General features: G+C 40.0%; 2 protein-coding genes across 10 annotated transcripts in view; one reads left to right on the forward strand and one right to left on the reverse strand.

The window, feature by feature from the left end:
- The window catches only part of PRSS35 (serine protease 35), a 45,034-nt gene extending 34,718 nt beyond the window's left edge, over positions 1 to 10,316 (forward strand). For all 4 annotated transcript variants that reach the window (XM_042816585.1, XM_042816577.1, XM_042816604.1 and 1 more), the window contains one exon: positions 4,439 to 10,316. In XM_042816585.1, the coding sequence (XP_042672519.1) occupies positions 4,454 to 5,695 (1,242 nt within the window). In that variant the 5' untranslated portion in view covers positions 4,439 to 4,453 and the 3' untranslated portion in view covers positions 5,696 to 10,316. The remainder of the gene's footprint in view (positions 1 to 4,438) is intronic.
- An 8,545-nt stretch (positions 10,317 to 18,861) lies between these two features.
- Positions 18,862 to 89,913, reverse strand: SNAP91 (synaptosome associated protein 91). Of its 6 annotated transcripts, none has more exons than XM_042815304.1 (31): positions 89,867 to 89,913; positions 89,313 to 89,472; positions 70,686 to 70,828; positions 69,480 to 69,555; positions 67,798 to 67,900; positions 65,889 to 65,982; positions 64,587 to 64,698; positions 63,088 to 63,194; positions 61,740 to 61,781; positions 57,615 to 57,685; positions 57,207 to 57,212; positions 56,233 to 56,260; positions 52,919 to 53,028; positions 51,584 to 51,684; positions 47,811 to 47,825; positions 47,495 to 47,665; positions 42,755 to 42,862; positions 41,701 to 41,778; positions 41,525 to 41,596; positions 40,967 to 41,050; positions 39,963 to 40,046; positions 32,992 to 33,129; positions 31,574 to 31,723; positions 30,016 to 30,046; positions 29,334 to 29,376; positions 28,711 to 28,822; positions 27,876 to 27,899; positions 24,777 to 24,860; positions 24,602 to 24,706; positions 21,648 to 21,748; positions 18,862 to 20,291 (listed from the first exon to the last, which is right to left on the reverse strand). In XM_042815304.1, exons 2-30 carry the CDS (start codon positions 89,440 to 89,442, stop codon positions 21,675 to 21,677), a joined length of 2,496 nt encoding a protein of 831 aa, XP_042671238.1. In that variant the 5' UTR covers positions 89,443 to 89,472; positions 89,867 to 89,913; the 3' UTR covers positions 18,862 to 20,291; positions 21,648 to 21,674. The 6 variants fall into 6 exon arrangements, with proteins under 6 accessions (XP_042671238.1, XP_042671230.1, XP_042671247.1 ...); XM_042815296.1 differs by lacking the exon at positions 29,334 to 29,376 and adding an exon at positions 41,975 to 42,211; XM_042815313.1 differs by lacking the exon at positions 42,755 to 42,862.
- Between the last annotated feature and the right edge of the window lie 15,238 nt (positions 89,914 to 105,151).

A 105,151-nucleotide genomic window follows, 5' to 3' on the forward strand; every position in this document is an offset into this window, starting at 1 on the left:
TTTTTTTTTTTTTTTTTTTTTTTTTTTTTTTTTTTTTTTCCTTCCCTCTTTTTCCCGATTTTTTTCCCTTTCCCTCCTTTTTTTTTTGAGCTTGATTTCATAAGTCCACATGAGCTTTCCAATATCCTTGCTGACTTTGTTCTTTTTATTGACACTGAGGTAGCTTAAATCTTGTAAAAAAAGACAAACAGGAGTCACTGTGTAGTTATTGAGTGAGTTGTTTGTTTTTCCATAAGTCAGAGCAGAGGGATGAAATCAGTGCGGTGCTCTACAGAGCAAGAACCTCCACAGGAGTGGAGAGGGCAGCGGTGGGCAGGGTTAGGGTGATGCTTCCTTCCAGGGATTTCTAAAATCTGCTTTCTCTTTTGCTGTGTCAAAGGAGAACTGTCAATTCCAAGACCATTTTGAGAGTAAGGCCAAAAGCACTTAAGGAGCTGGTTAGTGCTGCAGCTTCTTTTTGTGGTCTGAAGTCTGCATGTAAATTTAGGCATGTGCTGACTTTCCTACCATATGGCTCAGGCTGCTCAGGCTGCTCTAAACAGACCATAATATAGCACTGGGAGACAGCTGGGCACAACTTTTCTGGTGCTTGAACTACACTAAAAGGCAAATTCTGTATCTGGTAGCCTAAAGAGAAGCATTTTGGAATACAATCTGCTGAAATAAGATAAGTCGTGCTGACAAAATAGTTAAAGGATATCCTAAAAAGGTAGGGCATGAGTATGCTTTGTGATTGCAGAAAGGTTTGATGCTGGAGAAGAACTGAAAATGCTTTTACACTTACATATGGGTGCTGGAATGCCACTGAACAGAGTCCTTGTAGTTATCTGCTAGGCTTGAAAATCAGATGGAGAATTTTGACATATTCATAGAGTCAGAGCACTCTTTTACTTCCTACTTTCTGTTTTCTTCTGTCTTCTCTGAAACAGTTCATCCTGCCATAAAGGCAGAACTCATTGAAGGCTTCTAATTACTGTAAGCCATCCTAAAATGTGTATGGGGAAGGAGCAAAGAAAAGGAGAGGGCAAAGTTTGGAAGAAGAGCAGAGAACAGTGCAGTGCAAGCCATTATTAAGATTTTGATGATCTTTTTTCCCTTCCATTATGTAGCCTTCTTTGAGCCCTTCCTCCTCATTTTGAAGAACTCTGGGGAGTTCTCTTTCCCCTTCTCTCACTCTACAGTAGTGTCTTTGCAACCATCAGTGTGTTTCCATCCCCACTGTCTGGCAAGAGAAATCCCTGTATTCTCTCATGCCAGCAGCCTGTACTGGGCCATAACAACTGCTCAGTTCGCCTGTGCTTGATGCTGGCCTTGCTTAAGTAGTAGAGTTCAGTTTAGTAAACAGAGCCCGAGTGCTTGGCTGTAAATGAGAATGATGAGAATTTTCATCAAGCTCCTTGGCTTGGACTTCATCCAGTTCTACTGAAGTGTAGTTGTCCAGTCGGTTCATCACAAACAAGTGGTTCATTATAATTGATGGAAATCTTGGCTTCCAAGACTCTTTGTAAGTAGTGAGCACTTGAGTATAGTGTTTCAAACAGGAGGCTCCGATGCATCTATTCAGAGTTGCATGTTTTTTTTTGTTTTTTGTTTTTTCTTCTTTTTAAAGAATGGCTAAAGAGAGGCACAGCACTCCGCCCATTTGCTTGCAGAATGCCTCCATGCAAAGCAAAGTTCCTTACAGGTCCAGCTGGGAAGGCCTCCACCATCTCAGTGAGAGGCAACTTAAGCCAGGCACCTTTCCATATGAACTGGCAGTTAGTGAATTAACTTTACATAGTGCTCACAAACCTCAGCTACCCAGATCCCGGAGAAGAGCTGAGGAAGGGAAGAGTATTTTAGGAGAAGAGCCAGAAAAAGTCTCTTCTGAAGCCTGATGGAAGAAATTAATTTCTTAATACCTTGTTTCTCTTCAAAAGCTCTATTAGGACACAGTAAACTAAAAGCAGCTTTCCCACGTTAGTAAAATGTGATTTGTCATCAAATGATGCTAGTCTGTGGTTGGCTTAAGATGAGGAAAAGGGGATGCTTTGTCATACAACATGTAGTTAAGCAGTAGAATGCCCTGATACAGAGCTCTGTGGGTACAAATTCTGTGGGGTTCAAGGAAAGACTGGGCAACTTTATGGAAGAGAAATCCATAAAGTAAAGTAGAGTTTTACTCACACTGTAGAAACTGCCTCTGGTTTAGAGTTCTTGAGATGCAAATGGCTATAAGCTAAGAGAGTGTGAGAGAGTAGGGACACATTTGGCTTTCAAGTAATGCTGTATATAAATATTAATGTTTAAATATGTGCATTTCTGCTGTACCAATGACCTACAGTGAGATGGCCAAGTGGTGTCTCCCTGCACAATCTTGCTACTGGAATGACTCTTCTGAGCTTTCAAAATTTTCAAATATTTTTCAGTATGACTGCATACACCCCAGAGCTTAGGCCTGTGAATCACTCTAATCTCCAGATGTCTTGGAATAGTCCATACATCTCCAAAACTTTAGTTAGTTGCTTTAAAGCCAGGGTAAGCATGTATATGGTATTGTAAAATGTGTTTTAAGTATATCCAGGTAAATAAACCCCAGCTCAAAGTCAGCATTCCATGCAGGCTGAGGTGAAAAGCATTAAAAATTATGCTAACACTGCACTCTGAATTTGGCGTCAGAATCAACAAGCAGTGTTTGAGCCATAGTGTTAAGTCAGATAGAAAGTGATAGCTATTGCCTCTTACAGCCAAATGCTGTGTCAATATGGTGTAGATGCCTAAATGTTAGGAGTTGTTGATCCGTTGCATTGCTCTTAAAGTGAGACTAACACTTTTTTTTCCCCCGCGTTACACACACGCTCCTTTCTTTTTCATGCTGTATATTTAGCTACCCTGTAACCAGGTTATTTCACTGTATGGTTTTACTTGTGTTATTCTAAACAAAGCTCAGGAAAATGAAAGCGCTTGTCTTTGCCCTGATTTACACTGCCATTATAATGTAAACCAGAAAGCTTAACCACATACATACCCTTGAATTGCTTGGCTTTTAAAGCTTAATCATAGGTTCTTTCTTCATACACCACTGAGGTTTCCCTGTAGTTGAAATGAAGGATACGAGAATGGAGTGCACTTCCCAATGGTACTGGTCAGTAGTTGGTTAATGCCACTGACATCACTGCTGCCAAGGGAGAAAAATGGTCTTTTCAGTAATGTTCTGAGCTCAGAATCAAGAGTTCTGGGTTCATTTTCTGGCTCTGCCACAGGCTTCTAACAATTTTACATTCTTTCTGTATGTTTCCCAACTACTGATGATAATAATACACTTTCTTGTCTTTTGGAATTGTAGTATTAGCTCTTTGTGTGGTGTATCACCCCAGCTAGGTGGGGTTTTCCACATGTGACCATAAGACGCAGACTGCACAGTTTCTGCAGCCTTTCTGGGATCCTGCAGGAAAAAGGCATGTCATGAGTCAGCTGACTTGTCCCACCTACTTGGCTGGGCATTCCTTTGTGCATATATCCAGGAGTCTCTTTAGGCCAACCGTCGTCTTCTTCTCTCACCTTTCTGCCCTTCCAACCACGGATTTTGAAATTCTATGACTGAGATGCCTGTGCAAAGGAAATGAAGGAGATTTTGGTGGCCCCAGAATGCAGGACACACAACTCAGGAGATGCAGGACACCCCTGCTTCTCAGAGCAGCAGCAATGGAAAGTGTCTAAAATGGCACTGTCTGCCTTTTGTAGATGCCAAAATTGTTCCTTTTGTCAATTCCAGAAAACAGGAACTTTGGGAAAGAGGTCATTCTAAGTATGTTCACTGGGAAAAACAATTAGAAAAATGTTATTTTCCATAGCATGCAATTTCACAGATCTTAGCTGGATGAGTAGGGCAGAACCATTTTTGGCATTTACATCAAAGACTGTAATTGGTCTGGTTTCCTAAGGGATTTAATCTCATGGGTACGGTCTGTCTATTTATCTCTGTCTGCATGCCAACTTCTAGATGACTTTTAAATATGTCGATAATATTCAACCATGTTCTGCTTATCACCAGTAGCTTATAATCAGTATAACCAGTAGAGAAGCAGAATCTTAAAAGATAATTCCATTCCTACAGTATAGATAAAACCAGGCTGCTGGTAGAGTGGAATGACTGAGACTACTACTGCTGCTGAGGAAAAAGCAAGTAAAACTCAGCTCTGTCCACCATTAGCTAGCTCTGTCCAGTAGGTAGCTCAACGTAGATGCTGGCTGACTGGTAGCACCCATCTCACTAGAGACTGTTGGGAATGTCAGAGGCAGTGCAGGGAATATTTGAAGGCACTTCTATTTTGAGCAGACTGTTAAATTCTGTTCCACTGATGTCAGTCCTAATATTGCATGGCTTTGCTTTTTTAGATGCTAAGATATTTGTGCGTATTTCAACAGTGTATTTTCAAACTTCTCTGTTTTGTTTCAGAAAAAAACAGACAAGATGGATCACGTGTTACTGCTGTTCATATTTTTCATGCCTGCATTGGGTCTTGCTAATGGAATAGGAACTGAACAAGATTTTACCTGGCATTTAAAGAAGGTTCCCCAGATTGTGAGCGAAAGAACTTTCTCCCTTGACAGCCCTAAATTTGAAGCAAAACCCAATTTGGAGCTGAACAGCGTATGTGGAATTGAATGTCAAAGGAAATTGCCACTACCCAGCTTGTCTGACTTGAAGGACTTCTTATCCTATGAGACTATCTTTGAAAATGGCACGCGGACCCTGACTGAAGTGAATGTCCTTGGGCTGACACTTGATCCAGCTGGAAACACAACTGCACATAAGTCTTTGAGAAAGAAGAGGCAGATATATGGAACAGACAGTAGGTTCAGCATCTATGACAAGCGGTTTATGACCAACTTTCCTTTCAACACAGCTGTGAAGATCTCCACTGGCTGCAGTGGCATTCTCATTTCCCCAAAGCATGTGCTCACAGCTGCCCACTGTCTGCATGATGGCAAGGACTATGTTAAGGGCAGCAAAAGGCTGAGGGTGGGTCTGATGAGGACGAAGTCCAGAGGTGATGGCAGAAAACGCAAAGGTGCTAAAAGAAGCAGGCGAGAAGCCCTTGAGGCCCAAGAGGATTCTGAAGTTGCCACAGGACAAAGGCGACGGTCCAGAGGTGGTGGGAGAAAACAGAGGAGATCTGGGAGGAAGCAGGGGAGCTCAGATGGCATGCCTTCCTTCCAGTGGACCAGAGTGAAGAGTACCCACATCCCAAAAGGCTGGTTTAAGGGTTTCTCAGAAGGTATTGCCCTAGATTACGATTATGCTGTTCTTGAGCTCAAGCGACCCCACAAAAGGAAATACATGGAGCTGGGAATCAGCCCTACCATCAAAATGATGCCTGGCAGTATGATCCACTTCTCAGGCTTTGACAATGACCGATCTGGGCAGCTAGTCTACAGATTTTGTAGCATTTCTGATGAGTCCAATGATCTTTTTTATCAGTACTGTGATGCTGAGCCCGGTTCCACTGGGTCTGGTGTTTATCTTCGTCTGAAGGAGCCAAACAAGAGGAAGTGGAAACGCAAGATCATTGCTGTATTTTCGGGCCACCAATGGGTGGATGTCAACGGGGAACAGCAGGATTACAATGTAGCGGTAAGAATTACTCCTCTCAAATATGCCCAGATTTGTTTCTGGATACACGGAAATGATGAGAATTGCACACAAGGCTGAAGAGAGTTGACACTGACTTGCCAAGCACCCATGATATCATAGAGTGAAAATCTGCTGCCGAGAGAAAAGAGGCTACCGAGAGAAATCATTCCGCATCAGGATGCCTTCAAGCTCAAAGCTCACAAATGTGTTATGGTGACTTGAGTGACTCTGAATGGTTGGGGGATGGGTAGCATTGTCAAACAAAATGTTTTCAGTTGTAATCAAATCCAGGTCTGCACTTGAAATCCCAAGCTATATTTATAAATTGTGATAAATTCTAATCATTCACATCAGAAAAAAATGGCAACACTTGTTTGTCATTTTTTTCCCCCATGGAAAGGATTAGAACTTCTCAAACTGGTATTATTTAACACCATACATTTTTCCAGTGGATTTGCTTTTCTCAGGGTTCTGTTTCAATTCTTCAAATGCAAGTTGCACATACATCCCTTTACTGTATGCGCAGAATGTATGTGTACAGCATGAGACCAAGACTTTTTTTGGCATTTTCTAAAGACCACAGCTACATGTTGAGAAACAGCAATCTAGTTCAAGCTTGTTATTTTGGAAAGCTTTGGTTGCTGGAGGAACACTCCCATGGAAATCCCACATTTCTCTAGTTGATGACCAGACCTAAAAGACAAGTTTTGCTTCACTGCTCAGCAAAAACAACAAAGAGAAAATAATGAGCAGAAGTTTCCATGTTTGGAAGAAGAAGAAACATTAGAACGTAACGTAATGCCTTTGAATATTCTTTGAGAAGCTAGACAAGTCTTAAACGTATGGATTTATTTTCTAGTTAGTGAAAAGCTGTAGCTTTAGTTTCTTTTCAAACATTTTGCTTTCCCATAAGGCAAAGCGGTGGCTGTTTGACAATCATTTAGAGCTTCACCTCAAAGCCACAGGTGATGGCTTTATTGGGTGCTAACCATTTTTGCAGACGTTTAAAATTACTTTATAAGAATTCAGCTTCATAGGTAGAATGCTCTGGGTATTAGGCTGGGAGTTGGAAAGCAGTATTTCCTTGCCTTTAGTTTTACAAAGTGGGTAGTTTGAGTCATGTCATATTGAGACTCCACCTCAACTTGAGTTTTAGGGTTAAATTAAAAAAAAAAACCTCCCAACTAAATTATACAACCTTCTGAACGGTGGACAAACTACCCTGTGCATTATGAGAGATATCATGCTATGTAGCAGCAGTAGTTATCAAACCATGTGGTTCAATATGTTTGCTGAACCATGCAGTTAATGAAAACACAAAGTGAGCTTGACTTCTACATGCTTTTATACATGAATCGCCTTTATAAAAATTGGTTGCTGTTGATTGCCATGCAAGCCTTAATCTTGTTGTTTTGTTGTTTTTGTTTTTTTTTTATATCAAGATTTTGGAGTGCACAGGGTTGTTATGATACTATGTTAATCTAATAACATAAAAGGATACTGTGTACTTCAGATCACATTCATTGTATTTAATTACATCCACAATTATTCAACACTGCAATATTTCATTTTTTAATAAGTTTATATTGACCAAAATCCTTTTTCTTCCTATGCAGAAGGAAAAAATATAACAAGATTTTCAAATATTATTCATCTGTTGGTATATTTGAATATGCTTTTAACATTTTTCAGTGAAATACGATCCTTTTTAATAACTGACTTTTTCTGTAGACGATTGAAAACATAAAACCTGACACTTTGAATGCGCAGGCGATTTTGTCATATTATTGACAAAGCATAAAAATTTAACGCTTGTTTCCATACCTTAACTATTACAACATTCCACTAATTGGAAATATCTCACTTTAATGCAAAATATTTCTTTCAACTTCTGCCATTTCAGGCAACATTAAACTTGTTTTTTTTTTAAGACTTGTGTGACTGTTTGCAAAAACAAACAAACAAAAACCCCCAATAATTGTTAAAGATAGAAATCTATGTCTAATTAATTTTAAAGTTAATTATTGTTGTCGTTGTTAACATCTCAATTAAGATATATGGCTTCACTGACTAATTTTAAATCCCCTCAATCCAGTATTTAATGTTCTTGCTCTATGCAGCTGGTCTATAATATTGTTTAGGTGGTTCTGTAATCTTTTTCCTAAGTGCCTTTTTCCATAGTTATGCTAAGAATTGAGATACCTCATTGTTGATCAACAGAAGTCAGCACAGTTCCATGGACTTCAATACAACTCCATCCTCATAGAATGGCCTGTGTTGACAAGGACCTTAAAGATCATCTAGTTTCAATCTCCCTGCTGTGGGCAGGGCTGCCAACCTCTGGACCAGGCTGCCCAGAGCCACATCCAGCCTGGTCTTGAATGCCTCTGTGGTTTCATTCTTAATTTGAGTCCAAAACTGATCACAGTAAGGTAACATAGTCCATTCCTTATTTTTGGAAGTATTCTCTAGATGTGTTCATTAGGAAAAGAAATGGCATTATTTCTTCATTAGTTTGGGAACTGGGGACAAGGTAAGAATGAAAAATATTATCAGTTTTCAGATGGTTTTCTAACAACCATCTGTTCTTGATGCCTCAACCACAATTGGTATCCAAGCTTCTGTGTCTGAGTGACTGTGCACAGACATGCAAATATATGGGTTTGGAAAGCACGTGCTGTTTTGTCAGGCCAAGCAGACGTGAATGGACAAAATGTTAACGCCAGACAATATTTAGATCTGCCACTTACCCTAATAAAGAAGGAAATACGTTGTGTAGGCATTGTCACTACCTCCTGAATAGTTCATAAATCAAGTATTTATGCACTGGCCAGTGCACTGCACAGAGCTACAGTCACCTACTACTACAAGTGGCACAAGGACTTCTGAGCTTCAGATTTCATTCAGATAGCATTAGTTAGCATCTTGTTATCTATGAAGAAATGCAGAAGAGGGTGTTCCTAGTGAGCAGCGTAGTGCACAGGAATCAGGTTTGCTTCCCATTATAGAAGGGGACAATGTTTGGGACAATGCTTCTTCTGGGAAAAATCTTTTCCCAAAGAATTTTTCCCTCTTTCCAGTACTGGAATGGGCATCAGTTTTCCTCAGTACTAATGCTTTTTCATAAGAGCTGATATTTAGCCGTGTTCATGGCTTTAGGAAAAAACAAACAAACAAACAAAAAAAACCCCATAAATTCAGACAATTTCCTTTTCTTCTAAAGGGTTGCTGGCAATTTGTGAAGTTAACAAACAAGCTTTCCCCAGGCCAAGGGCGCATCTCGCGTTCAAACCGTTAACACACCCAGCCAAGGTTCTGCAAGGTAATTGTGCATGTGGTTAGTCTGGGGCTCTGAGAAGTGCCATGGAAGTCAAGGGGGTTATCTATGACGTGAAAAATTGAGTTTGTATTATCTTACAAAAGGAAAACACAAACTTATTTCTGTTATAAGAGGAATAGAGTGTCTGATGCTTTAAAAATTGCTCAAAGAAACCCCTGGAGTCAGTTTATAACTTACCATCCAAGTTCTGCAGATTTATGAGTCTACATGAAGTATGAGTCAGCCCAGAATATGGCTGCAGCAAGAAAATAATTCATGTGAGAGAGGCATGTGGGGCATTCCTCCCAGTCTGCTGATAAGAGACCAGCTTGCAGCAGGCAGCAATGGCTACAGAAAGAGGGAACAAAACAAGTTGATATTTCAAGAAGGAGGTGGTGTGGTGAGAAAGGAATAAAGAAAGTGTGGAGAGTAACAGACGAAATGGCTGTGAGGTAACAGTGGAACCCACTGGAAGCAGGAGCAGGCAGCTGGTAAAGGCATAGCAGTACAGATTAAGATGTAAAAATCATGTCACATAGACAGACTCCTTCCACTACCGAGCCTGAGGCTCTTCTTCTCAGCCTCAAGCCCTGAGAAAAGGGCTGGGAGGACTGAGGCTACGGCAGGAACCAAAAGCAGGCAGCAGCTGCCAACCCACATCTACAGACCTTGCCCAAAATCACAGTAAGTCAAAATCCTTGGGAAGCAACAGACTCAAAGCCCAAAGGGTCAGAACCTCCCAGCACAGCGTGTCACCAACAGAGTGGGAATACTTTTCCCTGGGAAGTTGTCCAAACCTGACTTTCTGGTGGGATTTCTGCAAAGGCTTTTCCCTCTTGGAAAAAGAAATCCCAAACTTCAACTGTTGGTCCCATTCTTGTTCCTTATACCTACAAAGTCTAGCCAATATTTTTTTACAAATACCTTTGGTTTGTTTGGTATCTTTGTAGAAATTTAATCAACTGATTCTAATTTTAAAGCACAGTATATTGCAGACACTTCCATTGACAAATTACTGAACTGGAGAATAAAATGAAAAAAAAAAAAATATTATTAGATTGAATGCTTAAATTTCCACGGTATTCTCAAAGGATTTGGCAGCAGGTTTGAGTCTCTGGTTTTCATTTTTGCTTGCACCATCATTTGCTCCAAGTGTGATATGGCATTTAGGTTAAAAACCCCAAGAGTTGGCTTGTATGATTCTTTAATGTTCTTAACTTTATAAAGTGTGACAGCAAACTTCAAAAACCTGTGCTTTTATACAATTCTTAGATGCACAAAATGATGGCTCACTTGGGAAAACTAATGCAAACCTTTGGTATATTAAGATGTTATTCAATGCACATACTACATCAATAAATATTTTCTATTGTTTTTCTTTTCCTCTTTCACAATGCACTTTGTCAGCCACGTTGTCATTGAACTGACACAGTTCTGTGAATATCTTTAATAGGCTCTCATTGGATCCTCTTGGTTGCAGCTTCACAAGGTACTAATGAATGTCTCTTTAAATTTGCTATGGGAAAATTTTCCCTGCCTACTCCTGTCTTCAAGATAATTACACTGTGAGCAACTTTGATGATTAAAAAAAAAAAGGCTCAGCAAGGAAGTGACTCACAGACTATGCCACAACTTATTAATTCTAAAATAAGCAATTAGTTCTGTTTCTGCTGTTAGCAATTGTTGAATTTTCTACCTTGGAGAACTTTTGAAGTAGGCCAAGTCAGAAATATGTAAAATGTGACAGAGCTGGCTCTCAGCATTATCTTATCTCCGTGCCCTTGAATCCAGTGGTGATTTGATCACTGGCAGTAAAAGGAGAGGTTTCTGGCAAGAACGAGAGCTGTTTGGGACTATTTCATGGAATGTTTAGAAGTGATTACAGCAGCAATTACCACCCCATCCAATACAAGCAATATTTAACAGGGTCTGACAGGGGCTCCTGTCCATCTCTGGGGGTCCATGGAAGAGAAGAAATGGCCATATGGCAACAGATAGCACCAACAGGTTTTCCACCTGGACCAAGGTCCATGTGTGACTGGGAACGGTACTTAAACCTTCCCATTGCTGAGGCTGTACCATTTGCCATTGCCCTGGAGAATGGCTTCATGCCTGCGAGATGTTTCTCTGTCCCTAACCACAGGTGAAGAGTGTGTCCTCTGCACACACACTTTTTTGCTCCTATGGAGGGCACAATTCAGGACATAATATGGGTTTCATGTTTGCAAGGGCCTAGTAGCATCCTACTCAATACCAACTCATGCCTGAAATGTTTTGACAGAGCCCAGTTCCTCTTGTGAGTATTTTCCTGACATGGTTCTAATGCCCAGCATCTTTACTAAGTGTATGACCTGAGCAAACAATAGCAACCACTGAAACCTCAAAGCCACTGCTATGTCTTAGGTGGGTTACAAATAGCACCCCGATGAGTTGCCCATTCCTCTCACTTGGAGCACATCTTTGAACCTTAACAAGGCTGCAGCTGAGAAAGAGGGTCAGATGCACTGCAAAAGCTATACACATATTTGATAAAGATTGTGCTTCTTTGGCAGTTATGTATGCACCATATTTACTGTGGTTGCTATGGCTCTGCATTTCCACGTGAAAATGCTGGAAAACAGTGGATGAAACTAAATTGGGCAGTTTTTCAGAGGAATTACTCAGCTGCCCTTTAGCTACAGTTACTGCGCGCTCCAGCCCTTTCCCTCCCATTGATTTCCAACTCTGGATGAATTTCCGGTGTCAACTTCACTTAATCCCAGCTGAAGGGCCTGTCCTGGTGGCACCTCTGTGGCTGCAGACACAGAAGGGTGCAGAAGGGAAAGGTGAAAGTTGTAATCAGCAGCAAAAACCCAAAATACTCTCTGGAACGGGAGAAAATAGGACCTTTGTCTTTCTTACAGTAAAAATCAACCCTTGTGTTTTCCTTTCCTTTGCCTTCTTTTGAATGATTAACTCATTGGCTAACCAGTGCTAATGATTGCAGGGCAGAGACCAAAGCTGCTGACAAATTTAATTAAAAAAAAAAAAAAGAGAGGGAGAGGGAGAGAATGTGGAGTTACTCCAATGGGATTTATGAGTAATATGAGGGAAAAAAATATTTTAAGAGTAATCGCTAAGACAAGAACTGTATTTAATTTAGGTAGAACATAGCAAACATTTTTCCATCCCAGCTTGTCCACACCAGGCAGGGATCCATTGCTTTGTCTGACTCTTGTTGCTCACCATGAGTTTGGGCTCAGGCGTGGTTTGCTTGAATGGTGGCATAAACAGAGGCATCTGAGCATGAACACTGTAGTTTTTGTCTCCTCCTTGCTTGGAGAAAAAGAGGCTCGGGGATCTTGTCAATAAATACCTGAAGGGAAGGTGGGGTGCAAAGAAATGAAGCCAGGCTCTTTCCAGTGATGCCCAATGCCAGGATAAGAGAAATGACCAGAAACTGGAGCATAGGAGATTCCCTGAAGCACTTCTATGCAGGTGCCTGAGTATTGGCACAAGCTGCACAGAGGCTGTGGGGTTTCTTCCTTGGAAAACTTCAAAAGCCGCCTGGATGTGGACCTGGGCACCCTGTTCTGGGTGTTCCTGATAGAGTGGGGGTCTGGCCAGACAGTCCCAGATCCTGGGACTGTCTGGTCCCTTTCCATCTCAGCCATTCTGCTATGTTCTTTATCTTTTCTTCTTTTGTCTTCTTAGTTCCTCCTCATCTTTCTCATCCTTCTAGTATATTAGTGTCTCTAAAAACAATTTACTATATGTATCCAGGGAGGATGTATGAAGTCATTTTTAATAATGGTGGGCTGAAACTGAACTCGTTTTGGTAAGCTCCAGTAAGCAAACAAACACCGCAGCACTTACAGTGGTGAACATTAGAGGGAAATTTGACCCACTGCACATTATACATATTTATATGTTACAGAGTAACGCACAATAGGCATTTGTGATCTGTAAGAAGGTCTGCTCTTTTCAAAAAAGCAGAAAGAAAGCCAATGCTCAAAATAAAAACGTGTTTTCTTAGTGTCCAATTTAGATCTCACACTTTACTGCTTGCAAGTTTACCTTTTGCAGCTGTGATCTGTGATCAAGTACTGCAGCTAATGTGACTGAAGGGCTCCATCCTTTGCATCTTCCTGATTGACTTTTTCCTTACCAGCTGGGACTAAATTAAATCTGACCTCTACGCATTCAACAATGTGAGGGTAAGCACTCTGTCTGCAGCCTTAAAAAACCCCCCAAAGAACAGCTGCCACTAATAGCATAATACTACTTTAAGGGGATAGAGCTGTCCTTACAGGGTCCTGCCTTTGAAAGCAGCTTTAGCATGGCTGGTGTGCTGTACAAACCCAGTGTGCTACACACACACACATACACAGGGACCAGCTCAAACCTCCTCCTCTTCAGCTTAGAGGAACTCAGGGACTGCATTAGTATAAGACAGTTACCACCCAGAGCTGCGTGTTCCTTCCCAGCTCAGGCTTGCACCCTTTTATCTCTTGCATTTAATGACAGCAACTTCCCATGCTCTACCCATTCCCACAGAGGCGAACAAAGCAGCTTTTCTCTGTTTTATTTGCACTTCTAAAAGCTTACATATAGTCAGCTCCTGACTGTCCCAATGCAGCATGCAGCATGTTGAAGCATTCACGAAGCAGGGCACCAGCTGGACACAAGCAGCAAGAATGGAATTCAATCACCTGACACATCCTCTTCCCCTGAGTCCCCAGTGAAGCTCTACCAAATTTCCCTCATTTCTTTGACTGCAAAAATAACAGCAATTTGATGCTATTAGTATGATTACCCTAACCAGGCTGCAAATGGCCTGTGCAGCCCCAGGACCTGCAGTGGGGAGAGGCAGATCCTGGTGGGCTGCCTGGGGCTGCTGCTGCTTGCTGGTCTCCACACCCAGCCAGCACCCACACATCTGCTGAGTACACACTGCTGGTAGCTGGTGTGGATGAGGCTTCTGCCAGCCACTGTTCCAGACTGGTGCCAGCACAGCGACACACATCTCCATGCAGCTGAGCAGTTTGCCAGTGCTACTCCAGGATTAAAGCTGGAAATCCCACCTGTAGGTGGTGTAGCTACGTTTTATCTGCACTATTTCCCTGTGTTCCGTTTGCAAAACAATCCCAGCTCTATTGAAGGGATAAAGCTTTTCTGTTTCAGAAGCATGTACAATGGCCTACAAGGTAACTGTCATCCATTTATACAGCTCAGCTTGCAGCCCAGCTTTGCGGCAGCAAAGCAGCACGTCCACCATGGAGCCTTCACACAGACTAAACTGGATTCAAAACAGCTCCTTTGCCAGCTTCGCCACTTCACGCCAGGATTTCTAGACCAACCACCTGCAATCTGGTGTTTTCAAGGTGCTTTCTTTAACATGTAAGAGTGGATCTCCAAAGGAGCAAAGGCAGTACTGCAGGTTTGAGCTGGAGGATTTTCCTTGCTAGCAGAAAGCGACAGTGAAGCACGTCCCACCACGGGCATCACTGCAGCTCCCAGGGCTCACAGCTCTCTGTGCCTCTGCAGTTTACATTTGAGAGAAATGCAGACCATTTCATAGAACCAGAGAATTGTTTGAGTTGGACAGAACCTTTAAAGGTCATCTGGTCCAACTGCCCTGTGGTGAACAGGGACACATACAGCTACATCAGGTTGCTCAGAGTCCTGTCCAGCCTTACCTTGGATTTCTCCTTGGACAGGGCATCCATTACCTCTGTTGGCAACATGACTCTCCTTGTAAAAAAACTTCTGTCTTATATTCAGTCTAAATCTCCTCTTTTTTAGTTCAAAACCATTTCCCCTTGTCTTAACAGACCCTACTAAACAGTCTGTCCCCTTCTTCCATATAGCTCCCCCTCATTGTATTCCCCCTTCTAACAGACCATTCTTCAGTATATCCTTATCTAAAGGGAGCTATAGGTTGTGATATGTTAGCAAATTCTTTGAGATATTTTAAAAAGCTGTTAAAAGCCCAAACAACCCACATCCAGCCCCTACTGGTTGTTGGTTAAAAAAGTAAGCTCTCTGAAAAATGCCCAAACCAGACTAAATGATAGAGTAGGATTAGAATCAATCCTGATGGTCAGTGATGAAGCCAAATGTCTAAAGAAGCAAAATATTTCAGCAGACACATAAGCTGCTTTATAACAAAAAAAATTTGCCAGGATCTTGAAATCCTACAGAAAACCTGGATGCAAAATACCATGCTGTGGGGAGAGAGAGCAGCACAACACTTCTCTAGAGCAGATTTCACTACACTAATGACATAGGTGTAAGATGAATGCCAGAAGTGCACATGAATTATGATTACTATTTATCATTTGAAATGTTGAAACAAAAAGTGAAACTCTTGCCACCATTATGTAATTTATTTATGTTTGGAAAAGAAATGTATTTTTTGAATGGTATCTTTGTTCAGAAATTTAAATCAACTTTTGCTCAAAACTTTATGAGCACCATGGTAATAAGATTATGATTTCATCTGCATGTGTTGGAGCTTAACATTTAAAAGGAAATTTGAGAGAAATAACAATAATTAAAAAAGCCAGTTGAATGCAATGTTAGCCAAATCACGATCTCAACTTCATTTCACATAAGTTTATGAAATATGAAAACCTCAATGTGTCTGAGGTTACATGAACAACAGAAGCTGGTCTGTACCAAGGTTCAGAAGGGATCAGTCGATTCACAGATGCTCTAAAGCCTGAACTAGTATTTATATAGTGTGACAATTTTAATTATATGGCATGGTCTCAATATTACTAACTTCTCCCCATTTTTAACCAAGATTGAGCAGCTTTGCTATTCTGTTAAACTTATTTTTAGCTCCTGTTGAAAGTAATCTACTCTACTCTTAGATTATTTTTTTTTAATAAAGCCAGATTTTGGGGTTTTGAAACTATACTTTAACTCAGCTGGAGGTAGCAAAGTATTATTCTAGTAAGGAAGAATCACTGAATCCTCTTGGACAAAATGATTGGGTACAATTATAGACATGTTATAGATACACAAAGCTTAAGTCGTACAACCAACCATAGAAATTATTGTTTTTTTCTACTCCTGGATTAAAGTGGCGTTTCACAAAACCCAGTACATTTATACATGTGCCAGAGAGCCTACCAGTCCCTGCAGTTGTGGTGGGCAACTCAATTGTCTCCAACTGCCAATTCAACACTGACGGAGTACCTTCTGCTTCCCCTGGATCTGCTGTCACTTAGCACTATGAAATTTTTGTTTCCACTGAAGTGGGCTAGTGCTTTGATAAGGCCTCTGAGAAAGATGGCTACTGTGGGCATCTACAACAGCAAGGTAATCTGACAAAGAGCTTACATCATACTAAATCAGGAGACAGCTGTATTTCCAAAATATGGGTCACACTCAACCACGAACACCTGGATGGAGGGGCTTTACTCTGTCATGGCAGAGTAGATTGATCAACCTTTCATAGGTTCATCTACACAGCCAGATGAGAAGTGTGCTATCCTCAAACCTTGCAATGGGTGTTTATCCCCACTTCTCTGCACTTCTCCACTTTTTGTGTGCTGAGTTTCTGCCTCTGCACTACCACCTTTGGTAACTCATGTTTGGCCCTTACATCTATAACTGCATTAGAAGATTTCTGTACAAAAGAACAAGCACCAGTCTTTTGCTACTCACATGGTTCTCAGAGTTTAATTAAGGGGAAGGAAGGAGGAGGTGAAGCTTTAGGCGCCAAAATCTGGAACAGAAAAAATACCGGTACTGGCTGCTTTAAAACACATATAGCCCACTCTTGCCTTCTGTAATTCTATCTCTGAAATTCTTGTTTAGCTCTTTCAGTACTTTAGTGTCTGCCACTACCCACATTTCTCACAGCACTAGCAATACACAACATGCAGGGAAAGGGGTTTTCTTTTAATAAAGTTTCTGAATATTTCATATTTCAGAGGAGAGATTTGTACATAATCTTTCTGTTACCATCATTATTTCTACCATAGGAAGTTTCGGTCAGCTTTTCTAAGCATCAAGAGTTGGTACATCTGCACTGCTGTTACTGAGACCTTTTTTTTCCCATGAAGAATAAGTTATCTAGGCAGGCAGCTCTCATTTTAGTGGGAAAGATGGGAAAGGAGGATCAGGAGCAAAGAGCCATACCAGAAAAACAGAACTATGTCAGCTATGGCTAGTGGCTATATCATGCACTAGATCTGTCATCCAATATATCCTATATTACCAAAGCATCAACTGCATTTGCAAAGCAATTTCCATCTGATTGACCTTTTTAAGGCAAGTCCCTAGCTTTTTCAGTTCTTCTACTAAATCTTAGGAACAGAAGTTTAGGTAGCAGCATGATTTTTCAACCAGTCTGAAATACAGTCTTAGAAGATAACAATTCAGTCCTCAACTTCCAGATTTTCATCTGTTGTCTTGGGGAACAGCAGCATCACTCCAGGGAAAGTCCATACATCAAGTTAGAGCACATTGAAATACATAGCTAAAAAAATAATCACAAAAATAGCAAACTATAATGAATGATGAATGGGGAAGCAGCGTGAGAGGCTACTAACCCCAAGCATTCAAGTAATGAGCCAGGTTGAGGTTTGCTACCACTGTCATTCAAAACTCAGCAAACTGAGTTCATGGGCACTCAGGCCTGGGGAGGAGCTGCACATTTCTCACATCACTAGAGCTTCTGTCTTCATAGGAAACCACCACATTCTCACAGAGCTCATGGGCATGAGGTCTACACAAGATTAACAAGAATGAAGAACAAGGACTGGGGGCATTGTAGAACCTGCTACAGAAAGACATTTATCACATAGTGATGGAGTACCTGGCAAAGGAAGAGCCTCCACAGTGAGGTTTTACCCCTTGAAGCATCTGTGTTCTACAGAAATAACTAGATTTTGTTATAGCTGACATTTATTGGCAACAAAGTGCATGCAACTAATTTTGCATCATTAATTAGAACAACATCCAACGAAGTAGTCTGAACACATCTCCTCACGTGCAGTGCTTGGTTATGACCGTCCTTGGGAAAAAGGTATAGAATCATAGAATTGCTCAGGTTGGAAAAGACCTTAAAGGCCATTGAGTCCAACCACAACCTAACCAAACTACCCTAACTCCAACAACGCTTTGTTCAAGAAAGCTTCACAACACCATGTGTCAGACCTCCAGGCAATAGCAAGGATGAGCAAAAAACCCACCTGATCAGAGCCTGAGAGCGCTATGAGATTTTCTGGATGAACTTGTTTGGGTCTTAGTGCTCAAATAGTGACAAAACCCAGGCATTTACAGGGCAGTCTGACTCTATGGGTTACATATATTAAAAGCCTCTGAAATGGCCAACCGAGATAGATCAGTAGCAGCAAATAAAAGAAAATGGGATAAAAATAAAATTGAACAGTGAAAAAATCTCTTAAGCAATTACACTACACTGCTGGTGGAAATTTCTTTGTAACCCAGTTCTAAATTCAGACCTCGCCAAGTTGTTTCAGTGCTCTGTTGTTTGTAACAAAACAGCCTTCACTACCACTTTATCACTTCTTCTTTTACCACTTCATCATCAAAAGTTCTCTTGTTAGTTGTGTACCATCAGAAAGACTTTGGTGTGGCTAAACATTTTCCCTTCCTTTTATCCCGTCACCAGATGAACCTTAGCACAAGCAATTCTTGTAGCATCATAGCTGTGCTAGCTCTCAACAAGCTGTTGAATGAAACCTCATAGAAAAGAGATCGGGACCAGTGACATAAGCTCTCACAGGTGCAACTATTTCAATATTATTCTAGTATAGGAGTTCACATCTCTAATGAAAACTTCTGAGGTGTTATGGGTCAAACTACAGAGTTCTCCCTCTCACAAAAGCCTTCTCACAATACGTATTTCCCCCTCAAAGCATATTACTGTGCTCAGCATCTGAATGATCAGGAAAATGGCAACAAGTTATTTACTTTGATCAAGGTGTTTATTGCATCTCAGAGGGCACACATGCACTGGGGTTTTCTGTTTTTCTGTTTTTTGCTATTTTTTTTTTTTTAAACCGAAATACAAAGAAGAGCCATTTTGAAATTAACTTTTTATAGAACTTTCCCATTACGGTGTATGTTATCCCCACAGCAAACTCTGTGATACATCCACTCTTAATGGTACCATACATTGATTAAATAGTTAATTTGAAAGACTTCAGGTGAATCTTTCCAACCCAATATGCTTTTACAGAGAACTGCCAAGCCACTTGTAACACTGATCAACAGTGACCTCATTTAAGAGTCAAGATCTTAAGCCAAGCCATCAGCAGAAACAGTATGAGAACAAACAAAAATTAAAGAAACACATTATGTACAGTAAAGGGCATGGATCTCTGGATCAGAATTAAATCTAATCACCAACTGTACAAAAGCTACTCACAGCGCAGTTGGGGAAATGGAGAAAACACTAGCCTAAGGCATACACAGGTAAGCACTAAATTAAGAGATGTACGTAAGAACTAAACAGAGGTGAATAACATCACTTGCCATGTTCTGACTACAGATATACCAATGAGTGCTCTCAGATTCGAAATTCCTTAATGCCAGGCAACTATGGTTGCTTTTTTCAACTACTGGAGAGAAACTGACCCTTTACTTATTTTCAGTGCATTCAGCAAGAACTGATAGATAAATATGCCAATTTAAAACGAACAGACTTAAATAATTAAAATATATTTTAAAATCAAAACAACAATAAATATGGTATTCTTTCAGATACGACTTTTCAGTCTTGGAATATCATTGGAAAAGTACTTGTTATGGAAGTTTACCTTTATATTACTTTAAATTATCTTAACATATACAGTGCCACAAAAATAAAACATTTTTTCACGACAATTGAGATTCCTGTGACTGCAAAAAAATGTATTCCACACAATTCCATAAGTATTTTCCTTACTATCTGGTATTATCACACTATATTTTGTAACAGATAAAGGAGAAACTGAGTCTTAGGGAAATTGTAGGTGTCCTCAAAAAGTTATATACATTGAAACCTTCAAAAAACACAGACATCGCTCCAAATGGCTCACCAAACAACAGCTGCATAATCTGCCCCTGTGGGATAGGTTCAGAAAAGCACTAGAAGGCATCAGAAACATACATCCATTGTTTAAATTGTAAAACACAAATAACCCAAGTACACAAATTTAGAGAGAGTAGGGATAACAGCTAAGGTAGTACACATTCCTAATGTTCACTTTCACAGCTGTGCTACACGTTTCAGGAGTAAGAGAAAGTCTGAGTAAGCGCTGGGTTTGGTACTGGTGGCTCACTTTGAAACTCTGAGCATCCAATTGTAGACTCCAAACTCACGTTTTTATCATCTTGTCAGAAAAACTGCAGCTGTGGAAACAGAAGAGTGTTACGTGAAAGCAGAAATAATGAATCAGATAAAGCATATTCTAGAAAAATTAAGGGGAAAGTACCAAATATACTCTGCATCTCAGAGCTGTTACCAGCATTTAACAAAGTGGCTGTGTTCCCATGGACAGTTATCACAGAATCACAGAATCACCCGGGTTGGAAGGGACCTCAAGGATCATGTAGTTCCAACCCCCCTGCCTAGCAGGGCCACCAAACACACACATTCAGATCAGGTTGCCCAGGACCCCGTCCAACCTGGCCTTAAACACATCCAAGGACGGGGCATCCACAACCTCCCTGGGCAGCCCGTTCCAGGGCCTAACCACTCTCCTTGTATAGAACTTCCCCCTAACATCCAACCTAAATCTTCCCTCCTTCAACTTGGATCCATAAGTTATGAGCCTGTTTACTACAAATACAAGCTGAAAGCTGTGAGCCCAGCAACAAAAAATGCACCTCCACTTTTAGAAATCTCCAGAAATTCCTAAGTACCTTCAAAGCTGGAATACAGAAATGTGGAGAAAAAGAGCCATGTGGTACCTGCTAAAATGAGCTCAATCCCACCCCTTGCTGCTAATTCCAGCACTGAGGAAGCCCAGAACAAGCCTTAATATTAAGCTATGGGTAGAAAGCAAAGGAACTTGCAAAGGCCTCAGAGATACGCAAGTACTGTCTTCTCACCTGGCAAATTATCCTGGACTTATAAAATGCTTATCTTACTTCATCCATTTAAAAAGTAAAATGCAGAAGTGTTAAATCCAATTTGACATTTCTTTCTAGCCCTATTTTTTTCCCCTTTTCCTCTCTCCACACCTGTGCTACAATATCTATTTCCACACACATGAGATGGGATGCAAGATCAACCACAATTTACCAAAACTTCTCATGAACAGTGCACAGCTCCTTGTAACAACATGGAACAAGCCTCTTTGGCATGGTTTTGCTCTAGTGTATGTACTCTTATCATCATATATTATATCATATCAAAAGAAATGATATTCTATTTGTTTCAATATCAATTTCATGAAAACGAAAAATGTGAACCCTTTGACTGAGGGGAAGCAAGACAAAATAGAAGCTATAGATTGAGGATAATTTTCTTGTCAGTCACTTTTTGGCAAAAGGTAGTTGAACGTCAGGCTTTCAGGCTAGAACTAAAAAATGCAGACAGAATTCAGTTTTCCATTTTAACCACCACATTATCACATTATCATTGCATGTTTCTACAGATCTCTGCAGGTACAGTTCTGCTCTTTGTGTTTAATCTGCAGGACTAATCACCATCTGTTTGCCAAATATGTACTGCAGTGTAACATGCAGGCAGTCACAAAATACCTTATCGTTTACAAGAAATCCTTGATGTTAAGATCCGCTAAAGGGTCCTTTGTTGGAGGTTTCTTGGGACTCTGAGTAGCAGGAGTTGGGCTTGGAGAAAGCTAACAGACGCCAGCCAGGAAAGCAGAAAAAAAAAAGCAATACGGATACACAAGCATTAGGTAAGTATAGCTGGATCTCACACAAGCACACTGAAAGCATATGAAAGTTCTACATTGCTGTTAACTTCACTGTGCTGCCATTTTGCTCAAGCATTGTTTAAATTCTGTCCTTACTATAAAGTTAACAATGCTTGACTGATGTAATGGGCACAGACACTGCCTATTCTTGTTAGCATAGCTGATTGCTTGCACCCTGCAAGACAGAACAGAGTTAGGAGTGTCAAACCAGACAGAAGTTAAGCACTTGTCAGATGTTAAACACCAAGGTACAGAATAAACTGAGCATGTGCTGCAGAGTACATCTGAAAATCCAGCAACTTGCATTTAAATACAAGTTGTTCAGCACTGGTAACAAAAATGAAAGCCCATTAGCGTTTTGGAGATGTGACTGTATTATACTTACATTCCTCTTGATTTTTGTTAGGCATAAAATGAATTATTCAGTAGATAGTATCCATTTTTTCAAGTTACATGCAACCCTTTTCCCTACTGAGCTAAATGATGCTCCCACCCTTACTGCTCACTATCACCCCCTTACCTGAGGGCACTGCAGGTAGTTAATACATAGTCCTGGCACACTGATGACTACACTACTCTAAGAAAAATGTGTTTGTGTCTTCCATAATATCATTCTTGATAATCTGTGTCAAGAGACAGTTTAAGATGGAAAGACCAAATAGGAATGTGTGAAATGCAGAGCTCCATTACTGACAACCTAAATTCTAGTAGTTTCAAGTTCTCGTTTCTACGAGGAAAACTCAGAGTTACTTAAACAAGAACGTAGTTTCTAACTTAAAGAGTGCAGTTTGCTACAGGTTGATTGTTTGACTTAATGTTTGGAAAACTGAGAGGTGGAGTGGTTTCAAGTATCAAAAGACAGATTTTAGGCTCACAGCACAAACTTCTACCTCAAAACTCATTTCAAAGATAAGATGAAAAGTACTTCAAGAAAGTTGTTCCCTGCCTCTCCTCTGGAAAGGGTCTTTCCATAATTACTATAAACTAAACTTTATTATGGAAAAATAGCCTGGAACAGCTATCATGGCTTATGCTGTGTCAACTAGTGGCTATCAGTCAGCTAAAAACTTGTACCAGAGTGGATACAGACTGCTGTATTTCCAATTTTATTAGCTTCAAGTTAGAAGGAATACTTGGGTAATTGTAAGAAGCAACTGATTACATACTTTTTCAACAGGATAGATGGCATGTCTCCATTCACTACTTTGTCATTAACTACTCCATTAGATATTTTTGTCATATTAAAGAAAGACCCATCCTCCTGGTAGCCAGTAAGTCATGTTAGCATTTTCTGGTTACCAGCCTTGCATTATGAATAGGGTGATCAGTTTCCACAATCTGATCCCAAAGATTAGCTTGAATTACTTTTTCTTCAGATCCATTTCGAGCACCTGCTTTTAATCTGCTAGTGCACAATTCTTGTCAAGTGAAGCATTTGAGGCAGAAGCACTCAGACACTGAAGTCTGCTAAGATTGGACTTTCAGGTAGCAGCTGGTAGGTAGGCAGTTGCATGACGAGGAACAGACTGCAGGACAGATGGTTGTGTGAATGACATAAGTAATGTGTGAGTACTACAGCAGTGCACTACTCTGTGTTGGGGGCTAGAGACCACTTTGCAGTTCTTTACTATTTTCTGCCTGCTGAATGACTACCATCTTTTCAGACTAATCTGTTCTGCTTTGAAGCATCACTACATATGATAATATCCAGGACAATATCCAGCAGTAATGTCTAGGTATATTGGTCAAACATAAAGAGAGGTGTCAGGACAAGAGGCAATGCGCAAAAACTGGAGCACAGGAGGCTCCTACTTAACACCAACAAACACTTCTGTGATGTGTGGGTGACTGAGCACTGGTGCCTCCGAGGCTGTGGAGTCTCCTTCTTAAAGAACTTCAGAAGCAATCTAGACATAATCCTGGGCATCTTGCTTGAGCAAGGGTTGGATGAGAGGACTTCCAGATGTTCCTTCAAGCTTAAATCATTCTGTGATTCACCCAGAGTTGTTGCTAAGCAAATATCTCCTCATGTAATGAATAAAAAACTTCCTGTACGCAGCAACTAACAGAGTATTTGTATGCATGGAAATTTATGCTCAAGATTCTACATCTGTCTCACAATTTAGACACCCAATCCAGAGTTCAATTGCTATGCTAGTTCTTTAAGAACAGGTTTGCTTTAGCTGTATATGGCCAAGTTGTATGTGTCCTTTTGGGTCTAAACGTGATTGTCACAAAGTCAGACTAGGTAAATTTACTTTAAATACATGAAAAATGAAGCAGTGGCATGTACCTCCCAACTTAAAAAAAAACAACAGAGTGACTGAAGCTCAAGACCTTTCATTTGCATTTCTCCACATCAATGTAGGTTAGAAGAAAAACTCCATTCTTCGATATTTAAATTTGCACATTGCAGTGAAAAACACTTCTTGAACTCTATGTGACGTTATATACATTATGGGAATTTATACTCAAATGCAGTAATTTTGCAGCATGCCACCAGCCTAAAACCATTAAACTTGCATTTACTAAGAAACAGCTGTCATGAAAGAACTCAAGAACTCAAGCTTGTCCATAAGCAGAAGATCGGTTTTCTGAAGTCTTCTTGGTGGGCTGAGAGGGAAGATGCAGAGCATAGCTCTAGCAAATGTGGGCAAGCTCTGAACAGAATGGAAACATCGAACAGCTCTTCTTCAAACTTTACCCAAATCCCCCCCAGAATACATCTTGGATGTAGTTAGACACAGGAGATTCTTTCTGTGAGCACTGACTCACCTGTACACCAGGGCCTGCGGCAGCTCCAAATGGTGGCCTCATCATGGGCTGCCCATACATAACTGGCTGTTGGGGCATCATGGGTACACCTGGTCCTGCTGGGGGCTGTAAATCAGGGCAGCATGAGTAGGTTTCTGAATAAAAAAGGGAGAGCTGTATAGTGAAAGAGACTCACCATCCCAAATGTGGCTCCTGGCTGTGCAACAGGTGGGGTACCTCCTGTGGGAGGAACTCCACCTGCTGGAGGCACGGCTCCTGCCTGGAACGTAAAAGAAAAATTAAAAAAGAAAGAGAAGCATGAATTTCTGTAATGCCAGTTATCTGGAAACTGCATTCCCAAAGTTGTTCTATCAAGTCAGGCTGTTATGTAGTAGGTTATACCTAACCTCAAAATTATGATGCTTCTGAAGAATGAATTGAATTAGTCCTTATAATAATGTTCAGCTGTCTTTGTCAGAAGAAAGCTAGGGTGACAGACTCAATTCTCTTTGCAAATGGAGTTCATTTTCCGAACAAAGCCAAAATGGGCCCAAGGAAATTCACACTTTTCTCTTCTTTCAACACAGGATAAGAAAGCACACCGATTTTGTAACAGGTAGCCAACACGCCATTGCACATGCTATAGCACTGAGTTTTAGTAAAAGCTATAGATTTATGCCTAGCTTAAGCAGAATGTAAAGTTAAAGGAAGTAACTGCTATAGTAATTAATTTCCAATAAAAAGTAGTATTATTATGCAGTGATATTAACTTAAAAACTAAGTTCACACACTTAAACCACAATCAAAACTGTTACATAGTTTACTAAGAAAAGTTTAGCTTGTTATGCAATTGTTTTTCATCAAATAACATGTAAGCAAAGAAAAGAGATCTTCCACGAGGACTGAGGAAAAGAGAAATGTTAGTCTAGTAATCTGACTGTATAAACAGCACATCTAAAGCAGTATCCTTGAACTAGCCAACTCAGGTATCCAGCAGAACCTATGCACCATCTGTTTTTGGTTCCCTTGCCTGTAATTTCCCACGTACAGTCTCCTTATGGCCTTGAAAGCATGCAAGGATCTCCTTTTCACAGAACTGTATTTAATCCAAACACTGTTTAAACTCTTAATAAGAACTTTAAAGAGAGGCAGGAAGCATTCAAGGAAGGGATTAAAGATGATGGTAGGATTTTTAGGAACATCATTACAGTTATCTTGGGGCCTAACTAAGACTATTGGCAAAATTTCTCAAGCTGTTACAGAAGTTGCTTGGTCATTCCTGAGCCTCTAAATCCTGACTACCTACCTTGAGTCAGTAATAGAAACACAGAACTATAGAATCCTTAGAGTTGGAAGAGACCTTTAAATGTCCCCTAGTCTAACTCCCCTGCAATGAACAGGGACATGCACAGCTAGATCAGGTCGCCCAGGGACTGATCCAGCCTCTCCTTGAAAGTCTCCACCATCTCTCTGGGCAATCTGTTCCAGTGCCTCATCACACTCAGTGTAAAAGACTTTTTCCTTATCACTAAACAAAATCTCTCATTAGGCTTGAAACCATTTTCCCTTGTTCTATGACAACAGACCCTGCTGAAGAGTCTTTCCCCTTCCTTTAGCTCCCCTTTAGAGATCAAAACGCTATCAGGTCACCTCTAAGCCTTCTCTTCTCCATGCTGAACAGCCCCAGCTCTTTCAGCCTGTCCTCATAGGAGAGGTGTTCCATTTCTTGAATCATTTTTGCGGCCCTTCTCTGGATGCGCCCCAACAGGTCCATGTCCCTTCTGTACTGAGGACTCAATATCTGGATACAGTACTCCAGACGAGGTCTCACCAGTGCAGAGTAGAGGGGCAGGTTCACCTTGCTTGTCCTGCCTGGATACACTTCATTTGATGCAGCCCAGGATACATTTGGCTTTCTGGGCTACAAGGGCTCATTGCTGGCTCATGTCCAGCTTGCTATCCACCTGTACCCCACATTGGGCTGTGCTCAATCCTTTCATCCCCCAGCTTGCATTGAAAGTTGCTTCGATCCAGGTGCAAGGTTGTGCATTTGGCTTTGCTGAATCTCATGAGGTTCTTCTAGGTCCACTGCTCAAGCCTGTCTAGGTCCCTCTGGATGGCATCCCATGGCATCCCATACCTCTGGTGTGTAAACTGCACCCTACAGATTGGTGTCATCAGTAAACTTGCTGAAGGTGCACTTGACCTCATTGTCAATGTCACTGATGAAGATATAAAAGAGCATTGGTCCCAGCACTGACCTACTGTGTCTGCATGCTCTCAGTTTACAGCAGATAGTGTCTCTGGAGATATGCAGGAATTACTCATCATACAGCCCACTTTCATGAAGGCTGCATCTAATGTCCTTGCCTAATCCTTGCTTTGAGGTAGAAATACCAGTTTCTTAAGGAATCTGAGATTAGTCAGGATAACTAATTCCAGATTTATTAAACAACAAGCATCCTAATCTTTCTTAAGAATTATTAGGAATCTTTTTTTTCCAGTCTGAAATTTTTACTGGGAGCATTTCAATTAAAATCATTGTCACCCTAGCAGTATATCTGTCCTCAAGCTAATAACAATATCTTGGATATGGAAAGTAAGGAATGTGAAGATATGCACTAATGACATCAGAAGAGCACCTTAGAGCTATCTGATTGCAGCCAAAGGAACACAACTTAGTTCCATCAGTTGCCAAGAACATAGCCATACAAACTGAACCTGCTCTTGCCTGAAAGAGTAAGGGTCACTGAAAGGAACAGATTTTTGTGAAATGCTGCTGATTTTGATCTGGAAGGGAGGGACAAAGTGACCAAAACTTCAGTGGCTCAAATTCAAGCTTCAACAGTGATATGAAAGATGGCTTCATTTTGATCTTCACATTTATTTTCCCTGTGGCTTTGGTTTTCAAAAATACTTCAGTATACAGATTTAGAAGAAATGCATGTAAAACCCATGTTTCACAAAATGCTATCAAAACCACCCAGCTTTCCAAGAAAGGACAGTTAATTACTGGATGGTAAAACCACTTCCAGATCAGACTGGTATTACAGAAGCTAGAAAGTTCAGGTAGTGTATGTCACCAGATACGTCGCATCCACATATAGCAAAGATTGTTTGAAAATACCATATGTTGCTTGAGGATTTTCTGCTGCACGAACAATTCAGAAAGAGCCATGTTAGGTAGCTTCTAGGTAGTTTTAAGCCAGCCTTAGTAACTGCATTGCAGGTGAGTTTTGTTAGTATCTTCATGTTTAGTATGTGTAATGAGATCCCCCCAAAATAATTCACTTACACTGTACAGTACTGTCCAGCCTCTCTATTAAAAAAAAAAAAGTTAGCATTACAACTAATGTACTCAGTAAAGTTTCATAGGGTTAAGGAACAAGCTGTAATACACTTACAGTTGCATTAATATTTGACTATTGTAGCATGGAACTGAACTTGAGAGCTCTCTTTCCCCCTCCACCCCACTTTTTTCCAACAGAAGCTGCTTTATGCTGTGCGGCTCTGATGAAGTATGACCTTTCTTCAGAAGACTCTTGCAGCTTACTAAATTGCTCTTGATCCAAGTTTAGATTCTAAGCTCAGTTCAACCCCCTTTTCCTCAAAATAGTGCTTTCTAATATATTTTACATGGCAATCTCACCCTTTCCAATAGACTACTTCGCTGGGCTAAACAAGCTATCTTCTACTCTAATGTCAGTCATCTACTTAGTCTGAATGATGCGCAGTCTTTTGATGCTTCATTCAGGAAAATTTGAATTGAGAACAAGCTTAAGTTTTTTCCTGTCAGTACATCAGTTTTGGATGAATATCACTGTTCTTTGAACAATTTATCTGGACCTGATGCTGGCCAAGACTTAAATGGCTAACCACACACTTTTCTTGGAAGAGTCCTCAATCATTAAATACATATGTAGAATCTTCATTTGTGGGCTACTGCATCTTCACTGACTTCAGTTCAGTGATGTTGGCTGTAAATATGGTCTTAAAAATGTGACTTGTAACAACAGTATCATTTATACAGATGCAAATTCTTCTGATGAAACAGACAGAAACAGCACACTTCAGCAGTCTCAAAATACTGAGGTTTAACTATCAGTGGTATTGATGGATGAAGCACCTACCAGTGGACCACTTGGTACACCACCAGTTGACCATGTCGCAGGTGCTACTTTCGGCTGCCAGTTGGCTCCTCCTGTTAGCTTCTTCTCTCCAGCATTCCACTGAAGGTCTCCCCTAGTAGAGAGGCAGAGAGAGCTATTCTTTATACTCACACAATGAAAATGAAAACCAAATATATGTTAAAATTAAGCTTGCAGCTACATTAGTTTGTAGTACTTACAGTTTACGCTATTAACAGAAAGATAGACTTTTAGTACCATGCAGTTCCAAGGGCTGTTAGTGGCAGACACCACTACACTCTACACTCAAGTCAGTTAAGTGGTTATAGCCTTTGTGGTGAGAATTAAAGAGCTGTTTTAATTAGTACTGATTGAAGGTAACATATTATTGCATATACCCTTGCAAAGTAGGAAGAGGGACTGCTATTGCCTATTCTACTGGGGCCAGAAGTAGAGCTGCCTGCTAGAAGTCTTTGAAAGGTCATTTCATTGCTAGAAATCTTGCTCAGAAAGATGGAGGAGAAAAGCATTCAGTTCTGAAAAAAGTTGATAGATACAAGAGAAACAAATCAATCACAGAATAAAAGGGCAGTTTCAAAACCAGATTTTGTTAGAGGCTGCTTTACCCAAAATAGGCTGAACTCCTTGAATGAAGTAGACTGAGGGAAGCTATATAAGGAGGACAGAGCATATGATTTGTTTACTCATTTCCCTCCTATCATCTCCATAGAGGCACAACACGTCTTGAAGAATGGGCATTACAAACTGGTCTTGGATATAGAGGAAGACTCCACACAGAAGTAAGCAGTTAGCTAAAGGCATTCAAAACCAAGTGTAATGTTTTAAATATCTCTTCTTGCAAAAAGAAGGTTTTCATGCCTACGTTACAAGCCCATTCAGTGTCTGTAAAAAGATAACAGAACTATTATATACTAGCCTAAATAACTGAAGGGAGCTCATGCAATTTATCATCTGGACAATTCCAGTTGTAAATCAGCTATCCAATACAAAGATATACATATAAACATATATATATATATTAGAGGCTCATGTTTAAGCCAGCAAATTTAAAAGCTACATCAGAAACAAATCAACATTAATTATTCAGTGAACCTGCATAGAATAGAACACTTTTCTCAAAATCTTTATGAATTTCTATTTTTTGTTTGAGGGAATACAAAAGGAGGGAGGTACTGGGATGTGATGTGTTCACTTCATTTATTTCTACAGATCACTAGAATCAATATAAGATTATAAAACAGACCTGAAAACTTTCTTTCTTTTTTTTAAATTAAAAATTGAACTTACTTTTTAGAAGTGGTACCAGAAATTCCAAGATCTGAAAGTTGTAAGAAAAAAAGAGGGAAAAAAAGTCACATATCTAAGAAATTGAAGTGCATCAAAGTAACAGTTCATGTTTCATAGCACATGGGCTTATAAAGAATAATGAAGTTTTGGCTGTCTTCATTTACCTAGTCAGCATCAGAGTACTAGCCACACCTAAATCTGATTCAGGACTACATCTGAGGAATCATATGGATGTCTTATACTTCAAACCATTTTTGCTCCACAAGCAAGCCACAGTGCCAATACATTTATTTCTACAAAACGTTCTTTAAGGTATTAAAACTACCACAAATGACAGCACTATCTATTCATCATATTATATACTGAAAGTTATTTTACTCAGACAGATAAAACTGTTAACTGAATGTTCTGCAGTTTTATCTGCTCTGTCATGAAAGGGTGCTCCAAGCAGTTTCCTTAACTACCCTATGAAAGAATTTTTAATCTAAGTTTTAAAGAACTCTCTTCTCACATGATCAGCACAAGTCCTGTAAGTCGGACTGCTGAGTATGATTATTTTCTCCCCCAAAGTTGGATACACCAAATGACTTGCAGAAGGTGTTTTGAGTGATTAAAACTTCTGCTGACTTCTAAATATGGTCATTTCTCTCCACTCCTAACAGAAGAGTGTGCACCTTAAGATCAGTTATATCTTTGCTGTATTTACATACAGGAATGGTATATCCTATGAATAAGGTCCTTCAAGAACAACTTCCACACTGTACCTTACTCTAGGTCAGTCTGTGTTAGATTTGTACAGGGTGCTACTGATCTTTAGTTATAATGACTACCTCACTACAGGAAAGAATATTTTTGGTTTAGTGCTTCAAATACATGTCTTGGGAAGTTTGCTATCTGAGATAAGGTCTGTTCTTCATACCACTGCTACTCTGTTCTCACAAGGAGAACAGCAACATCTCTTTGAACTTTTTCTGCTTAAATTCTATGGTACTACCAGATGCTTTGGACAATTTTCACCATTCCATCTGTTAATACTTGAGTGCCCATCTGTTAAGAGTCTGATTATGTCCCTGAACATAGCTAGGATGCTCAAATGTTACAAATCACAGTTAACAAATAGATCCTATTGTTTATCCCAGATCCTAAACACAATCACAGAATCACATAATTCCAGGGAGTAGAAGGGACCCCTGAAGATCACGTAGCTCAGCCTCCTGCTAAAGCAGGCTCCCTACAGTAGATTGCACAGGAAGCATCTAGGCGGGTTTTGAATACCTTGGGAGGAGACTCCATAACATCTCTGGGCAAACCTTTTCCAGTGGTCTGTCACCCTCAAAGACAAGTTCTTTCTTGTATTCAGATGGAATGAGTGACAAGCTATGATCCTAGAGCACCAGCTACCTGAATCAGACTCTACTCTTGCCTATAGCTGACCTGATCTCCACAAAAAAACAGGAGGACACTGAAACAAGAAAGGTAAAATGCACAGGTGTTTGGATCCACAAATAAACAGTATTGTTATGTGCCACATCACTTAAAACAGATATTTGTCACTTACTGCCTACTAAGTTTGCAAGAGATGAATCAAGATCACTTCCAAGACCTTTGCTTGCTGCTGAAGCAGGAACTGTTGTTGTGGCTGCAGGTGTTATAGACTGACCAGCAGGAACCATAGTTGGCATAAGAAGATCACCTAAGCCATCAAACACTAAAAGGGACAGGAAAATAGTTTATGAACAGCAGCTTTGGTAAGAAAAACACTACCAGACACTTGGATGTTGGTCCAACAAATATAGCACAGACAACAACGTCACAAGACTTACCAAAACACAGTTTGACATTAAAAGTAATGCCAACAAGGGCATGCACATCATTTTACTAGAGACTGAACATCCAGTAGTAACCCTAAAAGAGTTATACCAATGAAAAATAAAATGACAGGACATGCCTAAAAGTACTTCAATTGAATTTACACAGAGTTAGTACTATTTCCACATGACACTACTCTTCTTACAGTTATCCTTAAAAAGACATTAGATGCACACACATTTGTCAGGAGATATTCATTTAAAGGCTTTTAAAATGAACATCTTGCAGCAAACACCACTTAGAATTATGGTGGCGAAGATAGTCTTATACCTTGACGTGGTAACAGGATTGAAACAGTCTCAGGATGTTACTATTCACTTGCAAGCAGCAGGGAGTTGGGAAAACCTACTAATATCTCATAAGATCAGAAGGAATAAGAACCATCCACACTGACAGAGCTAGTTTCCTTAGTCCAGCCATCTCTCAGAAGCTAATTTTTTTAGATCCCTTGAGGTCAAACTGTTTGGTACATCCCATGCCAACACTCTGTCTTCTGATCTGTATTTGAGGTACATGCTAATATTAAGTCAACAGGAAGGGGTAGCATGTGCACTGGCAAGCAACCAAATAACCACGCAGCAGTACTACTTTGACCTTTTTTTCTTGTACAGTTGCAGAACTCACCAATTTTAAGTTTGTAGCAAGGACCCAGCATGGAAAGTATAGAATGGAAGAGATACAAACAAAATGATAGCAGTGATGAAAGTTTAAGCTTATAAGTCAGGCAAAGAACTTTGTCTCAGTTCTGTGAATCTTCAGGTGCCATGCGAGCTTAAAAACAGCTTCAGCAGCAACAGCGAGATGACTTGGGTACGTATTTAATTTACAAAAGTGTATTTTCACTGAGTAATTTCTGATTCATGCCATAAAGCACGTGCAAGGATGATGCTTGCATTAGTTCAGTTTCCATTGACATGGTAGAATAAAACATGGTCACAGAAAGCTCTTGGGCACACATTTCCCTAAACATAACACTGAGTTCTTCCAGTTGAGATGAAAGGGAAATCACTTCTACTGCTTGCATTCCAAGCCTAAATATAGTGCCACTAACTCATCTAACACATAAAACACATTAGAAAATTCATAGGAAGAAATCTTTTGACTCACCTGATGCATCAAATGAACTGCCAGTCGTTGGAGCTGTTGTTCCAAAAGCTGCATCAAAGTTAGGCTGTAGTAAGCTTGTTTGAGCTGGAGTGACTGGAGACGGTGATGGAGAAGGAGCAATAAAAGAACCTCCAAAGCCTTGAAAAAGTCACATAAAAGAGGTGACAACATTAGAGTCAGTCTTGATGGGCTGTGTTTAACAAAAGCTCAATCTATAAAAGGCTCAATCTATAATAAAATAAATCTAAAAAGAATTACTAGACTACTGCAAACAGTTCAGTACTACACAAGCATCCTTATGCCAAATACGATCCAAGAAATTTAAGCTTTTGCAAGAGTTGCTGGTAAAAACTTTAATGTTCATTATTTAGATACCTCCAGAAGTGCACTAACAGAATACACAATTCTTCCCATACTACGTGCTAGTTAAGTAAGCTCACATACAGAAGGCAATAAAAAAGGATGAGTTCAGAAAAAAAGTGAAACAGAAGACTGGCTTGAGAAGAGCGTTATGACCCGTTTAATGGACCCAGCTACTCAGGAATTCCAACTCAGAAGGCAGTGTTTTACTCATCCAGTTTGTCTCTCATCATCTTAAAACATCCTGGTCTGTCTTGTCAAGATGTCTTCAAGCTGCTGCCCACCATCCCTTCCTCCTTCCAAAGCAGATCAACAATATCCACAAATATAAACAAAACCTAATCATGGAGATTCTCCAGCCTTAAAGTAATTTATTCCCATGCTTAACTATTCTTAAAATCCCTCCCCTGCCCACTATAGAATTTGATCTCCCTTGCAATTTGAGTTTATTTGCATTATCTACAGATTCTAGAAACTGTTTAAATATGCAAAGACTGCCAAAAAGAGAACAGACATATGACACCTCCTCAATTCTCTCTAGTCTACAAGCCAGTCTTCTTATTCAATCTTTTCTTGGCTGTGATGCCTGAGATCTCTATACTCCTTCAGTCTTGGCCTTGGCTTTTCCCAGCTGCCCTTGTATTAGGAAGTTCTGAGCTCACCATTCTAACTGCAACCACAAATATAAAAGGAAGACAACTCTGCACATCATGTATGCTGTAATTTTCTCCTTGCCATCAGAGTGGGAAGCATATTACTCTCCCATGGCTGAACATAAGACGGTGATGTGTCAGTAGTCCACCACTGCCTTTAGCTTCTTTTCTTCAGTTAATCATTATTTTCCAAGACCAGAAGCTTGCATGTTTACCCACTTGAAATGTCTTCTTCAGACTACTTTCTCTAATATGTGGAGACCACTCAGTTCTTATCTAAAAATACATCTTTCTTCTTGTGTGTGAAATCTGAAAAATTAAGGATGCTACTCTGTCACACTGTTGAAATACATGCATCAAATCAGAAGGCAAGAAACTTTTATCACTGCCTCAACTTCTAACTAGTTTGTACCACTCCTTTAAGCAGTCATCTAATTCCTTCCTTTTCATCTTGCTTCAACTTTTCTTTAGTTACCAGTTCACTAGGGAAGAAAGCTCTGAAAATTTTATAACCCCTTATTAGTTTTTTAACCAAAACTGCTTTCCACGATGACAGGATGTATCAATTACAGAACATTATGCAGACATCTGCCAAACAGTGACAATAGCATGTTTCTCAGCTACGAAAACAAGTCTTCCCCAGGCATTTAACTACAAGACAAACCAGTGCTGAATGTAAAGTATTTGTGTTCAAATTGTGATCATTAATTGTATCAAATATTACTGTGAGATCTCAGATGATCTCCCCCAAAGTGATAGTTTCTCAGAATGAAGTAAAACTAAACACCAAATACTTTAAAAGTGTGGAAAGGGTAGGAAAAAAGTGGCAGTACAGGTCCAGGAGAACACAACCTGATTAGAAAGACCTCTACGTATATCCTTCAGCTGCTTAAGTTTGCCAGATTGCAGGCAGTGACACATCATAACTTAAACTAGTCCCTTTAGATGACTGATTGATTGGACTGGATGGAGGCAGGGAAGCAAGAGAAGGACACAGAGCAGCCTGTTTTCAATAGCCTGAAGTAAAGAGCATTTCAAATGCCTGCATGAGCTTCCTTTGGCTTATTAGACCCACCTCAGGGTTCTGGCACCAAGAAATCTTTAATACCCAAACTCTACTCTGTAGCAAGCCACATGCTTGCAGTTGCTAAATGAGAAGCTGAACAAACATACTGAATCAGAGAGATGCCTCAGCTCCCCAGTGTCTGTTTGTGAGGCAGGTTTGTCACTGGGTAGTTTAAGAGGTGATATCTGATCTGATTATTCAGTCCCAGCCCCTGCTAAAAGCAGGTTTCACCAAATCAGGTGGCTCAGACACAGTTGCTTTGAGCACTTCTATGATGAGAGACTCCACTACCTCTGTGGGCAGATAATTCTAGTATCTGATGATTCTTGTGGTAATAAATTAATAAATAAAAGTTTCTGGAATTCCCACACCATCTTTTTCTTCTTACAGTGCACCTCCATAAAGAACGTGGCTGATTTTTGTATCCCTCCAAAGAGGTGGATTTAGACAGCTATAATGCATAGCTTTTGCCTTCTTAAGAGTGAATGGATCCAGCTCCCAACCTCTGCTCATTTGTCACATTTGTCACCATCTTGGTGGCCCTCCACTGAATGATCTCACACTGGTATGACTTGGTCACCTACTTCAAGAGATTACTTTTAATACATTTCAGAAGTCCCCTGGATCACCTGTGCCCAGTCATACTGCCCTTCCAGCACATATGGTGGTTAAAACTGCTCATGAGTGCCAAGGCCTGTGACAGCAAAGCTTTCTCTATCTGCCTAAAGGGAGGCTTTTTCTACTGCTTCATTTTGACTAGATGGTCTATAGCAGGTAACTACTATAAAATTGCTAGTGCTCTGATTCTTATATACAAACTTCTGGTTCAACGCCAGTCTCAAGGCCAAGCTTTAGGCATTCAGCTACATGTAGAAAACATACTTATCATTGAAGAATCACGCAGAAGCAGGGTAATAAGGCATATGGTTGATGGACAAAGGCATCTGACTCCAACAATCCCTACAGCACTAGAACCGTCTAAAGATCCCATGCTCAGACCCATTCTGCCTCCTGAGTGAGAAGGAGCTTGGCAGCAGTGCATGACATAACACAGTTTATACAATTTTGTTTAGAAAATTATGTACATTTTTGCAAATCCCCACAAAACGCCTATTTTTCCAGCTACAGAACGGAGTCCTCCCCAGCTTCAGGTGAAGTTTGCATGGTAAGTTCTCTTAGTTTCATAGCTTTCAGCCGCATGCACAATCATCAGGCACAGAAGCCACAAATATGCATTAACATGTATAATTCCTAGTCATCTATGCTTTTACAGAAAAAGATGGCAGAAATAGCAACAGCTGAGATATGTTGCATGGACATCTCCAACTGCCTGATTTTGAAGTTGTTTTTATTAGCACACTCAGTAAGATTTCTTTTTCCCGATGTGACTCCCATCTACAATAAGGGAAATAAGGAGGATCCAGGGAACTACAGGCCTGTCAGCCTGACCTCAGTACCAGGGAAAGTTATGGAGCAAATCATCTTGGGTGAGATCACACGGCATGTGTGTGACATCCAGTGGATCAGGCCCAGCCAGCATGGGCTCATGAAAGGCAGGTCATGCTTGACCAACCTTATCTCCTTCTACAACGGGCTGACGAGACTGGTAGATGAGGGAAAGGTTGTTGATGGAGTCTACCTAGACTTCAGCAAAGCCTTTGACACAGTCTATCACAGTATTCTTCTGGGGAAACTGGCTGCCCGTGGCCTGGACAGGTATACCCTTCTTTGGGTAATTTGGGTAAGGAACTGGCTAGAGAGCCATGCCCAAAGGGTAGTGGTTAATGGAGTTAAGTCCGACTGGAGCCCCTTTTCAAGTGGTGTCCCCCAGGGGTCGGTACTGCGGCCCATCTTGTTTAATATCTTTATTGATGACCTAGATGAAGGGATTGAGTGTACCTCAGTAAGTTTGCAAATGACACCAAGTTGGGTGGTAGTGTTGATCTGCCTGAGGGTAGGGCAGCCCTTCAGAGGGATCTAGATAAGCTGGATCATTGGGCTGAGGTGAATGGGATGAGGTCCAACAAGGCCAAATGCCAGGTCCTGCACTTTGGGCACAACTCCATACAGTGCTATAGGCTTGGAGCTAAATGGTTGGGTGACTTTGAAGAGGAAAGGGACCTAGAGGTTGGTTGATGCTCAGCTGAACATAAGCCGACAGTGTGCCCAGGTGGCCAAGAGGGCCAATGCTATCCTGATCTGCATTTGAAATAGTGCAGCCAATAGGAGCAGGGAGGTGATCATGCCCCTGTACTGAGCACTGGTGAGGCCGCACCTTGAGTACTGTGTTCAGTTTTGGGCCCCTCGCTACAAGAAAGATACTGAGGCCGTGGAACGTGTCCAGAGAAGGGCAACGAAACTGGTGAGGGGTCTGGAGCACAAGTCTTATGAGGAGTGACTGAGGGAGCTGGGATTGTTCAGTCTGGAGAAGAGGAGGATCAGAAGAGACATTATTGCATCCTACAACTTCCTGAAGGGAGGTTGTGATGAGGAGGGATTTGGCTTCTTCTCCCAGGCAACAAACAGGACCCAAGGAAATGGCCACAAGTTGTACGAGAGGTTTAGGTTAGACGTAAAGAAAAACTTTTTCTCTGAGAGAATGGTCAGGCACTGGAATGGCTGCCCAGGGAGGTGGTGGAGTTGCCGTCCCTGGCAGTGTTCAAGAGGTGCCTGGATGAGGAACTGCGAGATATGGTTTAGTGCTTGTGGTAGCAGTGGTAATGGGAGGATGGTTGGACTAGATGATCTAGCAGGTTGTTTCCAACCTTGTGATTCTATGATTCTATCATTCTTATAAGAACATACTATTAGCACTGGGATACACATGTATTCATTTAGCTGAACAGAAAAATATAGAAGGGGAAAAGGTTAGACTATTGCATGTACTGACATAACTATATTTTTGTCTGCTGAGAGGCTCAGAAGAGTATGAAAAAAATTCTACCACCCTTTCCAAGAGAGCAGAGTCTAGCCACTTACCTGAAAGCAGAACACTTGAGACAATGATGCATGGCAAGTATACTCATAACACTGTGCATATAAAGACTTGTTACAACTAATTATAAACCATGAAGGACAAGCCTTCAGCGAAACCTAGACAATCTTAAATTTAAAACTGGATTGCACTGCAGGCTGTACATCTGCCATTATCTAGGGTGAACAAATGTTTAGCAATATGCTGTGATGTTTCCCGACCCTCTGTGTATGCCAAATTGAGATTCACCTCTAACTTGGTGTCATTTTGGATGCATACAAGTAGAAAAAATCTATTCACTCAAACAGCTTCAGGTCTGCTTGAGTATTCAGACTTACAACAACCATTATATAAGTCAGGTATTGATTTAATGTGACTCATCAGATTCGGAAAGTGCACTGCAGAAGTTTAAGCCATCTAGAGCGTAACTCCTACTGTAATTTAAGTTTAGTTACAGATAAAGACAGAAAGTATTTTTTTATTCTAATGTTTGCATTGACAAGATTAGCTTTTTCTTGACAGCATCTTTGCACCCAGTCCCCACATATTGCAAAGGGCAGCGGCACTTCCTTTTGTAAACTTGTTTCCTTACAAAATTACCAGAATCTACTTGGTAAAGTCTCATCTACAGTTTAAAAGCTATTCATAGGCTTTTTAACCAATACAAAGAATAACAGTATTAAAACAAAAGGAAGCCCTCCATCCTGAAGTCTGGAAACTACTTGTACATAGCATGCCCTCACAGTGTATGTTCGACTAAGTAGTCAGATGGCCAGAAATGGAACAGATTCAGAACAGACATGCATGTTATTCTCTAGAACATTTATATTTTAGTGAAGCCCAACTAGGAGATGCCCACACGCAGAGCAGATACTATCAAAAACACTGAGATATCTTACTTGCATTATATATTTCTGAAGACAAAAACATACATAGGATTTGACTTCTGTTGTGTAAATTGACATGGGAGAACTTCAGACATACAGACAGCCAATGACATCAGGTCCCGCCATGCCTAGAATGGTTAATCATTACATAAAGAGCAAACTTCCACTCTGGGTCTGAACTAAAGCCACAGAAGCACAACACGAAGCTAACAATCATCCACATTTGCAAAGGATAACCTGACAAATTCACCTTTTAGAAACATGAGGAAAAATTAGTCAAGTCCTCCTTCAAACCAGAAACATATTAGTTTTCTTTAAGCCTGAAAAAAAACATGCTGGGATCTTGTTTTCTATGCATTTCATACCGGGATGGGGAAGAGTCTGACTGTTTAGCACAATTTGTATATCCACTAAAATACACAATGTGGCAGGCATTTTGCAGAAACAGAATTCAGCTGAAGTGGCTTAGCTTTTAGGATGCAGACTAGAAGTATAGTTATTTGACCTCCTAAATTGGCATCACAGTCTGATGCCACACTCAGAACAAGCAAGTATAAGGAGAGGATTTCTAACACTGTTGTGTCCTTGCACTCAAGAAGGCTCTCTTTTGTCACCCCACTCTTTCTGGTTAAACACAAGACTGTTGAGAGAAATCATTGATTCCATTTTCTAACATCTACAGTATGTAAGCTGACTTTATTAAATCAACCAAGAAATAACGATGAATTACAAGTGAGGAATAAAAAGTGTAGCCTCCTATCTAGTTAGATGGCAACTCTGCCCACAGCAGGGGGGCTGGAACAAGACAACTGCTAAGGTGCCTTCCAACCTAAGCCTTTCTATGAGATAACACCTCCATTACAAACCCAAGAAGTTTTAATTTAAGTTTAAAGTACCAAGAAATCTTACTAAAAGCTATTTTTATCCCACTGCAATCATCTATATCCACCCATGTAAGATTTCACAACATTTCATAAGACTATCCATTAGATTTTGCATGACAATAAATTGGTTAAAAAGTTCTTTATTACCAGCCAATAAGTCTGCAGAAGCTGAGGAACTAGAAGTGGCCTGGGTTGCCGGCTGAGGTTCAGGAGTACTACTTCCAAAAGCATCTAAAGGGAATTCCAGGAAGCAAAGAGTTCAATATTAAATGCATCAATTCATCATTCAACTCAAATGAGAGACAACAATAGGATAACAATTTCATTCATCAGAAGAAAATGAACGTGCTTAGCCATCTTTATTTCAGAGCAGTACCATGGATGCAAAGCTCAGGTGGAAGAAAAGGAGACGCAACAAACCAGCATTTCAAAGATTTTTCTATAACAAAGAATAGCAGTGAAGAAGATAAGAATATTAGGTCAGTGAGGTTTGCAGATCCTTATATTTGGGCCACTTATCAGAAGACTCAAGAGCAGCATTCTAGACTAGAGGGGTAAGCCATTTTATTCAAAGTTTGGAGTAATTCCAGACATAATTTACTGACTCATATCAAGTCTTATTAGACGTGTACTTCACTAATGTTTGAATATTCACTACTTCTAAGTAACAATCATCTCTTCTACAGCACTTCTAGAGCTGGTTGTGCTCATCCCAATTTCCAACTTGTCAAATCTAACAAGGACCTTGTAATTCAGCCCTCTGCTTTGAGGCAAATCACCCTCAAAAATTCAGCTGCTTTGCTCTGAGAAATGGAACTGAGAGAAACTAATGTGAAAGTGAAGAGTTGCAAAGAAGAAGTAAAAAAAAAAAAAAGGAAGAACATAATATACTTTCATTAGACTTCTGAGAAAAAGACTCATACATGCATTGACTGAAGACAGAATGGCAAATGTAAGGACAACAGAATGGTAACAACGACAGCTCATTTGCAGTTCATTAATGTGCAATGTGAAGATTTGGACATGTTATTCTTAGCTGTAATGACAAAGAAAAGCTGTAAGAAGGGGAAAACTGCAGCTTCGGCAAAGCGCAAAGTTAACTGAAATGAAGTGATTCAACTCTGAAGTGGTGAGGAAAGAAAAATACCCACCACCAAATAGGTCAATCACACCTGAAGAATCCACCTTTGCTGGAGAGGCAGTGGGTAGAGGAGAGGGGGCTGCAAATGCATCCACTGCAGTAAGCATAGGATAAATAATATTTAGTATCAGCAAGGCAACAATGATAGCTAAATATTTCAAAGCAACATAGGCTCCATTAGGTAGAATCATGGGGTACGTAAAGCCGGGCGAGAGTCTGCAGAACTGCAAACAGAAAGTGTCACATTTCTCACACAGCAACTGAACACTGGAGTACTTTAAAGAAAAAAAAACCAACAAACAAAACATTTATTAATAACTTTCTTATGCTTACAGAAGAATATACTCTCTTAACAACCGCATCACTCACTTAACTTCAGTGTTAGCCACTTCATGATCCTCATCTTCAATAACTGCTAATCTTGTGATCAAAGTATCAACAAACCTACAATTTACTATTTCAGCTTAAAGATATAAATTGGTAATAAGTTTTGGTTTTCAGTTATAAGGAAAAAAAATCCACAAAATCAAAACCATAAGTCTATAGGATGGCCTGTGAAAACACTTACCAGATAAGAGATCACCAGTGAGAGAACTTTCAGGCACAGGAGAAGCTCCATGTGGTGGAGATGAAAAAGCATCTTCCAAAAACAAAAGAAAAAACAAGAAGTCGAGTATTGTTCAGTCAGTTTACACCATCACAAGGCATCAAAGCAGCAGAGTATTTGAAGACTTCACTGTTTACCTGTACCAAAGAGATCTATGCTAGGAGTAGCATCTGGTTTAGGAGCTGCAGGTGCCTCAGGGACAGACTCAAATAAATCTAAGGCCAAGAACACAACACGTCTTTAACTCATTTTTGAAACACAGGACTGAATGTGAACTTTCAAATTTTGTACATCATCTTTGGAGATAATAGGCTCTCTGGTTTGAAAGCCTAGCACACAGCATGCATGCAACAATTTTTAGTTCAGTACTCCTGACAGATCAATCCACCAAAGAGTTAAAAACAAAATTACCACCAAAGATATCTAGAGCAGGAGGAGCGGAGGTGGTGGCAGTAGCAGAAGTGGTGGCAGTAGTGGTAGTGGCAGTAGCTGTAGTAGCAGTAGTGGCAGCAGCAACAGCAGCAGCTGGAGAAGGAGTTGTTGCAGGAGCTGGAGTGGCTGCACTAGTTGTAGGGGTAACTACAGGAACAGCAGTCTCTGTTGGCTTCATAGCAAAGAGGTCCAGCTCAGGAGCAGCCTCTGCACTACCTTCGGATGGGGCAAAGGGGTCTTGTAAAAAGGAGAGGGGAAATATACGTGTATGCTTACTTAGTATCAGTGAGGGAAGAAGTCAAGAACAAAGCAACTATAGGCTATGCACATACTGCAAATACACTCACACACACATAGATGAGGTTGTTCTACATCTAGCCTACTTATCCAGACATGCCACTTATGTTTTTCCAAAATAAAGACTGAGAAGTCCTGTTACTAAAGGGCAGAACATTCATAGGCCATTTGACAAGTCCAAAAAGGACAGAAAGATGATGAAAGAATATCCAGTTTAACAGGCTACTGCTCACAAAAGTCAGCACTGCCAGAATCTTTGATTAGCACTAATGAATAAGCAAAATAATACTGGGACTCAGAAACAGGCCATTTTGTTAAGCATGCTCTTCCATCTAAGATTTGTTTTAACCAATAGCAGGCACTAAGAAAATTTCAGAAAAACACACTGCCATGTAGTTTAAATAAAAGAAAACAAAACCAAAACCAGCAAAACAAGAAACCATCTAATGACATAAAACCCACCATTTCCTGAACATGCATCAAGAGCTGCTGCTACAGGGGTTGGGGTAGCTGGTGCTGCTGCCCCTTCAGTTGCTGCAGGGGCTTCCCCAGGAGAAGCTGCAAAGGCATCTTGGGTGCAGATTTTAAACAGAAATTAAAAGGAAAAAGGATAAAGAGAAGAAAAATATAGTAAAAGAAACAAGTTAAATTGCACAAGTAGATCCCCTTATACAACATGAATGTTGTTCTTCTGACAGCAAGACAAGACATGCAGCTTATGTGCTTTGTCTCCCCCAACCCCACATGAGCAAGTTCTAGGGCTTGAAGAAGGAATTTCTCCAGTTGCTCAAAGTACAGCAAGCGTAAAAGGCTTTATTCTCATTGTATAAGGGTTCAGAGCAGCATGGTCATGGTCTACCCACAATTAATTAATGAAGAGTGGAGGTATTGCAGTATGTCAGTGTTAATACTAGTGTTGAAACTGAATTTCCACGTTGAAAGCCCACATTATAAGTGATTATCCTTTACCTGAATTTGCCTGCATAGGGGTCTGCAAACTTCAGCACTGTTATGAACAACAATCCAATTATAGTGGAAGAGATCTATTGCTACCACTTCTAGCTTTTCAGTCAACACCTAAACAACTTCTGAAACATCTGAAAACCTCAATTTACTTTTTTCTTAACAGTATTTCAACAGGATATTTCTGAAGCTGGAAAAACTGATTCATAGGTTATATTTACTCAGCTTACTTCCAACAGATCCAAAATGTTCATTTTCACTACTGGCCAGCCATACTTAATCTCCACATCTATGAGGATTATCTCTAAGGCTAACAAGCCCAGTCAAGCAAGGGAAAAGAGTAGCTTTGGGGTTTTGGAATTACTTGCTCTTGAGTTTTGCCTGATTTGGTTTTTTGTGGCTTTTTTTTTTTTTCATTTGTCACTTGCTAATATATAGCTAAACTTCAAGCTCTGAACTTTGACAGCATTATTCCTAGATGTAAACCACCATTTGTAGCTGTTAATTCCACGGAGTAGTCCTAATGGGTGGTTTCATTCGGACTATCCTCATAAGCGAGCACATTTTTCACAAAAAAAAAGATGGTGCAATTAAGATTAACTGGTTTAAGATGCTCATAAAGGCCATTCACCTACTAGCAAAACGTTAGTGAGGTAAAAAAAAAACAACACTGTTCAGGAATACTGCAATTGCACTGTTAAATCAGCACAGGAAAAAGCTTAACATGCTTTAACTTGAATATCAATTTTAAAATGAAAACAACCATTTTAAAACCAAGTTTATGCCAGTTAATCTAAAAAGCCCAAAAAGAACATGCACTGAAATTTGAACATAAGAGATGAAAGCCAGTTACTCTTGCAATAGAATTAAAATGAATTGTTAGCAAATAAAGGCCTGCTAATAAGCCATTTCAAATATAATTCTATTTTTCATGTATCAAGGTTTAATAACAAAACTGGATGGCAGTTGTCCAAGTAAAAATAACAATTATTCAAAAGTCACATTATTGTATGCATACCAGGCAGTGGCATATAACCCTCAGAAGAAATTCAAGACAGAAGTGGACCGAAGACTTCTGAATCATACTACTTCAGAATACACTGCGCATGGTCCTGTGTGCTGCTGTTTCTCCTACTCTGATAGCCTTCCTGTGGAACATCAGCTTGCATTCTTGTGAAAGAACATATTTCTATCCACACAAGCCTGTAGACCAACAATGCAATTCCCTCCTGAAATGTGGTCTATAGTTGATGTTTCTCAATTCTTTTGCAGCCCTTCAAAAGGCTCTGTTGTACTTGCACAGGTAGCATCACATGTAGAGATGGATACTGTGTATTTTATTAGTCAAAAAAAAACATATTTTTGCTTTTGTTCCTCCACACTGTCGTACTAACCCTATGAGTTTACACCCAGCATTGCAAAAGACCTTCTCTCTTTAAAGCAGCTAAGACATTTACTTAATTCCTCACATTTGTACATCTTTTGCTTCTAAAGAAAATGTAGTTTGACTTTTATACTCAAATGATACATGATCCTCACATGAGTTTACAGACAGCCCAGTAACTTCAAGAGATATTACTGAAGCCTTTACAACTTCATACTACACAGAACATCAACTGGGAGTTGTAGATATGTATTACATACTGCTTAACTACTAATTGTTGAAATGTGTAAAGAAGGGTGCCCTTAAGTTCTGAAATACTGAAATAGTGCTTCAGTATGTACTGCCCACAGCAAAATAAATGTTTCTGAGAGTGGTCTGTGTAATTTTAAAAATTCCAGCTTTTTTATTTGATGCTACTGCATCAATACAGGATAAAAGCTTTTCACACTGATGATACTGATACTCATCTAATGTAATGTGTAACATCTGGAACAACTGTATGAAAGCCAAAATTACAGGAATGATCATAGAACTAAGTGTGCAGGTGAAAAGGATGTTCTGTTTACACATTTTTTTCTCTATTATTTTTTTATATGGAGAACCTCTGGTGAGCTAACAGGACATATTTCACTAGGCTCAGTGTTAGGAAAGAATCTTATAAATATACATGTTTTTAAAATAAACATTAGTTTGGTATACACTATGAATGTATGTTCAAGAATAAAAGAGACATTCACTAGGGAAAGCCACAGTTCTCCTGCCTATTCACATCATCTGAATGCTCAGCATTTGCACAAAGTCTGTTGTTATTTGCTATCCTCACTGTTTACATGATAGAATAAATTTAATTCAAAAGCACATCAGTGATGTCCAAAAACATTATGTCTGAATTCTGTCACTGAGATGGAAAGCATTTCAAGATATTTCTTTTCCTCTACCTTTAGATTTCTCCCTGTCGAGAATGACTCCAGTTGCACTCTGAATTCAGCCTCTAGATAGGGAATTTTTAAGTGGGACCAGTTAAATGAAAGCTCACCCATCATTCAGACTGAATTCTTCAAGAAGCTATGGTGGATCAACCCTGCACTTCTCACCTACTTTCCAGGAATACATTAGATAAAGATGTAACACAGGACTGTTTTCCTAAAGACAAAGTCCAGTCAGAGTCACAGGTAGCATACAAGCTCCATATCAGTGGTAATGCATAAGAAGAAAAGTCAGAATTTATTCCTGCAAAGTCTTCTCTTCTGCTTCTGTCTTCTCTGCTGCCTTTTTTCTATCCCTTTTGCCTACCCTGCCACTTCTTGGAGACTCTTCACATGCTTTCTTTTGAGATCACTGTTCTTGTTCCTTCCTGTAGTGCACCTCACTGACAAGACACAGTACAAAGCAACTAAGAACTTATTTATGTATTTATTGTAATCATTATTTTTATCAATTTATTTAAAAGTGATACATCTATTCCAAATGAAGAATACTATTTGAAAGTGCTGTTTCCAAGACTGACTTACCTTCCAAAGCCAACACACCACAAGTAAGCACTGCACATTATGTAACAACGAATTCATCAGGCCTTGGCCTCTGCAACAAGCTTCCAAGAGTAACAAATGTCAGATTCTTGCTTCTGGTGGTATTGTAAACTGCTGCCAGGTTAAATCGTTTCTGAACTTCCTGATTCTGTGGCACTAGACTCTCTTCTACCCTTTTTAAAGGATGGATTAAGAAGCAGTGAACCAGCTCCACTCCTTCCTCAGAGCTTGTCAGCAATTTTACAGGAGCTATCTGAAAGATGTCTGTTGAAGCCAGTCTTAAAAAAAAAACCTTTTTCTAGATACTTCCAGTCTTTGGGAAAAGCCTTTATAGTCAAACTGTTTTTGTACAAGACCTCTGTATCAATCCTGGAACTAGAACCAACAGATAAACACACCCAATCAGTGAACATACGTTAAAGTTCTAGAATACACCAAGTATTTTACCAAGGTTTTACACCAAGTAAGTTACTACTAATTCTTGACATCCACTGAGTCACAGGAAGTATGATTCATAGGATAGGACAACTAGAAAAATGGAATGGTTGGGAATGTTAGTAGCTTGTAGATCAAAAGATTTTTCCATAAACCTGGGCTGGTACCACGTTGAAAAGAAACAGTAGTTTCTCACTTGTTGAGCAGCCCTCTGCTTCATTAGACAAGTGAGCTGACAACATACTGGGTGGGAAGGGAGGTTTATTCTTATTCAAGGTTAGCAGCTAAGATTAGAGACCGAAAGAGCATAACAAAACTACAGGAATATGCTTCCTATAACTCAATTTTATCATCGGCATTTAGTACCAAGTTCATTGCCATTTCAATTTACTGTCATGCTACGCAAGATAAAACATAGATTGAAGAATATTGAAATGAAGTCATTTCAGCTGGCTCAGTATTGTATTTACAGGAAAAGTCCAAATTAAACAATAGCTCAAGCATGGCATGTAAGAGATGCAAAAAGCAGAAATGTCCGTCTTCTCCAGTGCAATAATTATTTTTCCAGAAACTGTAGTTACTGGATAATGTGGAAAGCATGCCTGCTTAACCCAATGTGGACTTGAAAATTAATGTTCTTAGTTGTTTAACATAATATACCTCAGTCTTAAGAGTATGCAGTTTTCCATTTCCATTTAGTTAAATATATGCAAAGAAGTCAATAGCTAACAGCACAGCAAACAAAAGGGTAGTTTACATTTCCTGTTCCATCTAGTATCCAACACACATGCACTGGTAGAGTTAAATTAGAGGTCTCGTTACAAATAGCTGAACTTCTATTGTTCATCTACCTTTCGAGTTGGCACAGAGGACTAGAGCAACCAAACTAACCTCCAAAGAGATCCACTTCAGCAGTGGTAGCAGTAATAGTTGTAGTTGTTGGAGCAGCAGATGAAGTAGTTGTAGTATCAGTAGTTGCAGCAGTAGTTGCACTAGGCTCTGGAGCAAATGGATCTGAAATCTGTGGCTCAGAGGTAACACCGGAAAGTGCAGCCAGATTATCTATATGCAACCACATAACGAAGATCAAACAGGAAAAGTAAGGGGAAGAGGGAGAGAGACCACAAACACTCAACTGCAAAAAGTTAGAGCTCCTAATAAGGACTCTTAACATTCAGAAGACTTAAAAATCAAAAATATTACTCACCCTCTCCCAAGAGGTCTAGCAATTGTCCATTAAAATGGCAGCAGTGTAAAGAAACAGACCAATTAGTAGAACTGCCAGACTGAAGATGTTTGTTAGCGATAAATTTGTTCTCTAGGTGATACGTGTAGTTTAAATGTCATTTCAGCACTTGATTTTCTAACATTCAAGATGTTATGGTTACACGCCAAAGCTCATTCTGTTAAATATCTCTATTCATGTCAGCATAAGCACATAAATTCCATTTGCTACATTCCTTCACAGTTAATCAGCAAGTTAATCACACACAGGCATCATGTATCACTGTTTCATACAGCTACTGCTCTGTTTTTTACACTACAGCAGAGAGAATCTAGCAGTAGCCCATAGGAGCTGACAGGAAGGTCTCCTACCTTTTGCTACCACAGGACACAGACAAGAAACTTTAGAGTGCAGTTCACCACCATACAAGTTCTCCCTTCCTGGCTGGCTTTGTTCCAACTTTGGTTCCTTAATAAACTTTTCAGAAGCCATTGAGTATCTTTAGTTATAGACTTTTCTACCATATGATGAGTGCTAATACCAGTCAGATTGAGCACACAGGCAGTCAGAGGAAACTTTCCCTACATATGTATTTAGAAAAAAAACACAAAACCTGACACAAAAAGCTACAAAACAGAATCTCAAAATAAAAACTGTGAGGTATAAAAATCTGAAAAAAATATGTGGCTTGGCCTTATTTAATAATCAGTAGTTCAGTATTTCTCCTTGGTTCATTGTACATTTAACAGGGTCATGAGTTCATTTACCTACAACGCGCTGAAGAACCAGCACAGCATCCAGATGTTTCACTATAGGTAAAGTAAAAATGTAGGAAGTAAAAAGTTTTGAATAATTAGAGGTTAACCTTAATAAGTTAGCCTTCATTTTACATCGCTTGTTAAAAAGGTCACAAAAAAAAAAAAAAAAAAAAAAAAAGACGTGTGTATTTTAGTAATTGGTTTGTTAGGAGAGCTCTACTTGAGACTCATTTCACAAGCCAAGGTAAGTCAAAACACCATTCTGAAAAGTGTAGCAGTGTATTAAAAATGCAGCACTCTGGTATCTCATTACTGCACAACAGGTGGATGCCTCACAGCTAGACCTGAAATAAACAACTGCTGGCAAACTTCTACCTCCTATTAGCTTATTCTTCAATGCATTTTTGTTATCCAGTTACATTATAGGTTATAATGAAGTGAAATAATAATTGCCCAGCACAGCATGGCCAGCACTGTATTTACTCTTATTGTATTGTATTTAGTCTATTGTTACCATAGCAGTGTAGATCTCACAATTTACAGTTCATTTGGTAGGTAATTCATGTTGTACTCAGAAATACACCTAACATACAACCACAATGTATATTCACCACTAAATATAAATAATGAATCTCAGTCTAAGATTGAGAAGGATTTTTTTTGTTAGTGACCACCTGAATTCCTGAGATTTATGTGACATATAAGGTGCCAGCTTGATGCTTCCTCTTAAAGTACGTGGTATTTACATTCTCTATTCTGAACTACAGCAATTTTTCTAGCTTCCTCCCCTTACTGCTTCTTTCTCACAAGTTCCTACATTAACTTCCTGTGAGCAGGAACTGTTTTGCAGATGAGCAAGCAGCTCAAGTAGCAGAAAGGCACTATTACACATTCTCACAAAGTGGAAGGGAACTTAAGGTCATCTAGTTCAGTCTGAGCTCAGACTTACTGCCAACAGCAGATCAAGACAGTCATGGCTTTTCCTGGTTGGGTCTTTAAAAATCTCCAGGAATGGATATTCCTTTAGCATGTACATAGAGGATCTGCCTTGGTGTTGTCCTATCTTCCACATGAAACAATGTTTTATTAATGTAATAAGCCTCCAAAACAGCTATGTGTTTCTGTTACTTTTCTTTACAACCAGTCATCATTCCCAAAAAAATGTTGGTTCCACTTTGCAAGTTCCCTTTCAAATAGCTGTAAGCCACTGCTAAGAGCCCCTTTTAGTCTCCTTCAGTTTATCAAATGTCTGCCTTGACTACAAGAGCCCAGAACTGGATACAATATTCCAGAAGTGGCCTTATATTTTGAAAAGTTTTAGGAAAAAGGTGTGATTCCAGTGCGATAACAGGTCTTCCACACCTGAACTCCTGCCATCAGCAAAGCAGACAAATTTGAGGCTTACTAAGTTACCAAAATGCTATTCTGAAATACAAGCTTGAAGTATAGTTGATAAGATTGGTAATAATCCAAGCCAAAGGAAAAAAAGTTTGCTGTCCTCTTCTGCTATGGAGCAAGAGGTCTAGACATATTACTGACCAATTTTTAAAAGTTTTCAGTAATTCAAAGGAATACACACATAACACCTCTTCTAAAACATCTAAGCTCCAAACCCTATGTTCCTTATAAAAAAAAAAAAACAACAAAACAACACAAAACAAAAACCAAAACATCAGCTTTCAATTGCAATGTGAATCAATATTTTAATGGCTATTTATTCTGCACAAATGAACAGTTGCTTGAAGAAGAAAAAAAAAGTTATCCAAGAGGCCTAAGCTCTTCTGGAACAGCTCAGAAAAGCTTGTGTTCTAGTATCTGGGGATGATAGAAAAGGACAACAAAAGTAACTACAAGCTGCTAGGGCATAACTACAGAGAAAATAAGTAGGAAGCTGCTAAAAAATGTGGACTAATTAGTCCCAGATATCTAGGAGAGATGACTCTTTGGTCTTATTTTCTGTATAAAATTGTATTTCAGTTAATTAATCTGCCACTTCTGAAAAAAAAAACCCACAGATTTAATACAAATATGCAAAGCGTGGTCTCCATAGCTATACTTTCACGATGAGGCAGTTGGGAGACATATCTTTAATGAGCTGAAGATGAGAACAGAAACAGGGAATGCAGAAGTCACTAGTATCCAGCGATAGCATTTACAATGGAGTCAGGGTGACTCAGTGCAGTATTCCTGCTGTAATGAGTGAAGATGTCTACAACTACACCACAGATTTACAACTATGTAGCCTAAATCATCATTTATTAGCCTAATTCCTTGTCCACAAGAGAAGAGCAGTGAGCATTGCCTAACATTTACTGTGGTCCTCTTCAGACCATCACTGCTAAAGCTGTCTGGAACAGGCTTGGTTCAGCCTGTGCTGTACCACAAAGATCATATTCCAGAGAACCGGTTCCTATTTGAAGACAGCTAGCCCTCTACTTCTATTTTCTTACTACAGTTCTAAACAGAAAAGCAAGTTTTTTAGTGCACTATTTTAAGGAATGTCAGAGGTAAAACTCACAATAGAACTAATTTACCATCATTAGAATCCTTTAGACATTTTTTGCTTTAAAACATATTTTTGATCCTTCCCCCACTGGTCTGTGTGTTTTGCTTCATGAACAGAAGTGCTAATACCTCCAAACAACTTGCCAAGAAGCAAATGAACAGTTTTAGTTCTATCTCCCTGACTATTTTAAAGCGTCTGCCTTACCTCTTCACCTTTAGCCATCACTTCCTGCTCATATAGTTACACAGTCCTGCCCCCCAACCACAGCTTTGCATTCAGGCCTTTATAATCAGCTTATACAATTATGCATATCCCTAGAAAAAGGAGTAGTTTTGTGCTGCAAGGGAATGCATGCCTGTCAGGTCAGCAGAACACAGAAAATGAGCTGGGAACATCCTGTGCTAGTATGAAAAGGGATAGGTTTCAGTTCAGCCAGCCAAGCAAGAAGAGGGAGTTAGCAAGAAGAAATGCTGACAGTGGGTTTTCTATACCTCCCCAAGAAGTCGCTCCAGCAGGGGCTGCTGGAGCTGCTTGCCCAGTGGCAGCAAAATCTGGCTGAAGATCCAGAAGATCACTGGATGGTTTGGAAGAGCTGTCAAGAAAAGGAAGAGAATTATTAAATACTGGAGTAATTTTTCTACTTCAGTCAAGTGCAAAAAAAAAGTCATGTCTGGATTGCAGGAATTAGATTGGATAAGGCCATCCTTAGACTGAAAGACTGAGGGAACTATTAAGAGAGAGAATTTTTCCAGGTCTTAGAGCAGTGACCAGGAATGGAACTGCAGTGAGTGCCAAAGAGCATACTACATCCTAGGATAGGATCTTAACATACTTATGTTACTTCATAATGGCATTTTAATAAATTTATGAGACATCACTAGGCTGTGATAATCCCCAAAAAGTTATTTTTTTAAATATAAGCCACCACCACCATCAACAAAAAAACCCAACAAACCCAAATTCAAAAACCCAGGTGTCCCCTAAGAACAGAGGAAATAACTGCTGCAACTGAAAACAGCTCCATTCCTCATGACATATCTGAAAATCAGAAACCTGCATTTCTAGGCAATAAATAATTGTTAGGTAGAATGCAGTTGGTAAAACTTTGATGCCTAAAGCTATCTGAGTGTTTGCTTAGGAAACAAGGTTTGTTTTTTTTTCATTTAGAACATTTAAATAATAATAAGCTGTAGAAGATCTTTCTTCAGTGAAGTGTTTGAAGTGTTTAATTTGGCAATTAAGTCAGTATTATCTACATAGTTTTGGTTCAAGCTCAGAGCTTTTACATGTTTAGAGATCTTTCATTTCTACTCATTACAATGAACAACAGTCATCTGTCCTAGTTTTAACTTGGAAGTACTACTCAAAATTCCTCTTTGGAATTTAACATTTATTTTTTATTTCAACCTCCCAACATTCATTATATTTTTCTGTGCTTCATTAACTGATTTGAATAGCAAGAGTAAGGAATCTTAATTCAGTAGTTTTAGAAGCAATACAGAAGTTCAGCAGAGACTATTTTGGATGTGCATATTACTTCAATCTATTTGACAATAAGTTTATGCTGTTATATTGAGAACTGTACAAAATCAGTACTACACTGACAGCATATCAGGGTAGATGCAAAGTTTGCATTCTTGTTTGGATGTTTTCTTTGTTTGTTTGTTTGAACTCATATATGACCTAGACTGGTAGAATTGTGTACTTCATTCAATACTGTTGGATACTATCTGTAAAGTAAGCAAAATCTTGCAGGCTACCCATTACAAGTGTGACTTTAGTTTGTACCATCAAGCACAATAACTCAAATATGCTTCTCAACTTACCTGACTGGAGCAGCTGTAGATGCAGTTGCAAAAAGATCAACTGGAGGAGACGTATCAATGCTTTTTGCTGGAGTAGTATTGGGAGATGTGACAGTTGTGGCTGGAGAAGACTGGAGAAATATTTTAAACGTGTTCAGTATGCCAGCATTTATCCACAAACTGGTGCACAGATTCACATACTTATAAAGTCCAATTTGAACATTAAGTCTTCTCATTGTGAACTGTTCTCACCTTGAGAGAACTCAAAGAAGATTGGGCTGTATTTTCAGAGGGCTATTAATTCACGAAACCTGAACATTTGGTTTCCTTCCTAGAGGCACAAGTATGATGTATGGTCATGGGATAATTCTAATGCCTATACCAGCACAAAACAGCTTTCCTGTGCCTCTTTTCCTAACCACACAGAGCTGTGCACGTCTACACACTTGTGACATCCCTCTCCTGGCAGGGGAAATCTTCCCTTGGGCAGAGGCAAGCAAAGAAAGACCTCCCAAAAATCATGGCTGAGTCAAGGAACTGAATCTAGAGTGACTCCACATAGTGATGCCTGACTCAAGAGGAAATGCTTACTGTAGGTGCTTTGAGTGCATGGAGACTCCAGCAGCAAGCGTCACATCAGCTTTAGTCCCCTGGGTTCAGTAGTGTCTAAGCAGCTAACTCAGGTCCATGAGCTGGAGGAGCATTATCTGCATTTTCAAATCCCAGCCAGGATAACCAACAGTGCCTATGTGTCAAAGGATTCTTAGCAAGTTTCAAGAAAACAGTTTGCTCATCAGCAAATTCCCTCCTATCAATTTTAAGACCATTTTGGAGACTAAGTATATTTGTGGGTTTGATTCTGCACATGTCAGATCCCTCATTTTTTCCATTAAATCAAATACCTGCTAGTTCACAACAGTGCCTTAGTATTCTAATGATAAAATTTGTGGGAGAAGATTACTATCTAAACAGTTCAAAGTGTATACACAAATCCTCGTACTGAAGAAAGTTTAAGAAAAATAACTATTACTAGCACAAACTGTTAAGTTCTCAGGAAGATACAATAAAAAGCTCAGCCTATAATTTTGTATTAATTGCACCTCCTGTTCTGGAGCTTAAGGATATCTTAAGTGTTGCAAGAACTGACACTCAGCGTACGTTGCAATTTTTCTGTGCCCTTAAAGAATCACATTTCCTTGAGGCATGTCATTTAATTCTGAAAGATACTATGAGCTTTGTTCCCTTGGCTTGCTAGAGATACTTTTCCTCATAAAAGGAAAACAAGTCTTACGTTCATTACTATTTACCAATCTGACAGCTTTCAAAAATAAAAAAAGTATGGCAAATTTGAAGTAATTTTCTTCCATCTGCCATACTGCCATCTCATAATCAGTATGCTAACAAGAGATAGATCAATGATTTCTCAACTTTTCTAAAGCCTTTGAGACTAGATTGGTTTTCATAGAAATAGAGAAGTTTTACCTAAAGTTGTAAGAACACTTTCTGAATCTGGTGGTGAACAGAGTTAAACCCAGCTGTCAACTGGTCACAAGTGGTGTTGCCCAGGGGTTGGTACTGGGGCCTGTCATGTTCAATATCTTTACTGATGACCTGGATGAGGGAAGTGAGTGCACTCAGTAAGTTTGCAGATGACACCAAGTCGGCAGGAAGTGTGGATTTCTCTGGGGGTAGAAAGGCCCTTTAGAGGGATCTGTAGAGGCTAGATTACAGGGCTGAGGCTAATGGGATGAAGTCCAACAAGATCACGTGCCGGATCACGATCCTGTACTTTGGCCACAACCCCAGGCAATGCTAGAACCTTGGGGCAGAAAAGCTAGAAGGCTATGTGGAAGAAATGGACCTGGGGCTGTTGGCAGATGCTCAGTTGAACATGAGCCAGCAGTGCACCCAGGTGGCCAAGAAGGCCAATGGCCAATGGCTTGTATCAGAAATAGTGCCACCAGCAGGAGCAGAGAAGTGATTGTTACACTCCGTACTCAACTCTGGTGAAGCTGCACCTTTATTATTGTGTCCAGTTTTGGGCCCCTCACTACAAGAAAGACACTGAGGCCCTGGAGTGTGTCCAAAGAAGGGCAACAAAGCTATGAGGGCTCTGGAGCAGAAGTCTTATGGGGAGCATCTGAAAGAACTGGAATTGTTTAGTTTGGAGGAGGCTCAGGGGAGACCTTATTGCTCTCTACAACTTCCCGAAAGGAGATAGTGACAAGGTGGGAGTCAGTCTCTTTTCCTGTGTAACTAGCAATAGGACTAGAGGGAATGGCCTTAAGTTGCACCAGGGGAGATTCAGGTTGGATGTCAGGAAAAATGCTTTCTCTGGTCAGGTGCAGGAATGGGCTGGTCGTGGAGGTAGTGAAGTCAACTATCCCTGGAGGTGTTCAAGAAGTGTTTAGAGGTAGTACAGATGGACATGATTTAGTGGGGAAATATTGGTAGTAAGCAGACGGTTGGATTTGATGATCATGGAGAGCTTTTCAACCTTGGTGATACTGTGTACGATTCTGTGTGTGATTATAATGTGCTTTCATCAACTTTCATCAACTGCTACAGTATTAGAAAAAAGCCCTTTTTAAAAACAACCTACGGGCTTTTGGAAATATATTGAAGAGCTTTTGGTTAGAATCAACGGTTGAACAGCCTTCTCCTTCAGATTCAGAAATGTGCATTCAGTTCTTCCTACACAACTCTTGTTATTAAGCATGGAGTTATGACATGCAGTGGTCATTCAGGTACAGCAGGAACTAGTATTACTAACATTGTAAAGCTCATTAGTTTATCTGACACTCTAACCAAGCTGTTTTCACTGGCAAGTCTAGCTTTACAGTGAGCAGTCACACTAATAAAGAATTCCTAAAATAGGTATATCAGATTACAGTTTGAAACGATATACATTTTTAGGAAGAGAAAGAGTCAGCATTTTCTCATAAAAAGCTGAACATGGAGAGAAGAATCTGGAGAAGAAAGAGAACAGAGCAATTGTCTCACTGATGAAGATTAAAAAAAAAAAGTTGGGATAAAGGTATGAGTGTCTTAGGCTTTCACAAAGCATGACCATCAACCCCCAGCAAAGCTGCTTAGCATCCTGCACTGGTCTAAGCAGCATCTCCCTGCAGATCACCGAATTGTTTTTATGAAGCTGTTATTTACAAGCCCATCTAAAGATGCAACTTTGTCATTCAGGTACAGCCTAGGTGACCAAGCCTAAAAAACAAATTAGGAAAGAAAAACAACTCTTCATGCCTTTATGTTACATCACAAAAACTCGTTATATCATGCTGTACTCATTATTAATGAGTACAGCAATTGGCAGTACTTACCTTGCTCAGAGGAGAGGGAGCCCCAGATCTAGGGGGAAGACAAAGGGGGCTGAGATAAGTACACTTCTGCAAACTTGTTTCTTGTACTTAAAACACATGCAAAAAGACCAAAAACTAAGCATCACAGCTGTGAGATCTCTACAACTGCACGCTTTCTCCATTTCTCAGACTTCATGTGTCAATTTAGACAAGGAATGCAAATTGTTACTTCAAAGCTTAAATTAATCTTTTTAGTTAATTGGTATCACTGGATTATTCTGCCTTTTAAACAAGTTCTACTTAATGGAAGAAAGGCAGAGATGCATGCAAATGTCTTGCCTTAGGGCCTACAAAAGTCAGTAGAAAAGAATTATTGGGGCAAAATATAGCTATATTATAAAATCCTGCAAGGGTAGCAGAATAAGACCAATAGGGAAGCAGTTATCGAAAATGAGTCTTCTGAGAATGTATCAGCCAATTTCCAAAGTCTGTTCTTTAAAGAAAGTCAGGGACACTTTAAAATAATGTTTGAAAGTAGGGAAAGAGTAGGAAAGTCCCAAACTAAGAATTCTCTCACATGCAAGAATACTCACAACAATCTTAATCCATAGAGCTTTAGTCATAAATTAGAATATATGTCAGTGCATTTGTTTACTTTCATTATCATGAGGTATGAAAATACTGCTATGCATTTTTAGAGCTGCTTTGATCTAAGAAATGAAGAATTACAATGGTGCTAATTTAAAAAAGAGGAGCTGAAGTTAAAAATCGTGCCAGTATTGAGCTAGCATCCATCCTATAAGTTAATTGAATTGGATACATTACATGAGCTGTAGGATGGGTTAGAAGATTCAGAGTTAAGACTGAAATGACTAAAAATAGCTTAGGGTACAATTTCATGAGGTATCTAATTGTTCAAGCCATCTTAAAAACAAAACAAAAAAAGCTCCAAAACCATGCTTGCATGCAAGTGATATGTAAACATATGTACTTACCCTTCACTAAATTGCAAGGGAAGCAGCAGCAAAAGAGAAAACAAAATTTTAGCTTAATCCTTCCTAGAGTTAGACATGACAAGCATCTAGTAAGAGGATGCAAAGCCATTTGAAAACAAATGAATTTTAACAATAAAACCTTTGGCAGCAGAGGAAAACAGATCCTTCTGGGTCAGCTTCACAGTTAATTTTACTTCATTATGAAAAGTGCTGAGCTGTTCAGTATCTCTCCCCCACCCCAGTAAGAAAAACAGATGGCATTAAGACAACTTTGTAAGGAAAGGAAAAGCCGAGTCTTACCACAGCTTATTTTCCAGCTAAAGAAGATTGGGAGGCAAACCTAAATATTAGCTAATCTCAAATTGTCAATATTCTGCCTTGAGGAAAGTTCTCAAAACATGTACCTACTTGTTGCCAGGTTTTTTTCCTTCCAGTGAGTTTAGATGCTGCTCAAGGGTCTCCATAAGACTGCTAGGAGCCTTGAAAGCAAAGAGAAAGTCACATTTTTAAAAGGATTACTTTGACCTGATGGCACTAGAAATCTAGCACAACTTCTCTGAAGTTCACCATGTGCACACTCATGCTGTTATTATAGCACTGAAAGTAGTGGATTTCCATGCTATAGGTATTCAGGTAAAGAGATTTTGAGAGATAATATTGTGTCAAAATTTGCAGAGGAAAAGCATTTCACTTTACCAAACAGAGCCTACAGCCAGAATCAAGGATGTGCTCACCATGCTTTGAGTCAGTTTTAAACATTGACAACAGCACAGGCATCCACAGGGTCAAGTATAATAATACATTCAAGGTCATTCCTTCAGTTCCGGTTTAAGTGAGATCTCCAACACATCATTTAACACCAAAGGGTTGCAAAGCATTTGTATATCTAAATAAAACAAGCTAAAAGATTGTTCCAATGCCCCCAAAATCATTGATTTAATACTCCCAACATCCCAATACCAACTTTCAGTTATGTCTTCTCAAAACTAGGCACAGATTACTGAGCCCAGCAGGTAAGTCAAAATTCAGCAAGATTACTTCTTTGGATATTGACAAAAACCAAGCATTTTACTAGACTCCCTGATCTTAGGTTTTATTTTAAGCAACCTTTTCACTGGTAATATCCCCAGGCAGGCACTTGCTGTTACAATGGTAGTTAAGAAAAGTAGTTATAAATACAAATGACAGGGCACTTATCTACTCCAATATAAAAACAGTGTCCAGATAAGTAGAATTCTGCAAGATCAACACACAAGAAGGAAACCCTTGAAAGATACAGCAGAGCATAGCAGTGAAGTATTTCATCAGGGTTACCGTTTCATCACTGGTACTGTCTTTAAAAGGGGAATTCTCTTTATCAGTGTGTTTCAGATCAACCAGAACTCCTGACAGCAAAACCTATGGTGTTTTTCATAAATAATGTCTTTAATTCCAGGGTATACACATGAATTTAAAATAAATAAATAAATAAATAGATAGATAGATAGATAAGCAAGCCTGTCTGCTTGGCTTGCAAACAGACTTTCTACTGCTTGTATGTACATTATGCTGAAAACCAGTTGTCTGCCTAATGTGGATGCTTCAGGACACTTAGTACCTAGTTGTTATGCGGAGCTAACTGTATTTGTAGTGTTTTTATATTAATTTGGACATTAAATTGAGTGGTAAGGTAAGTTTTAACACATGCAAAAATTTTAAATGCCCAAAAAATCCTTAACTAGTTGCTTGATTTCAAATACATCTCATGTACATACACAATGCAGCACCATCTGAACCTTTACCACTATTTCATAGGCAGGTCTATTCATATTCTAAGAATATTTGCACAATAAAGAATTTAGCTAAAAACAAATGACTTTGTTCATTTTTCTTGCTCCTGAAGAACACTTGTTCCTACGTCTTTCATTAACGGATGAAGAGACTCAGACTTCTATTTATTTAATAAGGCTACAGCACAAGAAACAAACTGTGCCTGTAAGCCAGATAAGCAAAATGCTATGTTTCAAAAACAAATAAATAAATATTTTTTAAGAAAAGCATTACTTTTTTTTTTCTCTTATGAACTGTAGCACTACACAATTTAATTATCTTTTCAATACATTACTTACAGGTTTCAGAAAAAGACAAGAAAACATGAAACTCATCTAGCAAGCAGAGTTAACAGAAGGAGCTTTAGAAAAATATCTACCTACTTCAGAAGTTAAATATTGCCTGGTATCCTCTTTGTGACCCTGAACATCACTTAATTTCCTCTGGATATTGCTTCAGTTAGATTAATCTGCTGGCCAACATCACTGGGGAACTATAGCTATGGGTTACTCACTAGCTATCTGGGGGAAAACTGCCATATTTCAATATTTGCTTATAGCTGAAAATGAGCCTAAGTGCCAAGATGCCTCCTCAGCTTCCAAAACCTTGCAGCCAAACCAGAAATTTCAAAGACGACAACTATAAACTTCTATTTAGTACTGTAACCACTTTCTTGGTTTAAAATATATTCAGGCACATCAAATGTCAACATAGCCAATTTCTTGTGGAATAATACTGACCACTGGTCTGATAAAAATAGGCCAAGGGGGAATGGCTTTAACTGAGAAGAAGTGTGATTAAGATCAGATGTTAGGAGGAAATTTTGTCTTTAGATTGTGCTGAGGCGCTGGCACAGCTGCCCAGAGAAGCTGTGGGTACTCCATCCCTGGAGGCATTTAAGGCCAGAGGTTGGATTAAGGTTGGATGGTGTCCTGGGCAGCCTAAGCTGGTGTGGGGCAGCCCTGCCCACAGCATGGGTTTGGAACTAGATGGGCTTTAAGGTTCCTTCCAACCCAAGCCATTCTGTGACTCTGTGATCCTACTGCTTCTCTTAGGAATTCAGGTATACCACTGATATTTCAACTTTGTTATCTGAAATTACTATATGTAATTACATATAAAACTTATTAATTGGAATTCAGTTTTATTATTCACCTTTTACTTTCTTCTCATTGAAATGCACTGCCTAGGTCTTTGCAGAATCCAGAGTGTTGCAAATGAGCTTCAGCAAGCAAGTTCCAGACAGCTTTTAGGAGAACACAGCTATGATGGATGGTTTGAGATTTAGGTTTGCTATCAAATAGCCATGTGTGGCAGTTATCAATCCCAGAATAATTTATTATGCAGTTCCCTGCATAATAAATATGTTAGATTAGCAGTCAGCTTCCTGTGCCTGCCTGAGGAGCACGTTCTGGCAACACTAGTCAGTCATCAGTTTTTCTAGTTGGCCCAAAAAACGGCTACTCTTCGTCAAAATATTGATACTTGAGGTGATATATACCTCAGTAACAGATACAAAAGTAACTAAAAACCTCCACTGACAGGCCTCAGAAACAGAGGTAGCAGCAACTAATAGTAACTAAGCAACTGTAGCAACTGACTGGACTGTGGAGCAAAGCTTGCGCATTCTAGCAGGCAGCCTTTCGTCTAGACAGATGCAACAAAAGCAGGAGCAGATAAAGCATATTTTGTTAATCCAACTTAAGATGACTTCTTCTGGTTCAAGGACTTGGTATATGACTAATATATGACTAACATATGACCTTGTTTTAAAAAAAGAGCCCATTAGTTACAAATTTGACTGAACAGCCTCCTTTAGCTACTTCAGAACTGAGTTTCGCATTCCAAACACTACTACAACTCTGTTTCTGCACTTGAAGAAGAGTGGGTAGAAATTATGGGATGCTACAGGGCTATAAAGAATAAAATTCTTCACCTTCACATGGCATCTGAGTTTCTGATTTAGTAAGTGTTTTGTTTTGTTTTGTTTTGTTTTGTTTACCAAAGAGAACCACTATTCGGATGTCAATTTAAACCAGGTTTTCTAGAGGCTTTACAAAACTTAACATTTATGGGTTATGAATGTTTAAGATTTACAACTGTTATGCATTTTTGCTTCTGTTCCTATTTTATTGGCACTGAAACTACCAAAATTCCAAACTCCTTTGTATGTATCCTCTTCTCCACATAAATATCCTATTCACATTAAACACAAAGCCTATTGAAAATGTGCCAGCGCAACAGAATCCAAGCAACTACAGCACTGGCAAATTTTTGTGTGCAAGTTTTGTTGTGTACTGACAGTTCCATAATGAAATCGTGACTTCTGTTTGCTGTACCTAGACTGAGACAGGAATGTTATTGCTGCTCCAAATTTCATCTCTGGACCACTACAGTGACACGGAGAGACTATGAAGCAATCATGATCACAACATTCATGTAATTTGTTGTCACAGACAAACATTTTCTACAGCTGTGAGAATCTGTCCTTCAGCAAGGAAAGAGCAACATGGCTCACCCTTCAGCTCCAGGTTAGAAGAGATCAGGAAAGACATTAATCTACTTATATTAGTCCTCATAAACAGCTTTTGACAGTTCTTTTCTTATTTGCAAATTTGGAGTGCTTGAAAATACTGATTTCCTGTAAGTATTTAAATTCCTGGTGTACTTACTAATTATTAAATGTTAATTACACAGACCAAAAAGATTACAAGAGAGTCTTACCTGTGTAAGATCAGGGATATCACCTTTGTCAATGCCAACTTGCTGTGGATTTTTAAAAAAGGAGGTAAAATGTAAGCACATTATTCCATCACAGCAGATATTAATTTTCATAGAACAGTGGTACACACTTCAAGCTGCAATGCACTTTGTCTACAGAAAAAGACTACAATGTTTTCACATGCAGATGTCCCTATCTTTCCAGCACTAATTCCATCACCTTTATCAACTCACATTATTAACTCTTCCACCTTGGTAAAATTCATGCTCCCTACTGCAAATCAGACAGGACTTTCTGGTCATCTACTGTTGCCTCAGAGGACAGCATCAGTGAACTACCAAACACACCTTATCCAGATGCCTGACTATCCCCAAACAATTTTCTCTAAAATTCACCCACTGAGCAAGTCCTAGAAGACAACACTTATAAAAATGTTTAAGCTCCAGTCATGTTGTTTTTCCAACCTTTCTTCCTAGCTTTTCAAATCAAGATGCAATCTGCAAGCTTTTGTTAGCTGCCCTGTTGCTTACCTATGCTCTTCAAAGTGCCTGTTGGTTCAGGTTTTGCAGAAGCGCAGGCTTCAGTGCATCTAGTAATCTTGAAGTGTAGCCAATACAACCCCTGTCCTGTAAAGCTGACCTATAGTGCCTGAAGTATTGCTCAGAGGTCTGAAGTCTTCATGCTACTACTCTCTCAAGTCCAGTGTTCACATCAGGCATTACATGAGTTCAAGAGTCTAGCAGGCTCCTTCATAAACAGTTAAATAAAGTAGTAAAGAAACATTTTATTCAGCTCATTACTGCTGCCCTTTATAATGAAGCATGAAACATGGAAAATGCGCGTCTTGTGCCAAGTAGCCAACTACCACCAATGAGGGCCCAAAAAAGAACACATTAACCACGTAATATTTGTAATATCCACAGAAGAGAATGATAAGAAGGCTCAAAATCAGGAAATTTTCACATTGCAGTTAACTTGTAGCTAGCTGCAAAGACTTAACAGTAAGACTTCTGAAATCATCATGCTTTTATTCATGATCACCACATTTTTCTCTGATGTTCAACTCTGCCCTAGAAGCACACACTATGCACCTCCAAGAAATACCACTATGACTGAACACATATTAGCAGGAAATTGAGGCTGCTGCACAGCAGAGACTTGCAGAAAGCCTAAGCAGGGCTTACTAGTTCAAGAAGAGCTGAATAAGCAGATCCAAGAATTTCTATGCTGCCTCACAGTTATATATAGTGAGTCAGATGCTTAACAAGCACAATTAATATTTTATATCAGGGCTAAAATAGTTCACAAAATACTTAAGTGCCAGACTCCAGAAGATTAGAAGTCACTTACCTCTGCAACTTTAAGAAACTCTGATACTCTGGTCATTCGAGTAAGAAATCGTTTGTAGATTTCAAGAGCATCTTTACATTGTCCCTTTTTCATTTCAAAAAATTTCTCTAGAGAAATAATTTGGCAAATTTCAGTTAAGATATCTTACAGTAGGCCTGCATTCATCAGCAATTCTAGTTTTCAGGAAAGTCTCGTTTCAAGAATACTGCACTCCATTAACATTTTTCTACTTGGACACTAAGCTAGCAGTGTTCCTAGTCTTAGAGAACTCAGAATCTGCTGAGATGCCTAAGAATTACACAGACTGGAAAACTCCGCCCTAAGGAGCTATAGCACTGTGTGATGTAAACCCAGTACTTAAAGATGAATAATAACTAGGCAAAGTAGTTACCAACCTTAAAAATCAAAGCATTTAAGGATACTTAGATTTCCTTTGATTTCCTTTCCTAAGTTGTGTTAACTCCAAAGAACTCCAAAGGACACTGCAAAGAACACCTTCCTGTTGAAGTAATTCCTTAAAGTTGGTCTGTGTCCATTAATAAGCACAACTGCCACATATTTCAACTGAATTTACACTTTTAGTAACAGTAGACAGTGAAATCTCAACTCAACTGTTACGCTCAACACACTTTTATCTGTCTCATCAGCTTCCATGTCTATAGTTTCAGTCAAAATACCTGTAACTTTTATGAATTATCATTAGAAAGTTTTACAACATGGATACAAGACCAGTGTTTGAGATTTACAATCCAGGAATCTCTTTTTGCCAGTGTAATTTTTACAACTTCTCAGATTCTTCCTTTTCTAGTTGCAGCCACAGATTTTAGTCACGCTGGCTGAGTGATCTCTGTTTCTATCTTTGTAGACCAGATGAAGTGCTCAGAGGTTTCAGTAGTGGAACCTTATTTTCTACAACGTCAGTTGTATTTCCTGCAGTTTAAGGCAAATCCCAGTTTTAGCATTCATAACAAAGCCACCAGCAAAACCTTAACAAAGGTTAAGGTGTGTTATGCTGTTGCTTACATCCAGCTTTCTGAGTATTTCTAAACATGTTTGCAGCCTTGCACAGGACTTGTAGGTTGACTGTAAGTAAGTCTCTAGAGAAGATCCAGCTTTGGCCTTTCAGACAGATCAAGAATTTTATACAGAAGGATATTACTTCAGGTAAGGCATAGCATATTTAACCGAAAGAATAATCTGGATTAAAAAAAAAAACAACAAATAGCAAAAGCTGTTTTGCTAGCCTTATTGGACATACAGAAATGCTTTTTAAATAAACTGTACAATTCTAAAAGCGTATCAAAACCTAGCCTCAGATGAACTAAGATCATAGGTTATGGCTTAAAGTCATCTCTCACTTCTCACTTCAAAATAGAATGGAAAAGAATAATTATCATTTAAATTAAAGTTAAGTAAAACATAAAAAAGGAGTTTCAAATCTGCTTCAGGTTTTGTTTATTTGCTCATAGTATGTAAAATATCAACGCTGGCTTACTTACCTAGTAAGTTAATAACACCATCATTGTAGCACGCAAAAAGTTTGATAAGATCTTTAAACAGAAGCATGAATGCAGCATTTATGACACCATTTGTCAGTTCATTTGGATGAACCTACAAATAAAATAATAGTTACAATATATTTATTGAATGCAAGCAGCAGTTTTAGCTAGTACCATATATCTGATGCTGTTACAGATGGGATCAAGCACTGAATACAAATTTACATAGAAAAAAACTAAACAGAGGTTGTTTCTGTTTCAGTTAATAGACCACAGGTTGCTTTTTTCACTTCAACACAAAGCATTATAACAGAAGAGTACTCCTATCAACTCTTACCCCTGACTCCTTCGCAAACAGGTAGAAGGCAGAGACATTAAAAAAAGCTTTAATGAAAGTGGACCAAAGGCATCAGTTCATAACAGTGCTTAACAAAGCTTCAGTAGCCTCCTAGGTAATACAGTTAGATTAATGTAGTCAAGATTCTTTCAGTTCTCATATTAACTTGGGCAGAAAATAACTGCTTGTATAAAGGAAAAAAAACCTCTTTGTAGACCACCATCATAATTCCTAAGCTGCTTGAGGAACAACTTTAGTGAAACTGTGTAGTTCTAAGGCTTTCATCTGAAAGCTGGAGCGGGCCTTGTCTTCCACCTGGGAACGTGTCCTTTCACTCACCAAGAACAGAACAACTTCAAGATTGATTCCTTCAACGATCTCTCTGCAATACTATAGTGTACCTCCTATAATTGACTCCTGGTTTTATCCTTAAAGCAGATAAATAACCCCATCAACATTAACAATGCTATAAATATACTGAAGACACATTTCAATGAATAGACTAGATTAAAGTTAATCAGTTCACTTACAACTGAAAACTAGATGAAGGTTTTAAGGAGTGAAACAATGCACATGTGGTAACTTAATGTTTTCACCTTTCCCCTCTAATAGAAGCTGATTACCAGAAGAAAGAAAAAAGATTTTTCAGTCTCCTTTTTTGTTCCATTTCTTCCCCTCACTGATGCAAGAGATAAAAGTTCACACTCTCAATCAAAATTCCTAAACAGCCCTCATTTCCCATTCTGTTCTTCTAAAAAAAAAAACAAAAACACCTGCATTTAGGCATATAGGAAAGTACCACTTTTCACCTCAGTCTGCCTCAGCAGGACACTGAAATTGGATTTTTTTGCTCACATACTGGGAACATTAAGTAAAGCATTACCTACAATGTGAAATGTGTTAATTACAGTGCAGCATTTTAAATCACTGCCTAGTGTTAAAGCTGGGTCAGCTTCAATACATACATCAAATTCAAGTAGTGCATCAATTTGTGCCTGTAGTATGGGCATACTCTTCAGCAACTTTTCAGGAGCCATTGTCCTCATTACACCATCAGCTCTGCAAGAGAGAATACAGATTAGAAGCCATGGTGTTTCCTCTTCCTCTCCTCAAACCTATCTGCTGCCTAAACTTAAGCTTAAAGCTGCTTAAGAGTTTGAATAACTTGACAAGAAATAACTGCTGTGGAAGTGCTCAGAGAATTGATAGTGCTTGTGCATTAACTTTGTTATGAATAACTAATGAACATTTATTGCTAAGAGTACTTTTTAATGATATATCTATGGTCACTGAAGACAAAAAACACTTCTACAGGCTGCTTTTTTTCCCATCAAATACCACAATATATGCATGTCAATAACTTAAATTGGGCAATTGTTGCTAAGAGCTTCTTACGTTAGCACACTTTCCTCTATTAATTCTACTGCTCCTTCATAACAATATTACTTGATCTTGAACTGTCATAGTGGTGCTGGCCTTTTATTTCAGTTGGATAACTTAGCAGTCATGGATGTGTAGCACCTCTTATTTGCAGCTCAGAGGCTTAGAGTAGTCTTCACATACGCTGATTTTTATTGCTAAATACCCAAATGCACTCGACAACTGTCAGGTATTGACCCATTCTGATCACTGATAGGTATGGTGTCTCCTTTTTGCAAATGCATGTCAGCATTCCTACTCATTTTACGTTACTCTCTGAGGCACCTTGAGAACCAGAAACAAAATGAACAGAAAGGCTCTCCAGAAACACATAACAGTGCAGAAATTGAAGGATGTCTAGCAACCCAAACTTACATTTATGTAACTTGAAGCATTTTAAAGTACCACATGTCAAAGGAAACTTAGGACTGCTGGATCAAAGTGGTCTGCTGGATCAAAGCCTACCTGTAATACCAATCCCACTAGCTATTATCCTTCATGTCACAAAGTTCTTAATGATTCATATTCCAGATGGGTTCAAGAGATTACTCTGGTCCGCATTACTGGAATGGCATGAAGCCACACAGCAAAAACAGTTACAGTAGGCCTTAGACTGTCTCCTAGTTTAAAACAGCAGGAGAGGAAAACCAAGCAATGATGTCTGCGTTAGCAGCCCAAAGCTGCAGACTACACAAAAACTGCTGGAGCAATCCTGTATGTAACTCATCATTAAAATAAATATCTTTAGTATGCAGTCAACAAAACTGCATATGCAGTGGGTGTTAAGACACTTGCAGTGTAGCTAATGCTTCAAAAGATAATCTGAAGCTATGGATCACCCAGTTAGAGACCAAAAGAATATTCTGACAGATACCAACTCACTACTCTGAGTATGGTTAAACTATTTTCCGTGCCATATCACACTTCTTTTTTTTTAAACCACAACTTTCGCAGGAAAAACAACTCAGCAGTTTACAGCCTTGATCTGATTGGTTTATGACTGTTTGCTATGTAGCCTACTCAGAATTTTATGTATTCAGTTGAATTTTCCTTTGTAATACGTCATCTTTCTTACGGAAATTATCTGGAGAGTAATGAAACATCCGAAATATAGATTCAGAGCATTTCCTTCTAAAAATTCTAAATGCAGTTTCCCTGCAGCACAATTTAATAAAAGCCTGATTTAATACCTAGCACTAAAAGCTCCCAGTTCCGCAGGGCATCTTAGGGCAGTCTTCAATATTTGCCTTAGTACCCACAGTCTTTCCTCTTCGCCTTGTGTAATTTTAATCAATTACAAATGCCTAAGAAATTCAGCCATTTTGGTGTCTCATTGGGGCTAAACAAAAAAGTGAAGAATGAAGTCATTAAGAAAATAAAATTAAGCATAATGCCAAAAGCAGATTTTTACGGGTCAGGCAATCCAATCAGTTTACATATCTAAATTTTGCTTACCCTTTCTTCACTCTTGCAAAGTCAAATGCCATTTGTCTGTAGGAAAATGCTTTTTCATTCAAGTATCTGCTATATCGCCTTATAAAGGCGGACATGTCATAACCTGTGCAAAAAAAAAAAAAATAATAATCACGTTTAATTTTGCATTGTATGACAACTTCTTGCTTCTGAAGAGAGAAACCAGCAGTGTAGCACGAAAGCAATCTACTGCTACTCTCTACTACAAACTGATGCACCCAACTCACAAATGGGTGGCTCCTGCGGAAACCCGCCAGTGGCTCCACCACAGTTATGGGGTGACACTACTTAGAGGTGAAATTAGTTATCTCTCTGTAAACATGAAAAAAGCCAGTTTAACAGAAAGTTTGTGCTTAACTGTTACACATTTTCCAAGATAAAGATTTATCTCAAATTAAAATTCCCATTAACGAAGTTTTTACACCTGAGATCTTCAAGGTACATTTGCAAAAAGCCTCAAATTTCAATGACATTCCAATCTAGAAAATTTCTAAACAGAATTACAGTGTAACCTTCTTCTTTTTCTCATGAAGTTTCTTCTTGAAATTACTGAAATGTGTACAGAAAGTAACTGATTGTCCTCTTCAGTATTGGCCCCTTTTTTGTTACCTTCCTTAAAATCCACATTCCACAACTTCGTAATCACATGCATTTTTCCTTTCCAATACTAAGCATCTCTGCAAACTCAGGTTTATTACTACAATTCCTGATGCCATATTGTCTATGACACAGTGACGAGCTAACCGTGAAACTCCAATTGAAGTTTAAAGAGCAGCAATGTACACAAAAGCATGCATTGGACAGAATTCACATTTGCTAAATACCACTATCACTGAATGTGAAAACCCTGTTTCAGCTTGACAAACAGAGGTTTACTATTCTGGGGCTTTGTTCTTGCCCTTTTTTTTATCATTTCTAAAAGATGATCAAGTCTTTTTGGTGTCACATGCCTCCAATAAGAGATGGACAAACTTGGTATTGCTTTATTTTGCCTATTACTTTAGAAACCATGCATTCTGCATACGTTCTACTAATATCCATAACAGTTGAAGAACTATGTTTCCTGTTCTCTAGAACAGCCACCATCAAACAAGCTTTTCCCTCTTTAAGTGAAAAAAACAAGAAGATTCACTATTAATTCAAAACCAAACTAGAAAAGCACACTAGACAAACTTCAGAGGAAGCAAGTACTTTATTTCTTCCTTGAGCCTTTTAAGTTCACTATTCAAAACAGATCTAAATAATTCCTCTGGTGTCATTTTTTGGTTTGTTTATTTGCAAACAAAAGACTTATGGACAAATATTAAAAAGCACTGTGTCCCTAAACTAATTACCATTTGGGACTGAGTAAAATACAAAAAAACATTATATAATAAGTTGCTCATTTTATCTTTGACTCACAGAGGAGTTAAGCGGATAGCATCCAGCACTTTTTATGGAATTTTATAGTTTTACTTTTTGAATGAGGATTTTGCAGGAACTGAGAAACACTGTTTTGAAATGATCTTGCAGCTCTTATTTCACTTGAGCTCCTGTATTAAGTACTTCTAATAATGTACAACTGAAGCCTTTTAACATTATTTGCTTCTTATGAATGGAGAAGTAAATTAACAATAGTATCTTATATAAGATCTTATTAAGGTAACAGACAAGAATAGGCTTACCATGAGATCCACTTTTGTCCAGAAAATTGCTCAGATTGAACAATGTGTTTCTAGATGCCAGGTACTGAATGAATCTCTGCAACACAAAGTTATTTCTTATCACAGGCTATATCTGCAGACTTTCTACCTCCTAGCAAGAAGATTACTAGCCTAGTACCAGTAAACACACATGAAAACCCAGATTTTTGTGGTAGCCTACTGTATTTTTCTCAAAAACTTTTCCACCAATTAAGATTAATTATATTTAGCCTGAATCTCTACTGAATATCTTAATGCATAGGATACGTAAAAATGGATTTTATACAAAATATCAGTTAAGAGGAAGGAGCAGTAAGAATAGCTAAGATTTATTTGCTTGCAAAACAGCATGTCCCAACTTCTTGAACCACCAGCCCTCAGTTTCAGCCAAGCTGAGGGCCTAAGAACAAGTAGGTCTCAAACTGAGAACCAGGGCCAACAGACTGAAACAATTGCGGAAAACAAATCAGTGTTGGCCCAAAGTTGGAACAAAAATATACGACAGGAGGAAAAAGTTTACGCTGCAGCACCAAATAAGTTCATTGCAAGAAGATACTTTATACATTGCCAGGAAGGAGCTGTTTTACAATCATACTAATGCTTTTAGTTTTGCACAGACACATCAATTTAACCAGGTCAATAAAAAGCAACAGCAAAGACAGTACAATCCAGAAAGCTACTGAATTGAATTTACAGGTCTAGGAAGAGTTTAACAGTCACACTGAAAGGGCTATTTGGATGGTGCTACACACAAGACTCTGATGGTGCTACGCAACAACTTTGATTCTCTAATGTCTCCCAAGCCATAAAAGGCCATTAATAGCAGAACCTTTTACTACACACATGAGATGGGACATCAAGAATGCAAAACCAGCATCAGAGCTTCTCCTTAGGTTTTGTTCATCATAGACAGAAGCACCAAGTAGTCTTTAATTCTGCATAGCTCTATGTTCAGAGAGCACACAAATTCTGTCACAATATTGAGGCATGCTGTTCCTTGCTCTAACTCTGCAGTTATATAAATGAGAATGCAGATAATTAGCAGGCCTCTCCAACTTAAACTATAATGCTAAAGGTAAGTTTGGAAGCTTGCTTGTCATAAATAACTATTCTTGCCCTTGTTTCTCAGGTCCTTGGTGGTTCTGAGAGATATCTTTCCAAAACTAACACTGTAAGCTTTCCGCTTACCTCGTTGCCATGAACCATGAGATGATGCGTAGTAACTAAGGCTTTGAATACAACCACCCAGCTACTATTTGTTGCTCGCTCAAACAGTGTATCAGCCATCTGGGGAATATTCACATTTGTTTCATTAGTTGCTTGGATCAAGTCTGCAGAAGAGATAAAAGGAAAGTTTTAGGTGCTACAAATAAGACAAGTAAGTCTGCAGCATGGCCGAGCTCTCGGATCACCAGGCTGCAGGCCATGGCAGTGACAAACTGCAGATCCAGTGCTTAAGCTGCAAATAAAATAAATAAATAAATAAAAAACCAGAATATCTTTGAGGCTAGAGTGGTACAAGCTGACAGTGATGCCATTCTGGCTCTCCTTTCCAACAACTGTGTCCTGAGCTATGCCTCAGCCCTTCCCCATCTTTATCCCAAATGACTGTGGGGTACAGAACACTACGTGACTGCTGCTTGTGGGTTTACAAGGTAATTGTGGCAGTTCATTTTTCTGGGTCAGATTAATAAGTATTACCAAATTCTTTGCTAACAGATAGTATGTCAAGCACACTGAATCTAGCCATATCACCAGAAACAGATACTCTAGCCATCTCAGAGGTTAGAGTTTCATCAGCACGCTACAGCACAACTTCTAGAGTCTTTATGTACCTCTAGAGCAAAAGAGTACACTCAGACATGCATGAAGACCTTTTCAGCATCAGAAAAGAAAGCAAAGATGGATACGAGCTTCTATAAAAGCACCTCCTCTGCATGCAACTAGACATTACATAGAAGAAATAAGATGCCAGTGTATTCAGAGAAAGGGAACAAGAAGACATGGCTTTGGATCTTGTACATTAGAAAGGTGCATACTTGCACATGGCTGTATCAGAAATTAAGATAAATACTTAATCACAAGCAGTAGAGCAGCAGCTTTCCACTGGCATCTCTATCCCACATCTACTATTAGGATCTTTGATTTACTATGTTACTACAGATATTTGGTGGGTATCTGGCAATGACCGTTTACAGACTGTTACCTAGTTTTGGGAACACAATGGGAAACTGCATACCACAACTGCATAACTTAAGCCTGTGCAGTGCCAGCCACAGTCCTGGCAAGAGAAGACTTGACATTACAAAAGCAGTGCAAAACACTGAGGGGAGCTGAGAGGTGGGGCTGAGACTTAACCTTTGAAGACCTAGGTAAAATAAGTTAAAAATTAAAAAGCTTAACTCCTAGACTAATCAGTGTCTGTTACTAATGAAAATGTTCCTATTTTCCTTTCCCTGGGATGGCAGTAACCATTGTTAATGATCTCCCACATATTTCTCCCCTCCCTGCCCCCAACTAGAAATCCTCATCTCGCTACTCAAGTCATTCAGTGACAACAGATGTTCTTCCTTAGAAGCAGAGTGCAATTGTGTGACTGATCCTTGTACACCTCAACTACGTGCATCCGTTGCAAACTCTTCAGTACTTCAGCACAGTAGTACTTGTGTTAGCAATTGTCTTTTTCAATGAAAACAGAAATTGCAATTTGTCAGTTTCCTGACTGTGGAGTGACTTGTTTGCAGCCACAGATAAGCAAAGTTCAGCTTTAAAGTGTTTGTTCATTTTTCTGTGTATATTTTGTTTATTTGGAGCACCTTCTGAAACACGCAGTTAACTTCTACAGCCTCAGTAATCCTATCTTTGAAGGAAGCAGCTCTGCAGTCTATTACAGCAGTAAAGACACACTATTGAATGAAAGCAGCCCAGGCTCACAATTTTCGTTGATCTCGCTGTAACAACAGGCTAATAATCTTCTATACTGTAATGCTGATTAATGCATTACAGAAGACTTCAGTCAGTAAAGGCCTAAAAGCAAGTCACAATCTCCTTGCTGTCTGTTCACTGCATTCAGAAGTTTTATTTCAGACAAGCATTTGCCTTTCTCACAAGGGAGACATGCATCACATTTGCAAGCTTTCAGTCTTGAGTTTCAGTGCGTTGCTCACTATGGGGAGTGGAGATATACTCTGTGTATTCCATCTGTGGGTGTTAGGTAATGAAACCATGGGGGGTTCCACCCACAGTAGTGCCGTCAGGGCAAGCTGCAATGCACGATCCATATGTGCTGCTGCAGCACTGCTTCTAAGCCACTCAGTCAATTCTGATCCTCTCCCTAGTGCTGGAGGGTACAGCATTACAGTCTGCAGCTCTAAATGTTTTAGGACATGAGTAATTACAGTGTGCTGAGGAGAGAGGTATGATTATATTTAAGCGTACTTCTTTCAGTGAGCAAAAAAGAATTAAACAACACATGAAGATGCTGTGTACTATCTGAGTCAGGAGAAAAAAAAAAACCAAATTGAAAAATGGGTGAGTTATCTAGTTAATTTTTCCAGGGCTGGTTTTCATTCAGCTATCATAAACAGAATTAAGGAATTCTTTCCCCAACACTGTAAAGCCTCCTCTTAATTAAGAATTGTCAGCGTCTGGTGCCACTGACAAGCACAGCTGAATTTATAGAACTCAAGAGTTTGTTTAGTGGCTAATTGGAATTTCAAGACAAGAATTAGCTGAACTAATTTGCTTTCAGCAACCTTGGGAAGAACAGGTATGAGGAAAAAGAAAACACAATTAAAAAAATCTAGAAGCTACATTTTTTATAAGACACTCTGATGGAGATATTTACTGGACAAAAGTCACAGGTGGATTTGTTAATATGAAAGAGATAATAAAAACTATTGGATGTAGAACAGCACACTAGAAGCAATATTAAATAGTCCTGCAATGTTGATTCTGTCTGCTATACAGAGAAGTAGGATGAATGAGGATTAAAGATACCTTCATGATGAATTTTCTATTACTGCGGGCATACATATCAAATGCACTGACAGCTGATTCCCAATCCCAGAAACTAAGTTCAAATGGAAGTTACATAGTAAAAAGAATGGGAATTCTACAGCAATCACAGAAGTGCTTTCAGTGATGCTCTCGCAAAATCACTGAAGAGTGAAGACCTATATCCTTCACTTGAATTAATTTGCTTACTGCAAAGGACTGAATTACCATTGCCAAATCACAGTACATGACTTATAATTCTTTTCTTCACATCTTGCTAGCTGATATTTTAACACTCAGTCAGTGTAGAGATCCTTTTTTAAATTATACATTTCATTTGGAGTTGAATATACTTTTCCAGTTAAGTCTTCAGATGCAAATTTAATATACAAAAGAAAAAAAATCATAAGAAAGGATAGCAACTGTTCTACATCAAAACTTAAATCTAAACACTAGCCTTTAAACTCTTTGACTAGACCACTTTTTGACCCAGTCTTGGGATACGTGCAGTTTATTCAGGTAAGAGAAGCAAGTCTAGAGTATGATCAGAAACAGGGTGGCCAACAGGGCAAGTTAGGGAATTATTCCCTTCTGCTCTGCCTTCCTGAGTGTGTGTACTGTACTGTGCCCAGACCTGGGGCTCCCAGTACAGGTAGGATGTGGAACTGTTGAAGAGGGTCCAGAGAAGGTCACAGTGATGATCAAAGGTCTGGAGCACCTCTCCGATGAAGAAAGGTTGAGGAGGCTGGAGAAGAGAAGGCTTCTCTTCTCCACTGTGGCCTTCCAGTACTTGAAGGGAGTTTACAAGCAGGAGGGAGACTATCTTGTTGCACAGCCTGATAGTTACAGTACAAGGGGGAATGGCTTTAAACTAAAAGAGAGTAGATTTCAGTTAGATTTTAGGAATAAAATTTTTAGTTTTTCAGGAGATGAGGCACTGGCACAGCTGCCCAGAGAAGCTGCGGATGCCCTATTCCTGGAGGCGTCCAAGCTCAGTTTGGATAATGCCTTGGGCAGTGTGATCTACTGGCAAGCAATCCTGCCTACAGCAGGGGGTTGGAACTTTAAGGATCCTTCCAACCCAAGTTCTGTGATCCTATGACTGCTGCATCTTATCCAGTGCACTTTCATACAATCTGTACCCTTCCTCCCCCACCACAACAAGGCTTTAAATTATATGAAAAAAAAAAATAAAATCAAAAACCCTATTCCATTAACAATATTAAATAAGTTGCATTCAATTTTTGTCCTTTTCAGAGGGTCAGGTGCAGCTCCCTTGGAAAGGAGAACATATAAACCACTGCCAGGCAGTGTTCTACTAGATTTGAAAAGGTGCAGCCCTAAGTTGCTTAGTTTTTCTAACTACTAAAAATGCAGAAGATGTTTGATATACTGTTTTAAAAGAATTCTTGTCACAAGCAACTGCAAGTTCCATCAACTACGTATATTTTCTACTTAAAATTAAAGTGTATTGCTCCACTGACAATGGGAGAATGTTTTACCTTTACTGTTTACATTTGAATTTTCTCCTTGAAAGTAATAAAACAGAAAGATGCCATTCAGGCCAGACCATGGCAACAGCAGATTGGTCAAGTGCCTCCATGGTAGGAAAAGCCACAGTGACTCAGAATAAAATCTTCATCCTTCTTCAAAGAAGTAGGAAGCTCACTCTTGAACCCCATTTGTACAGAATTCACTTTAATTTATATGCCAAAGAATTTGTCTCAGGTAAGGAGACAGGTTCAGAAAGCAAAGGGAAAGAGGAGAAATCTCTGCCCCCATGCTCGCTTCCTCTTTCCTGAATGCCAATGGCATGACTCTACATCTACATCTACAGCTAGTTCAATAAATACACACACTTTTCCAAAGACAAATACTGAAGAGTTTTCGTTGTTTCAGTAGGAAACATCAAGTTATTCTGGAGCTGAACACATCACTTCAGCATTTTAAGGACTTACACAAATAGCAGCTGAGCAACACATCGCCTTGTACTACATTTCTCAGGCAGCTTTTAATACTTTAAAATATACAAAATGCCACTTGCATTTGGTGGACATCAAGTGATAAGGTTAGTTCACAAAAGTAGTTGCCTTGGAGAAATGCCATTCCACAGCCTATCTTAATATGGCATACTGGAAAAAAAAAAAATACTGCCATTAGAAGGAGAATGCCTTCTGTTAACCACTTGACCAATAACTTTTTGCAATAAAAATAATTTTTGTCACATATGGCAACACTCATACCTCACTCTACAAGTCACCTCCTTCACCAGTTCAAATCTTAACCAAAATGCACATTCAGTTAGAGAAGGAAAACAAAGCCACAGGCATCAGCCAATCTTCTCCCCAGCCTTCAAAGCATTTATTTGATTTCCTGTAAAGTATAAAATTGTTCCCTCAATCCATGCAAGCATTAAAGCCATCAACCCATTGGTCACTGTACTGCACTATACAGAGTCCTAGATCTTGCACGATACAGAGAAACAAATTTAGAGGGAATGTACTGTTGCAAGATGATTTCTGAGAAGGATAAAAGCAAGCAAATTTTCTGTTGTAAGTTTACTGCTGTAACTGAATACCAGGACTCCAGCTGTGGCCTGTGATTATCCTTCCACGAGAGTGAACAACGCCTAACATTAAGCGTTGGTTATATCAATTTGTAACTCCTATCACTCGGCTGTTTGCTGGACTATCAATAACCACTAGCAGCAGCTTTCAGCAAGAACACCACAAATACACAATCCTTCCTTTTCCAGTCTGTTTGCCACATCAGTATGGGGTCATCTGCTGTAATTTCTGCCCTCCAGCATTTTATAATTAGCCTTTACATGTGGTGATGTAAAAATCCAATCATACCTGGCAGAAAGTGGTAATCAATAGAGGCATGGTGCACAAGATGTTTGAGTTGCTACACTGCTGTCATTTTTTACGCTAAGAAGAACAAATTCCCTTTAGTGCTCTCTACCCTCAGATGATCTGAGTTCCTCAGAAAAAGCATTTGCTTTGAAAAAGACTATAGAAGTGTAACTTACACTAGACCAAAAGAGCAGTTTGTAATCCACTACAAATCCGAATTAGCCTTGAAATACATTGGAAGGAGCCTGATGTTTTAGCTGCATTACTTAGCTTCTATGTACTGAAAGATTAAAAACCTAGGGTGAAGATCAGACAACATACAAGCAACTTCAGTGCTATGTATATTAGCTATTGATGAATGCTAGAAAAGGGTCAGCTGAGTAGGCAGCCCAAGTGGCTGACAGGCCTAGTATTCAATATCCAGGCCGTGTGTTCTCAGCTGCTTCAGTGGGATTCTTATTGGAGTCCAGCTACTTCATCAGTGTGTGTCACATGATGATATATAACCTTCAGTATAACACCTGAAAATAAAACAAGACCAGAGTCCTCATACTCCACTGAACAGACATGCCACCAGCAGCTGAAAATGGGATGAAATTCTGAACTGCAAATGAAATGCTCACAACTATGCAGTCTTGTTGGAAACGTGGGCATACCTAAAGGAAATGGATACCAAGTGTGATGCAAACCTTCCCATGTAGTCAATGCAACAGCACGCAACTCTCCTCGAGGCACACTGAAGCATAGCTGCATCAGCAAGTAATTTTTAACACCGATGGAATCATTTCAATCCATTTTGTCTCACATCTGTAATGCAACAAATAAAAAGACAGCAAGACTTTCCAAAAGCAGGAGGCTGCCTCACATGTGAATGCTGTGCCTTAAAAGAGGTTTTACAAAGCTGACAGATATCCTTTAGGGTTAGAAGGAGCACCCTCTCTGTGCTAAAAGAACAAATACAACAAGATGAAACTAAACATCCAGTTCCCTGAAGATCATTCCCTTGCATCACAGCAGTTCAACAAGAATCTTCTGCTTCTGCAAGTTGAAGCTTTTCACATACTGCACATCTCTCAATGCTAAAAAAAAGAAAAAAAGAAAATAAAATTGCTAATCTCAATGGAATATCCACCTGAGAGGAGGAGGATGCAGTTAGGACTACTAGCATTTAAAATAAACTGACAGCAGTAAGTTGTTATCTAACAGTTCAAAGCCACCACCGTATCTGGAAGATGCACTTGCCACCGGCAGTGGAAGTCTCATATCAAGTACTGAGGAGTGGGAAAGTTGGAATCTGTCATGCTGGTTTAAATCCAGACAACAAACCTTCATGCAGAGGCAGATCTTCAGACTGAAATACCAAGAAGTGTCAACTAAACTCCCGTGCACACTGTGGAGTTGAGTTTTTGAAAGGTAACTTTTCATAATACTGCCTAAGCATTTTCCAGCTTCTAAGTAAACAACAGGAAGTTCTTTGCTCTCACCTATGGTAAACACTGTAACTTTTGCCTGGTAATATTCCTGCCATTCACAAATAACAGAAGAATTTTTGCATAAAGCTAAGCATAACCAGAGAGACTCACCATGGCTTAGAATGAAGAAACACATCAGAAAGTCACAGGCAAGGTTCACGTATGAAAATTGTGCTCTGTTTTAGAAGCTAGAAATGAACCATTGACTCACGGTAAATTGTACTTGTTTTCAAATACTGGCACATGAGATATGCTGACTGAGATAAGCTTCCTCTGGCTTGCTGCCCCTTAGCAGAATGTACGTTCCCCTGTAAACACATTTAGATGAGGCTATAAAACTTGGAGCTACAGGCACTATAACTGCACTGTGGATTCCAGAGTCACGCAGTAAGATCCAAACCCAAGTCTCCATATGAAAAGTTTGGGTTTGAAAACTCCAGGATTGCTAAAGAACTGATGTAATGATTTCTTAAAGTTGGTGTCTATATTCAACCTCTATATAATGAGAAACAGCAGCTTTCAGAGCCAGGAAACAGGCCAGCTGGCTTCCCCCTTTCATACAAGTCCCACACTCTCTAAAATGAGAAGTGAAAGAAAGAGTTCCTTTAAAAGCAATTTGAACTCCCACTTAAGTGCATCTATAAGGGCTCTGTTAATTACCTGTAAAGATGCATGCTCTAGCTAGTGAAGTCTTGCATCATGGGAAGATCACTGTCCCATGTTGAGGACCTCCACACAAACTTGTTGACTTGAATAAATTGTAAGAGTGTGGGCGACGAGTCACTATGTTTTATTCATGTTTTGAGCAATCATGTCTTCCTCTGATTTCTACAGAGTACCATTTTAGAACATTCTGTAAACTATCAGACTTAAGAGATACAAAGAAATTATGCCAAAGGCACTGAGAGCCTGCCAGTCTCTGCAGGCTAACAGCTGACCATCTGCTATGGAAACATCCACTGCCATTATGTCATCCATGTCATCCATGCTCATGCCAAGTTGAGATCCAGTTTGAAGCAATCAAGTCTACTGTCAGTAGTCATGCCACAGTTTGTCCCGCCTCTGTAACAGAGTGCAAAGTTTACAATACTTTCTTGAAAGGACATGTTTCTCTGGTCTTTTAAAGGGATGGTAGAACAATCTTAGCTCAAGTAGACACCAGCCTCTTTGAATCTGCCCTTATCAGTGTTTCACATTTCAGCTATAACCTCATCTCCTAAACAGCTAGGGAAGGGGAAAACAAACAAATGAACCCATGCCTTCTTTTTCATTCCTTCTTTAAGGATATAAAACCACCTTGGCAAAACACAGCTGAATCATTTTTTAGAGCTCTATGGCCCAACTACAGCACTGGGAGCTCCTGCCAACTGCCATCTACCTGTGCTAATTTTGTGTATCAGCTTGCAACCAAAAAAAAGGGTTGATTGTCACCAGTTAGCCTCAAGCTGCAGATGCATCCTGGCATTAACTTGCAATTCTCAGTTCATATTAAAAGCACAGTATACCTTTTGGTGGCCTTCAACCATGACCATGCCTGTGTACTCATACCATCCCACTCCCCCCACCCCGAAGCAAGAAATATCATACACTTTTGATTTTTATCAATGGCTAGAAAATAGATTCTAGCAAAGGCAATCAACTGACACAATGTCTCAGCTCAAATGGCCAAATTACATGTTACAAAAATACACAACATTAGCATGACATCGGGATGTCTCAGCATACAATTCCTTTCATTAAACTAGAATGAGATATAGATACAATCTAAAAAAAAAAGCATGAAATCACATTACCCTGGACAGGGAGGAAGAACAGGAGGGTATTTAGACTTGGTTAGTCTGGAAGTCGGTAGTAATAAAGTATGCTGTCTACTGTGCCTACTAATAAGCTGTAAACCTTAGATGCCCTGTGGATTCTACCATTTGCCAGCAGCATAGAAAACACTGTATTCCATGTATATTCACAATAATATGGTCAAGTCTTGAAGGCTGACATCCAATACCATCTGTGGAACTAGTTAGGCTGCTAGTATATTGCCTCTCTGATGGACTAAAAGTACTGCAGCAAAAATTAATTTCACAACCTGAAGAGGAGAATTTTTATGAGTGCATGCAGCCTACTGACTACTAGTCATAAACTGACTGCTAGTTACAAAGCCAGGAGAAGCACCTGACACACTCAGTGAGACCTGGAGAGCAACCTTATGAGGTTCAACAAGGGCAAGTACAGAGTTCTACAGCTGAGGACGAATAACCATATGCACCAGCACAGGTTAGGGACTGATCCACTGGAAAGGAGCTCAGCAGAGAAGGACCTGGGTGCTTCCGGTGGACAACGGGTTGGCCATGAGCCAGTAGTAGCCCTGTGGCCAAGAAGTCCAACGGTATCCCAGGATGCATTAAAAAAAGCATGCCCAGCAGGCTAGGCAGGTGATCCTCCCCCTCTACTCTGCCCTGGTGAGGCCACATTTGGAATGCTGGGTCCAGTTCTGAGCTTCCCAGCTCAAGAAAGATTGCATTTCTAGAGAGAGAACAGAGGAGGGCTGCAAAGATGACTGAGGGCCTGGAGAATCTCTCTTGAGGGAAAAGGCTGAGAAGGAGACCTGGGACTATCCTGGAGAAGAAAAGACTGAGAGAGGATCTTATCAATGCTTATAAGTATCTACAGGATGGGAGTCAAGTGGGTGGGGCCAGAGTCATTTCAGCAGTACCCGGTAAGCAATAGCACAACAAGGGGCAATGGACAGAAACTGGTACAAAGGAAGTTCCACACAAACATGAGGAAAACCTTCTTTATTGTGAGAGTGATGGAGCAGTGGAACAGGTTGCCCAGAGAGCGTGTGGAATCTCCTCTAGAGATACTCAAGACCCACCTTGACACTTTCCTCTACAACATCCAGCAGGGAACCTGCTTTAGCAGGAGGCTGGATTACATGATCTTCAGAGATGCCTTCCAACCCGTATAATTCTGTGATTCTATGAACCCACCTTTTCAAAACTTCATACTGTTTTTTAGAATGTTTTGTGATTGAATTAAATACAATCAAAATAGTAATATTAGAAGTATTAAAAACAGTTTTAACAGTCTACCATGTGGCTTGCAAGACTTCAGAAAAAGCAGACATAGCTATACTCCAGAAAGTGACAAGCTAGCCTCTGCCAAGTACTGCCTTCTAACAATTGCCAACATCGGTTTTATTCAGGTTTTGTTCACGCCATCAAGCCCTCATCCAAGCAAAATTTTGGCCAGTAGGGAAGCTAAGCAACTATGCTGAGTCTGATGAAGTGGGATACTCCAGTGTTCATTTACCAGCTTCACACTGCAATCTTACTGGTACTGCTGGCCAAAGCAGAACAAAAATACTGTTGCAAACCCTTTGCTAAGGATCAGTGCCTGCAAAGATCCTAGAAAGGCTTCTTATACTGTATTGTTTGAGCTCAGGGTTCAGACTAGTGCTGTATTACTCACGTTTTTCTGTACACTGGAAGCCTTGTGCTGAGACTCTGACCCTGATTTTCCAGTTTGCATCTAGTCCTTGCTGTTCAGTTTTCACAGCATTTTAAACCCAGGCAGAATATTGTTCCTAATCTGCATGCTGTGTATTGAAGTTTGGTGATTCAAGTTTCATCAGACACTCACTGGTGTGACTTCTTTTGTGTCTGTGGTATTTTCCCTATGCACACACCAGAACTTGTCCTTTTCCGCCCTTATCAACATTCTAATCTGTGCCTGGAAAATAAGCTCCAAAAAGGAACAGCACATGTTAAGTTAATGATACTGTTCGGTACAATTGACTCATCTTTAGACTATAGAAAGACTAAGGGATGCCTTCAGCAATACCATATGTCTGCAACTGACTGTGGGATATCTTCCATTTTTTTTCCTTGAGGACTAGGGGATATACGTAGCACAGTTTTGGTAATGGAGGAGCTGCAGGAGTGACCTATATGAGAAAGGGGGTCTCTTTCATGGGCTACAGGGGATATCTGATTCAGCAGCACCATGAGCCTCCTGCTCCACCTCTGATGCTGGTGTTCGCTTTGCTGATTCTCACTTTTTCACTGCCTGTCCAGCATTTCCTGCCCCTTCTTAAATACATTTTCCAAGAGGTGCATCCAGCTCAACTTCTGGGCTCAGCCACATCCTACAATGTGTCTGTGGTGGCTGTATCTGGCCAAGGACAGTTTCTTCGCACCATGCAGACATCCTGCTGCCAACACCTTGCCATGGACATCCAATACTGAAGGAAAGGTGAAGTGCAAAACATGTCAGTTGTCTCAAGTATCTTGAAAACAAGCAGAAAAGCACCAGATGCAGGAGTGCCTTCACTATATTACCACCTCTTCAGAAGGAGAGACTGATAGTACAACAAATTCTTCTCTTCAGTTACAGCTTTCTCTCAATTCCAAGACCAGCGGCTCTTCAACCTGCCAGTAGGCTTCAAGATAGGAGAGGACATCAGGTGGGGAAGTATCACCCACCACCGCCATCTTCTCCATCCAGCAATAAGCACTGAATAGCACCCAAAACTCTGTGTGCCCTTCAGAGTTATCCTGACTGCAGTCTACTTTTAAGAACTTCAGAGGATCTTTCAAGAAACACACAGGACCACTCCACCAGGGTACTTTCTTGCACAGTACACAGAAGTCTTAACTAATGGGACAGGCTCAGGTAAGATGCATCGAGAAGATGAATTTAAGAGCCAGGTCAAGAAATCATACACACAGATCAAGTCAAACAACGGGAAATAAAAGAACAGATTATTATTATTATTATTATTTTAATTATTGCTTTTGTCAATCACTGCAGCCCAGGGCTATAGGATTACTGCCCCACAAGAATATGATGATATATTCAACCAGGAAATAGAAGTGATGAAAACTATGGATGGGTCACTGCACTATTGTCTGCTCTTCCAGGAGAAGAAAAAAAAATAAAAACCACACACCTTTTTCATCTGTGCAGAACCAGAAAATGCTAGGCTTCATTTACATAAAGGAAAAGAAGCCATATTGTACTGACAATTTCAGGAACAAGGGACCACAAAGAAAGCAGAAAAGGCATGACTGCTGCATTATAAAGCTCTACTGACAGAAGTCATTACAGCAGAAAGGCCCAACCTGTCCCAAAATTGGTCATTTGCGACCTTGGCAAAGCATCTCTGACAGAAGGATCTTGACTGTTGGAAATAGACTAAGAATATGTCTTCAGTGGCAGAAAAGCCAAAGGGAGGGAGGGTAGGACTAATGAATCTAACATTATCAAGTTACACTATTTGGATAAAAGGATGTTTAATATTACTCTATTTACCACTCTTCTCTCTCCTGTCCTCCTTGTCCTTAGGCACTGCACCATAAGAAGACAGAACAGTTTAGATGCACAAAATTGAGTGATCTTGATCATGTTTCTGCCTCTGAATCCTAACTCAAACTCAAACTTCTATCCAGGATCAAACACATTTTTAAGAATTATTACTTTGCCAAGTCTTACCTTAATAAAAAGGGGAACCTTCTCTTGGTACACATGCCTCAAAAACAGTATTCAAATGAGGCAAAGATGGGAACAGAGGTAATGTCCTAGGAATGTTCAAGACTAGCTCAGACTTCTTATTAGCTCCCCTTACCCATTACAGCTGTTTGTACTTCTACTTAGAGATCTACACAACCCCAAATAAAGCCAGTCTTCAAAACCATTTTGAGACAGGACACGAGCTAAGTCCACAAAAAACAGAGTGCTATTCACCAGAGAGTGATGACGACAACTTTCAGGGGAAAAAGGTGCTAATCTATTATCCACTACTGAATGGCCTACTAAAGTAAAGAATCGCTTGCTTGGAATGTTTATTTTCTGAGAAAGAAATTCGCAATTCAGACTACATCCTAGCTGAGACAACAAAAACAAGACATTGTACTAAAACTGATCTACACTGAAAGCCATTTCTCTCATATATAGAAACTGACAAATTATTTTTTTTACACCTCATTATATCTTATACTGTAGTGGTTCCTTTATAAGAGTATGAAGGATAAAGTCTGATTTGTGCAGAGAGTCACTTCTTGACAATTTTTTTTAGAGTAATTCCACAGCCACCCAGACAAAGCATCACCTAGACTGCAGAGCAATGCAGAACTCATATGTCTGTGCTACTCCCTTCAGTAAGAGGCCATAAGTGCCAACAAATCTGGAACACTCTCCAAACAACCTCAACAGCAAACAGCTTCTGGAATACACACTTCGTTTAACGATAGCGGCACTGATGCAAGGAACTGAAGATAGCACAAAAGCCATCCAGCTAGAGATACGTAATTATGTAATTATACATAGTAATACCTTGTACCTCTTTCTTTACTGAACCTGGGAAGAAAACTTAGCCCACTGCTTTTGGTCAATCACCATTTCTCTTTCAACATTACAGACCATCTTAATTCAAACTCATTAGGTCATCCACACAGTTTGCAGGATAACAGGCAAAAACCCTTCAGAGACAAGTATCTGTATCAGCAAAACACTGACACCAGTCCTGCGTTTCAGTTGCCAACATGATTTAAACTGTATCTCTTTTCAGAGCCTTTGTCAGCCACATACGAAGAGACAAAATTAGACTTGAGGTGCAAATACTTTTCTATTTCTGCAATATGCACACAGGTCATCTCCACAGTCACAGAAAATTCCATCTTGATCCTCATCTTCGCTTCCACATTTAATGAAAACCTCCCAGCTTTTGATCGGCCCCCCGGAAGGGCTTCGAGCTTACAAAAACTGTTTTGAGGAAGCTAGGAGACTTTACATGGTCTTTCTAGGCCATGTGAGACATGATATTAGACACTCCAGAGCTTCCTCCAGCTGCAAAATAATTCACTGACAACATAAGATAAGGAAAATCCCAACTATTCTGATCGTTTTCAGAAAAAGGAACTTGTTACAAACAACCACAGATGTAACAGCCTCACTGCTTTCCACTTCACTTCCCTAACTGACAGATCACTGGTCTGTTTCTCAGCTAAATCCTTATAAGTAGGTCTGAACAGAGCTCCTTTCATTTTTTTTTTTTTTTTTTTTTCGGATCTATATGTGTTTTAACATTTGCAAGTCACGATATGTCCTTTCTCTGAAAACTTCTCCCTGTTGATGCCTTCAGAGCCAACACCATTTAAGACTGGATGCTTGCTTTGCCTGCCTGCCCCACCACCAAACCCCCAGCGAAGCATTAGCACAGCTTTCATAACAACACTGAGAACGAAGCATCTGTGCTGTGCATGAGTGTTGCCCTCACAGCTGAATGACCACATCTCATGTATCCTTAACGTACATATATTACATCCACAAATTCCTCAATAGCCTTTTTCACTGCTTCAAAAATAAACGCATAAATAAAACCACACTGCTAATCCTCATCTCACCATGTGAGCACTTGCCTCACCTGCTATATCTTACTGCAATTTATTTAATGCAACGCAATTAGCAGAGGGAGATGAATCACTATCACTGTGCAAACTTAAAGGCGTCTATTGGAATGAAGGAACTACAGGAGGGGAGATACCAGTTTTTAAGTCCAAAAGGATCAGAGCTCTGATGTTCTAGCTGCAGTGCCTGGCCCCAAACCATCACTGCATCCTATATTTATGCTTCTTTTCCCCCACAGACATTTGAGAATTTGTTCAGTGTATGACTTCCAGCAGAAGTTCTTACTGGTATGAGAGCTGGGATTCAAAAAAGTGGTAGATGTTACTAATGAATGTAAGCAGCCTATTCACGCTCGGTACTTCTTCCTTACATAACAAGTCTGTGCAGCACCCAGAGTCCATGCCAAAGGACAGCTACAATGCAGCATCCATAGCAAAGCCTGCACTTGTAAGCTGAGCAAGTACAGAAAGCCACACCAAGGTAAGCATGAAGCAGCTCAGCTTTTGTTCACACAAAAAACTTCATTATACTTTTTTTTCCCTTCCTCGTGCACATGGATTCACACTCAAATCATGCTTTTTAACCCTGACAGCAACTTCCCTCTACTTAAGCACTATTTACCAAAAATTAAAAAGAAACAAAACCAAACAAACCCTCCACACACCTCGCCACCCACTGTCTTTCTGTAACCTCCAGAGCTAATGCCTTCTGTAGAAAACATGAGGACAGGCACTGTGTCCCATCCTCACAGGACTCGTGTTCAATGGTTGACCTTTCCACTTCATTTACAAAGCCCAACTGCTAAGCAGGACACTGGCAGGTAGCAGCCAGGTGTCATGTCACACAACCCAAGACACTAAACACAATTACAGAGATCCTTAAGGATGCAGAACCACTGTGCTGATAGTAGAATTACAGCTTTTAATAATACACTGTTCCAATCACCTCACATATCGTCTCTAGTACCTACAGCCCTCACTGTCAAAATCCTTCACACCTCAATTGAGAATGTAAGATAAGTTTTGCCTTCCATTTCCTTTCCCTGGCCCTCCTGTGCTACTTATCCATCAGCAATGCAGCCAGCCATGCAACTTAGAGCACAGCCCCCACCCGCAGCGTTTCCTGCACGCAGGCAGGGGATGGGCCTCTGGTTCTCATTACAGCACCAGACCCATCCTGACACTTGCTCACAAGGCACACGCCAGAGTTCAAGGAGCTGCTTGACAATTCACGGTGCTGAGGAGATGTCTCAGGTTTAAGAGTCTGAGAATACTTTATCTTCTAAAATATGAACCTGATTTTCATTTATAGCCCGCAATTTTGAATGTGTGCATCTCCCACTGATAAGATTCTGTCTTTAATGATCCCAGATAGTTAAATGCTCAACTAATACACACGGCCTAGAAAACAGAAGATAAAACGAACAAGGACTTCTTCCCAGGAAGTGATTCCCCCCCCTCCTCATGGGTATCTCACATGTAGGTGGGCAGGAAATGGCAGGGAAGCCTGCAGGCTTCAGTCTCCCCCAGTCTCATTCCCGAAGTAATAATACTAGCATCAATATCCAAGCACAACTCTTTTCCAGACCTCATTACAGCACTGGTAAATTGTTTCTACCACACTTCTCACTTCAATCCTACCTATTCCATATAGCTCTTTCGCTTCTCTACAGATGTGTGCATGCACATGTGTGTAGAATATATACACATTAATATTGCATAGACACAGCATGGTTTTAATTATACAAGAGCCAAGCTTTTTTCTTTTTCCGTTTTAAAGCTGAAGCTTCTAGTAACAGACACAGTAGGACTGGCCATACACAGCCTACAGATTGAGAAGTGTCGACAGCTACCAAACATCAACATAGGCGATATCAATAACCAAGAAATTTATAGTCTGTGGATTATCCACACTCATCAGAAGATGTTTTACTAACTTACAAGAAAACAAGGGAGATTACATGACATTAAGACAGCAGATCTATGTTAACAACAGTTTATGCTTAAGTCAGTTTTCAGTCAATGGTGATAAATCAGAACCACAGAATGGCTTAGGTTGGAGGGACCTTAAAGTTCATCTAGTTCCAAATCCCTGTCATGGGCAGGGCTTCCCCCCACCACATTAGGCTGCTCAGGGCTCCATCCAACCTGGTCTTGAATGCCTCCAGGGTTGGGGCAACCACAGCTTCTTTGAGCAGCCATGCCAGCTCCCTCTGGCACCACCCTCTGAGTAAAAACTTTGTCCCTAATATCTAACCGGAATCTCCCCTCTTATGTTTTAAAGCCATTCCCCTTTGTCCCATACTATCAGACCATACAAATAGCCAGACTCCCTCCTGCTTGTAAGCTCCCTCTAAGTACAAGAAGGCTGCAGTGAGGTCTCCCCAAAGCCTTCTCCAAGCTGAACAAGCCCAACTCTCTCAATCTTTCTTTATAGGAAGGGTGCTCCAGTCCTCTGAACATCTTTGTGGCCCTCCTCTGGACCAGCTTCAGCAGCTCCACATCATTCCTGTACTGGGGGTCCCAGGCTTGGACTCAGTACTCGAGATGGAGCCTCATGAGGGCAGAGTAGAGGGAGACAACTCCTTCCCTCTTCATGTTGATCATCCCTCTTTTGATGCAGCCCAGGATATAATTGGCTTTCTGGGCTTCTGCAACGGCACACTGCTGGCTCATGCTCAGCTTCTAGTCCATCAGAATCCCCAAGTCCTTCTCCACAGGGCTGCTCTCAATGAATTCTTCTACTGACCTATATATATATATCTGGATTGCCTCAACTTAAACGCAACACCTTGCACTTGGCCTTTTTGAACCTCTTTAGATTCCTGTGTGCCTACTTTTTGAGCATGTCCAGGTCTCTCTGGATGTCATCCCTTCCTTCTATTGGGTCAATTATGCCATTCAGCTTGGTCTCATCAACAAACATGCAGAGAGTACACTCAGCATCTCTTTGCCATACACACAGAGCACTGGACATGGCTGAAGGCTGACATGCTGTGTTCCATCTGAACGGCTAGCCATGAAATCATTAGCACCAAAATCTGTAATTATTTTCCAGAAGTAATACTACCACCTGTGAAGAAATATAGTATCATCAGAACTGTGTTTGCATGCACCTGCACCAGCATTACTTGATAATGGAAATAGCCAAGAGACTTCTTGATACAATACTCAACTAACCTTCTCTTCTGAGTGTTTTTTACCATATGTTTCAAGCATTAGAAAAAAAAAGAAGAAGAAAAAAAGAAAAAGCACTTACTTTCAGGCATCATTAAAACCTGCTATTGATTGCAACCAAAGCTGGACAGTTTCTATGGTGAACAATGCCAATTATCATCATACAATTAAGCACCTTCACCATCCTAACTCCTTGGTGTCTCCAAGAAGGGCCTGACAGTTGAGTGGGTTGAAAAGAAGGAATTGTCAAGACAAAGCATTACAAGCTTATTGCCTTTTAAGAAACGTTTTGACTTCAACCTTGTTTCATGCATTAACCAGCTACAGCAAGTCCAGAACAGACAATAAATCTCTGAAACAAAGCCTCAAGCCATCCTCAATAAAACATGACAGAAACCACCAGGCAGACCACAAAGCTGCTATCAGATGTCTAAGACCTCAGCACCTGCCCTTACCCTCTCCAAAAGCCATTCCAATCCACAGCATACTGCTGACCACTATGCCGTCACCTAACCTCTTCAGAAGGCCTCTATGGAGAGGCCATGCTCCTGGCAAAGCACTTATTTGTTCCTGCTGGGCCCCACCAGGGCAGGGGGAGGCAGTGGCAGGCAGGTGCCATCCTGCCATGTGCACGACCCCCTTCCCAGGCTGGGGCTGTGCTCTGTGAGGCACGCTTTTCATCTAGAAAGGCAGCGCAAAGCAAGAGGTCAAGAGGAAAAAAATGGCTGAAAGAGTGGTATTATGCAATACGAGAAGAAATGCAATAATAACTCATCGTCTCCTGGAGATTTCTCACAGCCCTTTCCACTCACGAGCTGGATTACAGTAGCAAGCCAGAACGCCCAAAGCCACATCCCAGAGGGCCGCAAGCTCAGCCCCGTGTTTCACTGCGGATACAAAAGGGATGCTTACAGTCCAGGTGCTTCTTCTTGGGCCCCATCACTTCATGCGTGGTGGCTTTGCAGACGGCTCTGGCTACGGCCGATCCCGTAACGCTGTACTGAGCAGCTGCGATGCGATCTGTCAGCGTCTGACCCGACATCTTCGGTTGCCGTTCGTGCCGCTGCCTGCTCTGCAGAGGCAGAAAACACGCGAGGGGAAGGGGCTCGCGGGCTGCGGGCCGTGGGGAGGCGGGGGCCGCCGCACAGGGCTCCTCCGGCCCCCCCGCCCTGCTGCGCGAGCGTTCGCCTCGCCAGACAATTCCAGAGCGGCTGCCTGGGGCAAAAAAAGGGCGATTTCAGACACTGCGGGGATAGGGAAAAAAATAAGGAGAATAGAGGGAGACGGCACAAACCGCGAATGAGGGCCGGGGTGGTGGGGGAGCGGGGGGGAGGAGGAAAGCTCACCCCCACATCACCTGCCCGCGTCCTGCCCCTCGCCGCCTCCCCGGCCTGCCCGCTCCCCCCGCCCCGGGAAAGGGCCGCCATCAGCGCCTGGGGGGTGGATCAGGCAGAGTCGGCACCGACCTGTCAACGCGTCCTTCCCTCCGTCCTCCGGCCGCCGCCGCCCAGAGCCCCCCCCGGCCCCGATAGCCCCAGGTGCGGGGCGGGCTGCCCCCTCCTCCCGCCGCCGCCGCCGCCGCCGCCGGGATGCGCTGGGCGTGCACGGCCGGGAGCCGCCGCTGCTATTTCCAGCCTAATCCTCCCGCAGCCTAATCCCCGCGCGACTGCCGCAGCAGCGCCGCCCCCAGCCCGGTGCAGAGGGCGGAACGCAGCCGGCCCGCACGCCCGCTGCAGGTCGGTGGCCCGGCGCGGTCAGGTGACGCGGGGTTGAGGCGGACCGTGCTGAGCCGTGCTGAGCCGGGTCGGGCCGCTCGGTGCCGCCCGGGGAGCCCCCCGCCCCGCCGCGCCCCTTAAAGGTGACGCCTAGAGAGTGCCGGGGGGCTGCGGGTTTCCAGCGAAAAAAATAATAATGATAAAAATAAAAGCGTAACTAAATAGAGCAGCGCCGGAAGAATAAAGAACGCACAGCACCTTGTGCAAATGGGGAAGACAGCAGGAGCCGCCGATGCTTCTTCCTCTGTCTGCGGTACGGTCCCGTGGTTAAGCTTCGAAATGATTCACTGAGACATCCCCAAACTGCGTGCAAACTGGGCTTTAATTACTGCCTAAAGCTGTCAGCGGCCCCGGAAAGATTCTCTGTTACTGAAGATATCCTAAGGACCGCGGTTGTTGCGCTGGGCAGAGCGCGTTGCCACCAGCAGCAGCAGCTCGGGGAGGTTGTGTGGTTGAAGCCCAACCGAGCAATGTGCGGAGCCTTCGGAAACGTGGTGCACATGGAATAGCATAAATTGTCTGAACTTAGTTCTGGAGTAAAGTGATTACGGTGGGTGGGGTCTAAACGGGATGGTGCTGGTAGCAATTACATTGAGCTGCTGTCGGAGCAAATTTAAGAAGACGATGTGTGTTGTTAATTACCCGAATACAGCAATGTGCACAGCCGGCACTGAAGATCCCTGCATAGGAGACGATGGCTGGGTCGTGTTGTATGCAGACACACTGCACCATTTCCATTCATTGCACCAAGAGCACAGTGCTGCCTGGGGACTGTGTTCCATGACAGTATGAAACAGCAGCTTTTTCACTACTGCTTTTTTTTTTTAATGTAACCACCCAGAGTTTTTTAAGTTGTAGGTAGCCTGAAAGCTTATTGCAGCAATGCTCCAAAGTTCCAGTTCCTGTTTCTATGGGAAATCGCTTCTGAAAAAAATAATAATAATAATAACAGAACACTTCAGGTGGTGTTTGTGTGCCCTGAAAAAAGATGCTCAGCCCCTCCAGCTCTCAGTATGAGTCAAACAGCCTTCCTTTTGCAGAGTGCATTGATTCTTTCAAATTGCAAGACTGAAATGTTTTCTCCTGCACAGTGTTTGAATTTAATTTGAAAATATATGTCACATATGTCAATAAGAAGTGTTAGGAACTTGCAAACTTTGAATGTTCTCATATTTGAGAATTTGACCCTCGTGTATGAGAATCTCACAAACAGTGGGTGTCTGTAGACACAGTGTTCAACTTTTATAATAGAGAAGGTATTTAATTAGTGGTGTAACTTGTTTTTAATGTCCATTGTGCATATCCTGAGCCAGGCTTAATGTAACAGCCATGACTCTTTCTGAACCGACCCGTATCACTAACAGCAGGTTCAGTCACTGAGAAATCATGGCTGTGTCACCAGAACCACGGCTGCTCATACTCACCTCTTTTTATATTTTCACACTGTCAAAATGTTTAAGCAAAAGATATTACAAATTAATGCTATTGACTTAAATGTATATTTTGCAAACTGAGTTTAAAAGAAAGAAATGATGAAATCATCCAAAATTTGTATGATAATCTGGCGATTTGCTGCGTTAAGAACTGGAGTATGCAAAAAGAACAATTTGCAAGGTTTCATAAAGGCATCAGTACAGAAGCATTTTTTTTTTAATATTAAATTAAATTATCTCCCATTACTTGCATATTCAGCAACAAATAATCAGTATCATGAATACAAACCACTCTGAAAATATATCTTATTTACATCCGTATCACATTTGGTCAGCAGTACTGTGCATGAGGCTCTTCTTTTCCTCTACGTGAGGTCAGCACGTGGATTTCTGGTGACCATGGCATACAAAGATTTTGTTGAACAAAAACAGGATCACTCAATGCCAACAGGTGAAAGCAATGTTTCAAAGAAATCTTCTCAGTAAGCATGCTGCCTGAATTTTTGGTTTATGGTGATATTTATAAAAAGTTAAGATGCTTTAAGAGAGTGGGGCATGAAGAGGACATCATTGTTGCTAAAATTCAAAGTAAAATGATATGACCTGCTGGAGCTGCATTGCCTTTGGATTTTAAAGCACCTCCCCCCAAACAAATAGAAATCAAATCGATCAGTCAACCCCTCACTTCCCAAAACAACAACAAGAAAACCACACCAATAATCAGAAAACAAGAGTTCAAGTTTGTGGTGCAATCCATTTAGGAAATAGGAACCATCCTGAATAAGGAAAGACAATGGATGGAGCTGTCTGAGCCTGAACAGGTCTGGGATTGGTGTTAACATTTGCTGAGGTTGTTCTAGGCAGTCCTGAAGTCCCAAGGTGAGCTGGTTCTGTGGCTGATGGGGTGCACCAGGAGGTCTGGCTGAGGGCGATGCAGGCAGTGGGGAAGTGTTCTTGCTGTTTAGAATAACCCAGAATGGTGTTCTATTTCTTGGCTCCTTGTAGCTGCGCTTTTGGCCTCATAGTGAAGATTCTGACAGAGAAGATACACCAATGACTACAAAGCTGAGATAAATGCTCAAAACTAATTCTTACCAGATCTTGAAATAAGAAAAAAAAAATGTTGATCTGTGTTAATCTTACCTTCAAGCGCCTACAGGAAGAGAAGCATGCATGTCTAAAGGCTGATTCAACTCACCTGAAAACTGGATTATAAAACAGAGATGCCTATGTCTCAAGTGATGCAAAGCATGTTGGATTTTCATTGTTTAGTACATTTTAAGTTACAGTTTTCTTAACACATATCCTCAAATGTTATGTTCAATTTTGGCCTCTCACTACAAGAATATTGAGCTGTTTGAGTATTTGCAGGAAAGAACAACTAAGCTGGTGAAAGGACTGGGAAACGAGTTATGAGGAGTGATCAAGGGGACTGAGGCTGCTTGGTCTGGAAAAGGGGAGGCTGAGGGGAGATCTCATTGATCTTTACAACTACCTGAAAGGAGGTTGCAATATGAAGGTGTCAGTCTCTTTTCTCCCGTGACAAATGATAGAATGGGAGGAAACATCCACAGGTTGTGCTAGAGGAGCTTTAGGTTTGCTACCAGGAAGAATTTCTTCACGGAGGGGTTGGTCATGCACTAGAATGGGCAGCCCAGGGCAATGATGATGTCCTTTCTTCAGGAAACATTAGAGAGATGTGTCTGTGTTGCTAAGTTATGTGGTTTGATAATAGGACTTAGTAGGTCAGGCTGATGGTTGGACTTGATGATCTTGATAGTCTTCTACAACCTAGCTGATTCTGTAATTCTGTTTCTGCATTATTTTTTGTTTCCCATCTGATCCATTTCCAGCTTTCTCCTCTTGGGCCATCCAGTTCTCTAGCCAGCGCTGGTGCTTTTTCCTCCTGCTTTTGCATGTAGGCAGTTGGTCAGGCTGGCTCAGGCTCCATCCTGGTGACGTCTAAGCCAGCAGGATACCCAGTGCCACTGCTTTGCTGCTGCTCTTATGGTGAGTGGTAGAAACAGAGTTCCTGGAGAGGCTGGCTGTCACCACTGAGACAGCAGTGAACCTATAAAATCCATGTAGCTGTGGTAAGGAGAAGGAAAGGACTTGACAAAGAAAGTGCATCCTTCTGTCCTGCTACTTGCAGCAGGAGTTGCAAAACACCAGGACCAATAAATGCCAAAGTATGAAATATCCAGGAGTTCCTATGCTTTGCTTCTCAGGGTAAGCTTATCTTCTGGTCTTGTGCAGTTTCTGTCCATGAAAATTCACTCAGACTTTGTAGCTCCCCTCATCAGGGCAGCTGTCCCAGTAATTCTTTTGGTTACTATGGCAATAAGTGCCAATGACAAATTAAAGCAAGTTGCCAGTTTTCCAGTCAGTACGATGCCCCAAGAAGGGGGCAGCCTGGATATGTTCATGCAGCCAAAGTAGACAGTTCATTAAAAGTGAATTATTTCTCCTGTGCATGAATATCAATTTTATTCAGTATGCTGGTTTCCACAGGAACTACCTTAAAATTTGTTTATCTTAAAGGTCCCTACTGGTCTGATGAGTTAATGGACATCATCATCCACATTGCAAGGACTGTTTCTTCCACTGGAGTAACTTTTGGGTCAGGCCTAATAACAGCAAACACTTCAATAGATCAGAAATAGAAGAGATACACAGATACAGAAGTGGGACAGAAAAGTCCAGTAATCATGAAAGTCAATATCCATAAAACTTTTCACTATTATCTCCCTTGTTTAATGTCTTATTCTCTGTAGCTCCTCCAAATCCGAAGTTAAGAAGTAGATTGCTCTTCCATGCAACATACTCAGACTAGGCTTAAAATACTTTCTTTTTTTACAATTTTCCCTTTCTTTTGAGCATTTGTCTTATTCCACATATTTATTTAAATGAAACTATGTACCAAAAAATTACCTAGCTTTCTGCTTCAGTTTGCAGTGTGTATTTTAATATATTCATTAGAGATGACAGCTTTGTATTTATATTAGACAGCTGTGAGAAATAGTTTAAGGAATAAGGAAGTCCGCAGGTCAGCTTAAATACAAATATTTAATATTCCATTGAAGCTGTCGATAGTGGGAAGGGGAACATCTGTCAGATAATTTAGGTAAGTCATGCGAGGCTTCACAGATATTAGCGTGAGACAGATTTGCAGTAATATAGAGAAACAGATAATTTCCTACTAACTGACTTGTAAAATTTATTACTCAATGACTAATTGACAATCCCCGTCTATGAACACAAAATGACACTGAAGAAATTGATCAAAGCTGCATCATTTCCTCAAGGAGGGAAGGATGCTGCCTGAAATAAAATTCAAATTTCATTTCTCTGTATACCATATTTAACAAGAAATGGTGATCCATGGAACTGAGAACAGACTTTTGAACTACCTTGGCTATGGGAGCAGTAAGTTTTCATATTCAAGCAAAAATAGTTCTGCTCTTCTGCTCTTTGGGTAAAGGAGCATTATTTTGTTATTGAGACTAATAAAGCATCACCATTTTTCTGCCAGTGGTGAACTACTTTTGTATTTATTTATAACTGTAATACTTGTGTATTGGTGAAATTGTGGTTGTATTTTGGCCATTGTGTACAGCAGTCAGTATGCTTCACTATCACTTGTCTGGCTTCCATCTGACCACCCAATGCCAGCTCTAAACTGCTGTACCTTGCATGGAGCAGAAGTGATGCAAGTGGCTGAAAGCCTGGATGAGGAGCAGCTGAGGTGGCATTCAGATGCATGATGCCCTTTTTGTCTCCCACCCTTTTACTTCTCTCCAGCTCTTCTTCCTGTTTGCATCCTTTCTCACAGACACCATCAAAGCCAGCATTGCCCCAAATAATAAAATAAATCCCCAACGGATTTACATGAGCAAAGCTGCAGTGTATGATTCCTCTTGATCAAATTAGCAAAGACTTGCAAAGGAGAGATCTTTTCTTTTCTATATGCTGTCAAGAGAAGGCAATTTCATTTCTTTGCTGTGCTAAGTCAGTAAAGCGTAGCTGTGGTCCTGGAAGCTGAGCCTGCTCTCTCACCAACTGCCTGACTCCTGGCATCAAATGAAAGCGGCAAATTATCCATAGCTACAAAAGGGGGAATGCTGTTTGACAGTAACTGTAGTGTCCTACTGCTTTTCTGTAAGCTGGGTGTACTTACAGCATGTTTTTATTTTACTTGTTGTCCAGTATATGTAGCAGCTGATGGACAGAAAGTGATGCTTTAGTCAAGGAAAACACGCCACTACTAAAGAGGTAACTGCAAGCTCTGCTGGGTAGTGTGCACTGTCTTTGTGAGCTTTTATGCACCATGGGAGCACGTCTTAACCAGTCAGAAACAGATGTACTATAGAAAGAACCACGAGAAGACTTTGCTGAGGTTCAGCAAAACACATTTTTGTTGCGGACAGTAGGCATGTAGTAACATCTGAACCTCAGGACTAAGCTTTAGACCACATGCTGTGTAGCACATCTGCTGCTGCTCTGTATACACACAGCTGTAAGTGCAACAACAGTGAAGTACTGTCAGTCTGCTGATAAATTTCTCAAGTTGTAATTTCTGTGACACATTAATTCAGCAGAGGTTCAATAGATGCCAGACTTGTCAAATAAAAGTAACATTTTCAACCCAGAGGGTAGAATAAATTTTAAGGAAAAAAAAAAAAAGCATATATTAGATTAAAAGTTGTAATACTTTTTGACCAAACTCTACCTCTGTTCACTCAAAAAAAAGAAAGAAAAAAAAGAAAGGCCAAGGTAGGCAAATAGACACTTGAATGTATGATAAAATGTATATGTACAGATATGTACTTTATAGTAAATTTCTCATGCCTTTTTAACAGTGCTTAATCTTTTAGTATTTTTAATTCATATGGTTTTCAGCACACATAATTTAAAGCTCTGTAAGACCAAACTCTTCATCTACTCTTCTGATATGGTAGCACGTCTGATCTTCCAAGACTGAGGTTGCTCTTTAACCTTATCACCATAGAAGCCCCCATAGGAGGGCACTTTTGATTGTACTGGCAACCCCAGGGCCATTTTCATAGTGGGATGTGATCAGTCGGCTCGTTCTACTGGACTTCATGCAGTGTACATCTAATGGTCTTGCACGGTGTTGACTGCTTCACAATCATATAAAAGACAAAGCCCTTCTGATTTTGCATTGCACAGTAAACTGGGATTGTTAGCAACACTTCAGTACAGTCAAGTACATATATCTAGAAGCAAATCCTATAAGATTACTTGTAGGAAAGCTTTTACTCTGAAAGGGATTAGAGATCATAGCAGGCAAGCAACATATTTGAACTTCCAGTGTGATGCCATGTGGATAGACCTGATGAGATGTATGGTTTCATAATCAGATCCACCAACAGCAGCAGGTTGTGATTTTCATTTGTTTGTATGGCATGGATGACAGCAGGAATACAAGACTGCTTAAATTCTTATTTCCATGTTCTCTGAAATTATTTTTCTTAAAATGTACTGGAGTGTTGGGAGGCTCTTGCTGTCCTCTTCACCTGACTCCTCATGATAGACATATGGACCAGGGCTACAGGCCTCTCCATAAATTGGAAATATATAAGCCATTTGTCAAAAGGGGAAGTAGAAAAGAACAAACCATTTATTTTGTTGGGAGCATTTATAAAAGGTAGAGACTGTTTACTGGTATTCTTTTCTGCCCCTCTGTAGATGTGTGCAATCCTACCACTGTGTATCCTACCTCAAGGTTTTGCAGTCTCCAGCCCGGTAATGAGCAGTGACAAATATTAAGTTCACTTGCCCATTCCTAGCTCACTGTGCACTCTGATAATGACCTCTTACTTGGAAAAACTTTATATTCCTGGACAGAGGGAGAAAAGACCACTCTTGTCTGCACACACATCATGCTGGTAATTACTGAGCATGAGTGTTGCCCAGTGTATCCCTGATGCTTTTGCTCCAGCAGTTCACACCATGCAGCCATGCTTGCTTGCTTTCAAGGTATTCCCCATTTCTTTTCTGATTACGGACTGACTTTCTTGTTTCATCAAAACTGCTTGTCCTTAGAAATCCAGAAAACCTGTTCTTAACTTCTTGAAAATCAGGACTATAAAAACAGTCATAGATTTGACACTGAGTAGACAAGTGAATGCCTTTTATTCTTAATGGTAGGAGCATTTCCTCATAGGCTATACTGTCAGGCTATCACAAGAAAGCATAATTGCCACATTATATGCAGGTTCTGGCCATAGTTAATACAATAAAATCTTATTTAAAGAAAATACATTGAAGTTAATTTCTCCTTGAGTGTAGCCCAGCTGGGCAAGCACAATTTTGACAGCTCAAAATATACAAAAATATACAGGATATATCAGTGAGTGCTTAAACGTCATCCTTAACGAAGAAAAGAGGTGTTTATCCTGCTGCTGTAGAGTACTCTAGGAGCATTTACAAAGCTGCCATTAAAAAATGATCCAAGGAACGGAACACCTCCTCTGAGATGACTGGCTGAGAGCTGGGGTTGTTCAGCCTGGAGAATAGAAGGCTCCAGAGAGACCTGAGGGTGACCTATCAGTATCTAAATGGGGGCTGTAGAAAGAAAGGGATAGACTCTATAGCATGGTCTGTTGTGGTAGGACAAGGGGAAATGGTTTCAAACTAAAACACAGGAGATTTAGATTAGATATAAAGAAGTTTTTTTCAATACAAGTGATGAGACACTGAAACAGATTACGTAGAGAGGTCGTGGAAGCCCCATCCCTGGAAACATTCAAGTTCAGGCTGGATGGAGCTGGAGATCACTCTGATCTAGCTGTAGGTTTTTTTTGCAGGGCAGTTGGACTAGATGGCCTTTAACTGTTCCTTTAAGGGTCTCTTCTGACTCAAGAAGTTCTATGATGATTCTGTCATTCCATGAAAACAATTAACTGTTAATTACTTTGTGCTTAGAAAAAAAAAGCCAAACACTTCCTGATTCCATGTTGAGTTCAACCCATGAGAAAAAAGAAGCAGATTTCACTGAGATTTTTCAATCTCTGTTTAGCTAACTGAAGAGGTGGACTATTTTCTAGAAGTACTGAGTGCCAGATGTTTTCTTGGAAGTGATGGTACTCAAGTATTTTGCAGCCCTGAGAAATGAGTTTTTCATTTTTTTATTTTTAAGGTCAAAAGGTTCACAGGAGCAAGTTACTGACATTGCCTCATGTTGGAAATGATATATGCGAGAGTTAATGTCGACCAAAGTTTGGAGTGAAGCAGGGAATATGAGACAAGAACCAGAAAATGTGATGCTCTTAAGCATGTACATTTATAAATAGTATGTGTGGTTCATCAATAAATTCTGCTTCCAATGGGTAGAATGGCAAAAATGATCTCTAGGAGGAACTGTGATGGGAAATGGTTTGATGATTATATACTATCAGAGTGAGGCTTTGTGAAAGATGTTATAGTAGGGCCTGTAGAGGAAAAAGGGTAAAAACTGTTAGAGATATTTTCTTGAAGAAGAGCAGCAGCTCCTAGAGGTGAACATGGATCAAGACCAAAATGTAATCACGTATTATTGCCTGAATGACCATGTTGACTAGCCAATCATTTGTATCTCTGGGTAGATACTTAATTGAGTGCCTATGTGGAAGACTTCAGTCTAAAATAACCCAGATCTAGCCTGAGTCTCATTTTCATGTGTTGCTAATAGGAAAATTATGGCCATTATGGAATAGTATTAACTGTTGATATTTTTGCTTCACAATGTCCTTTGCTTTCGCCTTCATTTCCATGGTGTCCTCCATTCAAAGAACTCCGAGTATTTTACAAATGCTAATTTAACCTCTCAACTGCACTGCATGGAAGGTAAGCATTATTAGCCCCAGGGACTGCCTTCTCTTTATGCCGAGGAAGTGCTTACCGCATTGCTGGCACTATTAGAGACCTCACATAATAAGATGTTTGTGAAGCTACAGACCCAAGGACCTAAGCCAATAAAAGGTTATCTTTTTTCAGTGTGAAACAATTCTGCCAGCTTAAAAACAGGAAGGAAAATGCAGATTTTATTTCTTTTATTATTATTATTTTTTAAGTAAACTGCAGAAAGGATGTCATTGAGAAATCATATGTAACATTATACTCCTTTTTTTGTGTGTGTGTGAGGTGTGCAAACACGGTTAATAAGCATATGAACACCTGTGTGTGGCTTTCAGCTGTGTAAATAGCAGTTAATAAGTCTTACTGCTGTAAACTGCAGTAGAGAACATGGAATTTTATCCTGTTGCATCTTTTTTCACTTTACAGTGTTAGACTTGTCAGATCAGGGCAGAGCACATAGTATTTGTGGATATTTCATCTGGCTGAATTTGAGAGGGACTGCTGTAGAAGGAATCCAACCCACTGCATTATACTAACAAATTCATGTTTATATGCCCTTTAAATAATTAATGATACGCATTTATATCTCTTTAATAAGTATTCATAGGAATAAACAGCCTTTTCCATATAACATGCAGGCTTTGCTTTTTAATTACACTGAATTTCACTGGGATTATAAACCTATCTAATAAATACTCATCAAAAGGACAGAATGGAGTAGGTGCACACACTGCACACAGTGACTATTCTTCTATGCCTCAGTGTGCTTAGTAAAGGGCATCTCTGACTTTGTTGAGTTTGTTGGAAGCAGCACACAAAAGGAAAGAAAAGAGAACATGTTGATGGGGATATACAGTAGATATTAGCTGCTTGTTTGCTGTAAGCTAAAGGAATATGTATCAGGAGTAAGTGCCCTGAGCTTGTTATCGTTAGAAATGGAGATCAACTCTACCTCTGCAATAGCAACATAGTTTAATATTCTTGATTAATGGTGGCCTTAATGGTGTCACAAATGATAGACACCCAGCCTGATTAACTTCTGAGCTTTCTTTTCTACCAGGAAAAAAACATTTGTGAGTAAAGAATAACACCCCATTTTCTTAACCCTGGAATGTATGCATTTTTTAATATGTTACTAGTATTATCATCAGTAAATAAATTTTTTGCTAGGGGTGAAGTGCTCTTTATCTCTGAGGACTGACACTGGAGAGTTCACTGAATCCGTCATGAAAGTTTGATATCCAGAATGTTTGGTAGTTATTCTGATCTCTGATAATGACTTTGGAATAGATGTAATGAAGTGGAATAGCTCACTTAGATTTCATCTTGTCAACATCATTATTAATTTAGAACACCCATTTTTGAAGATTAAAAGTAGCTGTTCATGATCTGCATTGGCAAACAAAAGAACTAAGCAGAACAGTGGGGCTGGATTTCCTGTCTGCTGCCTCCCTCTCATGCCACTCCTGTCACAGAAAGAATCTGGAAACATACCAAGATCAACCCACAACTATTTCTATTGGCACAAAAAGCAAGACAGGTTTGACACACTGTCTCTTGATGGCCTTTGGGTAGGAACAATGGCTGATGTCAACCATGAATGGCGCTAATGGGGACACTGCATCTCCTCATCATGGTTTTTCTAATCTATATTAGGCATGAAAAATAATTTAGTGGTCATTGCAATACATCATATAGCCCACAGCTCAGCAGTATTGCTGAAGCTAGGCCTAAATTATGTGGTAAGCCCTTATTTATAATGCCAGAGCAGTCTGCTGAGTTAATTCAAACTGTTAGAGTCTACCATAGCGTGTAAACTGTTTTGATGATGATATGGGACAACATAGGAATGCCTCTGCGTGCTCTGGTTTTTAGTGTGTTTGTTCTTCACTGCAGCCAGACATGCTTGAAATGTTATTAAACTACTTAAAAAAAAAAAAAAATCCTCTGAAGGAAAAAAAAAAAAAAGAAATTTGTTACTGTATCACTGTCCCTCTCAAATACCAGAACCAGAACTCTTCAAGCATAGCTTTCTATTTTGCACTGGCAGCGCAAGACTGTGGGGGTTGTTGCTGTTTATGCAAGTAAATCAGACTCAGGGGGTTTTATCTGTGTACTACTTGCATACTTACGGTTCTCTGCAGTAGTTACCCAAGAGGGGCAATGTCTGATCACCTTTTTTTATGGTTCAGCCATGTTTTGGTCCAGTATTCCTGCAAAGAGTTTTCATAGAGATGCTTTATGAGAGCATGGAAAGTAAGAAGAGGATATATGAAAACATAGAAGATAAACAAATATTAAACAAAGCGGATTTTCTGTGTATATTTGATGCAGGTTTAAAATAAAACTCTAGATCGTGCAAACTTCCTTTCTAATCAGAGGTCTGAATGACAGGAAGTCTAAAACCCAGTACAAAGGCCATAAAAAATGCCTTGATCCTTCTGAGACCGGGTGGGGTTAAGAAAGACAAAATTATTCATGAGAATCAAGCGCATTCTCTTTATGATGCCAAATGCCATAAAAATGCAGGAATCCAAAGAACCCAGATACAAAGATGTTTTTATTATAGTTATGTCATTCACGTTGCTGCAGAGGTTTATCTGAACACTGAGAACTTTCTCTTTTCACAAGTCTGGAAGTCAGGACTAATTACAACCTTTGCTATCAAACTTAACACTTAAAACTATGACAAAATAAAAATTATCTCCGACATTCCCAGTGCTGCCTTTAAGTTTTGCACTGAAGTTTGCTGACTTAGGGCAATTGGATGAGGTGGATTCCTTACCGCTGATGACCTTTTTGTTTGTATACTTGATTTTGGCTCATGTTCAATCCACAGCATCAAGGAACTTCTTTTGGCATCTTACGGGAATGTTAAATAGCTGAGATAACAATTCAAGCGCATACAAAACTTCTCTTTTTTTCTTTTTTTTTAAAGCAAATATAGCTAAGCATTTCTTCTCCATGTAACACCCACAGCAAGTAAAAAATCAGATAATATAATCAGACAATATTTTGGGGTGGCTTAGGCCATTATATCACTCCTCTCCCTGAAGGGCAGTACTAAATTACAAAAAGAGAAAATCAAACAATGTTCATAAAACAGCAATAAAAACTTGCACCAAACCTGCTTCAAGCACACACTCAAAAGACAAATAAAACCCAGCTGCTTATTACAAAGTGATCTCAAAAAGGTACAGTGACTCATATTCAGCTTGAAATTGGTGAGGATACTTTAGGGATAGTTTCCCGAGAGGAGGTTACATCAACAAGGAAACTCTCATATTGTTTTTAACAGTGTCTAACTTGTAATATGTCTTTAGAAAAGAATGTGACATATTCTTGGAAGAATAATCACTGGGGGAGAATGGGTAAAAGATTAAAAGAAGTTAGACACCTGTAACTAGGGAAACATAAGATCATTGCAGATTCCGTCATCAAAAGGGTGATGTCCTTGCCTTGGGCTGTTTCTATGTTCTATAAACTTCTTCAAAGTTTACAGGTCTATAAATTAAATTCAGACATCTATCTGAGCTATTTATCTGCTTTTTAGCCAAGAAGTGGCACTTCTGAGGTACGATTCATCTTACTGTAAAGCAGATATCTTTATAAAGATCAGATGATCCTGTTTATTCCTCTACCTTGACAATAGAGGAAAGCCAGTTGCTGAGCTCTCGCACAGTTATCTGTGGTGAGGATGTCTAAATTGACCTAAGATGACTCTTGGTCCTGGTTTTGCCAGTGTAAGTAAAACCTCATGTCCTTTATTTCCCCAGTGACACCACTTTTATCTCGGAATGAGTGGTGATCACAGAGGTGATGGAATAGGGTCTGTGCAGCCCTGTACAGAGAGCTTTTGGGGTACTTTAGTGTTATCAGCTTTAAAAAGATCATAACAGATGGGAAGACTTGCAACCACCAGGGATTCCAAGAGTGTAACCAGTTCCTAATAGCTCACTGTTTCAGAGGCTGCTGAAGTGCGAGATTGACACCTGGTTTTCAGCAGCAACAAAGGCCTTGGGCTGTAGCAGAAGTCACAGAGCAAGGCAATGGCTCACCTGCTGAAAATACTGGAGACCATTCTCTTCCCAGTCCTTTTCTAAAAGGAACAGAGATTTTAGAGGTGGTGGAGGAATGAAAGCTCTCCACAAATCCCGAGTAAATGGGCTTTAATATTCACTCTTGAAAGTGAGTGGGAGAGAGGGGAAGGAGAAGTGGAAGGACATTCCCTATTTTGCAGAAGCAGATGGAGGAGGATCTGTACATCTGCTCCTGCAGCGGGCTGCAGTAGTGGCCACTTCCCTGGAATAGACCATCAGGAATAGGTTTCTGACCTATTTGTGCCACGTCCTTTTATCTCCCGCTACTTGCATGACCCAGTAATAGCAGAGCAGAGGGAACTGCTATGATTTACTCAGCTGCCTGTATACATATTTGGGGCATCCTCTCATTGCTCAAGCACCCCGTACTACTACATGGGACTGGTGAATAACTTCACCTTTATAATACCATCCTGTTCTCTAAGGAAGGAGTCTACAGTATTACATGTTTCACTAGGAAGATAGCACTAAGTTCTTCATCCAGTGTAAGTCACTACAACACTATGGAGGTTTATTTTGTCCAAGGAGAAGAAGCTGCCTATAACATTTAAACCAGTTTTTTGCCGGTGTCCCAACTCAGTGATGTTTACCCCCAATGGCAGCTCTTGGTGCCTTTTAGCTGCTGGGGATGTCAGAAGAGAATCTAGTGACAGACTGCGTGTCTGTGTGTGTGTGTTGAACAGTCTCCACCAAGGGCTGCCCCACTGGTTTGCATCAATCTGAACACCACATGAGAGGTACATGGAAGAAGTATATGGGAATTATATGACAGTGCCTACACAGTAGCCCTCAGCGCCTTTGCTAAGCTCCTGCAGACTTGCAAAAAAAGAAAAAAGAAAAAAAAAAACAACAATAAAACCCTTCAGTGAAGAAGGATAAAATTTAATTTGCCTGTATGTAATCATCAGGGAAGATGCAGGTGTTGATGTGTCTGCAGTGAAGTCCCTCATTGTGGAGGGAGACCCGCTGTCTGTGGGAGCAAAGGGAATAAGCCATTCCTTGATGTGAAGAAAAGATTTAGAATTTGAACCACGAGTCCCCTGAATGTCCTTAGATTCCCTTTTCCCAGTTTCTGAACTCGCAAGAAGGTGGAAGACGTAGATCATTGCAATATATGCTGCTCAAGTATCTTGCCTCAGATAACAATGTGTAATCTTTCAGAAATGAAGACAGACTTCATTTCATTTAACGATTCTCTCTACGACTCAGTGCCTTCTATGACTTCAAGATACATTTGATTGTTGACTGATACAGTTTTTTAGTTAGTTCTCCTAATTTATAAAAGTAATGCTTTTGCTTCTGAAAACTAAAGTTTGATAATTATTCTAGCTTTTGACATGTACATACATATATTTTTTATCTACTGACAGAGGGGTATGTACTTCATTCCAGATTAATGCGTCATGTTTTGGTAAGAAGAGAAACTGATATTTAATCACCAGCTAGCCAGTACTCTTGCTGTAGGATTTGAAGTCATATTTAGATTTTATACTAATTCTATTACCAAAAAAACAATTATGGAAAAATTCATCACTGCAAACCCTGAACTCAGACTAATTTGTGCACACACTGGAGATGTTCCT

Source organism: Centrocercus urophasianus, unplaced genomic scaffold, assembly GCF_019232065.1.
Source record: "Centrocercus urophasianus isolate 14NV4802_14NV808 unplaced genomic scaffold, USGS_Curo_1.0 seq_10, whole genome shotgun sequence".
NCBI classification, from domain to species: domain Eukaryota; kingdom Metazoa; phylum Chordata; class Aves; order Galliformes; family Phasianidae; genus Centrocercus; species Centrocercus urophasianus.

Coding starts and splice junctions, on each gene's coding strand:
- SNAP91 (XM_042815296.1), bottom strand. CDS start 89,442: ATGTCGGGTCAGACGCTGACAGATCGCATCGCAGCTGCTCAGTACAGC. Junction 41,051..41,524: donor CACTGGTGATCTCTTATCTG/GTAAGTGTTTTC, acceptor TGCTTACTGCAG/TGGATGCATTTGCAGCCCCC. Junction 21,749..24,601: donor CCGCAGGCCCTGGTGTACAG/GTGAGTCAGTGC, acceptor GGCGTCTGTTAG/CTTTCTCCAAGCCCAACTCC.